At 40.1% G+C, this 114,347-nt stretch overlaps 2 protein-coding genes and 1 non-coding gene across 6 annotated transcripts; all 3 read left to right on the top strand.

The window, feature by feature from the left end:
* Nucleotides 1–4,292: 4,292 nt before the first annotated feature.
* Nucleotides 4,293–66,380, top strand: col7a1 (collagen, type VII, alpha 1). 4 transcript variants are annotated; one of them, XM_044349687.1, is made up of 120 exons: nt 4,293–4,784; nt 12,164–12,236; nt 12,350–12,530; nt 12,626–12,782; nt 12,877–12,970; nt 13,072–13,230; nt 13,425–13,582; nt 13,931–14,060; nt 14,166–14,285; nt 15,892–16,047; nt 16,546–16,665; nt 16,774–16,923; nt 19,226–19,342; nt 19,752–19,898; nt 20,046–20,171; nt 20,286–20,432; nt 20,679–20,801; nt 20,981–21,247; nt 22,559–22,702; nt 22,855–22,986; nt 23,204–23,350; nt 23,580–23,702; nt 23,795–23,944; nt 24,036–24,172; nt 24,309–24,435; nt 24,529–24,672; nt 25,315–25,484; nt 25,758–25,793; nt 25,959–25,985; nt 26,079–26,123; nt 26,237–26,356; nt 26,440–26,511; nt 26,603–26,638; nt 26,734–26,787; nt 26,939–27,013; nt 27,243–27,356; nt 28,803–28,829; nt 28,929–28,982; nt 29,092–29,163; nt 29,247–29,306; nt 29,761–29,796; nt 29,879–29,923; nt 30,338–30,373; nt 30,483–30,527; nt 30,660–30,695; nt 30,837–30,872; nt 31,009–31,041; nt 31,157–31,228; nt 31,339–31,398; nt 31,604–31,639; nt 31,725–31,805; nt 32,695–32,730; nt 33,532–33,576; nt 33,683–33,754; nt 33,889–33,933; nt 34,023–34,058; nt 34,188–34,229; nt 34,407–34,487; nt 34,654–34,689; nt 34,816–34,851; nt 35,168–35,248; nt 35,369–35,404; nt 35,880–35,951; nt 36,113–36,157; nt 36,565–36,600; nt 37,011–37,046; nt 37,591–37,695; nt 37,792–37,857; nt 38,328–38,363; nt 38,454–38,489; nt 38,595–38,642; nt 38,753–38,788; nt 39,654–39,779; nt 39,932–40,141; nt 40,227–40,262; nt 40,376–40,420; nt 40,529–40,645; nt 40,722–40,793; nt 40,964–41,008; nt 41,531–41,566; nt 41,891–41,926; nt 43,713–43,748; nt 43,836–43,880; nt 43,985–44,017; nt 44,159–44,221; nt 44,358–44,393; nt 45,092–45,172; nt 45,293–45,361; nt 49,687–49,722; nt 49,956–50,015; nt 50,114–50,158; nt 50,255–50,290; nt 51,265–51,300; nt 51,393–51,452; nt 51,551–51,676; nt 51,765–51,836; nt 51,934–51,969; nt 52,058–52,117; nt 52,209–52,253; nt 52,582–52,617; nt 52,769–52,804; nt 53,091–53,147; nt 53,253–53,324; nt 53,852–53,923; nt 54,055–54,090; nt 54,194–54,274; nt 56,006–56,059; nt 56,216–56,269; nt 56,378–56,440; nt 56,531–56,593; nt 56,755–56,871; nt 58,344–58,421; nt 58,918–58,971; nt 59,123–59,171; nt 59,397–59,405; nt 61,493–61,576; nt 61,957–62,082; nt 63,241–63,405; nt 63,781–63,963; nt 64,053–66,380. In XM_044349687.1, exons 2-120 carry the CDS (start codon nt 12,173–12,175, stop codon nt 64,079–64,081), a joined length of 9,276 nt encoding a protein of 3,091 aa, XP_044205622.1. In that variant the 5' UTR covers nt 4,293–4,784; nt 12,164–12,172; the 3' UTR covers nt 64,082–66,380. The 4 variants fall into 4 exon arrangements, with proteins under 4 accessions (XP_044205622.1, XP_044205625.1, XP_044205624.1 ...); XM_044349690.1 differs by lacking the exon at nt 63,241–63,405; XM_044349689.1 differs by lacking the exon at nt 41,891–41,926.
* Nucleotides 66,381–78,816: 12,436 nt separating this feature from the next.
* LOC122980053 (G-protein coupled receptor 22) lies at nt 78,817–96,281 on the top strand. The gene is made up of 2 exons (XM_044347748.1): nt 78,817–78,961; nt 92,343–96,281. Exon 2 carries the CDS (start codon nt 92,463–92,465, stop codon nt 94,137–94,139), a length of 1,677 nt encoding a protein of 558 aa, XP_044203683.1. The 5' UTR covers nt 78,817–78,961; nt 92,343–92,462; the 3' UTR covers nt 94,140–96,281.
* Nucleotides 96,282–98,841: 2,560 nt separating this feature from the next.
* Nucleotides 98,842–98,914, top strand: trnaf-gaa. Its single transcript has one exon. It is a non-coding gene; the product is annotated as a tRNA-Phe (tRNA).
* Nucleotides 98,915–114,347: the final 15,433 nt, after the last annotated feature.

Below are 114,347 nucleotides of genomic sequence, written 5' to 3' on the forward strand. Positions count from 1 at the left end.
CAAACACACACTCTGAGCTGTGGCTCTTTCTCTGACAACATAAAGTTAAGCAGATTTGTCTCTTGTCACCAGTCTGCACTCACATATATATACACAGTCACGGAAAACAGGCAAAATCCACTCAGACAATAGTATGTTTATAAAGGTGAAAGGGAAAATGACTCCCTACAGGAAAAAACACTAGACACTCCTGCAATCCCTTCTACTTCCAGTCAAATGTGCGAACCGAACATGTGTAGCAAGTAGTGATGAAGCAGAGAGAATAGGGGGATCAGTGTCAATCACAAAAAAAGCAGAGAAGACAGACATCATTCATTCCCTTTGCATTCCTCTCCATTTGGAGAACAGAACACAGAACAGAAAAATAGATATATATACACTCACCAAGCATTTTATTAGTAACACCTGTGCAGTCTAACACAATCCAACACAACAGCTCTGCCATAAATTCTACTTTTACGAAGCTTATACATTTTCAGTTTTTGTCATTGTCAGAAAGGTAATAATTCTACTTTATGTTTATTATTGAGGTCGTAGTGGGTGGTGGTGGTGTACTGGAGTGCATTAAATTGGTAAGTGTATATATATTCTAATTCTATGTATACATATGTTAGAGGGATGGAAAGGAAAGGAAGGCAGTTCCTTTAATTCATTTGGAGACTGAAGAAAAGATAAAAAGATAACATTTTCCGACAGCATAGACATTGTACAGATAATATTTGTATCAGAGGATAGTAATGGGATCTAACTAAGAATCACGACTGAGTCAGAAATTATGATTGACCTTGTTAGAAGTATCAACCCATTCCCTCATAAAAACATGTTCACTGTTGATTGACAGCAGCTTGCTAGTAGAGGTTCATTTTAAAATATTACAACAAGCTACAGTTCATGCCTGCTTCACTCATGGTTTGCTGGGTCTCACTGCCTGCCTCTCCAGACTGATGTATTTCATGTTTTATATTAAACATAACCTAGAAGTGCCGGCAGAAAAAAAAAGTTCACTGTTGGCCACAGAACAAGGTGGAGAGATTGTAATATATTATCACTGACTTCTCTGATCTTCTCCTGGCTGCATAACTATTAAATATGATGGTGAGACTGGAATATGATTCTTTATTGTTTTTCTTCTGCTTTATGTCAGGTGGGTTTTCTGAGCATTCAAGATGGTACAGTAACACAACATAAAATCATACCTGGGAGACAATCACTGTAAACACAGTCCACAGTTACTGACTACTGCTTTATGTGACTGGCCAGAGGATTCCAGCAGGACTGTGAATTCAAGCAAAGCGCCCTCTTGTCGCAAACTTGCCTTCCTAAGCTTAAGACTCTTTACTGTTGCAGCCATAGTTATGAATAAAATAGGTTGTCACATGACATTATGGACTGACTGAGATGATTTTAAGGTGGTAACTTGTGTTCAAAGTGCAGATTGAAGCGGTTTAAACCACAAGTCATCTTGTCTCTATTTTCCCTAAACAACACAGGCTTTAAAAAGCAGTGTCAGGAGAACATACATTCTAGTGCTGGAATGTGTTTTTATTAGTGCAGCATGGTTATGCTTTCAGATGCAGAGCATCTGTGTCGCACAGATTTCTTCAGGCCTCTGTCTGCCTGCCTGCCTGTTTACACCAGCATCTGTCTCGCTCTCTCTAAGAGTACAAATGAAACCGATCTTTAATTCAGTGTCTAAGAGGCAATGAACACAGAAATACACAATCCCTCTGTACAGCAAGTGTGTTGACATGGCAGTGATTTAAAATTGGATGACACTTGCATGACTGAAAGTTTGGCACTACTGACATATGGCACAATTTCAGCTCTACAGTACATAGTAATGTTTAGAGTACACTCATATGGAGACCATGAAGAAATACCAGAGAATGTGAGAATTTACGTAGTATTCCCATAGTTTCACTTAGAAGAGTTATGTACCAACATGAACATATTTCATGATTAAGTTGAATGCTACAGTAATTTAATTTCTCATGCCAGAGGGGTTGAAAAAAACAGCCTAGTAAACAGACTGTATCATAATATGAGTCAGACTGATAATGAGAATGATACAACAAAGGTCATAATTGTTGAAATACTTGTGCCAAGTACTTCAGTAAGAGGCTGCTCTGTAGAGAGTGGTGAGGAATCTAATTTGTGTTGATGTAAATTATAGCGGTGGAGCCCCAGAGACTCTGGTGAGGTGGCAGCTTTTGGCAGAGAGGATATAAGGTGTGTCTGTTGACTGACTAGACTATTCATTTTTAACAATGAGCCTTATATCTTTAGAAGAATACATTTCCATAATCAGAAAACCAGTTGTTTGATTTGACTTATAGACTTCTCAAGATTAAACATAATCTAAAACGGCGTGCTTCCGATTTAACATATACTGTAAAAAAATTGCGCTAACTAGGGGCTGAAACAACAACAAATTTTCCATTAAAGGCCCAAATATTTAAATAGTGGTATTTATAGACCCTTTTCTTTGGGGCCTAATGATATAAAGTGTGATTCAGATCAGGTCACACAATACTCTGAGCCATGGGCATCTTTTTCAAACATTCACTAATGCTGCAGTTGATAAGGCTAAAAACATAACCATAAGTGGTTTTATCTTGCTTAACATGATGGGATGTTCAAAACGCAGTAGATAACCAACCATTCAGCTTAGAATAAGGACAAAAAACAACAAAGGAACATTTCAGAAAGACTGATGAAAGAAACCCTGTATGGTAAATTCTGCTGAATTATGAATTCTAGTGAAACAGAGGATTGCTGGGAGAGGAAGTGGCTCTCTATCACAGGGCAGAGCTTTCAAGAGACAGGTCTATTAAGAAATTGAAATTACTAAATACAGAAAATTACCAAATTAATTGAATTTATAATCTTTTTTGTGTGCAATACATGTCCACATTTAATTGTTTAATTGCTTGGTCATTTGCACATAATATGTTGTTTATGTGCTTTTCTGTGATGTGTTATTAAATGTTCTGTACAGTGTGCAACCCAGGGTGAGGAGCAGCTTGGTCCAAGAGATGAAGATGTTACAATACCTGCAGTATATTGTGATATTATTCTATGATTGTACCGATTTTCATGGTTTCCATCAGTACATACGCAGAGAATATATGAAAACATGTATCTGTTTTTTAAAATATAATCTCCTTTAAAGCCCCCTTCCACTCCCCTCAAAAATGTGTTTTTCTTACTATTACTTCACTTAGATGTTTTAGCTTCACTGTGCAGAATGATGTATGTGCAGTGTTTGACACCAGAAGGCTGTTTTCACATCCATCTGTTAAAGGGGGAAAGTTTCTTGGTGCTCACCTTAAATCTGAGTTTAAGGCGTGTACTTTCAAGCATGATTTGTGACATCACAACTAGCTTGGAAGCCAATCGTGTTCCAGTATGGAAATTAGACAAGTGAGATGTGGAAACTTAAAGTCTCCAGTGCACTTATACTGAGAATGGACTTCTCAGTGAAACTGGAGGTATCTTGCATCCTGCCGTTAAACTTTTGAAATTAAAAATATTTGTGTCTTTATATATTCTGAATTTTTAATGAGGGAGAAGGAGGAGATGTCATTTTAAGGAAAAGCAGATTATTTTTGATTTCTTAAAATAATTCTTCTGGAGGGGCTCTTTCTTTGTACTAGCAAGGCTGCCCATGTGGTGAGTATTAATCAGACTTAAACTCAAGGTTGGACTGAAAATTTGTTTGGAAAGATGTAAAATGTCCTCTTTAGCAGCTGTCTCGAAGAGGGTCCTGGTGTCAAGATTCAAATTCGAGACATTTATTATCAAAGTTTTGCGCTATGTGTTGCATATTCTTTTAATTTGTGTTCAATTACATTACCATACAGCAGGTAGTATACCAGCAGATAGGTAAACTGTGCAAACTGCGTATAAAGTGTTAGGGATGGGGACTAAAAAGATCCTAGAGACTCATTATTGCTTTGGGCTATTTTTCCTGATAAATGAACAAATAGGTGTTGAGGAAGGTCAGGTGATTCTATTGTTATAGCCGACCCTACTTCATTGATTCCACATGTGGGTTCACTTTTATCATTGCACAGTTAAAAAAAAAGAGTCATCAAATAAATAATACAAGTGCAGCTGTAATTTGGGGGAAAAAAGTTTTGCAAAATATAAAAATAGTATGGTAGTATTTTTATTGTCATCTTCTAATTTCCTGTTTCAAATCCATGCAAGCTGAGTGTTAAGCCACGTGGGCTGACTGCATAGTTAAAGACAATCTTCGTGAATTTATGTTAACCCTGAATGTGCTGCCTTACCTGAAAAAGTAACGGAATCATATAGGCAACATGTTTCTGCTCCACATGGTTACATGGAGAGCTTGCAGGCAGTGGCAGGGAGGGACAAGAGGCAAAGAGAATGAGGCTGGAAAAAAAGAGCAGAAAGAGAGAGTTTAATACTCCCCTTCAGGCATCCGAACAAGTCTGGACTGTTCTGCTGCTGCTTGTGTTGTGTTCAGACTACGCTACGTAAGGCGCCCTCGGCAATCAGAAATCGAGTTTTGACAGTCTCCTCCAGGGATGCAGCGACAGGACCTCAGTTATTGAGCTACAGTGGATGACCGAGGAGTTGCTTCGTGCTTTTTTTTTTTTTTTTTGTGAAGCTGTGATACTGGACATCAGTGACTTGTGAATAACTGCTGTGTGGCCAAACACTGAGCGGGGAGCGAGGGCTGGATATGCCACAGGTGGAAAGGTGGGGAGCGGCAGGCAGTGGCCCGGTGCACGGAGCAGAGATCCTCTAGTAAGGTGAGGCAGAGTCGGACAGGTGAGAGTCTGCGCTGGACTCTGTGGGAGCAGTGGTGTCTGATGTGCATTGCTCTAATGAAGTTACATGTATGGGGATGGAAGAATTGGAGTTCTGCACAATTTTCTAGCTGCATGTTTGCATTAAAGGCAACTGGATCGGGACATTTAATGCGATGTGACAGGTTTGCTCTGCATGCACATGCTGGTAAGCGATAACTCGGAAACTGTATATATAGAGCACTTGTCTTTAGTCAGCGACACACTACTCCTTAGCCTGTTGCTTTCCCTGCAGCAGAAGACTTGACTTTGAACAAGACCGAACAGAGCATTCATCGCCTCATGTTCACGCTTCCTGAAATTAAACTGTAATAAAATAACCAGCTTTGCAGCTCAGATTATCTCAGTCTAACAGACAATCCCTCTTGGCTACAGTATGTGGCATTTTTTAAAGAAAGAGCTATGATCTGGACAGAGTCTGTAATTATGCTCCTTTACTCTTGCCTGCATTAGTCTTCATTACAGTTGCACAGGACAACGGGGGGGAGTGTACAACCATGTTGACCTCAACTGAACTCATTTAGTGAGAAGGCATTATTACTCCTGCTATACACCCGTGATGCATGGTGCACAGAAGAAAGGAATCTCACTCCTCCACTTCCTCCTCTGATTTTTTTTGTCCCTTGATTGGTTTCAGTTGTCTGCTCCACTTCTGAGGGCATCCATGTCTTTGCTGTGGTTTGGCTCACGCAACTGCAAGAAATTCCCCCTGGTCATACTGTATCTGGATTTTTTAACAGTGTCTCAAAAAACCTTTACTAGGACTGATTATTACATGCTTCCTCCCTCTCTCCCTCCCTCCCTCCCTTTCTCTCTCATCTTTTCATTCACTGCATTGTCCCAAGCATGCTTGGTTGAGTTTTTGGCGTGCCACCCTGGCAGGGGATGGATCTGGACTGATCCCAAGTGTGTCATCTATGGAGGACTGTTCCTGGTTACTGTGTGTTTGATGTGTTGTTGTCTGTATGTTAGGGAACATATTCTATTGCCCTCACTTCAGCTTTAGTTACAATATTACTTTTTAAGGGTGATACTGTAAACAATTTTAGGCATTTTTTTGGAAAAATGATGAGGAGAACTTATATTTTGAGTGGATGTGAGTGCATTTGTATTGTTACTGGTGCTGAAATGACGCTTAATCTGCATTTGGATTGGATTACAGTATGAGCCAATAGATTTTGACTTTTTGTCTCTGTTCATTCATGTTTTTGAATGAGGGGGATAACCCATTGATACGTGTAGTTATTTCACTGATTTAGTCCATCTGGCTTTTGTTAACAATAATACTAAGCTTGTGCAATACTTTAATAGGGAGGATAAGATCAGAGCCTCTTTTGAAACTTGTTCCAGAAAGGGGTCACGGAAGATTTTCAAAAGCCGATGTTTTTAGTTTGGTGTTTTTTTTAGTTTGGATTAGGAAATGAACCGATAATCTATTATTGGCGGATATATGAGATGCCATACTTGACTGGAGGCTAGAGGTCAAAGGTTACAGGATCAGTCCTCCTGGTTTTTGACTCCTAGACTAGGCTCTTCTTCTTGCTACCACCAGCTTTTCTGGTATCAAAATCCTGGTGTATGTGAGCATTTTTGTGGGAATCTTGGGTAATCTACTTTGACACCTCGCCCTCCTTTGTCCCCTCTCGTCCCCTTCATCCCCTCGTCCACATGTGTCACTCTCTGTCCATGGACTGATGTTAATGCTCAGGGAGCCTGGCTCTTACACAATCCTGCACTCTGTCACATTGCAGTGGCCTGTGGCCCGCTGCCCCCCTGGGAGAATGGCATTTCTACTAAACCACAACTCTGTGATCCTGCCTTGTAAGCTTTCAGAAATCATAGCCCAGCCTTTGTACAGCTCTCTCCAGAAGCTCTGGGATGAATCCTAATCTCTTTTTCTTCCAGTTCCTGAAAAGTCCTTTTCTTCCTCTGTCAGCACTCTTGTATACAGGTCGTTGTTTTACTGCATGTTTTTTTTTTTTAGGATAGTTCTAAACATTGCAGTGCTACTGTGTCATTGACCTTTAAACCTACATGTTTAGTTTAATTCCCAGGTGGTCTGTGATGGGTGTGGCCATACCCATAAGCCAGTTACTTCATCCTTTTAAAATTCCAGGTGTGGAGGCCCCAGGAATGTACTGAATTAAGACTTGCTGAACATCTTTAAATATGCTGTAATAAAAAGTTAATACCAGTCAGAAGAAATGGGTTACTTCCACAACTGATGAGTGATTTAGCCAGGGATTTATTGCTATAATTATTTGAATATATTTACACCAGGAGGACTGTAAGAACACACAGATGAGGATGTGGCCTCAAAATATAGTGTCAGTGGGTGTGTATTGGGAGTGACAGGAAGAGGAAGAAGGGAGGAGAAATCTGTTTAGTGTGATTCTTTCAACATTTACTGCCACTTCTTTTAGTCTTCAGCTGGTGTTCTGAATGGGCCTTCAATCATTAATGCCTTTCAATTATAATCTGTTAAATTAGCCAGCATGTAACTACATAGAGCACTCTAAAATAGACTGTGGGTGAAGGTTGTGGTATGAACACCTGGCTTACATAATGAAGCCAGAAGTAAACACATTTTCATTAGATTCCATACAGTAAAAAAATAATGTGATGTGGTTTGCCGGGGGTTAATTGTACATGATTTCATTTTATAGGTGTTTAAAATAAATACTTGAAAAGGGAAAAGGAAATTAGATTAGGACCATGTGCATTATGTGTGTGCTGCATGTTTGGGGCCAAAACTCAGAAAATGTCAGGTTTGTGGGCTCTTCATTTTAGCAAGAGAGCAAACATTTATGGGTAATTATGAGCTTCTGGCTTCAGGCAGTGTCTGAAGTTTTCATACTTCAACAAATTCAAAGAGGGCAAGGCCAAGTAACTTTTATTATACAAGTTTTTAGAGTTTGGCTTCACTGTATGTACTGTATACAATGTACTATGTGAAAGTAGTCAAGCATTGTTATAGAAACTCCTGAGTCCCCCTGAATCTTTATGTATTTGTTAAAGGAATAGTTTGATATCTTGGAAAATAAACTTATTTGCTGTGTTGCAGAAAGTTAGATGACAAGGTTGATACCACCCTCATGTCTGTAGGTAAGTATATAGATACAGCCAGGGGGCTTACCTTAAAGACAGAAGACAACCTGGCTCTGTCCAAAATTCACCTACCAGCCCCTCACTAATTAACATGTCTTCTCATCCAACTCTCAGTAAGAAAGCTTACAAGACTGTTCCCCATAATGACTGACTATCCCTTGAAAGGACGACAGATCCTGTTTATCTTCAGGATGGCTAATGATGGGGAGGCTGTAATAGCCATAGTAGCTGTAATAACTTTGATATACAACACTAATGGGATGGTCTAAGTACTACAACAATGGTAAAGACCTTTAATGTAGATTTCTGTCTGATGCGAATGTTATCAAGACTGTCAGTAAGTATGAACTGCCGTTGTCTTTCATGTGGGCTGGTTCTGAGGCCCTCCTAGAGTAAGTCTGGTTTGGGTCAATGTTCCTACAAAATGCCAAGCAATGAAAGCGGCCAAATTCCAGATGGTGTTGATGTTCCTTGCATTCCCACAGGCTTAGAAAATCACTTCTATCTGCTCTCCTGCTGCTCTCTTTTATACATTTGGTTTCATCAACCTAAGTGGTTTCTCATGGTTTTGCTCGTCACAGTGTTTACTGTAGTAACCATAGCTCTACAGAGTAGATCAGAGGTTGTGTTCTTTGGCTCAACATCTGTCAGCTATTTGCAGTAGCCTTCCCCTTCGTGCATCACCTATGTAAAAAAGTGAATATGAATGGAGGTTGTCATGACAAGAAATGCTCTCTGGTAATATATATCCCTCACCAGATTGACGCTGTCACTGAAATTAGATGACAGTCATAGTTTTTGCTTGTGGCTTGCAAGCTGAGGTGGATGACACTGTGTAAGACCTGCATCCTTTGTGTCTCAAATAACATCAAAGATCTTCTTCAAAATGGTACATATTGTCCATAGAGTTATGCCATGTGCATTCCAGACACAAGCAAAGACAGACAAAGAGGAAACACTGAAAACATTTTATTTCCAAAATCTGTGAGTTGGAGTTGATGACTAGAGCGAAGAGTGATGGTTTAATGATGATCCTCATCACTCCTGAAGATTAAGTCACCTAAAATACATTTTTAGGTGACATTTTTCAAATTCTATGCAAAAACTGTGATAATTTCAGAGAGTAGTGAGGACAAATTCTGGCTTTTTGATGTAGACTCTGACATTTTAGTACCGGCAGTTGAAACTTATGGAATTGTATCTGCAAAAATGTGTATGGTTCAAATATCTTATATCAGTAATGGGTAATTGCATCAGCTTTCAACAACAAGTTTTTTTTAATTAATGGTGCAGGAACAGCACTATAAGTAATTTATCTTCATCCAACATTCATACATCTGGTAGATGTATGAATCTAGCCGCCAGGCCCCCCCGGCCCACGCCCACCTAATCTTTAGCTAACTTTATTGCTTTCTCTAGTTTACAGTAACACATTTGATACACATGCAAGTCACAGAGAACCTCTCTAGCTGACATGCACTAATGCCACAGAAAATAGCTTCCATCTGTGGGTTCATTCCTGGAACACAATGATCAAGAACACTTAGTCGCATGGTAAGCTGAACACCTTTTTAATTTTCACTATTTGAAAGACACAACAGTTTTTTGATGAAAAACAGATGTTTCTTTTGTATTGTCATCTTAATTCTAGTCAAAAGGATGTTCTGATGGGACAGAAAAACCCCAGAAATACTTCTTGAGTTGTTACAAATCCAGGATTTTGCTTTAAATTCAATTCAGATGACATATCGCATATAACATAATAGAGGAAAACACAACTGGGCACTAATTCAATTCAGATAACACATGGCATATAAAATAAAAGAGGAAACTACAATTGAGAAGATCACAAAAACCATACAAAGCAAAAAAGTTAATGGAGTAAATAACAACTACAAGCTGTGTGCAGTAAAATATAAACAAATGATACCGATTAAATTTGTGCTGTATGAATTTGAATAGTGAGTGAATTGAATAGTGAGGGGTCAGAGAAGAAAGAAATCAACTCTCAGACTTCAAAAAGGGGGACCTGGGCCAGATGCATAAATGATGCATACACACAAAAACCATGCTTGCACCATTTCTCACACATAAACTGATATTTATAAACACATATTGTGTGGTGAGAATGTGCCTCACGCATTCTTCAGACCAGGCGTACACATGTTTTTCTAAAGCGATCTGAGGGTGATATGATAAGCTGGAGATGAAATATAAGCTGAGATGGAATCTTTTAATAAAGCGGTTTGTTTTGGTTGATAACCAGCTGCACTGATTGTGTGATTATTATTTTTTTATTTTTTTTGCGTTTACGCAGATATTTTAAAATGCCAGTCAAAAGCACATTTATAAACATGACATTAATTACTTTTGTGTGATTAATTTTATAATTCTTTTAATTTACCTAGGAGTCAACATTTTATTTTGCTGTTAATATTCTTTTTATTTGATCCTTAGTTGTGTCACACCGTGTAAAGTCGGTTTGAATATATCACTGCTGTCGATGGTTTACAGGTCCATGTGATGAATTAATGATATGGACGATATAAACAGCCTCACCGCTATGCATAATGGTTGTGCATAATTACAGCTGTTGGAGAACTTCGCTGGTGTGACACAATTGGTGAAACTGCACTTTTTCTTTTCCGTTTGTTTCATTGACAGGTATATAGACTGGTGGAGCAAGCGGCAAATTGATATGAAAACAGCTGGTTCAGGGCGTGGCTTCATCCATTTATGGCTATTTGTGGGAGTGGAAATGAGGCTCGTGCATGTGCGCCTAGTTCCTCAATGACTGAGATTTATAAAACAGAACCATGCGTACGTGCAGCTTTATAAATCTGATGAAAAAATGCGTATGCATATTTCTGTCTTTGTGCATACACAGTTTTAGTCATGAATCTACAGTTTTATGCATCTGGCCCTAGGTATCTTAAAGCTTTGATGTTGTGCTTTAGAACTGCTGTGAATTTCTCCGTGTTTACAGTCGTTCACATCTGAAAACATTTCCCGATAGATGCTATCATGCACTTTTGTCTTTCCAGTTGAGTAATATAATCTAATCTGTGTTGTAAAATGAAGCAACGAGAGGTCACCGAAAAGTAAGATGGGGAAAGCTGAGGGTATCAGACATCTTGCTTATTACTTCCAAGCAGAAGTGTTGAACTGGTGTGTTGCTGACCAAAGATATTTCATTTACCATCACAGGAGAGAAAGAAAACCAGTAAATATTCACACTTTATAAGTTGGAACAGCTGTCATTTTTGGTATTTTTGTTTGAAAAAAAAATCATGAATCTCAGAAATAGCAGCGGTTAGAAGCAGCAATAGCTTAAATTGGTGAAAGCATTGGTGAGACGATGGTTGTTGCATTTTCAGATTGAAATGCAGTGGCCAGTAAAAGCAGTTAGCAGCCACAATACCAATTAGCTGTGGCAGTAGAAGTAAAAGTGTGTAGATTTATCATTTAGTAGACTACTCTGTTACGTGATCTACATTATGTGGTGTCATTATGGTTTAATTCCAATATTCTTACCTTAATTTACACTATGAGCTCCATATTTGGTCATTATACAATCTTAAAAATGACATTCAAAGTGATACTACAATGTTGATACTGACCCTGAAACTCTAAAACGTGCAAATTGAACTTGGACTTTAAAGCAGACTTGTGAAACTAGACCAGTGCAATAAAGGAGACTTCAGTCTGTAGTTAGACAGGCATTTAGAACAGGCAAACATGTTCAGAGGGATTAGGCTGACAGGCAGAAAATCAAAGATGTAAGGTAGATAAAAACAGGTACAGGCAGGAACAATTTCTGCAACTTTAAGGCAATTGACAAACAGCAGTGTTGCATTACCCTCGACATGTGCTGGGGAACAAATGATTAATGTGATGCAGCTGAACAGGAACTTGATAAGATCAGGTGACTAGCAGAAACAGATTATTCAATGGGGACGACTAGTGACAGAGTAGCTGTAGGATGGCAGTGTTTCATATAACAGAAGATGGTTACAAAACACAAACTAGCATAACCTGGAGATACAAGGAGAGGAGGAGGAAGGGCAGTCAACAACAATACCTCTCAAAGCCTGCAAGCACGTATATAGTACATGTTAATGTTTAATGTACATTACGTTTCAAGATCCCAATTTTTCATTTTTTTCAGACTATTGTACAAAATAAAAAGCTTAATTTATCCTGTGTGTTCTCAGGTTGTGAAGATGTGGAGCTGGGTATTCCCTGTGACAGTCCTGCTGTCCTCTATGAAACAGGCTGAAGCTCAGGGTAAAGTGCCAGTTGTTTAAATCAAGTCTATCCTCCTATCCATTTTTTTTTGTGTGTCTCTATCTGTACATTTCTCTTTTATGTGTTCACATCTATTCTCCATCACTTTGCAGGCAGTTGTAATAATGTGCAAGCAGCAGATATTGTTTTCCTGGTTGATGGGTCTTCCAGTATTGGCAGAGCTAACTTCCTTCAGGTGAAGGGCTTTATGGCTGGAATAGTCAAGCCATTTGCCAACTCTGTCAGCGAGTCAGGGATACGGTTTGGGGCCGTACAATACAGTGACACCTCCAGGTGACTGACAGGATCAACATTTAACTCACTTCTTTCCTGTGCATGCAATGACAGAGCAGAATGATGTGTATTAATGCAGATTTTGCTCCCTCCAGGGTTGAATTCACCTTTAGCACGTACCTGAATGGCACTGAGCTGGTCAACGCTGTACAGAATCTGAACTATAAGGGTGGAAATACGCGCACTGGTGCTGGACTCAAATTTGTTGCTGATAACTTCCTCAACCCTTCGTCCAGTCGGAATGTCCCAAAGGTCTGAAGAACAGCCATTCATTGACATGTGATAATTGCAAGATACCACTTATGATTTTTCTAAATTTTCCTATGGGTCCTCCCTCTTAACTCAGATCACTATCCTGATCACGGATGGGAAGTCACAGGACAGTGTGCAGGAACCAGCACAGAAGCTGCGCAGTCAGGGAGTGCATGTTTTTGCAGTTGGTGGGTGTCCCTCTCTTATTCTGAACATTTTGGCACTCTTTTAGACCTGCTTATGAACCAATTTTGATTTTTTCACTCTGCCAACTTTTTGTGTTCGTTAGGTATAAAGAGTGCAGACAAGAATGAATTGGCTCAGATCTCCTCCCAGCCGAGCAGTGATTTCACTTCCTTTGTCGGGGACTTCAAATTGCTGAACACACTTCTTCCTCTTGTGAGCCCTCGAGTGTGTTCCAAAGCAGGAGGAGTCTATGCAAGCGATGGTATGTGTGCTAACATAAATACCACGATGTAAGATTGGTATGCTAACACAGGCACACCTTCCCATTCATTTGAATGAGAAAGTGTGTCCAAACGTTTGACTGGTACTGTAAATGTAGCGTATTATCTCACAATGTCAACCTGCATTCATTTTATCCATGTCTCATCCTGCTTCCAACCTCTCCTCTCCTCTCAGAGGCATACTCTGGTCCGTCAAACATTCAGTTCACAGGCCAGACGTCTGACTCTCTCAGGTTCCGCTGGAGCGCTGCAGGGGGGCCTGTGAGTGGCTATGTTGTCCAGTACGTGCCACTCTCAGGCCTGGGTCAACCTATCACAGCAGAGCTGCGTCAGGTGAGCCAAGGCATTGAAGGATACTGTTTTGATTCTTGGAGAAGGGCAGCAGCACATCGATATGACCTAGATTGACGTAGCTAATTGCAGTATTAAGAGCCAAAGTCAATCCTGCTTTGTGAGAGAAACACGTGCCTTCAGGCTAAGTACAAATTTGTCTAATGGCTTGATCCTTTTCATGTAGCTGTTGTAGAGATTAAAGTTTGGCAGAGAACAGAGTGAGATTCCTTTCTGTGTACCATGGCAGACATGATGAAGACAGAGGAATGCCATGGATCATGCATCTATTTCAGTCCTTCACTTTGCAAAAACTTGTTTCACAAAGATGACCTCTTTCTCTCCTTGCAGGACACCGTTTCTGCCAATCAGAGGACCTTTACCGCACGAGAGCTGAGGTCAGGAACCGACTACTTGGTAACTGTCATTGCTCAATACCCCAACAGTGTGGGAGAGTCTGTCTCTGCCAAGCAACGAACCAGTAAGTAAAAAGTAGAGGACTCAAATGTCAGCAGAGAGACATTTGCCAAATTGCCAGCAAGACCTCTCACACATAAAACAGATCCATAAATGTCTTTTTTCCTAGGGTCCTTGCCAGGGGTCTCCAGTCTACGTCTGGTGCAGGCAGGCTTCTTCTCTCTCTCTGTTGGCTGGGATCAGCCTTCATCTCCTGTCCAGGGATACCGACTTACATATGGACCACGAGGTCAGACACACACCTGTTTCTTTCACTGCCTTTCTTACATCTTAATGCATTCCTGAATATCTCTGTTTTATCTGTCTTTCTCTCTGCCTTTCATCTAACTTGTTCATTTATGTTTTTATTACATGGATAGGACATCATATCTTTCCTTAAGAACTCAGAAAACTGCAAAACTTTTGTTTCCTGTTAAGCCCATCGAGGCAGAATGAAGGATTATAGTGAAAATGGAGGAAAAGAAGCTACAGTAGTCAATAACAGTTAACCTGCTTATGGCAAGTTGGAAACATGTTGAGAATGTTAAGCAGTCATAGCTGAGTAAGGGGCACACAAGCTTCTCTAACACCTCACCTCCCTCAGGCATCAGCTGTCAGTAAGGTTTTTTTTATTGCCCAATCATCATCCAACATATCAAATACATTTTATCATCACCACTCTTTTAAATGAAACAGACATTTACTTGGTTTTCACTACGGATTGTGAGTACTTTTGTCCCTACATATTTAAAGACAGGGTGTGGCATGGATCATAACAGTGTCAAAATGTCTGAATGTTTATGCCATGATTCAGGAGAGAAAAGTGGTCCCTGAGGGCAGATGTAAAAGGTTTCTCCCACCGAACATTTGGCAGGAGTGCCAGTCTCACATGGAGCTCCTCTTCTGACTATCTAGGCTGGCAGTATGTGTGAGAGAGTATTTAAATTAAGTCAGTCTGTATTCTGTAATGAGAGGTGTGCTGTTTGTACCTGTTTCTGTGTCTGCTGGTTCTAACAAGCATGCACCTTTGACACTGATAACTCAAACAAACAAGACGGATACTGACAGAAACAGATACCAAAGTACATGACATACACATGCATGCAACTTGGGGCTGCAACTAACCATTATTTTTATTATCAATTAGTCTGTTGATTATTTTCTCCATTAATCGATTAGTAGTTTGGCCTATAAAATGTCAGAAAATTGTGAAAAATGTCAATTGCTGTTTCACAAAGCTTAAGAAGCAACCTCAAATGTCTGGTTTTGTCTCAGCCAGCAGTCCACAAACCAAAGATATTTAGTTTACTATCATAGAGGACTACAGCAACCAAAAAGTATTCACATTTAAGAGTCTGGAATCAGAGAATTTTATCATTTTTTCTTTTAAAATGAGTCAAAATTATTTATCCATTATCAAAATAGTTGCTGATTAATTTTCTATCAATCGTCTAATCAATTAATTCACTAATTGTTGCAACTCTACATGCAACATAGACTCACTCGCCAATGATGCACGTCTTTCCAACCCAGTATCACACCAAAGCGTCTAATACACCTGCTGATCTTTCATAAAGCTCAAGACATATTGTGCTCATTGCAGTTGCAGAGTACATTATAAAGCTCTGAACAATGTTATGAACAGTTGACCGGATGTCATACTCGGAGATTATGCTCTGAGATGAGAATGAGGTAAACTTAATGTACTGAGGACATATGCCATATTTTAGCAGCTTGTTGTCAGCTAATTTGACAACATACAGGCAGTGAACAGTATAATTTGTGATCGCTATTAGCGCACTAATTAGTCTTCTGCATGTCTATTTGCCCTGTCTGTTTTTTGACTGGAAGAGTAGGTCAGCCAGCAGCTCAACTGTTGGAGCAGTCTCTGTCTGCAGACTCCACATCTGTTACCCTGGAGTCACTTCAGCCCGACACAGAGTACGTCATCAGCCTCTACCCCCTGTTCCCCCGAAACTCTGCATCCCCGTCCATCCTCAACGCTCGTACATGTGAGTCCAACCTGTGGTCCTCTATTAATACCCTTGTGCTGTTTTTTGGGTGGCTAATTGGAGGATAGGCAGTTCGCTCCTCCAGTCTGCATGTCGAAGTGCCCTGGGCATGATACTGAACCTAAAATTGCTCCCGATGCATCGTTGTGTGAATGTGCATTAGATTAGATCCTGATGGGCAGGTTGGCACCTTGGGTGGCAGCCTCTGCCATCAGTGTATGAATGTGTGTGTGAATGGGTGAATGTTGACATGTATTGTAAAGCACTCTGCATGGTTGGAAGACTAGAAAGGTGCTATATAAATACAGTCTATTTACCATTAATGATGATTATGAAAGCTTGTAATTTGATCAGTCTTAATCAGTAATACAGCTGTAAATTTAGTAATAAATTTACAAGTCATAGATGTGGTATTTGTACTTGATAGAACACATAGTGGAGGTTTCAATTAGTAAACATTCACAATGTCTGTGTGTGGCATGTTTTTGCATGCGTCAGTGCGCCTTGAGGCAGTGCAGCAGTTATCAGTGGAGACGGCGTCAGAGGGCAGTGTTCATGTGCGGTGGAGAGCAGTCGCTGGCACGCGAGCCTACCGTCTAGTCTGGGGACCGTTTACAGGTCAGACAACATCAAACACATCAACATCTTTTACTCTGATTATGATTTTTTTTTTCTCCTGATTTGTTTTAATTATGTTTCATGTGTTTTGTTTTTCTGTCTACAAAGGCCGGAATGTTGAGAGTGTTGAGGTTGCTGGTGACACTCAGTTTCACACTTTGTCCAGACTTCAGCCAGACACTGAGTACATCCTCACTGTCATCCCGCTGTATGAAGGCAACACTGAGGGCCCTGTAGCAACGGCCAGATTCAAGATAGGTGGGTGTAATTCTAGGTATTTACCACAACATCAAAGCTCAATCTCTGCTATTTGCTATTCCATTTATTTTTTTGTACTTTTATGTTTCTAAATCAGTAATTGTAGTGAACCGTATACTGTACAGCATTTATAAGACTGCTGTTTGAAAAGATGCTTGTTGTTTCCAGTGAAGCGACAGGAAACAGAAAGCGAAGATAGAAAATCTTCCTTGCTGTTTGTCCCTCTTCTGAAAACCCACACGTGTTACTCTTTAGCTCTGTTTAAGGAACACTTCCAGCACACCTACACACTCATTATACACGCACACCATCTGTCTCTCATGAGTAATGCACATATGGCGTCACTTCAGTCGGACCAGTATTATTTGAATGAAGTCTGAGTCACTGCAGAGCCACTGTACTGAGCAGAGAACTGGCAGACATGGAGGACTGAGAGCCCTTGTTTGCCCTAGTTCTGCCATCAAAGATGAGAGATGTATACACCACACTAACTTAAATTTAGCTGAGCTTGTTTCTCCGATGTTTGTTCCTGTGTAAACCAGTAGGTTTACAAGTTAGTTGTGTTTGTTGCTTGTGATGAGACATTTGTTCCTACTCATTAGGAAAAAATGTGTTGACTTTTTTTTTCTTTCAGTACAGCCCACATTGAATGACTCATATTTATTTACAAACATGTAATTAATATATTCATCAGCACCATCAACGTGAACAAAATTCATGATCTTGGAATATACTTGTTAAGCTTTGTACATGAAGTCCTTGACAGTATATATTAAAGACTGTGTTAAAGTTAGATGGAAGAAAGTTAAAGTTCAAAATTCTCATTTGTCTTATTTATGGCATTTAATCATGCAAAGTATGTACATGAAGTAAAATCCTCACTTTTTTACTGTCTGACTCTCACTGGCCTTAAAGGGACATCAGTGGGTGCTTATTACTCAGACATGGGCTTGTAGACTTTGTTCTTTGACCTTTGAGCTCCCCTAACGACACCTGCCACTTATTCATTGATGTATGCTCATCACATGTGCAAGAAAAGAGAGAAAGTGTTTGTCTGTCTCATGGGGATGACCTGTGTGATGATTTCTTGCTCTTTGTCACATCATGCATTTGAACTTCACCCATGCATTTCTTTGAAACACGTCCACGTATTGTGTCTGAAATGAAAGATGCATTCTCCAATTTATTCAGTTGTCAGTGCTATAATATTGGCATCCCCTCAACACTGTAGTCTTTGTATCATTTTACAAGAGATTTCTGAACCCTAAAGATAAGAAAACCACCACCACAGTTCTGACATAGATATGTGCAATATGTGTATGAGAATATGTTTAAATACTGTATTTGAGTAATGTACAAATTAATTTTGGGTTTGGAAGGGTTTCAAAATGGCATGCATATCCATGATCACTTACTTAGTTTACTTCTCTTTTGCTTTGCACTGGGATCACTGATATCCCCAGTTATGTCAAATAAAAAAGCTAAGTTGCTTTAAGCCTCTGTAAACAAACTTTATTGTGAACAGTGGATCACATGACTACAGTACTGTATGTGTAATGTGAAAGGGGTCACCCTGTCTCTACAGTGTTTCAGTGTTTTTTTTAACTAATTGTTTTGGTTTTACAACCCACAACCTTACTATTTGGTTCGCTCTCACCGCTCCCATCAGCAGATGTTGTCAGCAAAAAAGCTCAGATAAACCCATTGTACACTGTATACTATCTGTGATATTCCCCACACGTCATACTTATATCATTCTACAGATAATATATACGATATGATATGAGACACTGTCTGTTGCACTGAGAGCAATCATCTTCCCATGAGTCCTGTAATTGTCTGCCTTCAGCATAAGACATGATGCTGTACTAAGTTAATGTGTCAGGGTGTGACATGTTTGCAAGCAGACCAGAATTTGTGGCTACAACCCTGCAGCTATGATGTGTTTTTAAAAGCGTGACTCAGTTGAAATGTCAGTAGTACTTTATAGTAGAATTCTCTCGAAGTTAAATGAATTCTACAGGTTCAACTGACTTCGAAGTACTGCAGCAGGTATGTGTGTAAGATGGCAAAAATACAGATTTCCTTTCATTAGCATTGTTTGAGTTTATAGTGAATCAAAATGTATTTCTACAAATAAATCAATTCTATAAATTTACTGTTTGTCAGTTAAGGATAAAGCAATGATATCAACAATGCAGTTCTAAATGTAATATTTTTCACTGATGGATTGATGGGAAAAGAGCTTTATTTATTACATGTTACATAATTACATACATATTATATAACACGCTTTCCTCAGAGCGTCAGGAGCAGCAGGTCCTCAGAGCAGCTACCACTGGACCCTCCTCTATCCGCCTCACCTGGAGAATCATTCAGTCCTCTCAGGGGTATCGCCTGGAGTGGAAGGAGGGGGAAGGTCAGATATACATAGATGTCACACACACACACACACACACACTCACACCCATGCTCAAAAACTCATGTACTAATAGCATATGAACTCATATAAATGACTGTACTTTTAAGTAGGGCTGGGCAACATGAATGTTATTATTATGATCATAGTGATTTTGGTATCTAATGAAACCTGCAACAATTGCAAACCTAAAAAGTCATTGAACTCCATAGTAATGAAATTGTTTCAGATCTCATTTTTGAGTGACTTCAGGTTGCATAATGTGTGCCCTGATGACTTAATCATTATCTCTTTACTGTGTTATTTGGTTGAAATAATATTGCATTATACCCCACTTTGAAGGTACAGATAGTAGGAAGTATATACATCCAACACAACCACCTACAACTGATTGCTGCTCTGTCTCCAGGAGGCCGTGTCCAGACGCTGTCCTTCCCTAGAAGCACCAGCAGCTATGAGCTAACAGGCCTTCAGCCCAACACAGAATATGTCATCACCCTGTACACCCTGTTTGAAGGTCGTGAAGAGGCCACACCTGTCTCCACCACATCCAGAGGTCAATGACCCAGCCAGGGGGCACTCTAAACTCTGAATCCATTTTGGATTGATTTATGGGTCATGAATGTGCTGGATTGCAGTTCCGAATGATTTTTTTGTACTTGAATAGATTTTTCATGACTGTCCTAATCCTCTGGTGTTACAGAGGAACAGCCAGTCGGGAGGGTGTCCAACCTGAGAGTGGTGGAGTCTCTGGGCACCATCGTCAGACTTGGCTGGACTGGTGTTGCTGGGGCCACACAATACCGCATCATTATCCTAAACACTGATGGTAGACTGATTGATTTTATTGATTGTTTTATTTTTCATTTAGATTTCTTAGTGCCCAATTATGGATGAAAACGTGTGTGAGTATAGTGTTGCTGTGTGCTTTATATCATGACAGCGGGAACAGATGAAATTCAGGTTATCCCTGGAAACCAGACGACCCTTGACCTCAGAGACCTGACAGTGGGGGTGTCTTATGGTGTGAGTGTCACAGCACTGGTAGGAGAAAATGAAGGAGACCCAGTGACTGTCTACATCAAACCAGGTGAGGCGAAAAGTGACAGTGCTCAACGAATACTGTGTATTGCTTAATGTGACATGTGGATCATTACCCAACACGTCTTGTATGTCTAAATATTAAAAAAATATCTTTGAGAGCCCATTGCATTGGATGGAATTCCTGATGTGCAACCATTTCTTTGTCTGCGTAGTTGCCCTAGAAGGGAAATACTCAAGCCTGCTTTCTTAAAAAGAAATAGAGATTGTCACAAGAGTATGTCCTTAATTTCAGAACAAGGTGCTGGCAGAGTGACTAACCTCAGAGTGACAAACGCAAACAGTCGGAGAATTCGAATTGCCTGGACAGGTGTTACTGGGGCAACAGGGTACAGGATTACTTGGAGACAAGGCAACAGTAAGTTATGTGCTGAAAGGAATTTGTGAGGTCATCATTTTGAATGCTGTTTTGTCATATTGTATTTTACATCACATGATCAAACCTGTTGAAAAAACAGGTGACAGATTCTGAAGCTGACTTTGAAGCTTCATATCTTCATTGGCTTATTTTATATTCCTTCTTGCTCTATGTTGTAGGTGCGGAGCAGTCTCGTCTTGTGGGTGCAGACATCTTGGCTTTCACTATAGATGGCCTACAACCAGATCAGGCGCTGATGATTGGTGTTGCAGCTGTGGTTGATCAGCGCGTTGGAGAGGTGGTCACACTTTCTTCCCGGACTAATCCCCACAGTGGATCAGTGTCTGGCCTTCAGATCATTGACGTCACATCTCGGACAATACGCATTGCATGGACGCTCTCCCCTAGAGCGACTGGCTATAAGATCACTTGGCGGCGTGATGATGGTAAGCAATGATTAGCATTGGCAAGACAAGTTTACTTGTATAGCCCATTTCAACAGCAAGGCAATTCAGAGTGCTTTACATAGAGCATAAAAGGCATCAAGACAGAATATAAAAGCAACACAAGGCAATGTAAAAAAGACATTTAAATACAGTTAAAAAAGTGTTAAAATTTGGAAATAAAAATAAGCTAAAATAGAATAAGACAGATAAAACAATAAAATAAAAATTACAGTGCAGTGTAAGATATTAACCCTTAACCCTCAAAAGTCTTCAGCTGTGATTTAAAAAAAACTGAGAGTTGCAGCAGACCTGCAGTTGTTTGGGTGTTTGTTTCAGATGTGGAGCATAAAAACTAAACCCTGCTTCTCCATGTTTAGGGGACAGAAAGCAGACCTGTCCCAGACCACCTGAGAAGTCTAGATGGTTCATAACGTAGCAGTGGATCAGAAATGTATTTTGGCTCAAAACCGTTTAGTGCTTTATAAACCAACAGCAGCAGCACCTGTGAAGACACCATTACAGTGGTCAAGTCTACTGAAGATAAATGCATGGACAAATTTTTCCAAATCCTGCTGGGACATAAGTCTTTTAATTCTTGATATATTCTTCAGGTGATAGTAGACTAACTTTATAATTGTCTTAATGTGGCTGTTGAAATTCAGGTTTGAGTCCATGACTACACCAAGATTTCTGGCTTGGTTTGTAGTTTTTAACATTCGATCAAAGCTGAGTGCTGACTTTTAATTACTCTTCCTTGGCTCCAAAAACACTTACTTCAGTTTTGTCTTTGTTTAATTGAGGAAATTTCTGGCACATCCAATCGTTGATTTATTCAATGCACTTACTCAGTGCTTGTATTGGACCATAGTCCCCTGGTAATATGGTTATGTAAATTTGTGTGTCGTCTGCATAACTGTGGTATCATATTTTGATGTTTTCCATAATTTGAGCCAGTGGCAGCATGTAGATGTTGAACAGAAGAGTTCCCAGAATGAAGGCTCGGGGAACTCCACATGTCGTTTTTGTCCGCTCAGATGTGTAATTACCTATAGACACAAAGAAGTCTCTGTCTTTTAAGTAGGATTCAAACCGATTCAGTACTGTGCCAGAAAGTCCCACCCAGTTTTCCAGTCTGTCTAGTAATATGTTATGGTCGACTCTGTCAGCATTAAATCCTTAAAGAAGATACATCAGTACATGATACCAGGCCAACATAATGAATACTACAGTAAGTGGATTTGGGTGGTGATTTGACTGTCAGCCTCTTGTTGGAGAATTTCCATCTTTCTGCAATGTTGTTGCTTGTTGCAGGAGCTGAAACAACTCGTAATGTGGCTGCTGATGTCTCCTCCTTCGTCATTGATGGACTACAGTCAGATTCTGCCTACAGTGTGTTAGTTTCTGCACTGAGTGGCTCTCGAGAAGGAAGTCCTGCCACTCTGACTATCAGAACAGGTACCACACTGAATTTGTCAAATGCACATTTTTGCTGTTGTCCTGAGAATATTGAGAAAAAGCTTGTATATGAGCAGGAAAATACAAAATACAGTAATTGGGACTATGTAAATAAAGAATGCTTGAAACATGTCAACTGTCTGTACTGGCAGAGTCAGATCAGTCTGTGGTCGGGACGGTGACGTCACTGCAAGTCCAGGAAACCCGGGGAGAGGTTGTCCGAGTCACTTGGGTTGGTGTGCAGGGAGCAACGGCTTATCGCGTGTCTTGGAGGAGAACAGATGGTAGGATTATTGCTGGTCTGTCTTTATTTTGTGATAAAATCTCATAAAGTTTTATAGATCTCACAGCTCATTTGTAAAGTTCCCAAAGTTTCCTTTAAACCATGCATGCCAGGTCAGAGTCTGACCTAAATGAGAAATAAACGATTTCTGTGATGGATATTCTATGGCTGCTGGACTGTGTTCAACTGCTCATTGCTTTGGCTGTATGCTGCTGTAGGTGGTGAGGAGAAGAGTCAGCTGGTCGGAGGAGACGTGACAGCAGTGGATTTAGACCGGCTAGACCCTGGAGCTCAGTATGAGGTGCAGGTCAAGGCTTTAGTTCAGAACCGAGAGGGAACCCCTGTGTCTGTCAGAGTCACCACACGTGAGTCCTGTCTTCCTATATCCCAACAGTAATCCAGGGTTCCCACAAGCCTTAAAAATGATCAAAAGTTTTTCAAAGTGAATGACAAAAAATACATTAGATACATGAAATGAAAGGTCAAATTTAATGTGTTTATGTGCACATTATTATTATTATTATTATTATTATTATTATTATTATTATTATTATTATTATTATTATTATTATTATTATTATTTGATCGATACAGCTGGTCCCCCACTACCCACCACAACTTTACAAGTGGCAGAGATTACCCAGAGTTCTGTGCGGCTGGGCTGGACTCCACTACAAGGTGCCAGGGGATATATTCTACGCTGGAGAGAGGAGACAGGTGAAACATATTATTAAACATCATTATATGTTTTATTGCAGACATTAATATGCAGCTTTACAGTCTTGTGATTATAACTTTACATTTCTCAGACACTGGCCGAGGCCAGTCTGTTACGCTCCCGGCTTCATCCAGCTCTTACCAGGTGACTGGGCTTCGTTTGGGCCGTCGATACCGCTTTACCATACAGCCCACCTTTGAAAGTGGACTGGGAACAGAAAGCTCTGTCGATGAACGCACTGGTAACATACTAACATGGGTCTATTAATAAACTCAACATAGTTTTAAACATCTTTGGATACCTCACTTACTCATATACTTCTACTTCCACAGTGTGTGTGGGCGGGCGTTTGGATGTGGTGTTCCTGGTGCCGGCATCTACGGATCGGATAAACCTTGCAAGTCCTCTGCGTGCACTTCTCACTAGTGCAGCTGGGTCGATCCACACCATTGGACCCCGCGACTCACAGGTACAAATAAGTCTCAAAACTGGGCATGGAGAGATACAAGGCTGGTATAGCTCACATTATCTATGGGCATGTAAATGTTTTGCTTATGGCCTATTGTGAAATGCTTACATTTGATTTCGTTTTCTGCTTGTTTCAGGTGGGAGTTGTTGTGTATGGTTACAGACCCAAAATATGGTTCCTGCTTAATCGTCACAGCAGGTTTGACACACTGCTTCAAGAGATCCAGTCCACACCTTTTGATGAAAGCCCAGGGAATAATATTGGTCTGTTTTTTTCTCACTCTTTTCTGATGAATATCCTTACTGGTGTTGTCCCTCACTGAACTTAGTTGTGATATTGTCTGTCTCCCTCTGCAGGCCAGGCAGTGACTTTCACCCAACAGTACCTTTTGACCCCCTCAGCTGGACGGAGACCGACGGTCCCCGGTGTTGTTGTCATCATTGCTGACAAAAAATCTGCTGACAACCTCACTCTGGCAGCCAGTAATCTCAGAACTACAGGTGTGCTGGAGCAGAGCAGCAAGCAGTCATATTCTTATCATCTTTAGAATGAAAGTTAGGGTTTAGCTTCACTGGAAGTAACTCCCTGCCCCTATACGTATGGTTGGCTGTATGATAGAAGGCTTTGTTTAGCATTAAGTTCATCATCCACTAACCTGGTTCCAGATCTCCAGGAAATTAAAAATAAAAAAAATTATTGATTATCAGGTTAATCAGCTACAGACATGCATGTAAAATTCTCTTTGAAAATATTTCACATAGATTGTCTTAAAGCTGCAATGTGGGACTTTTGTCACCCCCTTCTGGCAGTGAGAGTAATTACAAAAACATTGTCGACATTGCTTATGTCATAGGCTCTGCCGTAGCCTACTCCGTTGCTACTGTTTCGGCTGTATAATGGTGGATAAATAGTTTTGAGTGTCACACAACCCCTGTGAAATGGCTTGTTTCACTATCAAAATTTGATCCATTCAAGTTAGCAGAGGGCTAAGCGGAGGTTAGCCGGCTCAGCCAGCATATATATATGTATATCACATATATATATATATATATATATATATATATATATACACACACACAAACCCCCAAAACCCCCAAATCTGTGTCTGTTCAACGAGAAAAATCTGTTGGTGTTCTTGCTAGGTGTGACAGTATTAGCAGTGGGTGTAGACCGGGCGAATACTGATGAGCTGCGTCGGGCATTGACGGATGGCAACACCCGGAACATCCTGTATACGCGTGATGCAGCACAGTTGGACACACTACATACTGGTCTGGCAGACTTGCTTTGTGGTATTGCCAGAGTACCAGTGGTAAGAAGAAATCTGGAAAAAGCATTTATTTTGTTCATAATTATGTTTCTCACATTAGAGACATCTCCCACTATTGTGATATTGCTATATCTATCACACTCTTTTCAGCATTATTTCTTCACCAAATGAAATCTTAAAGTTGGACACAGATTCTGATTTGTGGTATTTTAGTTAAGGAACCGGCATGGGTTTAAATGATTGTAATAAAGGAGCACTCAAGGACAAAAGGCTCACTCATCTCTGCTTAATGTTTCTGTCTTTGTTTCTGTCCAGACCGGTCCAGACCGGTGTACCGTTCAGTGCCCTCGGGTGAGTCATTCTGTAACTGCACCTCCATACTGTATTATAGCCTTTTTCATTCAGTTCAGTTTATTAAATAAACTCAGCTCCAGCTCTGAGGATTATACTGGACACTTTATGACTACCAGAAACATCCTTAAGCTCTAAATAAGTTTAATCTTTATCATTTTTCAGGGTGAGAGGGGAGAACGTGGAGAGAAGGTACAGTGCAGAAAGTAGCTCCTTTTTTAACCACTCTTCTTGTAATACATATTTTCACCTGTTTACATGCCATTTTTTGTTGGACTGCTATAGGGTGACAGTGGCAGAGATGGTGCAGCTGGACGCAAGGGAGAGCCTGTGAGTCATTCCTCATCATTGACCCTGATGTTTCTAAGTGGCAATGTACTGATTTTTCAAAATATTATTTATTGTACATCCTAATAATGTATCCGTCTGTGTTTGTGATGCAGGGTCGCGATGGTTTGCCTGGGAGGGATGGCCCCAGAGGCCCTGAAGGACGCCCAGGTCCACCAGGCCAAACTATCCCTAGTGAGCCCTCAGCAAGGGTGAAAGGTGAAAAGGGGGAGAGAGTGAGTACAGCTAAGGTCATACCAATATTACACAAACTTTCCCAATCAGGACTGACTTAACAATCAGTTTGTTCTCTTTCTAGGGTTTTCCTGGTGTTGATGGGAGTCCAGGGTTGCCAGGACGACCAGGTTCCCCTGGAAATGTAGGAGTCCCGGTGAGTGCAGCCAAAACCAAAAACCAGGGTACTATTGGATGAATTCATGTTTTATTAAAATGATCAATTATGTTGTTTTATTGTCCTTCAGGGTTCACAGGGCATACCTGGTATCAGAGGAGACACAGTGAGTAACCCTCTGTTATCCTGATCCACAGAGTTGTTAGGTAGACACTTAAATATCAAGCACAGTGCTTCCTAAGTCTTTTTCTATTGTTCTAGGGTGAACCCGGTGTGCCAGGGTCACCAGGGTCAAAGGGCGATAAAGGTGAAAGGGTGAGCTGAGTGATCATTTCTAACCTTTTCCCTAATCTACCCAAGTGCGTGTGTAGTTTGTTTGTGCCAGTTTGAAAGAGACAGAGAGCAAAATGATATGTAATATAATATTTGTGTGTTTGTTCATGGTACTTTCTGCTGTTGTTTTTAGGGTGAGCCAGGTTCAGCTATATCTGGAGGGGGTCTTCCAGGGAGGAAAGGAGAACCAGGCATCCCAGGAATACCGGTAAGAGGCAAACTGGAAAGCCTAGCACAAGATCCATCATCAAGATCCATGTGGCCACAAAGTGATAACAAATGAAATGGTCACATTTAGCCTAAATCCCACAGACACTCTCATCTGTGAAAAAATGTCCAACTGCAGCAGAGAGGTCAAAATGTGTTGGAAAATTTTAGATAATGAATCTGCAGCCCTCATTTCTTTATAACAATTAGTGTTTATATTATGTGTTAAGGGTGCCCCTGGTCGGCCAGGTAGCGACGGAGCTAAAGGTGCTGCTGGAGTTTCAGGAACGCCAGGTCAGGATGGTCGTCCAGGGATACCAGGAGCACCAGGACTCTCTATCAAGGTTAGCCTCCTCTCCTGCTTTGATCCATTTCACTTAATTTAGAAAGTAATGCTTTAAATATTTGTATATTTATGTCAGCTCTTAAAGAGTAAATGTAAAAAATAACTTTTTGAGAACAATCAAAAGTTTGTAAAAATCCCAAATGGTAGAAAATCAGAAAGGTGAAGAATTGAAACTTACAGGCAAAGTACAAGCTATTTGGTTGGATAAAGCTGGACTCACCAGTGTTTCTCCTATCCCTTTAGTATCTTAGAGTGTAAAAACATATAGACCTGGTGGATTGACTAACATTAGGATATTGTGTTAACTAACTAATTTAATATTGCATAATGGATACAGAATTTTAAATCATTGAAATAGTTCCCCTGCTGTTATTGGTTGCTGGAAACATCAGCTTCAACTATTCATGCTGTTTTATTGAGCTTCTTAGAGACATTATACTGCATGTACAAGAAATCTTTTTACAATCGGAAATACATATGAAAGTCTATCTGTTCTTTTAGACTAAGCTCATAAAAAAGAGATAATATTATCACCTTTAATGTTGTTATGCTTTTAAGTTGAGTAGGCATCGACTACACTGTATTCAGATTATTGTGAAAACAGATATTTTTAAAATGTATGCTTCACGATGTATACTCCATTAATGCATTCATTCATTTAGATTTTTACATACTGCAGAATAACTGTGTCTAAGACTTATTTCTCTGTAGGCATTTTAAAGACCTTAATGAAATCTTTATGAAGTCTTTTGACTCTAACAACTGGTCTAAGATGCAACTGTTGTTTTAAGACTTGCACACACGGTGGTAGCATTGAGCCACTAACTTCCTCGGTGGAGGCTCAAGCATTTACTGCATGTGCTCACAAATCTGATGCTTGAGAGATTATTTTTGTCACACAATATCATATCAAATGTATGTTTTCTAATTTCAAAATGTTTTTTTAACAGATCTTAATGATTTTTTTTCCAAAAAGAAATTTTGATATTTAATTGAGACAGATACTGATGGTGCATATCTAGTGCATATCTGTGAAGACATTTATCTGGAAACTCACATGAATCAACTTTTTATAATTTTTCAAAATATGAATTGTCATTTCCAGCAAACTAGCAATACAGTACAAATTCTCAACAATGTAAAAAAAAAGATTTTCTTTCTGTGGATTTAAAAGAATTTTGAATCAAGAAAAGTATGATAAATTATTTGACTTCTGATGAACGATGATTACATATTTTTATAATTCAGTATTCTACCTCGTCTTGTATTTTCATGTAGCAGTTTGTCCTAGTGTTGAGATATTATATGGAGCAGCAGAGAGGTGGCTTGTTTGTGTATGAACCATGCATGCATACACATGAAGCACATCTACCTCTCGAGTAGGTTATCATAGAGAAACTTTATCCTTACAACGATGTTCTGCATCTTCTCTCTCTTTCTGCAGGGAGACAAGGGCAGTACAGGAGAGAGGGTGAGTCACACCATCACCAGCTTGTCCTCTCACTGCAGAGATATCCTGAGGAATATGCCAGCATAATGATTCTGAGCTGTTATCTCTCTTTGCTGACAGGGACCTCCAGGAGTAGGCAGCGGGGTGGCTGTGAAGGGCGAGAGGGGCTCCCCAGTAAGTGCCGTCAATCACTGACAATGTGCTGACACGTCCAGTTTGCAGATGAACTCTGTGTGCATGCGGGGGTGTATTTTGCATTTGCTAATTGCATTTTTATTATCAGGGTATTCCAGGATCTCCAGGGGATCAGGGTTCTAGAGGGCTTGCAGGACCACAGGGCGCCAAAGGAGACAAGGTAGCTGCAGATTGATTTGGTGTATGAGTGGATGAACACGTGGGTTGTTTATCTCAGAGACATGGCCTGTGGTTGTTTTTCAGGGTGATGGTGGTGTTGGGCCGCCCGGACCAGTGGGCAGGCAAGGAGAGCCCGGGGACAGGGTAGGTCAGACACACAGCGGTTATACATCGACGGCTGAAATTGTGATGATGAATCCAGTTTTTGCAGAATATTAACACAACAAATACTAGAAAGCAGTGACCGCACTTCTGATAAGGCTGCACACTCTTCCAAAGTTGTTATTTAAAAATGTTGAAACTGCATCTGGATCCAGATCTGTGGATATTTGAATTGATTTTGTTGCTGTTATGCCACGTTTTAACAAAATGCCCTCAAATTCAAGTGAAAAAAAAAGATTATTAAGTGAAATTTGTGGGAAGACTGATGAAAGTGGTTTGCAAAAAATTCGCAGTGAGAGAAAATGTAAATGGAAAGATGTTAGTCTAAGGAAAAAACAATCGCTGCTATACCTCACAGTTCACTAAATTTAATCAGAATCTCTACTTGGTGGAGGTGTTAAGTGTATGTCTTAAGAGTCATGCTGATGTCTTTCAGGGTCCTCGTGGGTCTCCAGGAGAAATTGGCAGCAAGGTAAGATAAAGGTGAGAAAAATTACTTCTGTTGTAAGGTTTAAATGGATGAATGACCTCTCTCACTCTCTCAATCCTGATAGGGCGACCGTGGACAGCCAGGTGAGCCTGGATCACAGGGAGACAGGGTGAGTCACAAGAAGTGAATCAGTCAAGCATGCACGTGTGTGTGTGTGTGTGTGTGTGTGTGTGTGTGTGTGTGAGAGAGAGAAAGAGAGAGTGCATAGTATATTTACTGTGGTCCACATTCACAGATATAGCAGCAGGTTTAGTTAACTTGTTAACACTTCCTATTCTAAATCACTGTTGCATGTTTACAGGAAGATCATTTTTAAAAAGTTGATTAATGTGTAGACGCAAAGGTCAGATGCAGAATGGCTGCTACTTTTTTTCTGTAAGTTACTGGTATTGATGGGAAAATTCCAGTTACAAAGGATGCTTAATAGTACAAAATTAACATCTTTCATTGAGCAATTGTATATGTACATTTTGTGATAGATGAGACTACTTAGCAAATTTCTCTGACATGTGTCCCCTTGTAGGGGGAGAGAGGATTGGTTGGTGAAACTGGGGAGAGAGTGAGTACAGCAGTGTTGCTTTAGTTTATGATTTACATGAGTTCAACTGTTAATATATTTAGTTTCAGACACGTTTTGTACTTTTATCTGAATAATGTTGTCTTCTCAGGGGGACCCAGGGAAACCAGGCCTCCCAGGAACACAAGGGTTGAGAGTAAGTTACAGACTGTCATGTAGTTTTGGCTAATGACATCAGTGTATCCTTTTTGTTTCATATTTGCTGCCTGAGCTGACTACTATAAATGCACAGGGAGTCTCATGAATGAGTCTTTCCATTTGTCATCAGGGTTTACCAGGGCCCAGTGGACTGGAAGGAGAAAAGGTGAGACTGATTCAATTAAGTGTAATCGTGAGGGAAGCAGCGAGTCAATAGGAACGTGATTCCATCGCAGAACATTTCATAATCTGATGTAATGAATTTCTAAGCAAAGATGAAAGAACAAGTGAACGTGTCTGTTCCCAGGGAAACAAAGGCGAACGAGGGGAGGCCGGCAGAAGTGTGAGTTATCAGATAAGAAAAAAGAATCATGAGAAATAATAATTCATCTCTTCTTTCATTTTGCATATGCACTTAATGTCAACGACAGTCTTTGTCTGTGGTGACAAGTCTTGACTGTATTATTCATATCATCCAGGTTCCAGGTTTGGCAGGACAGAAAGGGGAACGGGTAAGCTATCACATTCTGCTCTCATACAACCACTCAGTTTAACAGAGCTCGCTGTGCACTGACTCCTCTATCCTTCACTCTGATGGGTTTCCTCTCCTTTGCTCTTCTCCCACAGGGTGAGCGAGGCCTCTCTGGTACTGAGGGGCAGAGGGGAGAAAAGGGAGAGCAAGGACAGAGAGGAGAGAAAGTGAGTAACCGTGGGATGATAATGCTGCAGAAAATATGGATTTGTTTGCTTGTGTGTGTGTGATTGTGAGAATGTACACATAGAAACTGACCAAATGACATTTCTTAAAGGGGGCTCCAGGGTCAGGAGGGTCAGGCGTGCTTGGAGCTAAAGGAGAGCCAGGAGATCGAGTAAGTTCGGACTGAAATCGTCATAACACCACTCTTTATCAGAAGAGCAGATGGTGCAGTCATAATGTTTACAACTGCTGTGATATATTCCTGAAAATAGCATCCATTACTTATGAAACATTCCCCTGTGCCACCTGTCAGTGTAAGGCGTGCCCTAAAACCACTCAAAACCAAAAAATACATAAAACATGTGCTCTACCCTCAGGGACCTGCTGGTATCAGTGGAAGGCCGGGTACCAAGGTGAGAAGCCTGCTGTGTTTTCTTAAGCCTCTCTGTTTATTCATCTTTATTTGATTGCTAAAGTGGTCTTGAAACTGTTCTTTAGGGAGACCCAGGTGAACCAGGGGAGCGGGGGGAGAATGGGCGGCCAGGAATCCCAGGAAAGCCCGGTCTTCCTGGGAAAGAGGTCAGAGTTCTTGTGTGTCTGATCTGGCTGAAACTTTCAACTCTTGACTGTGAAAAGTAACATGGTTTACTCTTCAACAGTATCTTCTCTCGCCACCTTTTCCGGTACTTTTATCAAAAGCTTGTTGTCAGCATTCTCTACATATAGTACTGCCAATTAATCGTCTGTTGATAGACTTATCAATTAATCACCTAATTTCAAGCAAATATTATTTGGTTAAAGCTCCTCCAATGTCAGAATTTACTGTTTTTTTTCTGTTTTACATTACTGTAAATGGAATTTCTATGGGTTTTGGACTGTCTGTCAGACAAAACAAGACATTTTACGATATCACCTTGGATTATGGGAAATTGTGATTGACAATTTAGTGACTGAATGATGAATGAAGAAAATAATCTGCATATTTATTGTAATGAAAGTAATTGTTGCTTGCTTATCTAATCGTGTTATCATTCTACAAATTTCTGTTGTCCAAATTAATGATCTGGCAGTTAGTGATATACAGTATATTGACAACATTCTCATTAATATCCTGACAATGATATTAACTATATTGCCCAGCCCTTACATTAAGCTACATTATAGCATTCACTTCCATACCTGTCTTTACTCATTGAAGTTGCAATGGGAATAAAATAGCTCGTTGTACTATTGTAAAAACAAAGCTTCTGTTGCTGCATGTTGCCCTCAGTGCTGTAATCAAAGATCAGAAAGCCTGTTTTCTGTTCCTTCTGACACGCATCTCTTTCCAAAGATGCCCTTTAAGAGGTAAAAACAAATACACTCAAATGTATGGCATGTCAATTTTCTCACATTTTCCCATGTATATGTTCGCTGTTGTGTAGATTTGAGATAAAATCCATGAATTATTCATTTTTATATTTAACAGGGAGAAAGAGGAGAGAAGGGTGATGAAGGCACTCCTGTAAGTTTGATCTGTTTCTTTTATTCTCTCTGTATCTCATTTTTAGAATACTAATTTTCATTTCATTTTTTGCTTGAATATTTATTGATGCAATTCTCATTATCTGAATCTATCTCTCACCAAAAACATTTTTTAATCCATGAAGATTAGTGTGAAGATGTCCATTTCCCATTACCATATTTAGGTATCAGCATGGCTAGTGGCATGGCTCTATGCTAGTAGCTCTGGTCCATACTGAAATAAATGAGCAACTCGGATTAAGATAAACCTTTTTTGTAGACATTCATGGTACCCAGAGAATGAACCCTAGTGACTTATCCTGTGGAATATCTCACCATCTATAAATCAATGACGCCAGCACAAAATTTTGCTACAGACCTTCATGGTCTCCAGAGGATGAATCCAAATGACTTTGTTGAGCCCCTGAATTTTTATCTTTCCTTGCTCCACCATGAGGTTGACATTTGTTGTTTTTAGTGAAATTTCTCAACAACTATACGATGGATAACTGTTAAATTTGGTAAAGACATTCATGTTCCCCTCAAGATGAATTGGAATCACTTTGATGAGGTAGCCTACTTTGATTTACTTTGACCAAATACTTGCAAAACTAATTATGTTCCCATTATCCTCAGCTGTAGTTTGTTAAGTTCTAATTACTCAATGTTAGAATGCTAAAAGACTAAACTAAGATTTGTTACCATTTAGCTCAAAGCTCCACTGTGCCTAAGTACAGCCTCAGAGCTGCTAGCATGGCAGTAGACTATTAATCTTGTTTGTAATAAATTTGTTTTTCATCAGGGTGAATCTGGACTTCCAGGGAAGTCAGGAGAAAGAGGACTGAGGGTAGGACAAATGTCATTGATACATTTTTATAGTAAAGCATACTAAAACTTTAAAACTACCAAGTTGGAAAGATCAGTAAGGGGACATTTTTATTGACTCCCCTCAGGGACTTGCCGGTCAGCCAGGACGACCAGGAGAGAAAGGAGACTTGGGAGACCCAGGAGAGCATGGAAGAAATGTGAGACACACGTTTATGTATCATCATACAGACTTTTCAATATGCTTTTGTGCTATTCCACCGAGGACTTGAGAAAAGAAACAGTGAGGAAGGTGAGCTGCTCAGCATCATTATTGATCTGTGTTTGATCATAGGGCAGCCCTGGACCTGCGGGACTGAGAGGAGAGAAAGGAGAACAGGTTTGTTGTCTACTTTTTTTTTCACAAAGTGCTTATCAAACTTTATATATACTGTTTGCGGATTCACACACTTCACTCTCTTCTTCAAGGGACCTCAAGGGCCTCCAGGACCACCAGGAAAAGTTGTGAGTGTAAAATAAAATAAACCAGCTCCAGCATATTTTTACTGTTTATTGAACCTCATTCAACTCGATTCTGATAACACAAAGGAAGCAGAACTACATGTGATCTTCTGTGTTTGCTCTCTTCAACAGTCTGACATCATAGGCCAGAGTAAAGGAGAGAGAGGAGAGAAGGTATGTACTGTACCTGAAAAGAAAATGTGTGTCCATGCACAATTGCATACGTATCCTCTTATTACAGCTATTTATGGCCGACATAATGGAACAATTGATAGATAAAAATAAAATGAAAGACAGTGTCACAACCAAAACAACTTACATCAGTGTTGTTGACATCTTTGTGATTCCCAGGGCGACGCCGGCGACCCAGGAGAGCATGGCGGCAAAGGTCAGAAAGGCGAAGCAGGGACTCCAGGAGCCTCAGGCCTACGAGTAAGTTTTCCTCATTCTTGCAATTTTTAAATGCTTCCATGAGCATCTGATATGTCATTGTGTACTGTATGCATCAGTATGTCCACTGACCCCTTTCCCTGTTGATTTAATGTGCGTGACTGATGATCCTTTGTGACTTCTTGTTCTTTCCCTGCTGTTCATGAAGGGTCCAGAGGGACAACGGGGGCCTGCAGGCTCAAGAGTGAGTTTCTTTTCTTTCACTGCTTCTCTTCATCAGTTCTCATAACTAGATATCTGTAAATATCTGAATCATTGTCTTGTTGCCTCTCACATGTATTTACATCACTTTTACTTCTCATATTTCCAGGGTGACACAGGAGAAAGAGGAGCCCCTGGAGAGAAGGTTTGAAATCAATCAGTGCGTTTCTTACAATCCCACCTACTGATCCGTGTAATTTTATTAGTATTGAAAAAGTAAAAAACAAAGGATTTTCAGCTTTCTGGTGAGTGGCAGGTCTCACTGTCCTTCATTCCGCCGGATTCTGTTTCCCATGCAGTAGATTCCCAGTGGGATGAAGTGCAGGGGGGCTGGCAGAAAGCTTCATGGCCAAAAGTTGAATTGTGCCACTTAAACTAAAACTAAAACTTCTAAAACATCTCTTACTGTTTCGGCTTTAATGGAAATGTAATATTTTAACCCTAAACCTCTGTGTGGTTAGGGAGAAAGGGGAGCATCCGGGTTAGATGGACGTCCTGGTCTGGATGGTAAACTAGGTGCTGCTGGACCACCTGGTCAGAGGGTACCTCAGTTACTGCTATTTTTCACCAATCCACACAAACATACTGCATATAGAACATCACTGATTGGTTAATGTGTACACAACTAATACACTGTATTTCTTTTTTTCTTTGTGTTATAGGGTGATCCTGGGAAACAGGGAGATCCTGGGAGAGATGTGAGTTTCACTGTGACAACAATGCAAGACACTGTCAGATTTGTATTCATTTAGTAATCTGGTCCAACAGGTTATTTTATTTTCTGATTTTAATCATATTATCTAAATTCGATTTTACACAAATATTTATCAAACACAGGGCTGCCACCATGTTGCACTCACTTTTGTGCACTTTATGTGTGCATGCTGCAGAGGGCACTGTGGAGATATTTTATTCCAGTCTTGTGACTGGTTGCATAAGCTGACCATAGGGAAAGATGTCTCCAGACCAGTTGGGTTACGCAGGAGACTATTGCATTATAACAGTCATTATAATTATTCTAAAAACTTACATTTCACATTTTAAATTCTCTATTTTCAAATGAGCCTTTCCACACTGTACTGCATATCTGAAAAAATGAAATCAGTCTGGACATTTTGTTTATCTAAAACTAAGATTAGATGATTCACTCTAGTGTGTGTTGGTTTGTTTTAGGGTTTACCAGGACTTAGAGGAGAGCAGGGCCTCCGAGGGCCTGTTGGGCCTCCAGGCACTCCAGGGACACCTGTGAGTACACACACACACACACACACACACAAACACACACACACACAAGCTTTTTTGTTTTTGTGTCTCCAGCAGTCTGAACCATTTATTCATTTATTTATATCTCAGTTTGTTTTCTACCACATTTACTCAGTTGTGTCTTGTGTTCTGTTATATTTCAGGGTAAAGCAGGTGAAGACGGCAAAATTGGGCCTCCTGGTAAAATGGTAACTCCTTGCTAAGATTTTTCTTCACTAGTATACTATAACATCCACTCTCCATGACATACTGTAATATGACCCTTTACACATTCAATTAGTGACTTGACTGGCATATTTTGATATCGATTCTTCTCAGTTCAATAGTCAAGAGTACGGAATTTGTCAGCAGTGCTCGTTTTTTTCTATCTGTCATTCGCTAATTGGTAATGGCCTTGACATACTCTTTCCTGTGAATGGTGCGTGCTGATCAAAATCAGTGCAGACATTTATTTCAGGGTCTGCTGCATAATGGCTGTCTCAAGTGAGTCTCTAAAGCGGTGGCACTGAATTATCTGAGTGCTCCTACATCACTGGCTGTCCATTATTCAGTTTGTTGCTGCAGAGTCAGTAATGCATTTTGTTTTGACTTACAGGGTGAGGATGGTGTGCCAGGTGAAGATGGGAGAAAGGTTTGTGACTGTTTATATGGTTTATAAAATTATCTGGCACTTGAAGGATGAGTTTTAGTCAAGGAGTGTTCCCACCAAATGTCATTTTAGCTAACCAGTAATAAGATTTCTTTGTTGTCTGACAAATATATTTGACAAATTTTTGAAATAAAAATTTTATCAATGTTGCAGAATGAGCTGTGAAAATGTAGCATCTCAGATTTAATTCTACAGGATGTACTGTACCTTAAGCAAAAACATCTAACAAAATTGACTAAAGCCATTTTAGGTTAATATGATTACAGAGAACAGTCATTTACTGTAGCTTGGTTGGACCAATCCGTCTTTATTGTAGTAACTGAATAGAATATTATTTTAAGATTATGCTTATTGTGTCTGTATTTCCTGACACTGCTGTCTTTAATCTACAGGGTGACAAAGGAGAAGGAGGAGCAGCTGGACGAGATGTCAGTTTTGCCAAGTCTCCTTTACATCATGATTCCTCCAATGTGTTTTTGTTCTCACTTTGTTTCGACACACTATCCTCTGTGTCTCAACCTGCCCTTTCTCACCTCCTCCTTCCTTTATTGATCCTGCCTTTCTCAACTTAATTGTATTACACATCTGCTTTCCTCCTTTCCTTTCTCCTCTTCACTTTGTCCCTCAAGTGAGTATTTATCAACTATAGTTTGCTCTGACATTGACTTTACCATCATATGCTCACTCACTGCTGAATCAATAGGCTTCTCAGAGGCAGCTCTATATTTCTCTAGCCTCTAATGATCGAGCTTAGCCTTTAAGGGGGAGCCACTTCTGAGAGGAATCCAGAGAGGCGCCAAATGTCAGAGTGCTGTTTTCATGTGCAAATTCATATTAATTATCTCTAGAACATCAGTGGAGGGGTGGCAGCGGCCACCTGCTTTGATTTTACAGTTCAACCTCTACTATAGCGCACGAGGAAGTAACCCTGTATAGAGAGAGTCTCAGTTGCGTAATCGCATGTTTTTTCAGGGCCGTGACGGGCAGAAAGGAGATCGGGGCCTTGTTGGGCCTGTAGGCCCCCCTGGTCCTACAGGGCCTCCTGGAGTACCTGGCAGCATTGGTCCTCCTGGACAGGTGCGACTGACGTAGAAACATGTTTTTAAAAAAATATTATGGACGGGAAAGATAGTATGGCATTACTAATCTATGCACTGTCTCTCTCTCTCTCAGGTTGTGTATGCAAAAGGAGCTCAAACGGCACCAATCCCAGGTCCACAGGGGCCTCCAGGAACCCCTGTGAGTTTGCATGACTTTGCAGCATGCTGACATTGTCATTAATTACTTTCTTAAAATGCATATTACAGTTCAGCACGCACATCACTGCTTCTCCTGCAGTGTGGTGTGCGAGGAATAATATGGACCTCCGAGGGCTACTGTGCATTGATGGAAGACAAAATCATTATACAAATAAAACCGTTCTTCTGTATGTAATTATGTGTTCACAGAATTGGGTTTCTTTTTGCGCACTATTATCTAAAAGATAGTTACAGAAACATCACACGAAGGTGCAGAGTAAATATTTCTGTGATCATTTTTCTACCATGTATCTAGCTCTTGTGTGGTCATGTTATACCCAGCAGCATTGCCCTCCCACATGTAGCACCAATGCTGTGTGTTTTATCTACATCTGTCTCTGTATGCGACTGCATCCCTCCCACAGTCTTATCTGTTGATGTTTTTATCATTGTCCTTGCTCTGTCCTTCAGGGTATACCCGGGATCCCAGGAATTGGGGGATCCACAGTAAGTCGTAGTTGTCCTTATTAATCTCAGATTGCTTTTAAATCAGTAACCACTTAGTCTGTTTTTTGACCTTGTAACTTTGTTTGCCAGGGGGAGAGAGGACTACCTGGTCTTAAAGGTGACGTTGTAAGTAAGCTTCTATCCCTGTTATAGTAAAAGTGTGACATGATTGAGGTTTTGTGTGTTTTGTGTTGACATTTGACAAAAAGATATCAATCTTTTTATTGGCAGGGGGACCCAGGAGAAGACGGGGCGCCAGGCAAACCTGGAACAGAAGTGGTAAGACAGTCAGCATGTCACCTGTCATGACCCAGCTGTGACTTGTGGAATCCTTAATTGTCAATGTTCTTCATGTCTGGTGAATGATGTCTCTGTATTTCTCTCACCAGGATGTCCAGAGGGCCCTGGCTGGCCTCGGTATTCAGGTGTGTGGACACAATTATGATTTGCATTTGAATAAGATTTTTGCTTGTTGGTCCGTGATAAGATGATAACGTCGGTTGGTGGAGCACATTTCCTGAAAGATGTAAATGGTCCTCTTGGTCATATTATGAATGGCGAGAAATGTTTTCTTTTTGGTTTTTTTGTGGACTTTTGTGGAGTCCAACCAGTCTTAATCTCAAATTTTACTCTTGTATACATAAATATTTTTTGGCATAATGGTCTTGCTAATGGACATTTTCCTGTAACTTTTGTAAAATGTCATATTAGTCCATTTTGCTATTGCAAATGTCATCACACCATTTACAGCTTCCAGTTATATGCATAATGTTCAGCTGTTATTTCTTGTGTCAAACAGCTCAGTAAGTGTGAGAATAAAAATACCTTAATTCCTGTAAAAGTGGATTAACAGAGTTGTTAAGGTCAGTGTGGGATTGGCTCTTGGTTTATTGGCATTATAAAATTTGGAATGCAAGAATTTTAAAACCACAGGTGGCATGAAGACTAATGACTGATGTAGTTCTGTAACTGAAAGGTTGCGTCTTTGATCAAACATAGTGCTGACAGTGTGCTCATTTTATGTAGTCTTACAGATAAAAAAAAAAAAAAAAGCTATCTCAATCTCTCACTGTAAAACTATATATTTCAGAATTTATGTCTGAATGCATTTCAAAATGTGCATCAGACGTTACATTTTTTGGACTCAGCAGGTGAAAGTGACACAAATGACACTGATTACAAGCAATTTTCCAGCTGCTGAGATGGAATCTGAAAGCATTTCACAGACCAGCACCTGTGGCTGAAAGTTAAGCTTGTGCCAACCATTTCCCTCTTCTGCCCTCCACACAGGTGTCTGATCTGAAGTTGGTTGTAGACAGGAAGCACGTATCAGTGGCTCCTCCAGTGCAGAAGGCAGAGAGAGGTGAAAAGGGAGACAGGGGTGAACAGGGACCGAGAGGACCACCTGGTGCAGATGTAAGTATGACTCAAGTCATCTTGGAAGCTTAATATAAAAAAAGTACCCCAGTAAGAAATTATTAGCGAGTTCAGATGGAGCATTTAATTCTGAGTCTATTAAGATAATTAAAATATTTTATTATCTCTTTCTGTTTCCTGTTGTGCACCAGGGTGTTCGTGGTTTTCCAGGAGAGAGAGGATCAAAAGGGGACCAAGGGGAGCGCGGACCTGTGGGAGCAATTGGGCCTACAGGAAGAGCCATTGGAGAGCGAGGACCAGAGGGACCCGCAGGTCCAGCTGGAGAGCCAGGCAAGCCAGGAATACCAGGTCTTCCGGGGCGTGCTGGGGAACTGGGGGAGGCTGGAAGACCAGGAGATAAGGTGAAGAGGAGAGAAGGATCTAAAGAAAAGTTTTTCTTATGGACTAAACATGATTCTGCTAATATCACGTATGTCTGCGTTTCAGGGCGATAGAGGAGAAAAGGGTGACAAAGGAGAAGCTGTGAGTGCTCATGTTACATTAACGTAGTTGTCTTTGATCCTCAACATCATAGTAATGTTTTATGTTTTATGCAAGCCTTTTCATAATCAGCTGAGATTTCTTGTGTTTATCAGGGTAAAATCGGACTAACAGGACCAGCCGGCCCACAAGGTCAAAAGGTGATCGCCTTCTCATTCTTGATGCAGTGAAAATGTGGAGATGCACCATTGACCAAATATAGAAGAAAGACTGGGGTTCATAGGCATTTGTCTGTGTATATACTGTAGGGAGCATCTGCTGAATCAGTACTGATTGGTACACCTGGTGCCAGAGGTCCTCCTGGACTTGGAGGACAGAAGGGAGAGCCCGGTGTTGCAGGACCACTGGGACCTAAAGGAGACCGGGTAAGATTTACACATAATTCAAATATCACAAAATCATGTCATATGTTTCTAAATAATGTTTTGATGTGTTGTACAGGGTTTTGCGGGGCCTCGTGGGGATAAAGGAGACAGAGGAGAGCCTGGAGAAAAAGGACGGGATGGCTCTCAGGTGTAATCTCAAATAGAATATGAAAATACAGTAATAACTAACTTGTTAAATGAGAAATTCATTTTTTGGTCTTCTCATGTAATTTTTCGCTCAGCCTCTGAAGATGTGATGAAAAGCCATGACATTTTTAATGAGAAGCAATGTGTGAGTTCTGTGGTTTGTCATTTCAGGGAATACCAGGAGAACCAGGTAAACCTGGTCAGGAGGGGAAACCGGTAAGTGAAGTACCTGATGTTGTGAGCTAAGTAATTCTTTAAATTTTATTTTAATTTTTTTTTCACAAAGAGCACAATATAGTAATGATGTTTTGGTTCAGAGACACTAAATATGTAATGAATATTTCTTTTAATGTTGCATTTTTTTAATGAAAGCAACCATAAAGAGCTAAGCCTATATGATAATATAGTACTGTACTGCATGTCGTTTTTATTGATTTACAACATTGTGATTTTTGAAAATGTGAGTATTAATGCATACGGAAGACAAACTACACCTGCTTTCCCTGTTGAAAATGAAACCAGCTGGATTCCAGTCTCCATCAATGGACACATTAAGGTTTTATCTTTTCCCTTACTGTACCATTCACAGTGATCACTAAAAGCCCAAACACACTGCTGGTCAAATTATGTAAGTCAGCCATGACTGCTTGTGTGGATGTGGGAGTAAATGTAAGGAGAGGAGAGATGTTAAAGTGCTTCCTCACAATTTTTGTTTTCCTTCCCTCCATGTCGGGGCAGGGTCTGACAGGGCCTGCTGGTCCTCGAGGCCAACCTGTGAGTAACCAGTAACACAGCAAAGGGGCCTTCTCTCAGGCTTGAACTGCAGAGTTTAGTGACTAGGTTGGCTGCAAGCACTAAGCCAATGGAGCTCTCTTTTCCCCTCCTTGGGCTGAGGCTTCAGAGATCTTAGACAGTAAGCTTTTGCAGCTGTGTGGCTGACACCTCACTCTCTAACTTCCTCTCTCACCTCATATGTGTGTCATCTCTGTCCACTTCCTTTTCTGTGTTGTTTGTTTCCCCTCTTCCGACACTGTTCCCTACCCACCTGTCCCCCCTCCCTCCTGTCATCCACCTTCCTCTGTCTTTCATCCTCTCCAGGGCTTGCCTGGGTTCCCAGGAGTTCTAGGCAGACCGGTAGGTTTTCTGCTGCTGGCTGGCATACTGGCATATTCTGTCACTGTGGTATCGGGACACAAGTGGGAGAAGAGGGGGGTGGACCAAAGCTGATGAGAAGCCAGTAGGCTTTGGCTTAGACAACAAGTAGCTGGAAAGCTGTATCCGCATTTAACAACAGGAGACTAGAACAACCTATCATCAGAATGCACACGCCGTCATGTACCTCCCAGGCATATTTAACCACTTTAATCTTAACTCATTTGTATTGGAAACATCCATCTGGGAGCTGGGATAAGAGTCAAACCATGATGGGTTCCTCATGAAATATTAATGAAGACCACCTGTCCCCAAAGCACCTGTGTCAAACTCAAGAGTTTAATTTTGAAGTTGAATTCTTAAACGTGTAAAACACCAAAGATTTGTTGGAGGAGATGAAAGGAAGTCAGCCAACATCCCGAGTTGAAGCTTGCGCCAGGATCCATTGTACAGACGTGGGGGGGAATACTAAACTGGGTGCACTCCAAAAATTACTGTGTTGTCGCTTGAGTCTGCTTATCATGCATGCAGCTGTGCCTGCTGCCTTTTGGTTGCTTATTCCTCTCACAGCACTGTTTTTTCAGAGCTCACCATGTGTGTACCATTGTTGACATTGTTCATCCTCTGTGTTTGTATTGTCCTACCTGTTGTCATGAATCAGTCAGATGTTCATGTATTTGTCTCATAGAGAGACACTCCTGTCAGTCAGTGACATGTGTGTGTATTATTTATGTTTACCAATATTGAGTACTTACATGTGAATGTAAATGTACGTAAACATTTTAAGTGCTCAATTTGTATAAACATATTAATACATAAATATGGTTCTTAAGGGAATAATTTGACATTTTGGGAAATATATGTATTCGCTTTCTTGCAGAAAGTTAGATGAGAAGACTGATACAACTCTCATGTGTGTCTGTAAGGCTGCAATCAACAATTATTTTCATTATAAGTTGGTCTGACAGTTATTTTCTTCAGTGATCAATTGATTGTTTGGTGTATAAAATGTCAAAAAAAAAGTGAAGAATGCAATTCATTATTCCCTAAAACCCAAGTTAACATATTCAGATAACTTGTTTTGTCTGATGAGCAGTCAAAAACTATCATGGAAAACTGGGAAAACTAATTAAAAATATTCACATTTGAGAAGTCAGTTCTTGTAAATCTTTTGCATTTTTGCCTTTAAAATGAATAAAATAATGAATCATAATAAATAAAATAATAAATAATAATAAAAAAATGTTGCCTAATTAAATAATCATGTCAGCTCTAAAGTACTACCATGTTTAGGGCGAGTCAACAGGGGCCCCACTAGCGGTTAATCCAGTCATGAAGAGCAGCCAAATAGCATAAATACCGGAAACAGGGGGAAACAACTAGCCAGGCTCTGCCCAAAGGTAACAAAATCCACCACTAAAGCTCACTAATTTATACTTTGTAGCTTGCTATAATACTTAAAAAATCTAAAGTGTAGAAGCAAGTGTGAGACTTCCTGGAATCTTGTTGTGACCATGAGTTTGCAAAGCAATCAGCTACTGGCATAGGTCACGCAGCATTTAATGACAAAATACATTTAATGACAGCATTTAATGACAAAATACAAGATTGGTATTGAACTTCTCATCTAACTCTCAGAAAGAAAGCAAATAAACTTTTTCCAAAATGCTGACTTATTTGTAAAAGTAGCCTGTGTTTTATGTGTAGTTACTATTAAGTATCTTATGATGTGCACGTACTGTATGTATGACTTGTATTTTGCCTCTAGGGAAACCCAGGAGAGTCTGGCATAAGGGGGCCAACTGTAAGTATCACACATATTATACCTTCACATTCACAGACTCTTATTACCAGCAGCAGTTCATATGTTGATAATATTTTTTTTAATCAGGGCCCCATGGGTCCCAATGGGCTTCCAGGTTCACCGGGTGTGAAGGTGAGTTCACTGCATTTTTAATATGTCGCTGTTATTGTATGAGCACTGAAGTTCTTTTGTTTATTACTTCCTGACCAAACTCATGAAAAGTTTGTTTTTCGCAGGGTAATCAAGGAGAGGCAGGTGTTGGCGTCAAGGTAAAGCTGCTGCAATGATATTTAACATATTTTTAGACAAAACAACATCTTGATATTTCATTGTCCCAGTCACATAACAATCTAGACAGTGGAGTTGTATAACAGATCTGCAGTGTGTGAGTTTGTTTCTCCTCTCTGCAGGGTCCTCCTGGTGCCCAAGGGAGCACAGGTCTACCAGGACCATCAGGTCCTCCAGGAGCTGTTGTAAGTATTCCTATAAATCACAGCTTCTCCTCAGGGAAAAAAATACTTTCATGTTTTCTCATGAAATTCATTGAAAATCTCATGGTGTGCATCATATTGTGTTGCTTCATACCAATGTATTTATTTCTCCCTGCAGGGTCCACAGGGCCCTCCGGGACTGCCAGGGCAGGTGGTGAGTATGCAGTCCTGATCTGTTGTTGCACTGTGGAAACACAGTGAGGAAATATAAAATTGAAGATTTGTTTTGTTTGTTTTGGGCCTGAGGCCTTTCAGTTATAAGTGAAAATGGGAAGGTAATTAAATAATAATGCTAAGAAAAGGTGTACCAAGCGTTCCTTGATAAATGGCTGCTTCAGCTAGGTTTTGTGTTCATAATTTGAAAAAGCAGCCTACAGAATATACAAGTAGTTGTTCCTTCAGCTGAAAAACAACTTTTTTTGGTTGCACTGCCAACCGTAGGATCTCACTATTTTAAAATAAATATATTAAAATAAGAAGTTAAGATTATAATATAGATTATATACATATATATATATATATATATATATATATATATATATATATATATATATATATATATATATATATATATATATACATTTATAGATTATAAAGATTTTATGAGCAAAAAAAATCTGACATCAAACATATAAAACAAAATACATTTCTTTAAGGCTCTATGAAAAAATCTTTTCCTGTTTTTGAGCATTGTGTGAAATCTTGGCTATTCTTGGCTATATAGGTAAACTGTAAAAAGATAGATGCCCAGGTTTTTATACATAACATGCAAACTTCTTAATAAACTCTTTTTTTTTTTTTTTTTTTTTTTTTTTTTTTACAAAAATTACTGCTCTGTGTGCCACTCCTCAGGGTGAAGCAGGTAAACCTGGGGTCCCTGGAAGAGATGGGGTGCCTGGCAAAGAGGGAACACATGGATTATCAGGGAAGCAGGTGTGTGTCTCAGCATGTGCAAGTGTTTGTGCCATGTTGTTGACTGTGTATCTGTAGTGTGCACTGTGCTGTTTTTATCAAGTCCTTCTCAGTGTCATCATTTTGTAATTTGTTCCTCAGGGCATTGCTGGACCTCCGGGCCAGCCGGGCTTAAAGGGGGAGCAGGGAGACAGCGGTCCTCCAGGGAAGGTGAGAACATGCTGTATCTACCATTCAGCCTCTGGCTAAAAGGACAGTCAATGAAATTGGTTTTGCGGTTGCTTTTATTGGGTGTGATCCCAGCTACAGAATGATTTGCTGCCTGAAGTAATAAAAAACATTTCTGTAGTGCTATTATTAGCTTCCCACTGCAAGAGTTTTAATCTGATATATAACACTTGGTGGTCCAGATTCCAAGTCCTCCTTCAGGGGCCATGCTCGGGCTGCTGTTGTTTGTCCACCTGGGGCTGCCTGTGCCCTAAATGGTGCTCCAGATACACCCCCTGCAATTTGTACACTTCTTCAAGTTGGCCAGGAGCACCACTGTTTGTGGGTTATATGCTTCTGCTAGCCGTCACTATAAACTTTGATATTTTAACTCTCATATCTCTGAGTGGTTCTGGGTGTTAAATTGTCTAGGAAATTGTGTTCCACATACCAAATAGTCAAAGACAATCACATACAGTTATGCTAAGATGGAGGTACAGCCGATAACTGTGGACATGCTTGCATTTCTGTCTGAATGACATTTATTCCCTCTGCTTATGTAAACGATGATGTTGGCTATGTACCTCTCCTACGCATACCTGCAAAAATCTGTGGTAAAACAGCTTCCTCTGCTATCAGGGTTTTTGGAAATTAGGCAGTAATGCCAGAATCTTCTTCTGCGTTTGTCTCAGTGGGATTTCTCTGTTATTCAACCGTTATTGATTGACATTCAAAGAGCAAATTCTCAGACCCAGTAAAAGGTGTTTTCACATGTCTGAAACTAAAATATTTAATCATTCTATCCTCAAAGGTCTATTATCTGATGCAGTTCAGTCCTGGAGTTTATTTTGCGGCATAATGGGGGAAAGCCCAGTGGAGGCCTGTAGTGCCTCCCACTCTAAAAATAACAGTCAAGCCAACCATTAATGTGAATTTCAGCTAAATCCTTGCATAAATTTAGGGATAATTGCCTTGTGTTTTCTATTAAAGCATCCCACTAGACTGTGAGTGTGAAAGTGGCAGAAGCTGCTCTGGATAATTTTGTGCCCTGAAATTCATATATATTTTAGAGTGGATAAGATGGAAACAATATCTCTGGCTGGTCAGAATCTCATTTTGCACTCTATGCTTCGATGTAACAAGGACTCTTGAAAGATATAATGTGTTGTGCCAGTTCAAGATGTTGTCTGGTGTAGTCTGTCACAACCAGCACAAAAGAGTTCTACTGTGTATAACAGTATAATCAGTTTGATCTATAAGGTATCTTAGGTCCAAAAGATACTTTGGTAGGCTGTTTACCTGCTTGCGCATTAGGCATCTCCTCCACTTAACCGTGTTTCTCAGTGCTGCTCGGCCTTCTAATGGAAACCACCTTTCCTTTGACACCTGAAAATTATTTCCTGCCTCCTGTGGTGGAAAGTATTTAAGTACATTTACTCAAGTACTGTACTTAAGAACAAGTTTGAGGTACTTGTACTTTACTTAAGTAGTTACATTTTATGCTACTTTATGCTTCCACTCCACTACATTTCAGAGGGAAATATTGTACTCTCTACTATTTGACAGCTTTAGTTACTTTTCAGATGAAGATTTGGATAATATAACAAGCTTTTAAAATACAACACAGTGTTAAAGTTGAACCAGTAGTTTTCAACCTTTTTGGCTTTTGACATCTTATAAAAAGCAGTGTGAAGTGGGAGTCACATTTCAGATGTCTTCGAGTTGTTAACAGCTCCACCAAATAGTGATTTTTCCCTCTCAACTTCTGACATGGTTTCATTTCAATAAATGTTCAGATGATCCAATATTTCACCAAAAATAAAAGATTAGAGAAAAAGTCCAAAAAGTAAAAAAACGATTTGCTTGTTTGTTTTTTCTTCTTTCCTCTCCCATTAATCATCTCACGACCCCTCAGATTTATCTGGTGACCCTTTGGAGGGGCCTGACCCCTAGGTTGGGAACCACTGGACTAAACTAGCTAACTGTATATGAAGTAGTTCAAACCAGCTCCACCTCCAGCAGCTACAACAGTAACATGCTGCTTACACACTGATGCTTCAGTATTAATAATCTAATGATGTCATATATAATAATATATCAGTCATTGGGACAAAACAACTACTTTTATTGCAATACTTTAACTACATCCAGCTGATAATACTTTTACTTAAGTAGGATTTTTCATGCGGGACTTTTACTAGAGTATTTTTACATTGCTGTATTGGTACTTTTACTGAAATAAAGGATCTGAGTACTTCTTCTCCCACTGCCTACCTACAGATGTCTGTATTTGAATGACTGCAGACATCTGTTACAAGAGATTGGCTTGGCCTGACCAAGCCTGTGCCAATTCTGTCAATGAGGATCTCAATTAAGCCTAATTTGAGCTCAGTGAGAGTAAAAATGACAGAGAAGGTCATAAACATGTATAACTTTCTCTTTGCAGGGCTCGTCACTTTCATATCACATCAACTTTTTCATTTATAACACCACAACACTGAGTACTGTATCTACTGATATCAACACCAGTCTGATTCTTTTTATGACATAAACTTGTATTAAAGTGGTAGTAAAGTATCATCAATCCATTCATGTGCAACTTTCTGGCACATGACAAGCACTTTTATCAAATTTTCTAGGCATTTATCTCCTTTATTATCTCCAACGCTGGTGCAACAGATTTCCCTTTGTGTGAGCCACGAGCCATCAAACTTTTAAGCCTGGAATGCTGCTCTTTGCAATGCTAAATTTCAGTTTATTGAGTTTGCTGCCAGACTTCATAATGTCAAGTATTAGCACATAATAGGTGTTTACTCACAACTACTGTTTTCTGAGCCTTTCAATAAGAATTCAGTGACTTGCGTGTACAGAAGATGAACAGCTGTTTCAGTGATAAGATGTCAGTTTGGCAGCATGTAGGAAGGCTCAAGCTGTTCAGTTACGCATTCAAAGCACACGTCATTCAACCATGAGAAGGGGTCAGTCATCCACAACAAAAAAAACATCCAACAGTTTTCCCTGCTATTATCAGCTTTGCTTTGTTGCCATCTGTCTTGTCTTTGTTGCTCCAACCCACTTTTCTACTTTTCTCTCGTTGCTTGTGAAACTCTCATGTGACATGATGCTGCCTTTCTTAATGGCAGGTTGCACAAAATGTTGCTTTACAAGTATTCACATTATGTTTTAGGGAATATTTTTTATAGTTAATATCAGATTGTAACTTATCTTTGTTTGTTAATATCTAATTCAGTGTTTTTGGCTACTATTGGACAAATACTGATGCTGATATTGTTCACCACCAAAGTAGTGAACAGAGCATATTGTCATGAATTTTCTCTCATCATATCCTGCCTGTGTTTTTAAACTCATCCTTGCCTGGAGCTTCTAGTTGCCAGTGTTGTAGTCTTTTTTCCGCTAGTGAAAGGTGTGTGGATAAAAAGACACAAAGTTGGAGCTTGCTTATCAGGCACTCAGTACTCCTGCTGTTTGTAATGTTGACACAAATCGAGACAAGTGTCTCGAACAGCGACAGCCTCAGGATCAGCACCTTGGACAGAGCCACTGTGACACTGTCAATGAGTTCACCAGTTTGATAAATAACCAGGCAACACTTGTCCATCTGCTCAGCAGCTACACCATTTGTTCTCACACACACACACAAACACACATACTCACACACACAAACAAAGATTAAGTGCAATCACATTTTCCAGCATCACAGATGTAACGGACTTTTATAACGAACGTATTAAAACTTTATAATACAGCTGCAAGCAGTTTTTGGTGTTCACCCTATAGAGTCCAAGAGTCATTTTGCATCATTCATCCCTTTTTGCCCAAGAAAAGAAAACTTTTCTGGAAGTTGTCATTCTGTCACCAAAAAAGATCTCGCACTGGATCACAAAACTCCTGAGCAACAATATCAAGAGTATAGCAGATTGTTCCTTGAATCACAGCCTAACGTTTTTTTCAAATATTGTCAAGTACAATTGAATAGACATATTATGAACACTATACTTGCATCTTTTAAACAAGTCATTGTAAGACATTGCCTACTCCCGAGTTGAAAAAGGAAAGAAAAGCTTCAGTGTTCAAACACTTTCACTCCGGTCAAGTGCGATGGTGAAACGATGGGAGTTGCGCATTTGTTGAATGTCCTTGCTGAAGATGTTAAGGCTCTTAATCTCTGAGAGAGGGAAAAGCTAATGATTGGGCTGATATGACGCTTGATGAATGCCAAGGCTTTTACGTCTTTTCTTGAAAAAGGACTTATACTATGCTGCACAGGTAATAACTATTATTTTCTGCATTTTTCTGCTCTCTCACAGGCTGTCGCTGGACCTCCTGGACCCAAAGGAGAGAGGGTGAGTCACTGTTATTGTCAATAACATGGAAAGAGCTAGATGAACTTTTTTTCCATTTTAGCTGACTTACTTCCGCCTAGCAAGTTACATACTGAATACAGATGCACACTATATTCAATTAATGCAGCTTAGTTCAGAAATGAAAGACTTAAAATTATACAGGATGAAGCAGAACAGAGAAGCTAGATGTTACAGCAGAGATGACAGTATTTTCCTGGTTATGATTGATTCAGGGTCTTCCCGGTCAAACACTGCCAGGCATAGCAGGCGAGAGAGGTCCACCTGGCGAAAAGGTGAGTCAGACCAAACCTGCTCTCAGTCAGTGACGAAAGACACTGTGAAAATGTTAACTGCTTTTTCATGAAACCTTTTGGTCACTGCTGTCATTCAGGGTGTCAGGGGAGACAAAGGTGCTGCTGGCAACAAAGGAGAAAGAGTGAGTATGATTTTCCTGCAAAGCTACATGTATGTTAACATTATAAGATGCTCACCTAGCTAACAGCAGTCATCTTTACATCTGTTGTCATATTAGGCAGTGGATGGTGAACCAGGAGAGCCTGGAGAAGATGTGAGTAACCAGTTTCCTCTGGCTGTTTGTGGTCTGGATGTAGACTGTGATGTTTGGTTTTAAATGGACTCTCACACTGCATGCAGTTTTGTTGTGTGTCTTCATATTGTTACAGAATAGGAAATACTTTTATCTATTAATAAAGGTTTAATGTAACCATTACAGTACAATTAGCACTGTGTAATATAAGATAAAATCTAGTGTAGATTTAACGGTTGATATAAACAAACATGTGATTTATTTTGCTTGTCTTTGCACACACGTGGGTGGAAACTATTATTGGTGATAATGCCGTATGTGTTTTTCTATTTACTGTGAGTACCTGGTTTCTTTCAGGTTTTCATGAATCTGATGTAGCATTAAATCAAATGCGTTACAATTGACAGTTTGCATTTAACATCTTTAATAAATATTATTGTGTGGGTTCAGTATGAAATTGCGGCCAAAAAATTGCAGATTTTTTCACGGCAAAGATGCAAAGAGTAACCACTCAAATTCAACATTGTAGTGTCAAGGTTTTTCTTATGCATTGTGCTGTAATATATGATAATACAGGTTCATGCCTTTAGATACCAAACAAAATTCTTTTTGTGGGACTTGAAGCTTATTTACCTCAAAACCAGTCCAAACCTTGAATCTTACCTTATCAGCCATTTTTCGATTGCTGTGTGATGAAAGTCTCTCGACCTTCTATCTAAAAGCGTCAACTGTAATTGAGCCCATTCTCCTCTGATACTCGAGGTTTTGATTATTTGTCGTCCTTGAGGTTAACGAGGCATGTTAACTGTAATGACAACCAAGCCGCTGACAGTGCACACCAATACTGATGGAACGCGTCCTCACCGGCATGATAATGAGTGCCAAACTTATATTTTAGGGGCAGGAAAAATTGTAGCTGAGCAAAGCAACTTTTTTTTAAATTGCAAAATTCACACACATTTTTTCTTACATATCCTCATTTGTTTCTCACACAGGGGGCACAGGGACCTCCTGGGCCAAAAGGAGATAAGGTGAGCTTGTTCGTCATGTCTGTTCTTAATTTTTCTGCAGCTCTAAATCCAACCAAATCCATGTGACAGTTGTGACAAAATTTGCGTTCCAGGGAGAAAAGGGCATAGGACTTGCAGGTCCTCCTGGTCGGGATGGGCCTCAGGGTTTAAAGGTGAGTAATTGGATGATCTGTGGTTTTACCTCTCTGATCAGATAGTGTGGTATATCAGACATGCCACAGATCAAAATCTAACTATGACTTCCTTTCAGGGAGATCCAGGCCATCCTGGGCCAGCTGGTCCCCCTGGGCCACAGGGGAAGTCAGGTGTCACTGGACCGGCTGGTCTGAGAGGAGAAATTGGACAACTAGGACCTCCTGGACCACCGGGGGAGAAGGTCAGTGGAGCCTCTGGTTACACAACACTGCATGCTTTTAGTCTGAATCTCTGTGGTATGATGTTCAACTGATGAGGTCTCATTTCAGGGTCCCCCAGGCTTTCCAGGCCGGGCAGGAAATGTAGGAGCTCCTGGTCCTGCTGGACCTCCTGGACAGCCAGTAAGTTTAGACTCTGTTTTTATTACACTGTGATTGGTTCAGCTAAGAGCCACAATATTTAGTTTGTGTTTTATATGAACAATAACTTGTTTTCTAGGGCTCTCCTGGTACCAACGGGGTCAGAGGAGACAAGGTCACTATCCACACCAACACCTATTTCTGTCAATCTTCTTACATGCTGATGGCTTTTATAAAAGCATGCATATGATTTCTTTGGGCAGGGGGAGGTTGGAGTTGGAGTCCCAGGTCCCAGAGGAGAGAGAGGAGATCCGGGATCCAGGGTAAGACCTCGTCTACACATCCACCTTAATATAAATCTGCCACTGGATGATAGTTGCAAAGTAACACAGGTGTTTGTTTGTCATGTCTTAGGGCGAGGAGGGTCGTACTGGCTTGGATGGGGAGAGAGGACTGACAGTAAGTGTATCAAGTGTTTCCTTTTTTATTCATCACTCAGGAACACTGTTGCAGAGCTTCTTCACCAAAGCCTTCAAGATCCCTTAATGGGTTTTTTTCTATGGAAGAATGAAGGGGAAAAATCTTTATTTTTTTATGTATTATAAAAATCAACCTGTGCTCACTGATTAATCAAAAAGTATACCCTCAGGAGTCAGAACATTATTGTGATTTCAGTTCTTTTGAGCAGAACTTGAGGCCTAGGGTCAGAAACATGGTCGTTTTTCATTTCGGAGCTAAATACACAATGTGTGTGTGTGTGTGTGTGTGTGTGCTTCTTGTCCATCAGGGTCCCCCAGGGATTCGTGGTATTCGGGGAGAGAAGGTGAATACTACCAGTCCTTTTCCCATTTTAATGTCATTATGCTAGCTGTGTCCCCTGAGCATTTTGCTCATATAAAGCAGTGAATTAAATTGACATGCCCGAATGAAATGTTATGCTCTCTCTCTCTCTTTTTTTTTTTTTTTTTTGTCAGGGAGACATCGGGCTGCAAGGTGACAAAGGAGAGAAGGTGTGTGCATTTTAACATCTAATAAGCTCCGCTACTACTGCATTTGTAAAGACGACGTTGACACAAAGTGATTTTGGAAAATGGAGGAAGAGGAAAATACAACATATTGTGACAACAGTCGCTGTTTTGGTTTATTCTGTTGAGAGCAAGAGGGATTTATTAATACACAGAATGTTAAAGTGTTGTGAAACTACTAGTGACAGCTTCAAGATAAGTACAGTATGATGTCTTGATGTTTTGGCTTTGGGGTCAAACCAGATGTTTACAGCTGTACTGTCACTCACAGGGGGACACTTTGCTGGTGGGAGGACCTCCTGGAGAAAAGGGCAACAAAGGAGAACAAGTCAGTGAATGCCTCTGTTCGTCAAAGTGAAATATTCACATCTGTTCTAACAATACAAGGTATTTGAGTTTGCTTATGGTGGATGTTGCTATCATTTTGTTGTAGGGTGACAGAGGGCCCAAAGGTGTGCAGGGAGAAAAAGGGGTGAAGGGTCAAGAGGGTCCCGCAGGGGAGCAGGTAAATGTGTTTATGTTATAATTTTAGGGCTGCAATTAAAACATATTATTGTTTCATCTGCTGAATAATTTTTTGATTAACTGATAAATAATTGGTCTATAAAATTTCAGGAAATAGTGAAGAATGCCATCAATTTAAAGTTATATTCAACATAAAAAGCCACAGAATTTGTTGCATTTGCTACACTAAAACCAGCAAATGTTTGGCATTTTTCTTTGATAATGACTAAAACAATTATTGGATTATCAAAATTGATTAATTTTCTATCAAACGACTAATTGCCAAAAGTATTTAATTATCGTTGGATAATATAAAATCATTATAACAATTTGGATCTGATGGCCAAGCAGGCTGAAGCATTGATTGGTTATTTAGCTCAAAAGTGAATCACTTAACTGTAATGCAACCAGGAAAAGATGACATTCAAGCAACATTGTGACATTGCAGTAACCAAACCCCGAGATGAAATGTCACTGTATTGATGTCACAAATGATCAATATCCATTATATCTCCTGGCTCTCATCAGGGTCTGAGGGGAGAGCCAGGAGAAAGAGGATCCACTGGATTCCCCGGTGCCCGTGGCCCTGGCGGACAGAAGGCAAGTGACGCTGTGCATGAATGATCATCGTAATTAAATCAGTATCATAATTTATAGGAAAGCCAGTCAGTAGTCAGTGCAGGCAATAATCTTACTGCTCTAATTACTGTAATTTTGTCTTCTCTATGCAGGGAGAAGCAGGCCAACCTGGAGTACCTGGTGAATCGGTCTGTGTTTTCTTCCATCCAAATACAGAGTCTTCATGCTCCTGTGTGTGATATTCTCTCTTTAGTGGACAGAACAAGGGCTGATTTCTGTTTTTTCTACCAGGGTTTACCAGGAAAAGATGGGATGCCCGGGCATCAGGGGGCCAAGGGAGAGACTGGTATTGTAGGAATGAGAGGAATCAAGGTATTCTGAGTGTGTGTGTGTGTGTGTGTTGGGGGGGTAGGGGGTGTGCATGAGACACGGTGTTTGCTCATTCTGTGTGGTTTCAACCTTGAAGCATCTTTCAGGGGTGGGTGATGATGGTCACAACTCGATAATAGCATGAAATTTATATAATAGCTGCTTTCATCCTAACATTATGATGATAAATACATGAAACGAGGGGCTTTGCTTTGCCTAATGATCAGAGTGAATTTACATTTGTTTCAGGCTACATTATTATTATTATTATCATCTTTATTTAATCAGGTAGCCTCATTAAGATCAAGATTTCTTTTGCAAAACAGACCTAAGAAGAGCAGAAGAAAATAAGTACAAACAGAAGACACACAACAAATTTAACCAGCCATACAAATAGCTTCAGAAACAATTACAGGCATTTCTAAAAAGGTCAATAAGTTAGTTAGTTTAGTTAAGTTAAGTTTAAAATCACTCAGTTGGATGAGACATTCATGTTTTAAAATTCATTTTACTGTAGTTGGTGCAAAGCACTGAGTACAGTACAAGTTCAGTATTTACTTGTGGGGTATCAAAAGTCAGCCAGTCATGGGAGCTGGTCTGATGAACAGTAGTTTTAAATTTAAGAAGAAATGGGATATACTGAGGCAACTTTAGTAGGAGACATTTATAAACAAAAAGATTGTGTGTACAAGCCTGCTTTTTCATATTGTACACAGTGAATAGTAGAATATTTATCTCCTGTAATGAAATGCAGGGCACAGTGTCAAACTAGACAGAGACAAACATGATGTGTGATAGAGCAATATTTTTTTCAGTTCTCAAAGCAAAACATGCTTTATTACAATATATATAGTGCACTGTCTTTAGTCTGTGTCAATTGCTACCACTAGTACATTGTAGGGCTGCAACTAATGATTATTTTCATTGATTTCGTTGATTAAACTGTGGATTATTTTTTGTTTAATCGCTTGATCGTTTTGTCTATGAAATATCAAAAAATAGTGTTTTAATTTCCAGGTGATGTCCTCAAATGTCTTGTTTTGTCCAACCATCAGTCCAAAATCCAAAAATATGTTTACTATCATTTATGACAAAAAATTCTTAACATTTTAGAAGCCTCAAACCAGCTTAAAATGACTAAAATGATTATTGGATTATCAAAATAGTTGCTGATTAATTTTCTGCCAATTAACTAATTGATTAATCGACTAATCGTTGCAGTTCTAGTCATTGTTTGTATGGATACTGCTCAGACTCTTACTGTAAATCCGTAATTAAGTTTTAGGAATTTCCAGAAATCTTAGCAATCTAAAATAAAAAGAAAAGGTTGTAAATGTCCTGTATGTCCAAGTTCACTTGTGTGCTTTTTGAGGTAAGACCAGTGTGCTATCAGAAAACATGCATGTGGATTTAGAATAGCTGGGCCACTCAGAGTCCTCTGCAGCTGTATTGGCACTTATCTTGCTTTTACTTGTAATTATTGTCTGAAAACCTATTATCAGCAAAATGACGGCATCCAGTTTTGCGTCATATCCGTTTGTTGTTTGGAACTTGCAGCTCAAAGTGCTGCATATTGTTCACTATGTGCGTAAGTGCTTCAGTCTGAGTGGCAGGTGAGAGGACTGTCCATCTGTGGATTGGCTCTCTGTCATGCTGGTTTGGTGCATTTTGTCCCTTTGTGACTCACAAGCCTCTTCATATGTTTCTGCCAATGATTCACGTTCATGTTTCCAGGGTGACCGAGGACTTAAGGGCGCTTGTGGAGACAAAGGACCCAAAGGAGACAAGGTGAGATGGCTAGACAGACAGAGAAATGGGTAGGAGGAAGAGGAGACAACTCATTGTTGTCATTAATATGTTGAACTTAAATGAGCCAAATGATTCACATATCAGTCAGTATGGTAAGCAACTGAAAATTAAATGAATGTGTGTATTTGTGATCAGGGGGATGCTGGAATTCATGGGCGATCAGGCCTACCAGGAAGAAAAGGTGAACAGGTATGACTAATATCTCTGGCACAAACACCATATCATATATTGTACAATATGCCTCTGTGTACCTCTGTATGAGTCAGTGTCACCAAGCATGCTCTCTGTGTTTCCCAGGGTGACATCGGACCTTTAGGGGTCCCCGGGGCCCCAGGAAAAGAGGGACTAGTCGGTCCAAAGGTATTTGCCGTGTTGCAATTACACAAACTTTACTTTGTACAGAAAGCGTTTCCAAATCTGAAATCAAAGTGATTTTCTTTGTCTATGTAGGGTGACCGTGGTTTCGATGGGGTTGCAGGACCCAAAGGAACTCAGGGAGAGAAAGGTGAAAGGGTGAGTTTCTAACTTCTACTTCTCTTATAGTCCTAAAAGTAACCTTATGATAATCAATATCTTCATATTCTTCATGTGCTCTCAAATACGCAGCATCACATGTCCTCACAACTAAAATAGGCCTTGAAACACACAATTAACTGTCTCTGTGCTTCATGTAGGGTCCGCCTGGTGTACCCGGCCCTACAGGTCCTAGAGGAGTGGATGGAGCCCCCGGCCTGACTGGCCCTCAGGGACCGGCTGGTGCTAGAGGCCCCGAGGGGCTCCAGGGACAGAAGGTGGCCATTCCTACTAATTCTACACTCACATGTTATATTGAAAGAGGCAGAGGTCTGGTGAAAAGAAGATAAAATAGGATAAAATGAAACTTCATTGATGAATGATGATGATGAATCATGCACAGGTGTGATGGTGATCTAGCAAATAAAAATACTGTATAATGGAAGCAAGAATAGACAAAAGCACAATTTACATCACTAAGTAAGTGCACAAAATAGTAGCAGTCAGAAGTGTCTCTGAGCAGTGTAGTAGAGTGGCAGCAAAGCAAAAAGTTTTTGACAGTTGTGATATAAAAAGTATGATGCAAGACTGTCTTTTTCTATTACTGTTCTTGCACACATACGCCTCGTCCTCTTTGTTCACCTGACTGTTAGTTTTCTTTGATTTCTGTGTATTTCTTCATGATGATTGACAGTTTCATGAGCCCTGCTTTGACTGGCTCGTCTGCTCCGTCATCAAGTAAATAAAGAAAGCCAGCTAGTGACAGCAGAGAAGGGCCATTTCGAGTCTCTCTTGTAGATGCACCTTTTTTAAAGCAAGACACTTTCTTGATTCAACCTAGTTGCATAATTTTCCAAAAACAGTATTACCTTTTAGTGTTGCCTGAAAGGATACTATACATCAGTGGTTCTCAAACTTTTTCATGTCAAGGAACCCTAAACTGACACAAATTAGACCACGGACCCCCATTTGATAAGATTTTGTCGCAGGGTCCCCCATCTGATAAGACTTTTGCTTTTAGATGTTTTATTACAGAAAGTGTATGAAACCCATGACCAAAATAGTCATACATTCTGTCATTTTGTTACTTATGGATGGAATTATAATGAAAATAAATTATTCCCCTTTTTGCTAGGGACCCCCTGGAACCTCCTTAAGGATCCTCAGACCCCACTTTGAGAACCACTACCATATATCATATACAATATATTAGAGGAATACAGTATAAGAATATAAAAGAAAATGTGAAATTACTGCATACAGGCTGTGCAAATATACAGCACATTTGTATTCTAATTATCAGTTTATTTTTGGAGATGTGCATTGTAAAAAATTGTTATCACATACATTCATTTATTCATGCAAATAACTTATTATAAGAGCCTAATTATATCAGGTGTGATGCCATATGTACCAAAACTGCAATATGCACGATAATATGTAGGTAACTAAGTAAGGTACATTATCTATGCTCTGCATCACAATGAAATCACTTGTGGATACTGTATCCATGGAAGGAAGCATCATACATATATAATAGAAAAGATACCAATATGACATAAACTATTAACCTTCTATATTTTCACTGAAACTGTGGAGACAAATAGATTATGTATGCAGATGCAGTGGAATGTGACTGTTGTGTGAAAACTTTATAAAATCTTTTTTTAAACTTTCCTTATTTTTTAAGTTTGATGCATCTGTCTACTGTAGATATGTTGCATGCTGTAATGTTTTGCCTGTGTGTTAGGGAGAGAGAGGGCCGATTGGTCCCGCCATGATCGGTCCACGCGGTATCCCAGGGATCCCGGGAGAGCGGGGGCAGCCGGTTAGTTTCACACTTGTCTCCTTCTGTCTCTTCGATGTTTTCTTGGCAACCATCTTTGATAGGAAACTACTTGCTGAGGTCATCTAAAAAATTCCTACCATCATACAGAACTGAATTACTCGTTGGTGCCAAATGCATAAAAATGTTTCAAGGTGGCATAATTCTCTTGCTGCTGTGAGCAGCTTTGACAGTTAAATGTGTATGGAGCAAAAACTGGTTACTTAAAATGACAACCAGATATTATTTCATCTTTATTTTATTTTTTGGTGAGGACATCATAGAGGTCTCATGCAAGGACACACAGAATGTCAAGATTGAAAAACCCAGTCTATTTAATATTGTTGCATATTATTATATAAGTCACTATTGCTAATTTAAACTCTCACTTTGACTTTGCATTTAGTTCATGTGCTGCACCTGGTCTCAATCTAATGAATTAATATGCTGCAAGCCTCTCAGTGGGTTGTGTGTATCCTAATACCTGTTCATGTTGCAGGGAGAGATGGGCCCAGATGGAGGCAAGGGAGACAGAGGAGAGCCAGGCATGACGGTCAGTGCTTGATCCTTACCGCAGGGCTCAATCTGAAGATGCCGACACCAAGCACCAAAGCACTGACACACACATACTATACACAAAGTTGATACTGTTGTCTTGTTTGTAAGTGCATTTTGCTTTGTTCTCTTCTTCATTATGAATTCAGGAGGATGAGATCAGAGATTACGTTCGCACAGAGATGAGTCAGCACTGTGGTGAGTCTTTTCATGCAGCTTGCATCCCTAATTTAGAACTGTAGTGTCCCCAAGTTGAACTTCAGATGGTAATCACAGTATATGAGTCTCAGCTTCGGCCAAACTCTATGACAGTATGGCAAAAAAGGACTTATAGAGAACTACAGTGATGCCTTGACTCTTTAAACTGACCTTTATTATTCCCTCTCTTTCTGCTTCCTTCCTGTCCATCTGTCTGATCCTCAGCGTGTGGAGGTGAGTGAGCCGTTCGACTGCAGCAGAAGAGAGAAGGGGTTGACAGAAGGGCTGTGATTTAGCATGAGTCACAGCGGTGTACTATACTGCATATGCTGTTGTAGAGTCTTTAGTAACAGCAGGCAGTCTCATATATTATATATTGCTAAAAAGCTGGAGTGCATTTGCCCTTCATTAGCGTTTGTGTGCAGCTTAAATAAATGAAATGCATGATCATTTAAACTCATGCACACAAACAAATATACTCTCAGCCCCTTTTGTTGGCATTTGTTTGAGCAGGTTCCATATAAGATAAATCTTTAATTATCTTTATATAATTTTAAATGGATTTTATTGAGATTTTAATTTATTTAGATTGATACATGTATTTGCCTAGATGCAATGTTCTGACAAAAGGCTATAATCTTTTACTATATTGCATGTTATATGAAAATGCTAGACTTACCATCATCCTTAATCCAGTCATTACATGCAATTTAAACGAAATTATGTGAAATATATTAAAGTAAATTTATGGGTACAATATGAATGAAAACCTCAAAATGATCCACTTTTCCAGAAGTGTAACTAGTGTGTTTGTTGTTGAAGCTGTTAATCAATGCAAGACTTCATCCGTGTTGTGAGGCAGCAGTTGCAGCATGAGATAAGTGATGGTGAGGCAAGCTTTTAATAACCTACAGGGTTGCTGCACACTTTTTGAAATCAAATTAAATGCTTTTTAAGACCTCGGCAGACAAATTTAATACCCTTTCCACGGCAAAATGAATGTATATTAGGGCTAAGCTTTATGTTTGAAATCAACTTGACAATATTAGTAGGGATATTTTTCTGGATATTTTTGTATCTCCATATAACAATCAAATGTAAAATCTCATAAAGTAATCAAATTAATGGCAAATGCAATGAACTGTGTCCCATTGTTACACTTTACATTAGATAAAACTCTCACACCCATAGAGTAGGCTATAGTTATTCTCCACTTTAAGACACAAACACTTTACAGTATATCTATCTTTCTTCTACTTTAACAGTCCATAAATCTGTAAACACCTGCTAAGCAGTCACAAAATTAAAAGCCCGCTCCTCTCCTTCACGTTGGCCGCTGCAGCTCCACACTAAAAACATTATTATCAAGATTCTAGCAACTATCAGAAATGACAGAGGACTTTGTGTCTTCTCTGAACCCCCATGGCTAACTGCCTTTAGCTTAGCATCATCTGTACTGTGTTGTGTACTTTTTTAATCCTGTTACCTTCATGAGAGCAGGTGGCCTGTGGAGAAACAATCAAAACATTACAAGAAGAAGAAAGAGCTGGACTGAATCGTGATCAAAAACCAAACCACATTGAAATGAGTGAATCCTGCAACTAGGCATCACCTCAAGACTTTCTGAGACATTTTATGACCTTAAATTCTGAAAATCTAATTTAAGACTTTTTAAAGGATCTACAGGAATCCAATAATAAATATGAAACACTGCTGAATATGAGGCCAAAACAAACATTTTATTCATGTTCAATTTATTTATTATCACATAAAAAGTGATGATGTGGTTAATAATGTATAAGACAGTAATGGTTGGAGACTCCAGTCTCCAGTCAAATCTGCTCCGATTTGACTTGGACTCAAGTCAGAAAATGTTTGACTTGAGTGCGACACAAGTCCCCGTAGAAGTGACTTGAGTCCTCAAAGGATTACAACCAGTTTTTGGAAGATTGTTTCATTGGTCAACTAACTAACTAACAACATCATCCATATGTACATAGAGCACTGAAACAAACCCTATTTCAGGGACACATTTGGGTGTCTGTTAAAATGTTGACCAGTCTTGCAAAAACATAGTAAATCCTTTTAGCTGGTGTGTATGTTGGAAGGGTGGAATGATTATTTGTGGTTTGTTGGGGTTGTTGGTTCATGTGTCTAAATGTTTTACTACCAGAATGTTTGTCCTTCTTTTTTTGTCATTATTTTGCCTTTCTGGTCCCTTTTCTCCTTAACACTTACCTGCTCCCTCTTGCTTCCTGAATCCTGCCTCTGTTCCCTCGGTGTCCCTGTTTGCTGCTCCTTGTCCTATCTGGCTCTCTCAGGTTCAGGCCCAGTCAGTCGGTCCCAGCCCGTGGTCAGGGCTCGGCCTGCACCAGAGCCGGAACTGGTCGTGAAGGGTGAGAAGGGTGAGTGTGTCGCTCTGCTTGTTGGCCTCGCTCTGTTTTGTCTGTCTGTGTGTCTGTCCCCAACAAAGAGGTTGAACTTGCTGGTGCTACGCCTGGAGACCTCTGAATACTGGGTGGTTTTCTCATTAAGAAAACAGAGGACTCCATTTGTGCTTAATGTCCCACTGACACACAATATATTTAATGTCTCTGTTTATATCCGAGATAAATACAAATATGAAGGTATAGGATTTATACAACTAACTTTGTATAAATCCTTCGCTTCTTGTGTTGAGTTAATATGTTCTTGAGCTTTCCCCCCACCTGAAGCTTGGAGTTTGATAGATTGAAGTGAAAAGGGAGGGACATCTGACCTGCACCTGCACCGGTTCTTCTTTCAGGCCGTGAGCTGCGTGTGGTGGTGAACACCCACGACCCGGACTATGAGCACATCTACTCCATTGAGGCCTACGACGACCCCAATGAGGAGCTGCTCTACTTCACTCCCTCTTCCAACCAGAGTGATGGTACTGTGTTTCATCATGTGTCCAACTCACTTCTGAATAGAGTCCATAACGTAGCATGCTCTCACACACCGAGCACCTTCTTAGCCAGCCTGGTCTCACAAATGTTTGCGAAATGAACACACTGTTATAGATATCTGTATGTTTTTTTGGCTTGAAAGTCAAAGAAATATGCTCTCTCAAAACAGACCAAATCAAACAACATGTGTTGAATGCCTTTTGATTTTTGGAAGAATTTGAAACCTGCATTCACATGTACGTTTGTTTGCTAGCAGTCTTTTTTGTCCTTGCCTTTTTTGGCACATTGCTACTCTTTTTTTGGCCCATTACAGCCACCAATCGTCTTTCCCGTGTGCATGCATGTGCATCCTTGTGCACGTACAAACCAATACACGATACAGTACAAACAAAACCAGATATAGATCTCAGCTCAAGCAACATTTTTTTCCAATTTTCTCTCTTTTTTTTATTTAAAAGCTGACAATATGGGGAGAGAGGGGGGGGTGGTGCAACAAAGGTCCTTCGCCGAAATCACATTGTGGACATTGTGGACTGTGACTATACCCTTACTCTAACCTTAAAGGCAAATTCCAACATGTGTCAATCTGCATATTTGTGTCCATATTGACCTACTATGCCTATGCTGTTTATAAATCTCTACAATGGAAGGGGTGAGTGAATAAAATATTATCATGGCCAAAAGTGATAAGGGACAAAAATACAAAAATATGACCTAGCAATGACCCTGACATTAACTAAATGTGTTTACATGCTACAAACGTATCTGTTCCATGTGATAAACAGAAGACAGCGTGTCAAATTTGCACTCGTACCATAATTCGGTTTATTCAATCGGCACATAATCCACTTTGTGCTGGAGAAGCGTGTCTCATATTATGTGTCTGCATTTCACTTTGTGCTCATTTTTCACAACATTGTGAGACTGCTGGCCCGGCATATTTCTGACACAGCCTGCGATAAGCGCACACCATCTACCATCTAAGTCTGTGACCTCTCATGTTGATAGTTTTAGATTGTTGATCTTTACCCCGTTATCACATTAATATCTTTTTGTCTTTTTTTTCTATTTCCACTGAATGTGTCTATGCTATGTTTGGTGTGTGTGTGTGTATGTGTGTGTGTGTGTGTGTGTGTTGACAGGTGAGGCTGTCAGAGATGAATCAGTCAAAGTTAAACCAAACAAATCAGCCAGTGCTGACGTTCAGAAAGCAGCATCAGTTGTTGGTCAGAAAGCAGCCAAAGTTACACCTCTGAAGGCAGTCAAGTCCAGATCAGTCAGGTTCAAGAGGACAGTCAAAGGGGAAGGTAAACCAGCTTATGTACTTGGGATTCATTAAGGGTTAATTCTGCCCTCCTGCCTGGTGTCTGGCCCTCTCTGCATGTCTCAGGCTGTATTGGCTGTTTTGCTGTTGATTTAAAGGCATACAAGCATCCAGTAAGATATCAGTGCTAGTATGTTGGCCTACTTTGCATCTAAAAATGTAAAATTATTGAAATAAACAGGTTGGTTTGATGAGTATTGATGTCATAGTGCTTGTTTTACTTGTTTTTATTTTATTGCTGCTCTGCTTCTTTTTGCTTGGCTTGTCTCTTTCTTGTTATGTGTCCTATGTGTCTATGTGTGCACTCTTTTCATGCATGTGTGTGTGTGCGTGTGTGTGTGTGTGTGTGTTTTTGCAGCTCCAGCAGACCTGTGTCTGCTGCCAATGGAGGAGGGGAGCTGTGGGCGATACACTCTGCGCTGGTACTTTAACAGTCAGGTTCAGGCCTGCAGGCCTTTCATCTACAGCGGCTGTGAAGGAAACGACAACCGCTTCCTCCACCTGGAGGAGTGTGAGGAGGTCTGCCTTGGGGAGGCCAAAGGTAGACACACACACACAAACACACATATACACAACTATTTGTCAATGGGTATTGAATGCATGCAAACTAATCACTAATCTGTTATTCAGGTACTCACTCCTTGAAGACAGCACGGTGATTGTGGCCAACTCCTCCTCAGCCACAGGAATGTTAGTCTTTATATAGCTTTTATAGATCATTATTTTGTCAAATGTCAATGATCAAGATTTGTTTTTGTTTATTTATTGTTTCTTTAAACCCAACCAAACTTCACCCCAGGTTGAGAGGGGATACCATAGCGCATCATTGCTTTATCATTCTGCAAACCATGCAAAAAAAATAACATGACATTTTTTCTTTTTTAATATTTGCACACTGAAGAGGAGTGTATTGCTTTTTTCAGACTTCACCCTGCCTCAGTTTTTCAGTTAAACTTTTTCACAATATTGTGGTATTTTTGTCCATTTATCCATTTCATGCTGCACACAGGTTACCACTTACCTGACACCTTTAAGTTTAACACAAAAGGCCTTCAGTTAATATCAGTTTGGCAAAGCTCATGATTACCTTGATGGTCATCCTTGGAGTTTGTAGTGTTGTTCAGTCGCTGCAGTATGTGTGTTTACTGTACCTGGAGCCTGTTAACCCACTAATTATCATAATAAGAGTTCAGTCATAATGAAATGTTCTAATGTAAACAACTCATTAAAACTGGCTCATTTTGGGGGGGAAAACTTTCCTGTTCTTTGGAAGAGGTGGTTAAATCTTTTACAACAGCAGATTTAATATCAGAACATCCACACTCTTAACTACCACTTGAGTTAAGCCAAAGATGTTCCCCTGCAGAGATGGATCACTAGGTCCTCCACTGTTTGGTATTTACAAGCACTTTTGACCCCTTGTTTGAGTATTGTAAGGAGTATTTTCTGTCAAAAATGTCCATTATTAAATCACAGCAGTAAACAAAGCGTTTGAACTTGACATGGAGTCATTGATTGAATTAATTACATGCAAAAAGAATAAACCAGCCCAACTAACTGCAGCCAGTGTCGGTGATGGTGTACATGTGACCACTGTTCATTTGATTGTTGAGTTGCGCCACAATCAAAGCCTGTTTTTATATCTGTGCTTCTTTATGTTGGCTTAAGAAAGATTGATTCATAAAAATGGTGACTGTCAGACTTCTCTGAAAGTTGACACATACCACTAATTGGTATTCAACTTCCTATGACTCACTTGTGCAACTGCCTTTGTAATCGTGATTTGCAGTAGTTGTTGCCCCAGTTGCAATGTGCCAAGGAGTGAAGTCTAAGCAATCATTATGACATCTAAACACATGAAAGAGGAACACAAGTAGACCTTCAGCAACGCTGAATGAAATACACATAACAGTATATATTGTTGACGGACAGGACACACTACACCCTTTATGAACTTTACAGACCAGGTATTTACTGTAACAATGTTGTGTTATAAGGTGTTTTCATTACTTTGTTCACTCCCTGTATGTACTATTTTATAAAGTAGCGGAAGTGGGTGGAGTTGTAGGTTCTGTAAGTATTTCTCCTGTTGTAGATTTGCATTTGAAAGTCACCCAGATCATGTAACTATAACTATTTCAACATTTCATTCAGCTGTGGAGAAGATGCCAGCCAGAGGTGAAATTAGAGCTTTAGATTTACATTAACACATGAACACAAAGTAAATTCATTTAAACTGATGGATAAGTTGCAGGTTTCTACAAATCATTTACAGATTTAAAGAACAATAACATGACACGACAAAAACAGTACATAAAATATAAAATCTTCAACCAAAAGCAGAACTTTTTTAAAAATTCAACAAGCTTCAGCCTGTAATACGCATAACAAAGTTCTACACTCTGAGAAGCAGTCTGAGTTAGCTTCTCATAGTTTTTATGCACACTGTCTTGTACTTTTTATCAAGTAGACTTTAGTGTGGTTTAAACTAATCAATTAAACTGGGATATTATTATGCCCATCTTGGCCTTGGACCTATTCTAACTGCAAGCCATCTAATGCTGTCTATGCAGAAAATTAACAATACTTTAACTTCCAGAACTGAAGGAGTCCAAAATAACTCCACCCACTTCCCTACACAAGAATAACTATGCAAGCACAAATATATTGGGTTATTATTAAGGATATTGTTTTTTCATTTGTATTAAATATGAAGTATCAAGCACAATATTCTGCAAATATTTTGTACATAATGATTTTATTATTTTGGGAGAATTTGTGTTTCTGATCATGACTGCATGTTTACCTGCCAGAGAAAAGGTGCTATTTTTAAAGGTATTTTTATACTGTGTATTAAAGATGGAAGCTTATGTTTTTGTTGTGGTATGAACCATTGTTTCTGCAGTAGTATGGAACATTTTAATAAGCATTTCTAATAAATCAAATGTTTAAGTAATACATTTTTAGTGTATTCTCTCTTTGTAGTTGTTAATCAATTACTACAGTGTGAAAGCAGGTTATCATACACTCACATGCTGAACCTGTGACCTCCTTGTTAGGGGTTTCCACAACTAAAATCAAATGATAAGGTCTCCATTTGATTTAGATCATGTTTGCATTATTTTTCTTGATGTAAACAGTCTGTATGCACACAAGACTCAAATATTTCCAGTCATGGAAATTCACTGCACAATTTTCCAATTGAGGGGTTAATGGAGAGGATAAAGAGATAAGAAATCTTCAAGTACGTGTGTGTGTGTGTGTGTGTGTGTGTGTGTGTGTGTGTGACTAATCTAGATGTTCCAATTTCATCAGCATATTTTATTAATGAGAGGATTTTCTGCTTGTTGGCCACGACTCCTCCTCTCTTGGTTTTCCATGCACTCTGCCCTCAGTTGATTTCCCCTGGTGGGAGACACACCGACTCCATATACACTTCATCACACTCGAGCAGGCCTCATACAGTGTCGTCGTCACCTCACCCTCTTCATTCACCTGACTTAATTTTTATTTTATTTATAATTAAGTTAATTTTGCACAATGTGGCAACGACAAGACCGTGACACACTAACAGTGATTGTGTGTAAAGATAAATAAATGGAAAAGTCAAATTGCTCAGGTGAGGAGGAACTGACCCATGTAAACCCCAACCGATGCCTTTGGGATGAACTGGAGAGCTGACTGCAAGGCAGGCCGTATCGCTCAACATCACTGGCCAACTTCACTAATGCTGTTGTGGCTGAAAGGGAACAAATCCCTGCAGCCAGGTTCTGAAATCTTGTGGAAAGTCTTCACAGAAAAGTGGAGGCTTTTCCAGCAGCATATTAATGCCCATGGTTTAGGAATGAAATGTTACAGTCACATTTGGGTGTAATGTTCAAGGAATTCACATACTTTTGCCCATGCAGTGAATTTTGCAATGTGTGTGTGTGCATTGGTTTATTGCTTTCTCACATGAACTCCACAGTCACAAAACTTTTGAACTGAGGTTAATTGGGCAATTTACAGTTTCAAAGCAACTCTGATAAGATTCTTCCACCAAATGCAATACTGAAGACCTGAACATTCACCTCTATCACATAAAAATTCAAAACACATCAGTGAAATTCAGTAGTCTGATGATACTTATCTCTCCCCATCTGTATACTTTCAAGATGGTAGTAGTTTAGTCGGACATTGCAGTATTGTTTACAGTCATCAGTCTCTGTCTTTGTCCATAAGCAAACACCATTTCTTTATGGACCCAAGGCAAGGGCCTTTCCTGTTTCAACTTGAGCACTCTATTGTCTAAAATATTGTTATGCTGTTGTGTTAATATGTCCACTCAATTGGAACAAATTGGCCCAAACCGTGAAAATGGTTTGTTTGTGGTCTGCCCTCTGCTTATTCATTTATACATGGTAAAATCTAGTTTTGGTCTATTATACATTCATATTGTGTTATATGCTACTTTTGGACATCCATTTCATACCTCCCTTTGTGCATTCTCATGTTTAAACAGAAAAGTGCCTTCCCCAAACTGTGGTGCATATTGTCTTAAATATTAATTGAAAATTTCAAAGCATCAGCACCCTATGATACCGCAGCATGAGGGTGCCTTCTCTCACTAACAGTTACCCATGCTGGCCCTGAAGCTCTAAAGCTATATCATCCAGGCCAACTTATGTAATGAGTTGTTTTTATGAGTGAATCAGCTCATAAGCCTGATATCACAGCTCTGATCCACTCTACTGTGCCACAAGATGAGGGTGGAGGACAGTGTTTTTTGGGGTTTTTTTTTGGAAATGCTTTGTTTTACTCAAACCCTGAAATGCAGCCCCTGTGTGTGCCTAACATGCATATGTATTGCTTTACTCATACATGTTTGCCTTTCCCTCAATCTGCTCGAATTCTAACTGGCGCACACACTAACACACACACATATATTTCATCATGATTTGTGTGTTTGAAATACATTTTCACATGTCCTAAAAATAGCAGCCATCACTAATTTCAGCAGCCATAACCAGGCTTTACACGAGGCACCAAAGCCTTTAGAGCGGTCTCTCAAGTCTTTCAAAAGACATGTGAGGATAGTAACTGTGTGTATATATATGTGTGCGTGTGTGTGTCTGTGGGGAGGGGGGCGCATATATGTAGATGACTGACTGCAAACTTAGGTTTCTATGAAGCAAGGGGAGCTGTAATAACCTTAACTAATTTGATATTCACTCTGCTACCTCTAGGGCTTCTGAGGGCTCTCTCTTTCTGTCTCTAAACACACACACACACACACACTGATTTCTTGTCTCAAGGTTGTCCTTCACAGACCTATACTAATGTTTGTGTGACAGTTTGACACAACTGAATTGTAATTTAATATGAACTAAGTGCCCGCCTCACTGCATTTATGCACTGAGCTATATTAATGTTATTGTAATTCCCATTATAACAGTGGCACCGCTGGCATCAAAGTTGAACTCAGATTGGAATATAGTTCAGATTATGAGCCTTTGCATACAAAATAGGAAGCATGTTAAGGGCTGCCTTTATCTGCATTTTTTTCAAATATGGAAAAATGGATATTAGGTGGTATTGTTTCTCACAATAAAAATCCAATTTTTGCAAGATAATGCTGTCAAAATTATGCACAATAAGGATTAAATCCCTTTTGTTGATCTGTGACCCTTCAAGGATATTTCTGAGCCACCACGATCCTTTTGTTGGTATGTAGTGGGTCTTGTGGAGGACAATCATGTACATACTGTGAGTACAATGGTGGCTCCCTCTGTCTGTGTGTGCCAGAACTGCTCCTTATTGCGTCTCTCGGATGTGGAGTATGCAGAAACATGTTTTGGAGTTGTTCATTTTTCCTCTTCGGTGACCTTGACTGTTCAAAGCCCCATGGGTCTTTGGTTGGCAGAGAGCTGGATTGGTAGAACCTCACCAAGAGAAACAAGCGAGCCAAATTCCTTCTCTCTCTCTCTCTCTCTCAGTCACTCCTCTCACTCTCACTCTTGCTCTTGCTCTTTTTTTTTCCTGCCACCCACTTCCCTCCGCAAGTACAAAAGCTGTTGCTATAGCAATGAAACATGCTAGAAAATGTGCTCAATCTCACTTTTACCCTCTCAGCCATATTAGCATATGATCCGTATCACTTCTATCTTTATTTCTGTCCGTGTTGCTCGAACATATTGCTCATCCAGCAAAACACAGCAACCCCTTTTGTGTGGGTCCGTATACTTCCTCATCTATAGACATGTGCTAGCTTGTCAGGAGAAATAGGAAAAAAATTTAAAAAAACAAAAAAACATCCACTGCGTGATTACTGTAAAGCTTGTCTGTGCTGTTCACAGCAGATTCCCCGACGCTTTGACCCCCGTGTTTTATCTATTTTATCTCTTGGAGTTTGTTAGTCTGGACAGGGCATCACAAGTTCTCTCTGTCCTGTAAGTCTTTCACTTCAGCATTAAGAGTTGTGCCAGTCTAAGCATTTATTCAGTCTATTGGTCTGAGCATTTGGTTTAACCTCTCTGTGCTCCTGGCTGTACTGCGCACTTTCACACAAAGCAGTTTCAATTAGAAACGGGTATTACACACCATCCTATCTCTGCTCACCTCATACTTTACTGAGTTTGAGTCAAGGTTTTTGTGCATGGCAGATTTCTGCTTAATGACATGTTTCAAGATTTTTGAAGACCTAAAGGGACCTTTGAATGGAAAATGAAGGTCACAGCGGCATAAGCTGTACATTAACTGTGTCTAAGATTTGAGATTTTTTCATGGAACAACTCATTGCTGATGTCAGGCTGCACCTCTCTCCCTCCAGCCTACCCATCTCTCTCTCTGCCTCTTCCTCACTTTGTCTCCTCTCCTGTCCATCTCCACTGTAAGCTAATAGAGAGCAGTGAAGTGGTTGTTTATTTTGTTTAATTTTTCCTCCAGCAGATGAGTCAGCTATTAGCATATTCTCTTCATCATAGCAGTGATGAGTACGGGCCACCTGAGTGTCACAATGCCTCAGCATTATTAAAATGCTCTCATGGGATATCGCAGGCGCATAAACCCAAATTAGCATATGTCATTTCTCATCTTTCCCTGCTGTCATTCAGCAGCCCATGCTCTATTTCAATTCATGCTCAAACTACTGATGGTCTGAGGTTTTTTAGTTTCTCAGCTCTGCCTATCCATTATTGTCTCCTTCCCATCTTTTGCTTCTCTGCTTCAATCTCTCTCCCCTCCAGCAATCTACTTCCCTCTCTTGACTGTAACCAAATCTGTAATCTGTAATTTTGCAGCTGACTAGGAAGCAGAGAGTGGTGGAAATTGTTAGTTATTGGAAGAGAGGGGGAGATGGCAGTAAGATAGGCTCCTGTAACTTCCTGCTTGTTGGAACTGGTGCAACACCTAGATATATTCCTGACAGATGGAAAATGGATCCAGGTGTCCACACTTTGGCCTGATAAGTTTTCATATGACTGTCATTTCAGTCAGAAGCACTTACACATACATATGGTTAAACATATGGTTAGGGTGGTGTAGGGAGCTGCAGCAGCAAACGGCACATGAATGAATCAGCACATCAATAGTGAGAAGTGTTTGGTTATAATGGCCATGCTGTACACCTGTATGAATATGAATGGTTGTTACAGGTCAGCTGTCAGCCAAGCAGCTAATGAATAAACCTGTCAAATGTGAATGAAGCCACTGATGCCAATCAGCTAATGCAAGTGCAACTTTTGCTCTCTGTCTGAAATATGGCAAGACTCAGTTCATAAAATACATGACAGTATGACAGTGTTGGTCTGTTGGTCAGTTACACCACCACTGGCCCAGACTGAAATATTTCTCTCTCTCTATAACTGTTGGGTGGCTTTGCCATGAAATTTTGTACTGAATTCATGGTGCCCAGAGGATGAATCCTAAATACTGATAATATACTGACTTTTTATCTAGCTCCATCATCAGGTCAAAATGTTCATTTGTGCACGACTTTGGTTTATGATCAAAAACGTGCAAAACTTATTAACAAATGTTAACATGCTAATACATTAAACTACCATGGTAAACAAAATACCCTAAATATCTCCATGTTAGCATTGTCATTGTGAGCATGTTAGCATGCTGAGTCACATTTACAGTTCTCTTAATTCCACAAGCCTTACCACAGTTTTTTTTTTACCAGCAATGTCACCTTCCTCAGAGATGGTGTGCAGCGCAGTCTGTTGACCTCTGGCCCTACTTAGCCTGTGATGCCAGACGTTCCTGTCAGTGAGATCCTGCAGCAGCTTCCAGCTTTCAGTTCAGTTTTGATTATGGATAGGTTAAGTTTTCCCACAGCTTTTAATTCTACTTCACTTCTAACTCCTTTTGGTCTAATGGCTTTGAAACACTGTAATCTTCAGTTTAACTATTCATTCCCTTAAAGGTCCTATATGTAAAAATTGTGAAGCAATTTACATGAATTAACCTTTCTTATTACCAATGAGTGAATGGGTTGTAACATAACTTAAAAAATGAGACCTTCACCAACTTCCTTGATTGCCTAACATCATCATGATAACAACCTGTGGACTGGTTTCTGTGTGAAGGACTCAGGCTGTTTTTTCTGCGAAAATCCAAAGGATGTAACTTTTTTGCCTCTCTCCTGCTAACGTCAACAAATGACCCGCACCTATCACAATAAAAACAGTGTTATCTGAGTAGAAACATTCTGCAGACAGAACCTTTAATGACTCAAATTGTGCTGTTGCTCAGGACCCATGGGATCACTACCTGAATGACTTTTTTGGTCTCTGCTCCCTAACCAACCTCATGTGACTACTACAGCTTCCCTAAGTAATTGATTATTGATTCCTTTAAAATTTGTCTCAAGTGAGGCTCTCTTTGATGGAAAATTGCAACAACTCAACTTTAAAACACAGAGAGAAATGGATGACACTGACGCAGAGAAACAGTCCGAAGTCATTTAGTAGAGATGAAAGACGACTGGCAAGGTGAGACAGAAGATTATTTCCACTTTGCTTCTACAGATGGATGTATGGAAGCTGTCTGTGAGGATGTATCAGTTTGGATTATTGGGCTCCAGGGTACCGTCTCTCTTATTCAGCATATTATCTCTGGTAGGCTTCAAGTAATATCTTCACTCTGAATCAAATGGTACCCTAAGGCTCTGGTTTAAAAAAAAGAAAACACTGATACCAGTTTGTAGTAGTAGCAGCTCATTTAAAATGTTTCAGGATGATGACCAGAAGCCATTATGAAGTTTGTACATGCTGGTGGGGTAAAAGAGGACCTGCTGTTGCCGTGTTGGAGAAGTGAAGTGTATCTGAGAGGGGATCGGAGGGAAGTGACAGGCTGTTCGCGTGGATGAAGAACAGGACTGTGGATGTCAGAGGCTGCCCAGTGAGAGCAGACCACACAGACAGGGGTGAGGAAGGAAGGGGGCCAGGAGTGGAAGCGGGGGGTTGAAGTGACAGGTCAGCGCGTGTCTCATCTTCAATCCATCACACAGTCCCTTTGTGGTTCAATCAAACCAGAAATGTCTTGACTGGATTTGACTGCAAGAGCACACAGGTGAATGTGTAGTCATGCAGACACCTGTGCCCGCTAGTGCTACCCAGACAAAAATATCCTCCAATCAAATGAAAAGACATGTTTCTGTTATTGAAACTTATACATACGGGTCAAATGTGTTTGGAAAACGTATTTTCCAAACTCAGCCTTAAGGCACACTGGATAGTCCACAATTGTTCTGTAGCCATATTGAGAGCAGAGATAAAACTAATTTCACAGCCCATTACACATTTTTGAAAAGCAGCAACCAGTAGACTCACAGTGGGCATACAGCATCAAGAAAATTATAGTTTACAGTCACCACTGAATACCAGCTAAAAGTGATTGGCCAGCCATGGCAGGTCACACAGTCATAACGACACAGTCAATATTAGACCCACTGTGCGGGACCTTCCTGGCTACTTCCTGGGTACACTAATGAGAGGGTAAATCAAGCTGTCAGTCTACCCCCTCCTTAGGCAGGACAACATGAGCTTATACAAATACCCTTCAGAATTGGCATTTAGAGAATCGCCTTTCCATGTCTTGCTTTCCCTTCTTCACGCCGGCAAAAGGCAAATTTGTTTCTCCTAATTTATAATGCAGGATTCTAATTGGCTGGACTCTGATCAAACAGCTACTGCAGATATTCTCGTCTTTTGTCTTTCTCTTCCCTCTCTCTTCTCCTTCTTTCCCTCACTCTCTTTATCTATTTTACCCCCACCCCTTCTCTTTTTCTCTCTCTAGCTGTCTTTATTGGCTGTTGGCTGTCTTTCTCACTCAACCTCACCCATAATCCTCTCTGCCTGCCCCGTGCCCCTGGCTCAGCATTTGCCTCCCTCAAACCTCAGCTCAAGGTCATTTTGTGAAGCTACAATGGCTTACAATATGTCTTTCCTTTTATCAGCCTCCTCTTCTCATACATACAGTTATCAGTTCACACAGTTTGATGGTTATTTTTCTCTTCTCTTGTATCAGTATTGTGTCAACTCCTCTTCTCATTTTTATTACTCATCTGGCATCAAAGCACTTCGGCCTGCTCGGCTTTATCAGTTGGAATCTGGGTGGATTCACGTCAGTGATCCCTCACTCACGTCGGTCTTCTTGCCTCCTCTTCTCTCAGGTCTATCTGATCAAACCCACCTCTTATGTTTGAGTGTCTTTCATTTGAGCAGGAAGTGTAGCTGAGTCAGTGGGTGACATGGTGAGCCATCGTGACATTTTAATTTGCACTGTCTCAGTTTTATGGGACACTCCAGCTGGTCATCTCCTTGTCTATGACTGTAATAAGGTCAGCCATAAGAATGTGTCTACAGCATGTTTCTGTCACATTCAAGGGCACGCACAACCGTGTCTGAATATAAATCAGTGCTTAAATATATCCCAATTATATTCTCAATATATTCAAATACCTGTTGGAAGTGCTTAGATTAAAAATAAAGGCAGCTGTTATCCTTACTGGTAGCTCCCCATAGAAGTACTTTGTGTTTGGATGGCAATAAAGGTTAACACTAAGGAAACAAGTAACAAAATGAGCCAAATTCATGATTATTAAAATAACATCATCAAGAACACAATCTGCTGATCTCATTTTAAATTAAAAATGCACATTAAACTCTGTTTGTCAACACACACGTTTTCATCTTGTTCTTAACATTTTGCTAACTTCAGTCTTCATAGCTTTGATAGCATCGGAGCATTTTTGTTTATCATTGACCTTTTTCACACATTTTGACTTGCCATAGGAGAAAAATAACAGGTGGAACTAATAACATTAACAATGCCTTGGTTTGGTGTCAGCAGGTACTGTAATGTGAGGCAGCAATTAATACTGTTACACCTGTGTTTGACAAGCCAAAATGTCTGCTATGAACATATAAGTCTCAATCCGTATTTCCCCCCTGGACACATGCCTCCCGTGCAATGTTTGGAAATCATTAGGATTAAGATAATGATAAATAATTATTATGCTGTTTATGCTGGGTCTGGCATGCATGAGAGACATTTTGTGTGTGGTGGTCTCCCTCTCTCTCTGTGTTGACCGGTCAGTGAGGCTGAAGCCAGGCAGGGCCCCGGGTCTTGACTTGTGTCTAGGTTTACCAGACGTTGTGCTGGTGTCTTTGATGCTGTGCTGGACAGATGGAGACACAGAGCCGCTTGCTGCCAGGCCTGCTGTCAGACAGGACATTACTCAATAACCCAGACAGTAGCACAGAGGCTAGAGTAAACACACAAGGCAATGTATATTATCACCCCAAAAAATGTTTCATTTCTTCATTGATTTGTAAACATGACTGCAGACACTTTGAAAATAAAAAAAATAGAGAGAAAAATGACCTGATGCTTTATTGATGCCTGTAGGGAAAATTTCTCTCCCGGGATGAAACCAGGAGGTCACAGTACATTATTGGTTACAGAGCAACATACCTGGATCTGGGAGGGATTCAGTTTTCGCTTCACATATTAAAGGTAAAATGAACAAGCATCTCGTTGTTTAGTTATATGTTTTTCCCATTCCTATGGATAATTAAAAATATGTTTCCACTGCAGCTACAATGAAGCCTGACAAAAAACCTTTTAAAACATCCAAGAAAAATGTCATTTTGATATCAACCCTTAAAATCAAAGAGCAAGGATTTCTTTTTTAGCCTTAGCATTTTGTACTGACATTTAACAACCGTATGGGGAGAAATCCTTTGTGAAAGAAAGCGAGATATGATTCTCCACAGGTCTCAGTAGACCGCAGTGAAGCGACAATACATGTTGTGTTTTCAGTTTCTTGACCGGAAAACCTCAAGCTCTGCTGTTGCTGCTGCTGCAAGTTCATGCCTCTTGTCTTGTTGTTCCTAAAAGGCATTCTGGGAAATATAGGAAATCAGTAAACAGATGAAGTGGATGGAGTGCACAAGGTGGATACAAACGTGGATGCATCTAAACTAAATATCATAATATTTTTGCTGGAGTGCACTTAAAATCACGATGTTACAATTTACAGTATTCAAGGGAAGAATTTGATTGGTGTTCTTTCTGTGAACCTGGACCCTGCTGTTTTCTCTCTACATACTACAGTATGTCTCAGCACATAAATGTTTATATTTTGTGTGTGCTCATTCGACATGTGTCTGTCTCTGAGCCTTTTCCCTCAACATTATGTCTGTTTTTATTTGCTTTCTTGCATTGTGTGTGCATGTTTAGATGTTTTTCTGTAATTTTCTTTGGCTGAGTGACACAGGCATATGGCATGTGGGTGTTTGGCAGATGCTCCTAATCACTGGCTAGCTTTGCATTTGTATGTGACTGTTTTCACAAGAGATTCAGATCAGTTAGCAAGGGCAATTCACTGTGTTTTCACGTTTGCCGAAAAAAGAGGTGGCTGCGGGCTCACTTGGGGGCCGCTGTGTCCTGTAGACGTAAGATGCACTGAGAGGGAAAAAGTGGGCTACAGAGAAAAGATGGTGACAGAGGTGGTGGGGGTTTAAGTGGGGTAGGAGGGCAGCAAATGTACAGAGAAACAGTGCTAAAATCTTTTGGCTGAGACCATTAGGTGTTTAATGCAATCTGGGTTGAAATACACAGTACACACTGTCTTTTCTGTTCAAAACTTAATGTCAAGTCTGTCTTAAAACAATATTCAGGTGCCCATATGAACATTGAAACAGGTTTTACTCACTGTAATCAGTCCTCCTAGTCACACTGATCATTAGAAGATTCCCTCCGAATGCACTTACAATATAAGTGATGGGAGACTAAATCCACAGTCCTTGTTTTGATTTACCAGTTCATCTGAAGCAAATATGAAGCTTCAGCAGTCTGAATTAGACAAATTAAGTGGGTTTCTTTAACAGTTTCAGACTTATTAGTAAAAAAAAAAGACAGACAGCTGTTTTCCTGTCCAGCTAACAAAAAGAGGGAATTTGGCACTAAGAAGACAGTAACTTTAAAGGATATCGACTTGATTTGACTGATTTGGTGGATTTTGTCCCCCATCACATACATTGAAAGTGCATTATGAAAGGATTTCTTAATGGCCATTGTGTCAATGTTTTTTGGCACCTAACTATTGTTTTAGGACACGCTTAACAAATTGTGAACCTATCCTTTAAGGCTCTTTTTACCTGCACTTGTTGTCCCTTTACACGCATTTACAATACATTTACACACATGTTCCACACACACATAAAGCTTTAAATTAATGCCTGGATATTGCAGCTTGCATCAAATTCCAGACAAATATCAAAATGTAGCTATAATATTCAGTTTTAAGCATATAACACATTCTGCAGAGATATAGCGGAAGGAAATATGGGTCATAAATCACAGTGATGATGGCGCTGATATACAGAGAAAAATGCACAGACAAGATTATTAAGATGTATAATAAGTACTTTGGGGAGTTGGATGGAGATGCAGGAGGGTCAACAATGATTTAATTCAGTTTTAGAGGCATGAAATGTTTCTTGTTCAAAGTTATATGAGCAGCAACCATGCCACCATCTGTTTATCAGCATACAGGGTTCAAACATGGAAAATTTCTGGTACAGGAGTAACAGGTTTTATGAATCATTTACACATTCAAAATGAATTTAATAGCAAACACAGCTGATAACTCACAGAGTCAGACTTTCTCATCCATTTCGGAAAAACAACTAAAGCCTTAAAAGGAGATTTTTCAGCACTCATTTTACCGTGGGAGGTTTTAAACAGTGAACAGCTGACATCAGCTGCCCCAGCTCTCCACAGAGACACCAGGTGTTCACACCTTTTATCTAAATCTCCCTCTGCACAGTTTATATCACATATTCACTTGCACAGTAATTTACACCCCTCACTAAAACAACTGTCTGCGAATCAGCGTGAGAACTGCATTGACAGGGACCTACTATTCCTTGTGTGCCCAAGGTCACAATTTTAACAGTCAGTGACCTTGATCCCTGCACACACCTCGTAGTGACAGAGTGCTCAGAGTAGAGCAGAGCAGATGGAAGTGATGCACCTTACAATGGCGATGATAATCCCAGGTGAAATATGGCTTCAAGCATCATGAATCTCCCCTTTAACCAGCTCGATGAAGTCGCCACATTGAAATTTAGAGTCTGACATGAGCACAGCAGACACTCACTGTGCAGCCCCCAGTGTGCAGCAAAGCATAGACAGAAGCCTCCAAAAGGCTCCTCCACAGTGGGTGGGGGACTGATTATCAAGTCTAGCCTGTATCGAGTCATCTTCCTCTGAGGGAGATCAGGTGAAGTGTGTGTAATATGTTTTGAGAGAGGCAGAGGGAGGGGGATGCAAGTAATTGGGAAATCTCGCTGAATTACTACAGAGGAGCGTTCGCCCTTGAGGAATCTCAGGTCGTCCTTGTGAGAGGCTACCCATCTTACACACACACACACACACACACACACACACACACACACACACACACACACACACACACACACACACCCCTGCCCCCCCAACCCCTACTCCCGCATCCCTGTCTCCACCCCCTTCCAACAAAAAAAAAAAAAAAAGGCTCTCCATCCTCCCCTCCTTCCCTCCCCTCTCCGCTTGCAGATCACCGTATTGGTCGCTGGGATGGAGCGACTGCGCTCCAGCAAGCGTTTAGCGCATATGCGTTGGGCCGGTCCGTGTGTGGGATGCTGTGCAAGTCCGCTGCATAAAAGTGGACAGGTGTAGCGGAGACGTGTTGAGTGGTGGAATTAAAAGAAAAACGCCAAGACACTGTGGCATTACCTGTAAGCGTGCAACAGCCACTGCTGCGCTCTCTAACTGCAGCCGCGGAGAGCCCCCCCCCACCAATACCCCCTACCACCACCCCACCAGCCACCCCTCTCGCTGTAATATTCATGACAAAACGGAGGCAAATTATTCTGGTCACGTTTTTTGGCTGACAGCCGGCTGTCCTGGAGAGCGCTGGAGTGAATCGAGGTCCAGTGCTGGAGATAGCGCAGAGTACCGACACCTGCAGTAGGATGTAAAGGGAATTCCCACTCACCAAACTGGTAAGTTTAACACAGCACTTCTGCTAAGACTCATTCATTTAAAATTCAGGTCATTATCAGAATTGTAATCATGATTTTGATCATTTCTTTACTACCACAGTCTGTTTAAAATATGTACTTGTAAAGGCTTTCAAATACTGTGTCTGTCTCTAAAATGAAACAGATGGTTTGCTCTCTAGAAGGAGACTAGACTGTGTAAAACCATTTTGATTCCGGACTGGAGGCGACAATAACAAATCACCTCATTGTCAGACCAGCACTTAAGAGGGCCCTGAAAACAGCCCCCGGACTTGTCACCGGCTGATTTTTATCGCTTGTTTGCATTTTCGGATATGAAGTGACTGATCTGTGGGACAAACACGCTTCAGCAGCTCCTGACCAATTTGGTTTGCACGTCCTGTACAGAAAAAGACAAGCAGACAGCACTTGTAATACAGAGGAAAATAAAGTAAATATGGAGGTTGGTTTTAGTAGCATTCTACTGGCTATTTGTATAATTTAGTATTTGTTTCGATAGTAATTTTGATCCTCCAAGTCTTCCATTTTCCAGGGACCCATAGTGGTTGTTGATGTGCTTCAGTCACATGGACGCGCCACGCTTAACATGAAGGTGGCCCGTTTGATCATCTCTAAGAGGCTCAGTTCAGCAGGCATTTATTCTTTTAATCATATAAAATTCTTCCACACTGCACATGATTGCTTGGTCTTGAACTGCCATAACCACATGAGATAATGGTGTTTGATGAGGATTGTTTATCAGGGCTCTTTTGCATTCATTAGAAAAACAGTACAATCGAAATGCATCTTTTTTTATAGATCTTGATAAGAAATTTGCATTTTCTCTGCCTGACTTTTGCTGTCAATTTGAATTCATTTGAATTTGAGATATGATTGGTGTCACAGTGCAGCACGACATTCATAAAACTCTCTATTTGACTTAAGTTAACCCCAGTTTAACTGTAGTAAAGGTTTACAAATACCACTGCATAACTTGCAGTGTAGCCCTGTCTTGCCATGTGTTTGAATGTGGAGCAGTGATAAAGATTGTTCTGAACACTGCTCTCTTGTTGGTGAGATGTGAAATTGGGCACATGTGTTGTTGGGTGATAGAAAAGTGGCCTTCTGTGACGGATTTGTCCCTGCTAACACTGGTGCAAAGCATCACATTGTCTAGTTCAGGTTAAAGTTTCGCTCATGCTCCCAATTAGTTTAATGTCAAAATCCTGCCTGTTTGCATTAGTTGATCAGTATTAAGGAAAAAGCTATTTGTTACCAAATTCTTCAGATATGGGGAAGCAGTTTTGTTTCCTGGCATGATGATTTGGCCATAAGTTACTTTTTCATCAAAGACTTTTTGTCAACATACCTTTAATATCACCTTGCTTGTTAACATTATTTTTGTAGTCTCTCGTATTTCTCATCATTTTCCTCTGCAACACTTATTCTGCTCTCTCACATTATGGATTCCCACGTGATATACTTTATGAATTTTCTATTTCGTTATATTCTCTTGTAACACGCAGTGCTATGCCACAATAATGTGTCAGCTTATTTTACTTTCAATTTGGCCTTAAATACTAATGCAGTGTTATTGCTTAGTAAGTGTGGTTATGTAATTTGTTAACAACTGTCAGACCGGCATACTGTAGACCTAATCTAGATAATGTATTATAGTTAGTTTTTATTTGCGGCTACAGTAAAACCTAAATTAAATGTTTAAGATTTAGCTTGAAATGAGGATAGTTAAACCTTTTTTTCGATCCTGTCCTTGCCAAGAAAAATGACACTATAGGTTATAATGTTAGTCACCAAAATGACCTATAGTTATGTTTGAGTGACAGACGCCAACTAGCAGTGCAGTGGAGATATCTATATAAGGTGACACATTTCCATATTCAGAGGTGGCGGCTTGGGTGGCTGGTTCGATCCCAACTTGCAAAAAGTGGACTTTATGGACCTTGCTGCAGGAGACCGCTGTTTTCTCCTAACCCTAACCCTAACCATAACCCTAATCAATTGGTTTTTGTGCCTAAACCTAACCAGACTGTAACCACAGCATTGTCACATCATAAAACATCATTATTTTTTAACAGTGGTTTGACAAATTATGTTATCCTGCTGATTACTGCCAAAAGAGGTGTTGGATTAGAAAACATTCCCATGGGTGGTTCTGGAGCGCATGGTTAAACAACCTACAGTATGTGGTCGTTTAATTTGGAAGACTTGTTTTTTTCCATTTTTTCCCCATTTGGTTGCTGACTGTCTCCTCAATTTTACTTTCTTGGTGATTTTTAACTGACACTGCAGTTCATTAACCACTCTGACATGTGTTGAAACAAGCTACTAAAAGGTACTGCCTGCCTCCTTTTGATTTTAAGCCCACATTAGAACTGTTCATCTCAAAATTGACTTTTTTAGTGAAACTGAACATAAAGATTAAAAACAGTTAATTAAAGCCCACCTGTCCTGTGATGTTTTCTACCTGTGTGTGTTGGTGCACACATGTGTATGTCTAACAGCTGTATTTCCACCTCTTTTCCACGTCGAATCCCTGATGTGAATCCCAACGGGAGAATTGTTTTAACATATTCCCATTTTCGATTCACTCTCATGGTGGCAGCCTGTGTGTTTGCTTTGCATGTGGGTCATTGTGTGTTTGTGTCTGTGCATGTATTTATAGAGAAGCTTTGATGCTGCTGGTGGGAAAATATTCCACCACACGTGTCACTCTTCAGCTAGAAGCCGCAGCGTAGTTGAGGGAAGCTGTCATATTTTGTTTCAGCGCAATGAGCAAAGGAATACTGTACCTCTGATCTGACTAGCTGATTGAGTGGTCTTATTTACATTTCATATATGACAATGCTGAACAGTGTAGATGGTGAGAGTCTTGTTGGGCTGATTAAAAGACAACAACAGTGTGGTAAAAGCACACAAGATTTATGTAAGAGCAGCAAATTGTATGTATTTGGAGGGTGTGATGTTTTCATTCCAAACATTAATTTTCCACTGACAATTTAAATCCTCCAAGCTGTTATGTTAATACATTTTTTATTGTATCTTTAACTTGACTTGTAAACAGACGGCAACACTGTTTGCAAGCTTGGCAGATGTTCAATATATGCAAAAATCTCACTGCAGTAAGTAGAAACAGTCACATTCACTGCTGTAAAAGCGTCCAACAACAGGCTTCAACAGCGGGTCTCAACTGTATTTAAGGAATTTAAACTGTGTCTATATTTGTGTATTCCTAAGTACAGTGCATACTTCCTTGCATAAAATCTTTAAAAAATAAGAATCTGCCTTTGAGTGTAATAACAGAAAAGGATCAAAACATAATAAACACTATAACTGCCTTGCACATAGATGTATTGATTAGTGAAGGCTGATAATGCTCATCCTTCTTGTCGACACGATCAGATTCACTATGTTAAATTAAATGGATACCGCACTTAATCCCCTATAGCCAAATATAGTAAATAACATTGTTCCTTGAAGCGTGTCAGTGCATGGAAACATGAGGGTGAAGCAGATCCCAGCTCGAGATAGGGGTCGTAGTGAAAAAGTAAGACATGTGAGGAGCAAATAGAGAGAAGAGATGGAACGATAAATCATTAGAGGAGCAGAGTGGAGTGACCGGGGTGAAATAGACTACCAAGAGGAGGGAGACAGAGAGAGAGGTATAAAACCACTTCATAGACTCAGTGGCCGCCCATCTGTAGCACAGGAATACAGCCGTTTTCTTGCTTCTGTCTTACAAAACATATTTAGGTATGTTTAGCTATATTTAGTTATAATTACATGTACTGCATATGTCCATGCTGTTGACACATCTGCTACACTAGATGGAAGCTGACAAGCACATTCTGTAAGGTGTAAGTGTAAATGAGGTTTGATTGACACTGCAAGTATTTAGTATGTGCCTCATTTGCTTTGCCCTCCTAATGGGTTTCTTATGAAACTCTCCATATGAGAAAAGAAGATGAATCCATGATTTTTTTTTTTTTGGAGATGTGTGTATGTGTTGGTCTTCCCCTCCCTCAGGTTAGACCTCTGTCTGTCATTACGGTGTGGTAGCACAGATGCCTGCAGTGGTGCTCTCCCCTCTTGGTCAATGGTGCCCTGTCTACAGGAGATAAATGGCATTAATTGAGCTCTAATTGCCTCCTGGAGTGAAATAGCTTAATCATTTTAACCTGGCACAGACAACATCAGTCTTTCTTTTTCTAGTACCTTATCTTTGTACTTTCTCCTTTTGCTCTTATTCCATTGCCTTCAAAGGTGTCTTCTTTTGTTTTCTGAACTCTTCATCTGCTCTTCATCTCGCTAAAGACTCATTGTCCATGAACACTGAACCTGAGCCAGTTTTAGACAAAATATTTTGATACATAAAGAGATCCCTCTCTGTGCAAGGACTGATCTACCAAAGCAAAGTTTGATTAAATTCCAGCTGAAGGTGAGCACTACAAGAGTGCAAAACTGTCCTGGTTAGGGATTTAAAATGTATGCTTGGTACAGTTTCAATGTAATGCTTTGTTAAAGGTAACCTGTGGAGTTTTTGACCACTATTAGCGCTGTGGAGCAATGTTTTAGGAGTGGGAACGCGATACACATTCCTGACAATGGTTTCACAGTCTTTCACTGATGTACAGATGGTGGTAACGTGCCAAGAAATGCAGGAATGCACCAGCAAAGGCAGAGAAGAAGACTGCTAGCAAGAGAATACAGATGTAAACAGTACATTTCAATATTTTAAAAAATGGTTTCGCAAATGTTTTATGTCAAAGAAAATGTACTCAGTGTGTTTATTAGGCCTCAAGGATACATAATATGTTTTGGTAAGAAACAGTCTAATCAATCAATCAAGTTTATTTGTCACATGTAATCATACAAGGTACAATCACAGTGAAATGTAATCCAGTTCTTTCAATTTGTGCAATAACGAGAGTTTAAATAAAAGAGGAATAGTAATGAATACATGTGTATGGTTTGAGGGAGAGGGTTAGTCTTAGACAGTGACCTCATGACGGTAGAAGCTCTTCCTGAGCCTCTCAGTACTGGCCTGGTGTATCTGCTACCTTCTTCCTGACTGCAGCACGGATAAAAGGCCATTATCCGGGTGGTTGGAATCCTTAATGATTCTCCTAGCCTTATTTTTGCCGTGCCTGGTGTAAATATCCCTTAGGCAGGGTAGAGTACACCTATTGTATGTTCAGCCAAGCGAACCACTCTTTGCAGGGCCTTGCGGTACTGTTCGGTGTTGTTTCCATACCAGGCAGTGATGTTCCTCATCAGGACGCTCTCGATGGTGCAGGAGTAGAAATTCCTCAGTATTTGAGGGGATACCAAAATTTCTTCAAGCGAAACAGTCTCTGTCTTGCCTTTCTCACCACTAAGTCGGTATGCAGCCCCCAGGTCAGGCCCTTGGTGATGTGGACACCAAGGTACCTGAAGCTGGCACCACATGGCACCATTAAGAAGGAAATGTCATCTTTCCGTATGGTATATGGAACAAAATCAAAGCATCAACACAGTTTTCTTCATTGCATACACCATTGCATTTCATACCATGTTTAATTGAAAGTTTTGACATTCAGTTGGGTATATTTAATGGAGATAAGTGTGGGAATTCTTTGATTTATTTTCATTAACACTATTTTCTTGCATTCAGCAGCTTTTGACTTGTGTGGAGACACTCTTGAAATTTAATTTACTTGGAAGAATCAAGCTGGAAAATCAAATCACTAATCCATGCAGCAGTCAAACGAAAAATCAAGACCAAGTTTATTGGATTCCTTAACTGAAAGCAAACGCAGTTTGAGTTAATGTAACAGATTTAGAAAACAAATTCAATCAAAGTTTGTGTTAGCGTCTCCTGCTTGTGTGAGGTTTTCAGGGTGAGTGTGTGTGTGTGAATATGTTCAGTGCAGCAATGTGCACATGAGTACAGGTCAAAGCTTTTTCTGGCTGAAGATGAGCACTGCTTAGAGGCCAGTCATCACACATACAGGTTTAGCGCTTTGTCACCAGACAAAAAGTGACTAGAGTCCTCGCACTGTAACTTATCTCTGTATTCTCAACACTCCAACACAACACAGCTCAACAAAAGTCAGTTAAGCGCATTTAGTGTGACGAATGCATTTGTATAATCAATTAACTCCTGATGACAAGTGTTGTTGAAATGGAGAGATGGAGGGAGACATCACAGCTAATCACTTCAGAGCAAATAAGAAATGTAGGAGTAATTAGTATAATAGACTAATATAATAGACATATAATGAACACTGTTATATCCCTGCATTTTATCGTGTTTTATTGTCTTACCATCATTATTACTAATCATTGCTATTCTTTTCGATGGGCCAGTGAACAGCCTTCCAAAGCACTGATTTACATCACGGTCTCCACTTGCTCTGATTCAGTTTTACTTGAATTCCTCTGGCTTTCACACTTGAATTTGATTTCTTCTTGTTTTAAAGAGCTGTGATTGCGTGGCAGCCTTGATTAGTGCTTATTGGGGGGTGGCGCATGTAATAGCAAAATTACAGGCTTGGGACATTATAGCTGGATATAGGATATCGAGGAGTGCCTTTAATGAATGGTGGAGCCAAATGAAATCCATCGAACACGCTGTCAGGTGGTAATAATGCCTCACACCCTGTGGACCAGAGCTGTCTAGAGACCAAGGTCTTCTCTCTATAGAGAGCTGGTTATATAGATTACAGGCTGTGATAATTAACTGGCCTTCTGCAGCTTCCTTATTGATGTTCTGGTAGCAGCCTGTCAAGAATTGTGGGATATAAAGTGATTGGACGTGTGAGTCTTTATTTTACCTACAAGGTCTCTGATGTAGTGACAAAATAGCAAATGGCTACTTGCACTGTTACATTATGAGGCGCTACTTTAGGATTCAAAATCACAGAATGGTCTATCTGGCAGATCTGGGGGGATTGCACAAAGATGTTGTCGTGTAAAAGCAAAGAGGCATGTGTGTGCTGGTGTAAGATGGATGGTGAAGAGGGGAGGCAAGGAGGTGCAACTGGGACTATTCAAAAGAGAGATGGATAGAGGTAGTGAACAGGGAACAAACATTCCCCTCCAGCGAGCACACGACTCAGCATCCATCTGCACACCCGTAAGCCTCCCTCCCATCCATCACTCCCTCACTGCACCTACCTCCCATTTTCATCTTACCACCCGTTACCTCCATCCCTTTCTCCCTAACTTGTCTCAGGCATAAGTGCAGCTGGGATTCAGCAGTTTCTTAAGCACATAAGATGTCATTCACCTCTGATAGCAATCCATCTTCCGTTGTATCTGCAGAGAGTGTAGGGACAGGGAGCGTGTGCAGAGACGTGGGATGGCAGTGGGTGGCTGTGTGAGTGGGTGGCTGTTAGCGATACATTGTGGACTACACGGTGTGCCTGTGTGTCTTTGGCAAGCTCAACAGGAGTTATGTTAACCCATTTTTACATTTTAAAGTGTTAAGTGTTGCTTGGCCTCACATAGCAGTTACGAGTTCATCTAACACCTGTAATAAACATGCAAGTGTTACATAAATTAGAAATGAATTGCGTGCATTTCTCCTGAAGCTGGTTAGGCTGTCCTGATCAGAGACACATTGAATAAGGTGGGATGTTGTTGCTCCCACTGAGTTGGTTGTGTTGTTGGCCTGTCCTGGCTGGTTTGCTGGGAGTCTGCCAGGGATGCTGCTGCCCAGCTGGTGGCTACTTGCTGTTAGCACTGCTGGATGAATTGAGTGGGAAAATTAAGCCTTTGATCAATTGTCTCACTGCGGACATTAGGAATACCTTAGACAGCCATGAGTCAGCATGCTGCATGCGCCATCATCCTGTTTGCTTTTTTCTTTTCTGTCTTTTTCTCCTTCTCTCCCCATTTTGCCTGTCTCTCTCCTTGGTTTCCCTTTCTTCCCTAAATGTCAGCTTTTGGTGTCAGCCCCATAGAATCAAAAAGCAAAGGCTTCTTTCTAGTCTCACCATTTTGTAGCGACATTTCACAGTTTTACAAGGAAAAATCCATAACAGAAGGAACAGATAGTAGCCTCAATAAACCCTACAATTCAACTATGGCTTCCATCTTTGTGCATCTGTAGTCAGTTACAACACCCTCATGTCTTTTTTAGTTATTTGAACAAACAGGCACTGCTTACCACCACAGCCTTTTTCTCTTTCCAGTCTCATTTTTGGAAAACATCTACTTGGGTTATTGTTGTCCTCATGTAAGCAGCACTGACAATCTCCATCTCCAGGCGCTGGATATTTTCCAATAGCTGAATATAAACTACAGCAGCAGGAATACAGATTAACAGCAAGAGCTCCTGCCAAAGGGACAAACTAACTTAAAGCAATTCTGTCGCTTACACAATCAAATCTAGTGAGGTATGCCTTACTGGACAAGACTTTCAGCATTGTGCATACAGTAAATGTCACTCTGAAGTTCTTCTGCCTCCTATTCAAGTTATTATACTTGAGTTGTCAATAATTTACTTAATTTACAGCACTAGACAACAGACAACAACAAGCCAGAAACACATTAGTCTATACTAACACTAACTAATCCTAACAAATTACTTCACAGTTGATTAGGAACAGACAGACATTGAGCAGATGTTGTCACACCACCAGAAATATACAAACTGGGCATATAAAGTTTTATAGAGGGCGCAGGTTATATTTAAATAATTAGCAAACTGAAGTCTCACATCTGTCAACCACAGTGTCACATCTACATTGCCGCAGACTGAGGTGACAATGGGAGGTTGTCCTCAGACGCGGTGCTGGATCAGCACTTTCAACAGCAGCAGGGTGAGATCCAGGCATGCAGCAGCGCGATGGACAGCAGTCATGACACAGACAGCCAGATTTAATTAACCGTTTCTGCCTCATTGCAGACCTGCAAACGTGTGTGTTGTGTGGCAGACAGGTGCACTGACCTGGAAGTTTTCCCTGTCATCTGAGGTATCATTCTGTGTAATCAGTGAAGGGTGTATGTATCTATCACAAAAATGATGGAAGGGGATATGATAAGTGCGGCTGATTGCACACTCTGGTATATTTGCCAGATTTCTGAGGATCAATTTTGCACAGGCGAAATAATAAAGGAAGCTTAATGAAAACCAAGAACAGCTGCCTCGGAGAACAAAAAAGAGAACAGTAATAAAAAATGAATACAATGTCTGACCAAATATTGGGGACAGAGTTGCAGGTGTGTTTAATTAACTTGAACTTGAATTTGGTCTTGACATCCACTGCTTCACTGCTGACATCCACTGCTGTACTTTGTTGATTGCACTCCGATAAGGTTTTGCAACTTTTAAATGCATTTCGCTGCAGTTGCCTTGGAAGCTTAGGGAAATATCAGCTGTATCAGTACCATCTACATCTTTTATTGTAAGAAGTTGTTTCTTTTTGCATCTTTCATTCCTCCTCTTCTTCATTTCCTTAGAAGACAAGTGCATGCTCATACCATCTAAGGACGACACTGTTAGTTTTGCCCTAAAGTATATACTGTTGGACCCTCTCCATCTGGCACAACCTCTCAGTGTACTAATTTTATGTGTTATTTCACCCAAGACACATGCCAAGAAACTGAAATGCCTTACCTGCCTAGGCTGAAAGCATGCCCACTGTTTGCCTTTGTGTGTTTTGTTGAAGCAATTAAGCCTTTGGCAGGAAACGAGTTGTCAGGAGTAAATGCTAAATACATGGATTGCTTGTGTGTACGAGTGTGTGTGTGTGAGGTGCATGAAAGATTGCAATGGAACAGAAAAAGCTAGAAAAACAATAGAGAAAGTGCTTTCACGCTAAAAACAGGATCTGCTGTAGCATTTGCCCTCTGATATTGTGAAAAGGGGTTGACAACCTGTCATCTACAACCGGACACCTATAATAACCCTGACAGCAGGGTCCAGGAAGTTGTGCACTATCAGTTTGTTGTTGTTTTGGAACAAAGCACAGACTCTATGGGTTCTAAGAAGCCAGAAAACATGAAAACATGAAAACATATGCAAAGCCAAAGCAAAGTCTCTAGATGACAGTTACTCATTTGGTTTTATACTGAACCAACCAACTTTATTATTTAGCTCTCTATACATGATTATTATTATTATAGACATGATAAATTATGCTTTTGATTGGTGACTGAGGAGAGGGCACATAGGTTTACTAAAACCAATTTAAGACTCTGTGTGACTAAAATGAAGTCATGCCCCACAAATGATGATCATTCAACAGAATAATAAGTGATGCTTAAAAAAAATCAAGCATCAGATTTGTTTGTCCTCAGAAGTAATGACCAAAGCGAAGCCTCTATCAAGCTGGTAAAACTTTACAGATGTTATTGTCTTTTTGTTTGGGTCATGTCTTAATATAACATGTTTTCTAGTACATGCCCTAATCTCCTTCTGCCCCAACTCCTCTGTCTGACTTGTCAATCACATCAATCACAGAGCGGATATTATTTGTGGTGCCACAGTTTCACCTTGTTTCCAGCTATTTTCTGTCAAGCTATTTTCTACTTAAAAGTGTAACAATGTGCTCACATATAGACACACACAAACACATGCTGATTGGTTGCAACAGGGACGCAACAGCACAATGTGTTTATAATTCCTACTGAAAGACAAAAAACACTGATGATTAGAAAATCTGCCCGAAGTTCAGCATCCTGTCTACACATTTTAATTTTCTTCCTCCCTCTCTTGCCGTAAAAATACAGACTATTGTGGCTTTTCCTGCCCGCAGGTCACAGCTGCTCACAGATGTTTTCCAGTCTTTCATCTGTGGCCCTTTGCATCTCTTACTAGTTCATCACACAGTACTATCTGTTATCACAGAACTGATTGTGGCTCATTGTTTCACTTAGTCATAGAATAGTGCCAATTACTCTTGTTGAAAGCTATTCAGCTTGCTCATTTCACCAGTACACTATTATCCCTTGTACTAATTTGCAGGACTGTTAAGACAAACAGATGATGGCCTGATGTTTGATGAGACTGATCAAATCAGTGATTGCAGAATGCAATGGATATGGATAATTTTACTCTTATAAAGAAGAGCAGGGACTTAACATGTGTGTTTTGTTTTCACATGATCTGTGAATAAAAAAATATAGATCGCAGTTGTTGTGTTATCCCACTCAATTTTCAGCAAATCTTGGTGAGCTTACATTTACAAAGTTATTGAGTTCTAATTAAACGCTATCGGAGAGTTCAGTTTTCATCCCTGGCATTAATTTACTGTAGTGCTTCAAACAACCCTCTCATGAGCTTTTAGACACTGGTTGGTCAATGGAGTATTGACATGTATGTTGCCTCTGTGATTGGTGTAAGTGATTGACTGTCAAACATAAAATGTGCCTTTGTTTGCTCCATGATCCTCTATGGCATCGTGTAGTCATCACTATTGAATAAAGACTGTAAACATAATTGATTCTGATGACATTATAAGGTCACAGCTCACACAATATTCTCGGGTAAGAGGCTCAGTGTTGATAGTCTCAAACACATGGTGGATCTAGATTTTTACTCCTGGGAACATGTCTGTGAAACAAGATGATGTCATAATGTTGCAACCCAAAGACCACATTTTCATTCATTTTCAGTCACTTTTATACTGCTTTTAGGATGGCAAAATACTTAAAAAAAACATGTATTGAACATTTTAAAAACCCTATCTTTGTTCAGTAATATCAGGTGGCTTACGGTATTGTGATATTTTGTCAAAGTAAATGCAACACTATTTCTTTGTTGGTGTTAAAAGTAAGAAATAAAAGAAATTCGCTCAGAACTATTTTATGCAGCACTCGAAATGAGACCACAGTTACTTGTGAAAGGATGAGACAGGGAGTGTGTCTGTGAGCTCCCTTGCCTCGGGCCTGTTAAATTGGCAGATCGATGATGCTTTAAATCAATGTTCCAGCAACTCCACAAACCCCATGGAACCCATTAGTGGATTAAGATAGACCACTGTTCCACACTGAGTCCTGTTCTGCCTGCAGGTCCTTTCCACATGACAAATGGGAGGAAAAACTGTGAAATAAAACAAAGAGAAAAGGGCAAATGAGAGGGTGAGAACAGAAAGTATGTCAGAGGAAAGGTTGATAGAGAGGTCTCAGGTCAACACTGCCAGTAAGGACACACCTGTAGCTCTTCATTCAGAGACACATGGAATAGTAATCTTTCTTCCTGTATATGAAGATGGGGTCTATCTAATAAACCAACACTTCATATGATTCCTTCCCGAGCACAGGAGAGCATCCAGTGAGCATGAATAGCATGCTCTACATGCAAAGTACTCTGTATCAGCCAGTAAACTGAAGATGCAACAGAGTAGGAAGGGATGTGAGGGATGTAGAAAAGAGGGGGTGTGGAGAGAGGATGCCAGGGGAGCTAGTCTTTCTCTGATAGCGTTGTTTATGTGCCACTGTCCGTGGATCATTGATCCATTCGTCTTCATTGCATCTCCCTGTGAGAACTATTAACTGCTGCCACCCTCAGTTGGTTGCCTGTTATGTTGACAAGCACTGCACGGTCTCTCTACCAGCCCACCAATGTCTCTGCCACCTCTCCTCTTGGAGGTAGAAGCTGACAGTTTTATACTGCTTGTAGAATAATCAAGACCAAGGATTTAACAGGGGAATTTTTATATTTGCATTTACTGGGTTTTGTACAGGCATTAATTGTCTTCACAAGGTGGGTTGCCGATCATGAAGGAAGAGGTACAGGTGGATCTAAGTACTATAAACAACATGCATTATGTCACTACCATCTCAATAGTACTGGCGTGCTGGTTGGTTCTTTATGTTTCCTTGTGCTATATCCTACAAGCTTTGTTTCTGACCCATATAATGTATGTTGCGTAAGAATGAATCATGAGAAACATGGTTATGTCTTTGTAACAGAATTCAGCACAGTATATAAACTATAAGCATAATCAGGAAATAAATTCCCCAGTGGTTTGATAAAATCTGCAGACTGCTCAGATCCTCTGCTAAGTCTCTACTTAATGCACTCATACTTGCAAATATGCCGAAAATTCCCCTCTGCACTGTTAGCATTGTCTATGCGACGCATGTTGTTGTCAAACAGCCTGAGCCCAGTGAGACATCATGGGTCATCAGCAGCAGCTTGAACTGCACCCCATGGCTCCAGTCGACTGCCAAGATCACTTTTCACTTCGCTGTCAACTCATAGCTTCTCTTCACTTGTGAAATCTGACAAGTTTGACTTGTACTTGTTGTGCAGTGTTATTTTTGAGTAAATATGAAACAAGATGACTGCTAAACTCCTTGATCTTTCTCTGTCTTCTGTCTGTCTTTCTCTTCCTCTTCTCCTTTCTATTTTTCTCCTCTATTTTTTTCATAGAAAACCGATCTGGCCATCATCTTCGTTGGTGTCTTGTTTGAGCCAGAGGAAAAGAAGAGACAGAGCATGGTCTCGCGTGGCGGCCTCTGTTGCTATGTGTGAAGGAGTGCTGTGGCGTCCATGGAGACCGAAGGCTATCGTGACCTCCTTGAGACCAGCGATGGTCAGGGGGTAGGCCTGCTGGATGGAGGGGGTGGGGAGGGGGTGGAGGAGGGCTGGAGCACCCCCTACCCTCTGGGCTACCAGGTGTCTTTGACCACTGTGCTGATGCTGGAGCTGGTGTTGGGCTTCAGCAGCAACCTGACCGTACTTGTGCTCTACTGTGCTCAGTCCAACCTTGTGGATTCAGTCAGCAACCTGGTCACAGTCAACCTCCATGTCCTGGACATACTGGTCTGTGTGCTGTGTCTGCCGCTGACTGTGGCTGTGATCCTACTACCAGCTAATGGAAGTGGAGTTGGCAGTCTTGCCACGCTGTGTCTCTTTCACGAGGCCTGTGTCACATTCACCAGCGTCGCCACAGCAGTTAATGTGCTGGTGATCAGTTTGGACCGATACGACATCTCAGTGCGTCCAGCCAGTCGTCTGCTGACCCCCAGGCGTGCTGCGCTGCTCCTGGCAGCGGTGTGGGCTGTGTCTCTGGCTGTCTTCTTCCTGCCCTTCCTTGAGGGGGACTTCTTCTCTTTGAGGGCTGAGGATGGTGAGGATGAGGAGCCAGAGGCGCAGAACAATGACTCTGAACTCACCACTGGAGTGACACCCATTTTTTCCTCCCTTTCTCCTTCCTCTTTACCCTCCACTCAGCCCTCCTCCCCTTCACACATCCTGCCTCCAGTGTGGCAGAACAGGACACTGTTGTGCATCGGGGGGCAGGGGTATTACACAGGCCTGGCTATGTATTACCACCTGTTACTCCAAGTGCCCTGCTTCTTCATCGCTGTAGCTGTCATGTTGTTCACATACTCCAGAATCCTACAGGCCCTCAACATTCGCATTGGTTCCCACATGATGAGGGGTGCGCGTGCAAAGGACTCCACCTGCAGGATACGTTGCAGGAGGCAGAGGAGGAAGGACCTCACCTTGTCCACAGAGGTAGTGTCCTCCAACCAGAACCAGAACCTCACCCATCCTCCCCTTATACCCTCTCCCACACCAACACCAACATCCCCACCACCACTCTCCTCCATGCCCCAGGGGATGTCTGACAGTGGAGCAACTGTCACTACTGTCAGTACTGCTGCCACCACCCCCATCGCCACCACACCGGCAACTCCTGCTTCTCCAACCCCGGCTTCAGCCTCAACCCAGACCCATGCCACTTCACCATTGCCTGCCTCCTCCATGGGTGTCCAGGCTTCGGTTTCTGCTATCATCGCTTTGAGGCGGGCTGTGCGTAGACACAGGGACCGTCGGGAGCGTCAACGTCGTGTTCTTAAAATGTCCCTAATCATTATATCCACCTTTATGGGCTGCTGGGCCCCTCTGTCTGCAGTCAATGTTCTCATCCTGTGTCTGGGTCCCAGTGACAGCCTGGTACGGATCCGCCTTTGCTTCTTGGCAATGGCTTATGGAACCACCATCTTTCATCCTCTGCTCTATGCTTTCACAAGGCAGAAGCTGCGCCGTGCCCTCAAAACACGTGTCAAGAAAAGGGTAGTGTCCCTTCTGCAGGTAGACCCAGCTCCCAGTGGGGGAACAGTTATTCATAACTCCTGGGTGGAGGGGGGAGGCCACAGGAAGAATCGCAAGCCACGGATGGAGGCCAGTGATGGCACTGATGCCTTACAGAGGCAGTGAGGGAATGAGGCTGGTCTTCAGCATGTTTGCATGTGTGAGTGTGTGTGTTTGTGTGTGTGTGTTAATTTGAAGAATCATGTGTATCTTACCAATTTGCTAAAGATGGATTGTGTGTATATCCTTGCATAGGTGTGAGAAAAATGATAACCACTTAGTTTACAAAGGTCAGGACAAATCCCATGACCTCTGGTTCCATGCAGATGTGGAGACAGGTGAGTCCTGAGCTCTAATTAGAGCAGCTCTCTGCTCTCTTTACACAGGCCCTCATTAGTCCACTCCTTGACTGACAAGGTGACCGCAGTGTCTCCATAGCAACACTGACCAAGCATTATAACAACACTATACCGATGGCTACTAAAGATACTAGTGTGCACTCAACATTTAGGGTAAGGGTTAGATAACAGTAAACGCATACATTAATGCTCCTGCGTGCATTTTTAACTTGCATGTGCATGTACATATGCACAGATAGACACACACACACACACACACACACACACATAATGCACACTGATCTGCATTTAGTCATTACCTGTGAAAGCACACTGATATCTACCTGCACAGATATTCTCAGTGAGAAAATTAATAATTGAAGTCTATATTTCTTTTTCTTTCCCTATTTTTTCATGCCTTAATTGAGTTATTAATGTATTCTCATGGTGCTGAATGTCCTGCTGTATGTTTACAAAAAATGTATACAAGTGAAAGGATTTGCACATGGTGTAGCAAAATTAATCGCAGGTAAATGCAAGCATCCAGATTCAAAGTTTACAGGCTCAAGTGAAACTACCAGGAAACTGCAAAAAAAAAAAAAAAAACTGATACAGATTTCATTTCAAACAAGCACCATATTTTATAAGAATGTGTGCAAAGTTAAGCTAAAAGGCATGACTTTCTTTTGGAAAAAATAAACTTTAAGAGTGACGTGGATTACGTGGGCGAGGATGTGTGATTGTGTTCGTATGTTTGCATGTATGCACATGTGTTTGTGAGCGTGTGTGTGTGTGCAACAAATGCGTGGTTGTATGAATGAACAAATGTGTGTGTGTGTCCATGATTATGTGCAATAAATCATGAGCAAAGCAATGACCCCTAGGATGTGAACAAAGAGAATGTGAACACAGAATTGTCGGTTTTCTATTAGTGGTTTAGATTACAGAGGGAAGAGAGACGAAAGGGGACTTAATCTTCTGATTAACAGCAGGAGGCTGCTGGGCAAAACATAAAAGCAAATTATATGGAGCAGTTGTAACTATATGTATATGACAGGCCACTGTAATACTACTGAAATTGTATCACTTCAGTTTTAAAGTGGTAATCAAAGGGCAATATTTTGTTAAAACTCCATTGAAACTGTCTCTGTAATCACTGCAGGTAAACTAGCATCCTAAACCAGAGAAATGCTGATGTGGAAAAACAAACAAACGCTGACATGGGACACCATCTCACGTTCGTTGTTTGTTGCTCTGGAGGACAGAGTCACTGCTTTTGGACAGCACTTTGAATGACTGCGGAGGCAAACAGGCCTCTGTCAGCTTCTGAACTGAGTCTGGACATATTACACTATATCTGTGTCTCTCTTTCTCCTCAGGGCTTCATGTCTCATTTCAAAATGTGCTGGACATTGAACAATAAACCAGCCCTCAATCAGCTGTTGTATTATGGGTGTTAAAGTAGGTAAAGATTTATGTCAATAAGTAGATAGAGTACTTTGTATGGGCTCAAGTCTTGGAGAGCTCCTTGGGCTTTGGGCTATCTCCCCCTTAATCCTCAACCCTTTTACACTATTTCTGAGTCAGACAGAAGACAATAATTCTTGTGTATTCGTGTACATTTTTCAGGGATGTAAATATTGAAGTGTCTGTTTTGAGTTTTAGTCAAAAAAAAAAACTTTTTTGGGGGGGGTCACAATCATCTGCCGGACAGAAAAACAGCCATTGTGATAAACTCTGAATGATTTGGAAAGTTTCTGTAAAGAGATGATACATGTAATTGTATTTGTGTTAATACTGTATGTGTGTACACTGTACTGTACATTTATGACCATGTGTATAGAGAAATATTAGTATTGTATAAGATTTATATTACGTGTTATTGTATAGAACAGAACAGAATCTGTATTAAAAGGTGATCTATCTAAGACTTGATCTATCTCAGTTCACTGTGTCAGTTTATACATTGGTTGTTGTCAATTTTCAAATATTGACTTTTACTTATCAGCAGGGACATATTTAATTGTACAGGAGAAGCTATTATACTGTGTTTATATTTCTGTCTAGATCAATGTTCTTTGCTATAATAATAAAAAATGGAAATATGAAAAAGAAAAAAAGGGTTTTTAAAAAAGCAATACAGAAGAGGAAATTATAAAGATTTAGGAGAAACACCATATTCTTCTTAAATTTAAAAAAGACTTTTACAACATGTAATAATTATGGACCAAATAGAGAGGTCAACCAACTATATGTACAGTATATAGTGATGTTTCTGAAATAATTAAATTATTTATGAAATCACAAGGAATGATATGTGAATGGATGAATGAAATATATATATATATACATATATATATATATATTTACAATTTTATTATGAGGAACCGCCTTTTACTGGGCTTCCATCACAAACGTAGCTGTATTCCTACAGGGAACTACTGGGATTCATCCTGCTTGAGGTGACTTGGGAATTCCTCCATTCCTCTTCCTCTGGACGTTACTGTCTGTCGCTCTTTTTCCTGTCTGTCTCCCCCTTTCTACATCTCCTGTTTCCACTCCCCACTCATCTGATCCCTAAATTTAGAAACTCCATCTCAGATACTTGCAGTATTTAGTGCTGACTGTAGTGAACCCTCGTTATGCCTCACTGTGATGTGACAACTGTGCTAATCACCAGTACTAATGAAGATAAAACTTGTTAGTCAGGTAAGCATCTGTCGAGGCTGCTCAATCTCTTCATGTTGACACTTCATTGTCTACTTTACCAGAGCAAATCTGTCTGTGTGCGTGTGTGTGTGTGTGTTTGTCTCAGAACTGATTTGTTCAGCGAATCAACAATGTATTCTTCCATCCTGCTTGATAATCTAATCAGTCCCCTCCTCTTTCACACCCCCGTTTCCTCCCTTGGTTCCCCTTCTCTTTATTCCACCAGTCTGCATCTCTCTCTCATCTCTTATCCACACTCAGGCCTTTCAGAACAAAGCGAGGAACAGCTGCAGTGTCTGTGAAGGAAGGAAAGTCACCTTGGGGGATGACAGAGGAACAAAAACATGCAAGAGATGGAGAGAGACAGAATATGAGAGGCAGTATAGAGGGGAGATTAGAGGGGAAAGAGAGGAGGGAAGGGAGGCATAGAAGCTGGCATTGGAATATCATATGACTAATAAAGGGATAGCACTGCATCACTGCAGAACCGTTAGACAAAACAAACACCAAAAGCAGATAAGATTAGCTAGCCACACTGTCTTCTACCACTGTTGACCCATTAGACTCTTACAATATTGCTCCTATCGATCCTACAATGCCTTCACATTTGGGTGTCATCCAAAAGACACATAAGTCACAGAATAGCCAACAAGTAAGTATTTTAAGTGCGTCCTCCCTGCTCTTTCGTGATTTATGGCAAAGCATTCACCCATTACTGACTTTGACAAATGTTTTGGCCATTGTCTGAGCTCTGTAATGGATGGGAATAAAGCACAATAGACTGGCAATGCTTTGACAGGACTTACTGTCCCAACTGGCCCTGGTCTGACACCCTCTGATCTAACCAATATTTAATCCATTTTAATGTAATTTGATCACTGAGACATTTTTATCAGTATCGCTCTGATGTGTTCAAGGAGCACTGGAGACTTCAGAAGTGACTGACACAGATTTTTCAATAACAGAAAAGTAATTTGATATACATGTATACAGTAAGTATGTCATACACTGCATATGCTACCATATTGATATTCTAAAATATACTGCACTTAAGATCATTAAACCTATGATGATTCCTCTCCATATCTGTTACAATTTAGATTAGAAGTAATGGTATAAAATAGGTATACTTTTTACATAAAGTAAATGTATTGATTTTTTTGACAATGGGAAGCAATAAAAGTGTCTTGATTTCATATGAATTCAACCTCATTCCATCTAAACATTTTTAACATGCAAATCTCCTTCAGGTAAGTAAGTTAGTACTGATTGGGGCAGAGGTTTTTTGATTTATAGTGCATCTATGGCAAGGTGGAGTCAGGAAACTACACTTAAAGAAAAGGAAAATCTCTGAAGGATTGTGCCATTAATAATTTTCACAGTGTGAACCAGAATTTTATGGCTGCCGGTGGCGCCATCTTGTGTTCAAAAGTTAGAACAACACTATCTAAGCTCAACACGGCTAAATGTCGGAGTTTGTGTTTCTCTGTTGATCTTTTGTACCGGCTTTGCTGTCTTTAGCTCCCGATAACAACATATTTTTATAATTCGTATCGCTTTTTCTTCGTAAATCGGGCTCCTGTTGGCTTAGAAACGTTTTCCAGCCTCCCCATCGTGTTGAAGAGTAGCTGAAGCGTTCACACAGGTGAGCTACGTTTATGTAGCCGTCGTGAGGAAACACAAAGCACATCCCCGGTTACACAAATAACACAGACAATTATGCTAATTATCCGTAGAAGTTTTTATATATAATTGTAGGGGATACATCATTATACAGACGCGCCGAAATAGCTCAGTTGGGAGAGCGTTAGACTGAAGATCTAAAGGTCCCTGGTTCGATCCCGGGTTTCGGCAGCAAATGTGAAACCTTTTTGCCTGTTCTTCGAGGTCACGTGAGAACACGGTAAGTATTCATTGTGCTTGTGAAAACCATGTTGGTACGCAGCCAAAAACTGGAAAATGCAGATATGTACTCCAGCCCAATTTTAAAGTACAAAGTTAACTTTCATTCTGCAAATAGTAGCATAAGTTGCTCATTGGCATCAAAATGGACGGGATGTTAACCTCACGTTGAGCGTAGTGTTATTATAGTTTTGTATTTTTCATCAGTTTTTATTTTCATTTCGTTTTTAATTTTTGTTTTCAGTTCAGTTTCGTTTCAGTTAGTTTCCAGAGTGTGTTTGCTCGTTTCAGTTTGGCTTTTATTAGTTTCGGTTTTAGTTTTAGTTTAGTTTTTATTAGTTTTAGTTTAGTTTTTATTACTTTCAGTATTCGTTTTAGTTTAGTTTTTATTACTTTCAGTATTAGTTTTAGGGTTTTTTCATTATAATATGGGGGTATTTGTCAGGGGCAAGATTTAAGAAGTTCAGAATAGGTATTAAAATACAAACATAACACTTTGTGAGAGCAATAGACTCAGTCATGTAGACATCTCAGTCTAAATAAAAGTACAGTATGCACTAATGCATCTACATGCTTGATGTTTTGACAAATTTGACCAAATTGACAAAGACTAAATTAGACTAAAACAAGACATTTTCTGTATATTTTTATTTTATTTTAGATAGTTTTGTAAGTACACAGTTATATTTTTATTTTTTCTAAAGTCTAGTTTTTATTTCTATAACAGTTCAAATGTATATTCACACCTAGTTTTAGTTTTTAGATTAGTTTTAGTTAACTATAATAACCTTGGTTGAACATCAAAGTTTAACATACAGAAGTGACTTTCAGAGTGTTAAATTATTGATGCATCATAAGTAGCATTTAATATAACTGCACCAGGCACTGGTGACATTTTAATCTACACTTACCAGAAATATTAAAAACTTTGCAGTGCAATGCAGTTTTTTATGGTGTTGCACAAGACTACAGTATATTCAAAGGTACAAGTGTCACAAAAGAGTTTTTAATTGTGGTTACATGAGTTTTTCAATTGCATTACATTGTAGGGGTGTATAGTATGTAGCAGTTCATCATATTTACAAGCGTGTACGTTTTCCATGTGAAATCTTAAAGTATGTATAGTACAAAATAAAGTACAAGTACGTCATGTATGCACTTAAATACTCTAATGTGTTACTTTCTTCCTCTGTCAAATGTTTGCGTTTAGCAGTTTTATGTTTCTAATGCTCAGTGAATAACAGTTCACCTGATACAACAATTAGAGAACATTTACATTATGCATACAAGCATGTAGCCTATGTAATATAATGTAAATCAGCTATATATAGTGCTTACAACCAAAAGGAAACCAGTTCATGTGAAATTTCACCAGGTGGCGGTCTTGTTTAATAAATCATTGAACAGTTGCCTCATCAAATATTAAAAACAGCTCAGCCTGCAGTCTACCTCAAGGCAATTAACTGTGTTAATATAGAAAGTTCAAATAGACGTTGAGCATTAAACCAAAACTGTAGGTGTTTCTTTAAAATAAATATTGTATCTTATTAGACTCTGACATAATCAACACTGTATGTTCAACAAACAAGCACACCCACTGAATGTGAAAATTTGAGTGTGTTAATGTTAAGTGTACACTGACTTTTTTTTTTTATCATTCCAGGATAGACATGTCTACAAAATACAAATGTATACATGTACAAGAACAAAACATCTCTGTTATAGAGATAGTAGAGCACAGGATAGAAACTCAAGGCTGAATGCTCTAAAGAAACATAGTTTCAGAGGTAATTCCTGAGTTTAGCTCCTGCTGTTACTCAAAAAAAGACAATGGCAGGGTTTAGCTCGCATGAAATAAAACAGCATATTAAACACCACATGCTTCATATTCAAGAGAGGACTGTAAATATCAACGTATCTGCTACATACAGTATAATGGTTCATTTCGCACTTTTAAACAACATGGCAATTCAAAGAGCTTTATGTAAGACATAAAAATGTATTAAGACAGTATATGAAAAAATGAAAGAAAATATACAACATTTTTATTTCCCAAACTTGTCTACTTGTTCCCATTCAGCCTGAGCAAGAGGTGTCACAGCAGGTGGGACAGCATTCCTAAAACAATGGGGTTCCTCATTCAGTTATTTACATCAATGTACTGGGAGAATGGGGAGGTGTTATCACAGAGGTGTCCGGCAAAAACATGAAGGGTAGTGCAACAAAACAGTTGTTCCTGGCTAATTTGCTTCAGCACAATGCAACATCATCCAGGAAATGTAGTGGGATAAATACTCGGTACAGTAGGGAAAGAACTGTTTTAGCCAATTAAACTGGCACACATGCACACCCCAGTATACTACTGTGAGGAAGTTTTGGCGTTTTGGTTCATATTGCATCTTCTACCGTGCAGTGACTTTCCCACACCAACACATTGCCCTTAGGGCTGTTGTCTCATCATGCTATTGTTGGTTTAAAGGCCCAACATCCCAACAGTTTTATGCTAATCAGTTAGTCACATGACTGCTGTGTGACCTCAGTGTCTCCTGTTTGACGTCATGGAGTGAATTAACTGGCAGAGGTTACAGTAAATCCTGGGAACTCACCACCACCCACTACTACTTAGGAAGCCTTCTGGATAGTTGGCAACACATTTTTTGAATCTTCAAATATAAGCCTGCTAGACTTGTTGTTTATTGTTTGGACAGTTTCTAGTTCTCGCTTTTTCAAAATGGGTTCACATTAAAAGTTCCAGTCCTCTCTGTATGATGGCTGAAGCACTCCAAAATGGCTACACAATAACAGAGACCAAATGTGCCATTATATCCCATCAATTCACACATATTTCAGAATCTGCCTTCCTCGTCAGGCACAACCTTACACTCCTCCTACACCCAATACCTCTCTCTCTCTCTCTGTTTACTTCCTTACTCTCTCGAGTAGCTCTCACTCAGTACTTCCTTACTGTACATGAACTTTGATTTTGCATTATATGATGAAATCATATACATCATAACATAAAGGAATTTCACGTTCCCTCTTGCAAACTCATAAAAGAAACAATGAATGAACGTCGACCCCTTGCAACACATTTTTAATCACAAACTAAACATTCGTGTTAGTGGAAACGCTCTCTCTGGACCTCCTCGCTCCCTTACTACTTTCTCTTTATCTACCACACAAAGTAACGTTTATCTGTTTCTATCTCTTGTTTCGGTATTTAACTACTTCCTAAACCTGTTTCTTTGCCTGCGACCATCCACCAGTGGAGACACCACTCCTTAGTTTATTTATACATACCTTTCCTAGAGGAGGCTGAACCCAGTGCACTCTGAACACGACACGTGAGGTGTTTATTTTGTGTGTGTGTGTGTGTGTGTGTGTGTGTGTGTGTGTGTGTGTGTGCGTGTGCGTGTGTGTTTGCAAAGCAGATACATTGAGAGGGTGTGTGACAGAACGTGTCCTCGATTTGGAAAAAAATTGTTTACATCTATTCTTTTATATTGAACACAATTTACAAGTTTTTTTTCTCAAAACATTCACTCAAACAAACCTCCAAGACATAATACGGTTTTTTTTGTGTCTGTGTATGTTTTTTGTTTTAAAAAAACTCAACTAATTTATAACCTGACAGAAAGATGTGAAAGGACAATGTTGAGTTCTTTTTTTAATGACTGTTGATTAGTATATTGTGCTCAGTGTTAATAATTTGCTGCAATGCAGACGCTCAGCAGAAAAGCAGGGACCATGACATACAGTAAATGACAGAGAAAAATGATTATCTGTAAAACATTTTTCGCTATTAGTCAACGTATAACTGCAGCGTTATTATGTAACAGGCTGTGGCCATGTGGTGCGAGGCAGCAGTTGCGAAAGTCTGGCAGCTATCCCAAACCATGATGTTGAATGTATGAAATGCATAGCTTATACTTTGTGGTACCAGAGTTGTGTATGTGAGAGAGTTCAGTTAGACTCTTTCTGGCAACATCTTGTATAAAGTAACCTATGATTATTTCACTGTTGCATTGACAACTGAGGATAAGTTCTGCATCACCTGGATCACAGTTATAATACAAATCCTTTGTGAGTTAATGACACAGTGGTGGGACAGATGATTCAGATACAACTCACATGTTTCACATCATTTTGACACTTTGTGGTCAGGTAGAGATTTTGAGGAGACTTAGTGCAATTTTGTGTAAGAATGTGTGTGTGACTGTGTAAAATAATTAAACAATGAATAGTGATCCAGTATAATGTGCAGGATATATATTTTAGTTAGCTCATACAGCTGAATTGTAGTTGAAGTTAATTTTATACAGCACTATGTAAAAGTTTTAGGCACTAAAAGTAAAGTGAGAATGCTTACAAAAATATTGCTATAAATTGTTTTAATTTATCAATTAACTTCTTACAAAGTTGAGTAAACAGCAGAAAACTAAATGAAATCAATATTTGCTGTGTGCAGCTTTGCCTTTAAAACAGCAGCAGTTCTCAGTTCACGTTAATATAGTTTTTCATGGTAACTTGCAGGTAGGTTGTTGTAACCATCCTGGAGAAAGAATGTTCTTCTGTGGATTTATTATTTAGGCCTCTCAGTTGCTTCTTCATGTAATCCCAGATTGACTCCATGATGTTGAGATCAGGGCTCGGTGGGGGCCATACCATACCATCTGTTGCAGGACTCATCATTCTTCTTCATGTTGAAAATAGTTCTTTATGACTCTAGCTGTATGCTTGGGGTCATTGTCCTGTCATGAATAAATCTGGGACCAATCAGACACGTCCCTGATGGTATTGCGTAATGGCTAAGAATCTAAACATCTAGGGTGCCTGAAACTTTTGCACAGTACTGTATATTTACTATATAGTGCACTATATCCAAATATATCCAAATTCTGAGTGCAACATTTATGCCGTATAAAGTGCCCTCAAAGATTGCAACAATTAAATGAAAAAAATTTGTCTCAGTAGCATGAGCACAACTTTCTGCTGCTAACAATCCTAAAAATCATCGTGGCACATTTTACAGATGCGAAAACCAACAGTTGTGAGACACTACACCTGTCAGTGTTGACGCAGAATGATGATGATTTATATGCATCTGAAATCTACATTTATCACTCACTATACAGTAAACTACTGAGTGTTTCCTAAAAACAAAAACAGAAAAAGAATCCCCTCATATTGCTGATCACCTATAAACTACTGAATGTTGTAGCAGGCAAAGCACAAGTGTAACTAATTATGTTAATGATGGTCCAGCTCCATTTAAGTGTCTCAATGAGTTGTGCTAGTGAGCCAACATGCAAAATACCTAGAGCTGGAACACTTAAAATTGAATGCAGCGATTGTTAATTAATGATCTTATGACATGTCAAAATCTCTGCAGTGCAAAAGGTCTGTTGTGTTCTCTCGTGTCAGCCGCTGAGTCGTCTGTTTGTCCAGTGACGCGATTAAGACACGAGAGGACTCACATGTGTTAGACTCAGCAGTTTGTATGTCAGCACTGAAGACCGGATGAACGCTTTGTTTTGCATTGCTGAGACTCTGAATAGTCCCACTTCCTGTATTTACCCAAGCCCACTCCCAAGTGCACTTCCTCTTTTCAGACCTTAGATTGCCCTTGAGTAGCCTTTATTGTACTGGCCTAAAGAAGCCACAGCCACAGCCATTGAACTTCGGTAGGAAACAGGATGACCGACGCCCCAGGGCTAATACATGAAGTGAAGTTAGAGAAAGTGAGACCCAGACACACAAAAAAGAGCCAGAGATGGGTATTGTTTCATTCAAGTGCAGACTGTGGTCTTTCTCTTAGTTACAGGCATAGTGCCAAATACATGAAGGCCATTCTGATTCACTCATTCCCAAAGAATAAGGCCTTTACCTGTTTCTAGTTCCCCCTGCACCAGATGGCTAATGGTCATGCACAACAGAAAGCAACACAAAAGGGCCGGATAATGGGGCTATCTATCCAGGTTAGGAGCATATATTCAAATTTGATGAGACTCTAAAATATAAACCATTCTAGGTCACTGTTTGGATTTATTTTTGGAAATGTCTACATGTACTGTCAGCACAGTATAAGCTGTGTTGTTGTATGATATTATAGAGAACACAATTTCACTGATTATAATACTCTCTCCATCTTGGAAAATAACGTAACTTAGACAAACCAGAATCAGGTTATATCAGAAGAACTTGTTTTGCCTGTGTGATTTGGTCTGATGGTCACTCTGACATGAGGAAAATGTTTTTTTGCCATTTTCCTCATGTCAGAGTGAGGTTTGAGCAATAGCAGCCACTGCAACAGGTAAAGAGAGACATAGAAATCCTTATCACGCAGTCACGTTCATTGCTCAGTTGACATTTTTTTTACAGATTTGACTCTGGCATTTCCTTGTGCCATGTCAGTCTGTGTATTATACATAATGTTATATAACCATTTGATATGACCCTATCATAGTCAGGTTAGACAATTCAGGTTGGACAATTGTCTAACAAACCAAAAGCATTTCTGGTAATATTGTCAGTGACTTCAGGGCTGTTACAGTCGGTGCATTTGGACCTTGTTTTTAAAAGACTTATTTCTTATCATGTATGTGGTAGATAAGGAGGCTTGGGATCTTGTTTGTGAACTTGTACCTCTTCTATCTCTGTTGTTCCCACCATTGCTGCCTGTGCTGTTCTATTCATCACAGACAGCAAGAAAATGAAAACATAAATGTGGAACTCCCATCAGGTATATCAGGGCAAAACAATCACAATCAAGTTTCCCTTTTCATTTTGTTTTTCCTTTCATTTCCCAGTAAATAACCACTTTCACTCCGGCTTTTAGTTGAGTGTTGTGAGTCAGTTATCTCAGCATCACACCTGTGCCTAAAAACTCCTGTAATTGATATGAAGGTCAGTGTGTTTAGGCTGCAGTTACAGATTTGCTCAAATGTTTCCTGTCAGCAACAAATGAAGTGAAAAGTATAGTTGAGTTCTGTTTGCCTTGCGGCAGCAGCTCCTATTCTTCTGTTGTTATCTCAGTAACAGAAAAAATGAATATCAGATCAAATGTTCCTAACTGAAAAGTGTATTTGTTTTTATGGTGGAAGATGGTAATGTTCTCTGGTTATTTACAGAGTATTTATAGTACCTTACAGCTGAACATGGGTTTAACATACTTATTCAGCAGATCGAGAGAACGAATTTGGTGCTTTTGTCTTTTGTAATGTTTGTAGATAGAGATTATGTCTAAAACTATAAAGTGTTTTTCTGCTGTCTTTTCATTTTTTGGTCTAGACAAGGATTTTGTTTAAGACTTATAAATATCCTTTCAGGAATATAATGTACAAACCACACCCTGCAGAAAGCATAGCCCTGAGCTGTAACTCATTTATGGAAAACTGGGAAGATGCCAGAACATTTGGTCTAAACCTTCTCTTGTAAGTTAACCAGCAAATCAAGGAACTGATCTACTGTCAGCATCTGTTGCGTACTTGAAAATGTGACTCTGCCATACGATAGATGTCCTATGATAGAAAGCATTTAACAGGGTCTCTTTTGACTTGTATGATCTCTGGTCGTGTCTCCTCTCCTCTCCTCTCTCTCCTCAGTTGTTGATAGACAGCAGTGTAATGCGATCCAGTGAGACGCATGCCACAGAGACTCTTTACTGAAAAGGATTTGCAGCACTAGGCCTTCTATGTCAGGGTAAGAATTCCCATTGACCAGTACATTGCAAAGTCTTTATTTATAGCATGGGAATGAACCTTAAAAGAGTGCTGGCATGAGGTGGCTGCTGCAATGTGTTAGGGGTTATTGTCGCTGTGACCCCTGTCATAGCTGTGTCCTGTTGCTCAGATCAGGAGGAAACACAACGAGGGTGTTGGCAGGGTGCATGTGCACATTTAGTGAATGTAAGATAGTCAGAGAAAGAGTCTAACTCAGCACTGACTCCAGCAAAAAGAAAATTATCCTGAAAGCCCTGACAGTGAGGCATATCGTTTGACAGAAAGGTACAGATAAGCGCTTGATGATTCCGGTAAGTCCTCTGATGATAGGGGAGCTGGTCCAGTCAAAGCCCAATGATAGGTCAACTCTGATGTTTCAGGGATTCACAGAGGCAGTGGTGTCATCTGTTAAACACCCGTGGTCAGTGGGGAGTCACTGGCAGCGTTTGGCATCGCCTTTGCCAGGTGACCTTAAGTGCGGTAGGACTGTCAGTTCAGCAGATATGAGGTTTTATAAACACCAGGTGAAGCAACCATATCTTTGCAAGCCTACCAATCATCCTCCTCCCTCTGTGTGTTTATGTAGACCTAGTGTCATGTATTCACCCGCCCTGCCCGCTGTTTAGACAGATCAGATGGTTTCTTGAGCCAGGAAAGAGAGAGTGGTTTGAGAGCTCATTGTGTTTGGCAAAAAGGACTTGACTACACTGCTGCAGTACACAATGATGCAGTAATGAAACATATCAGCAGACAGCAGACTTTACAAGTTTGCAATAATTGGTTAAGTTAATTTTGAGTCTGCTAATATTTCAGTCCCACATCAGCAACAGCCATTCAAATTCCTGCTACATTTGATTTGATGATCACCTTACTCTGGACTAGATCTTGATCCATCCTCTTTGAAATTAGTATCCTCAGCCAAGATTACTAATTGACAGCAGCGATGCCCTGATTATCAGGATAATTGTCGCACCCTCGAGGTCCTCTCATTTTTCACACGTGTTGGGACATTGCTGAGGTCACTATGAGATGAGATCATTTTACTCTATTCTTACCGTTTCTCTTGGGAACCTCAAAAACGGGTCGGTGTAATTATCACTCTGAACTCATTCTGTCTTTGCTCTCATTGACAGAAACTTATGCACATTGTAGTATACTGGAATATTGATTGTGTGTGGTGTTAAGTTGCCGGCTGGATCCACTGATCCATCACGCGTCAGAGGAATCGTGGTGTTACATTACCACATACCTGCATCTCAGAACACAAGGTGAAAGGGTTAGGATGAATAAGTGATGCGTTCAGGGCCTGAGAAGCACTAAAACACACACACACACACACACACACACACACACACACACACACAGACTATCATGTGACACCAGCAGCATTACTCCTACCAGTCCATAAAGCCTGTGTACTATATGTATCCAGTGATTGTAAGTTTGATGTAAACTCAATTAGAGCTAATCACGTCATATAGAGAGGTAGAAGCATCATATTTATATTTTTAGGTACATTAGCTCTTAAATGTGATTAATTTACTTGATGGAGAAAATATATTCCAGTCTAGACCTGCAAAATGGTCATTCTCAGATAGTGTAGTGTACATAAAGAAAGGCTTTTTCAGCAACAGCAACAATATTGTACATGCAAACTGGTATGTGCATGGAAAACATCAGTGCCTGCCTAATTGACTCCTACATGAGGCTTGAGATGTTTTAGCATCTTGTATTAGCTACAGTGTTGAAAGGAACTTAAATGTTTTCATCTTCTGAATAAAATCTCAACTTCCCTCCTTCAATGAATGTGTGCAGATAAAATATCAACATTTTTATGATAACAAATGACATTGAGTAATTAATTAATTGAGCAATTAATTTGAATGAAAGGATTTTTGAATGCTAAGTCTAGCTAAATCTTATAATGTGCTTATCTTTGCCAGAAACATATTTTTTTTCTCAGCTGTGAATAAAAATATTAACAATACAAATAATTTTGTCTTTCCACATTTCCTTTTATTTTATTTGTCAAATTAAGACCATTATATCTCACTGAAAGGAGCAATTATATCCTGATGTCTCCCCTGAAAAAAAAAAGTTTCCTATCACTGTATGAAACACACCAGAATTTAGTTTTTGAAAGTTATCTTCTTGTGACCCCATCTACCTCAATTACGTGAAGCACTCGCAGTGAGATAATGAGAAAGGTCTATGGTGTATAATGCGATGGACTCTGTAGAAGCTCCTGCTTTTCTCAGAGACAAGTCTAGCTAGTTCATAATAATTATCTTTAGACATTTCAACATCAACCAGCCATTCATATCTTGCAGATAATTATTCTATTCAAAGAAATCTCTCTCCTTCAATTGTAGAAAGAATAAATATTACTCAACCATTGCAAGAACTTTGTCTCCATTCCTCTTTCTCAAGCCAAGCCTGTCAGGAATCAGTTGTCTCCCTTTGGGAGTTGTGCAGCTGTAACGTGCAGACGATCAGTTTCCCTGAACCTTATGTAAGCAAAAGGTCTCTGTGCTGGACACACTTGTGCTTGCGTTTGCTCCTTGTGGTGATGCTTGCTTGAGTTCCAGGTCAGCTAAGCTCTGCTGACACACTGGCTCGCCGCAGAAGATAGATAACTGATAAGGAGCTATTCATGCACAGACACACGCAAATGCATCAGCATATCACAAACACACTCACATGCACATGTTTTTACACTCGTACACAAATCCTCAGAGATTTCTTTTAATTTTTTTTACATTTACTTAGTATGTTGTGTTTAGGCGTCTTGCTGTGACTAAAGCAAGCAGAAGTTGAGTGTTGACTTTAGCTGGTGACAAGATCTCTGACAGCTCACTTTTCACCTCCGACTTAGGCAAGAGGGAGTTCGGGGAATTCTCTGTTGGCCTCGGTTGGTCTGAGCATGCTCTTTGGGAGGAAGGTGTGGCATGGAGAGAATGGAGGAAGAAGGGATTCAGACGTAACAGATGGAAAGAGGAGATGGAGCTAAAGTGGACTTTGCCTTTAAATAATCCGACTGTTGCTGACATCTTTCTCTTATACTGCCACTATAAGGTTACCCACTTTTTATACTTGTACTAGAAATCTATATTTCTATTTCTATATTGTTTTAGACCTTTGCCTAAAAGTGTCAAACAACAATTATTCTACATGCATCAATTCTTCAATTCTTTCACAGATGTTTTTATGATCTTGATGGAGTGTTTCTATTTGGGTATAGCTGTATGCGTAAGTCCACTGACACTGGATGTTAAGGTATCTTAGTTGGAGTAAGAGGTGGAAAATGTGCCAAGAGATGTATGGAGAGAAGTGATTGCAAACTCTTAAGGTTTCTATCTCAGCTCCCCCTTCCTCTCTGGCTATATTTAAGCTGTTCTCGTTAAGAGCAAATGTGTCCCCTTATACTCTGGCACAGGCTGTAATTTACATCTCTTTCTCTCCTACTAAACGACAAGGCTGTTTTTAGCACTGTCTCTGTAGGTTACTTCCATCCCACCCTAATGACCCAAGAAGATTTTCTGGGTTGCTCCTATTCGCTTGTTCCTTGTCTAACTTTTCTCAGATAGTTTACCTTAAGCCTGGGGAGGCCTGTCCCAGTTCCCAGCTCTTTTTTGGCAGGACAACTGTTTTTTAAGGGATAATAGGTGGGAAATACAGATTAGTTTGGAAAATCTCCTGACTTCTCATCTGCCTCATTTCATTATGTCTTACCAGTGCAGTTCCTGCTGGCATAATTAACACTTCACTTAATTTATTTGCTTAAAAGCCCTGCTACGTTCGTGCTCCTGACAGCACAAGGCAAATGGAGACAGCGTTCATTGGGAGTTTGTGTTGACATTTGTTTTCACAGAGTAAGCCACTCTCTTTGCTGGCAGTGCCCTCCGTCTGCTGCCACAGTGTTCTCACCCAGTCTGTGTTCTCAGAGGAGAGGGCCAAATGGCCTTTGCTGCCTGCCAGTCCAGTCACTTTACATCCACGGCCCCTTCTATTTTATCCTGTCTCTTCATTGTTCTTTCTGTCCTCCTTTTGTCTGATCCTTTTTCTTGATCTCCGGGATTTACTGCGGGTGGGCTCGGGGGTCAGGGTTATGCAACCCCAGGATTATTCCACGGGACAAATTGAGTCAGACAGGCTGAAACTACAGTACATAGGCCAGAAGTTCAGACACATTCCTATAGAGCTGGTTAGAGAAAAGAATACACTTTTTTTCATATTAAAAGTTGATAGATGAATAGGTGGATATTTTTGGAAGTGTGTCTGATGTTAGGATACCTTATTTGTTTACCGTAAACTATTTACTTAATAACTGTGCTTTGAGCTGGTTACCTAACTAACCTTCCTCGACCCTCCTCCTCTTCACTTTTGGCACAGTTTGCTTTGACAATGTCCCTAATACTGCTCATACAAGGACAGATGACTGGCACCTGTGGCAGTGGCCTGCTCTGGTCTGGGTCCCAGAGCCCTGCGGGATTTCCATAAAACCCCTCCTGTCACTAAGGCTCACTGGGTCTAGTTTCCTTTGGCACCAGAAAGTGACAGAAAGAGAGCAACAAATGATACAGGGATTTAGGATGGAATGGCTTCTGGTTGCCATTTGCTACCCTAGAGACCGTATATCTCATGTGTCCAACCTCCTTAATATTTTTTTTATCAACCTGCTGCCAATGCTCCATTCATCGCCAGTCTTGGCTAACACACCATCCTCTAACCCGCTCCGTGACATATTCACAGTTTGGATTGGATGCTGAGGAATTTCCCTAACATATCCAGTCCTATTTTAAGGGAATTTTAGTTCTTGGTACTTCTTGGTATCCACTTAAGGTTGCATAATTTACAGAGCAACGCCCATCCATTTTAACAAGTCTATTATTGAGTCCTAAAATCTTGTTTTCCTAAAATAAGTGCACAAAATCTGTCAGTAAATAAGATTATTTGCTCTTTTTCTAAAACAAATCACCATGTTTAAGAGGTGTTTCTCTCTGTAGATTACTGTAATGCAATTAGCTATATGTGATCCATTCAACACAAAGCTGTAGTACATTATGCAACACTCCTGCATGTTATGTACTGTTTGTGACTATTACTGGAGATTACTGGAGATGAAGGGTCTGGGACGGTCCCAGTAGCAGGGTAAATGCTGTCATGCCCTACACATCACTGGTGACGCAGAACAATGATCTACAGTGTAGTAATGCACACACCTTCACCCTCCCTCTCTCACTATCATCTACAATGTCATCATTCTCACGTTGTCCCAATAGACTGCAGCAAAAAACCTGCCCCGGTTATTTACCCACCTAAATGACCTCGACCACAGTCACTACCACATTACCACAGAAGCCCGTTGCTGTGCAGTCGTCACAATCACAGAATGTCATTAACACATTTCCAGCCACCTCCTCCACTTTCACACCAAAGATGCTGCAGTATCTGACTGAGGCATGACTGTTTTCCTGTAAGGACATTAGCAGATCAACTACTGGGAGCCGTTCGTCCTTAACAACCATTCTATCTACTGCTGAGAATTAACGCACATCCTCCAATAACACTTTATAGTGATGCTGTATTTTGTGTTATTAATTTGTAAATAGTCACATTTACTGTACATACAGAAGAGAAGCATGGCAGTTCTGGGAAGACAGCCATGTCGTGTTTATACTGGACATCAGAGACTCTTTACTTTTGTGAATACAAAAAAAAAAAAAAAATTACAGGAAATTACTTTTTGGGATGCGTTTGGGAAAATGTAGGCCCAGTTTCTTAGAATTTAGGAAATGACAGAGTGAGGAAATGACTAAACAACAAAAGAAATGTAAATTTCTCATCTCATGTCAGCCCAGAGTAACATGGAGGAGCAATATGGTTTCCATTGCTAAATGTGGAGATGGGCATCTATGACTGAAGGCTGCTAATGTACAGTATGTAGGCTCTTTATTCACTTATTCATTAATTCCATTAAATGCACAGAATTTTTATTATTTGGGCTTGTACATTGCTTTATAATACTATATTTGGTAAGAAATGTATTATTTCAGGCATGTGATTAATTATATATATACTTATATATCCTATATATGTAGTATAATATATATATATATATATATATATATATATATATATATATATATATATATATATATATATATATATATATATATATATCAACTTTTGATACCATTAGAGTTTAGGCAACCCCAGCATAGTAATGCTAATAAATGCATGTAATGCTAATAGTCATGGTAATGAAGGCATTTGGTTATAATTCATATTATTTGTTAAAATATAAAGATTCAGTAGTATCTAGTGTTATCCACTTTAAAATAACTTGTGCACATCCTCCTCCTCCGTGTGTTTTACTGAGGGCTTTCCATGTCTCTATTCGTGTCTCTATACTGAATGTCTGTCTGGTATTTTTCCACTGAATTTATGGAGGAAGATGAGGTGGTGAATGCTTCATATAAAGGCTGAGGTTTTCTTGTGGTCTGTGTTAAGTAGCATTCACCCTTCATCCTGCATCCTTCCTCCTTACTTTTCGTCTTCCTTTACGGCGTCACTCTGAGCACTGCAGCGCTGTGCTTGGAAAATTCCACACTGCAGCAAAGAGAGGGGTGGCAGCAGAGAGAGATAGAGAGAGAGAGACGCAGGTGGGATGGGGGAGGGAAGAGATGAGAATACACTCAAAAGAAGTAATCGATGATGTGAGTTTGTCAATATGTCGTGGGAGGAACTGGTTAACACTTTGAATGATGCAAATACTGCAAGTGAGATATGTGATAAGAGAGAGAAGGGTGTGCTTGCATCTGCAGTTATGAATAAGTGCATATGCAAATGATGAGAAGACATTGCATGGCAAAACTGGGGAAAGCTAATGCATTGAAGGATTTATTTTGAATATTTTTTCAGATTTACCCTAAGCAACACACTATCAAGTGCAAATACAATTACAAGGACAAGGTGAGGACAGTGATGTGTTAGAGGGAACATGTTATACATAAGAGGAGGAGGGGGAGCTGTACTGTATTTTGAATTTGAACAGAGAGATGGAGAGTGATCTAGAGCAAGTGAGTGATGGAAGGATGGGGAGGTGTAGCTCTTTAGTCATAGTAACCTCTGCAGAAACGTGCATCCACCATCACGTGCACTGAGGATAAGCAAAAAAAGCACTGCAGTACCCCGATACTACTGCTCAGAGCAAGCACCCACAAATACTTAATCACAGAGCTGCAGCCTGATCTGCACCCCCACTCCAATACAGTAGCTATATTTATACTTTTTATGTTCTCATGTCTGTTTGAACATAACATTGCTACTTATTTAGTTAACCCTAGCCCCGGCACAAGTTGTTTTTCAATACATTGAATCCATTGTTGGATTTACATTAATATACTGTAGAAACATAATTATCTTGTATTCAGAGTAGGAGTAACTCACCCAAACTAACAGGGACTAGATACCAATGTGACATTGAAACACACTCAACATCAAGTGCTACAAAACAGACGTCACAATGTTACAGTCAATCAACCCGCCTCAGGGATCTGTTCCACACAGATTGATTCGAAACAACTAATGTGTTATTGATTGACAACACGTAGTTTGCAGATGGTGGAAGGAAAGTGGTAGGAAAGTTAGGGAAGATTGAG

The sequence above is a fragment of the Thunnus albacares genome, chromosome 4, assembly GCF_914725855.1.
Source record: "Thunnus albacares chromosome 4, fThuAlb1.1, whole genome shotgun sequence".
NCBI classification, from domain to species: domain Eukaryota; kingdom Metazoa; phylum Chordata; class Actinopteri; order Scombriformes; family Scombridae; genus Thunnus; species Thunnus albacares.

What these genes read in the sequence shown, in the direction of transcription:
- col7a1 (XM_044349687.1), top strand. Translation starts at nt 12,173, where the DNA reads ATGTGGAGCTGGGTATTCCCTGTGACAGTCCTGCTGTCCTCTATGAAA. An exon ending in AGGGAGATCCTGGGAGAGAT is followed by an intron (nt 35,405 to 35,879) that starts GTGAGTTTCACT and finishes GGTTTGTTTTAG; the next exon opens with GGTTTACCAGGACTTAGAGG. An exon ending in TGGCTGGCCTCGGTATTCAG is followed by an intron (nt 38,789 to 39,653) that starts GTGTGTGGACAC and finishes CCCTCCACACAG; the next exon opens with GTGTCTGATCTGAAGTTGGT.
- LOC122980053 (XM_044347748.1), top strand. Translation starts at nt 92,463, where the DNA reads ATGGAGACCGAAGGCTATCGTGACCTCCTTGAGACCAGCGATGGTCAG.